Source organism: Cyrtonyx montezumae, unplaced genomic scaffold (genome assembly GCF_038088225.1).
Source record: "Cyrtonyx montezumae isolate F1298 unplaced genomic scaffold, pur_monq_1.0 scaffold_25, whole genome shotgun sequence".
Lineage (NCBI taxonomy): Eukaryota > Metazoa > Chordata > Aves > Galliformes > Odontophoridae > Cyrtonyx > Cyrtonyx montezumae.
This window is the reverse complement of record NW_027071992.1, coordinates 3,307,757-3,451,935: the sequence shown is the minus strand read 5'-3', so window position 1 is coordinate 3,451,935 and position 144,179 is coordinate 3,307,757. Positions and strand designations below refer to the sequence as shown.

Below are 144,179 nucleotides of genomic sequence, written 5' to 3'. Positions count from 1 at the left end.
AGGTCACATTATTATCTTTGCCAGCATCTTCACATTAGAAGATAACTAACAAGGATCCAAGAGACAGATTAACTCTGCAGTTGAAGGCTGCCATTTTTTGCTGGTGTCCAAAGACAAGGGGGTCTCCTAATCCTGAAAATTTGACAGAGGAGCTTGTGGTTTCAGTTTTTTTGCTTTGGTGGTCATTGCACACACAGAGCAGAGTCTGGAACTGACTGTCTCAAAACAAAAAGAGGAAACAAACAAACAAACCAAAAACACTTGAAGACTCTCTTCAGTGCTTATCTGGTCCTGGAGAATGGAAATGCTACTTGTGTGATACAGGTCCATAGTATATCACACTGTATCTGTATCACCAAAGTGATACAGATCACTATGGGCTATGCTTCGTGCTTGGTACGCTGTTTTACAAGCTGCACAGGTATGAATTCTTATGCCTCTGTAGGAGGATTTGACAGAGAAATCCATGATAAATCTAGGGAAATAAAAGTTGTTTAGTTATCAGCTTAGTACCTAAAATATTAACAAGTGGTATTGAAACACCTTTATTACCATTGCTGGAGGCATCCACAGGAAAGAATAAATAAAAAAATGAGGATGCCTATCTACATTATTTCCTCAAAATTAACAAAGGTGTTTAGATTGCTGATACCTGGTATTTAAGTATGTATCACATTAATTTCATTAACATTGAAAGTGGCATTTTTGGGGTCTGTGCAAAACCATTATAATAAAGCAGAAAACGTGGACTGTAGCAGACAGAGTTTTCACAATCAGAATGTTAAATGTAGGGAAATATATCCCTCATTTATTTTCTCTAGTGGTGAGGTCTCACTCAGGATTTTATCTCTTGAGCTTAGCATCTAGCTAGTGTAAAAATACCTGATTTAGGGGCTTTGTGTGTTTTGTATGAGCTATTTTTCCTCTGTCTTAGGTCAGTTACTCCTAAAGGAGATATTATGGTTCAGTTTACTTAGTTTGTTAATATAAACCAAATATTAATTTTATTTGTAAAATATTGGTGGAAGTCAGAGATGCAAATAAAAATCAATAAGCAATCAAAGAAAATAACATTTAATTTTCCTATACAGATTTAATGTAACTGCATCATTTTAATTTAAAAGGAAGTATAACAGTATCATTTTGTTCTGGACTTCAAGCTAAGAACGGAATGGTTCTGGAATGGTTCCTCTGCTGTCTGAAAACTTTCAGTATGTGACTTGCAAACTGATACCTCAGTGTAAGCTACAGCGCATCTTTGAATAATGGATGATTCTTTTGATACATCGTAAATACGTCTAAAATAGCCTTCAGAACAGAGAATAGCTTAAAGTAACATTTCTTTATTCACTTCCAATCAGATTGTCACCTGAATCTTCTTAAAATGCAAATGTAAGCTGAGCAGACAAAGTTTTCCTAGTGCCTGTCTGTGAGTACTGGGAATGCCTTGTACTTTGTTAGCAGCTATGCCTCTGTGAAGCCCCTTCACCTTTGACTACTTCCACCTTGAAATGTATTCTTAAGTTTGTAAGTACTTTGTTCATTTTGCTGGCAGAAAAATAGGGAATAAATAAAAAACTTCACAACTTTTCCTTGAGCACTCTGTGTAACTCATGTATGTGTAACCTGTATTTATTAACAGCATTTTATGGCTGCAGTTTGACATGTTGAAAGGCAGATCAAGATTAGTTATTTAAGTGAAGCTCATTCTTCACTTAAATATGCAAAACAACAGAGTTCAATAACAGAAGTTGTTTAGAGAGCTGAAAAATCAAGGTTTTCTTTTTTTCCCTTTTTTTTTTTTTTTTTTGCTTGTTGTATCTAAAGATTTGTATCCTTCTCATTGACTATTTTATTTTTAAAACATTTTCTAGAATGGGTAATGATATTAATATCCCTTTTCATATATAAAAAAAATAGACCTGGAGAAGGTGAGCATCATCAAAAAAGTCTGTCAGATTTTGAAAAGTAAGCAAGGATGTCTGTCTCCTCCTGGCATACTGAAGATAATGGCATCTCCTTTTTCTTTAGGAAATTTGGAAAAAAGAGGCACAATGTTCAGCCGGAAAAGTGGAAATGTTTCATGTGAGCGCAGGAGATGTGAAAATGAACAGGAAGTGATTGCTAACATAATCAGAGAATACTGAAGATTGGAAAAGACCTGTAAGATATTCTTGTCCAACCACCAGCCCATTCCCTATGCCCTCTGAATCACGTCCCTCAGTGCCACATCTACAAATTTCTTGAACACCCTCCAGGGATGGTGACTCCACCACCTCCTTGGAAACCCCATTCCAATGCTTTAAAACTCTTTCTGATAAGAATTTTTTCCTAATATCCAACCTGAGGATAAATCCTCCTTTCACTGCATCATGGTTTAATGGCTGAAGGAACTATATGTCTGTAACTTTTCCACAAGCCAATTATATGAGTGCATCAGATATTTTTTATTCGAAAGTATAAAACTGTCTGTTTATTAGCTGTTAAGTACAGAAACACTTATAATACCAGAGTGATTTTCATCTGAGGGAAGCAGAATAATTTTGGATTTTTTGTTGACTAACGTGGTTTTGGTGACTGAGAAGGCCCAAAATAAATTTATGTGGAGAAAATTATTTACTTTGCATACCCTCTGCCTAGTTCAGCACACCTCAGGCTGCTCTCCAGTCCACCCCTAATTGGAGCATACTTTGTGCAAATACTCTTCTGATTGAAGAGCCTTGATTTCTGAGCCTTGCAATTCATTGCTTTTGGCACTGAAATTTCTTACAACGAAGCTGATAGGTGAGGAGTGATGGGGCCCTTTCTGCTGAGCAGAACAGAAGTTAATGCCATTAGCATCACGGAGTTTAGGTGCTGATGCAGTTGCCTCTAATAGAATGTCCCTTCTGAAGAAAAAAATATGTCCCTGGCATAGAAAGAAATAATTTCTGGTCCAAACACATCTCATAGGGACGTGATGATTGAATTGCACTAGGAGATGCAGAGCACAAAGTACATTCAGTTTTTAATTGCATATGCACAGTCCATTAAAAACATAAAGGAAATAATGAAATACTATCTAGATAATCTTTTCTACTACACCAGTTTATGTGCCACAACCTTCTGTAGCTTACAGTCTTAAGATCTAGAAAAGTTGCTCAGTCGGTTCCCTCAGAGTTTGTTCCCCCGTGGTTAGGCTTGGGGAGCTCCTTCCCAGCACCTTATTTCTTGTTGGGAAGTGGGTCACTGAGGGCAGGAGGGACCTGCTCCTCTGCTGCAGTCTGAGTCAGTTTCCAGGCGCTATTACAGACTGCCCAGCTCACGTCCTGTGGCTGTGGCCTGGGGGGCCCTGCCTGGGATGAAACGTTTCATTGGCAGCTGAGGCTGCTGTAGGGCCTGTGGGAGATTCAGCATTTCAAGGTATTTAAAAAATGTGAAAGCATACTGTTACTGAATTGTTCTGAATTGTTCAAAATGCTACCGAATAGCATGTTTTTATAGGTATAGAATCTGGATAAATAAGTGTATTTTCTTGAGAATAAGAAAAAGGATATTTCAAAACAAAATGATCTGCCAAATATCAAATCTGTGCCCTAAAACATGGATGCCAAATGTTTTCAATTACTGAAATACAAAACCAGGTCAAAGTATTCTATATATTTTAAACAGACAAAATAATTCAGGTAGAGTTTTCTCCCCAGAAGCAGACCGTGGAATATGTTCAGCATGGAGAGTTTCAGGTCAAGCAGTTACAATTTGGCAAATTTAAAAGCAATTAAAAGCTGGTTATTGTAATAGGAAGTGTTGGGCAGCCTAAATTGCAGGCAGGTCTATAAGCCCAACCTATAATTTACTGCATGTAGAGAGTAATTTCTAAGTGTAAGATTATAATTTATACAAATAGAGGGAGAAAGAGTTTCCTGGTATGATAACTAAGAGCTGGTACTGATTGAAATGTTTTAGCATTTTTAATGTTGACATATTTTTAATTGAAGCTCTGGATTTGAACAGAAAGGGTATTTTTTTTTTTACATCTCCTTCACTGGATGTTTTTGTTGTTGTTTTGTTGATTTTGGCCAGTGGTAGAACCTGTTGAAAAATATCCCTAAGAATTCATAGTAGAAAATGGAGTAAGTGACTTCTTTTTTATCACTGAAGTTCTTATACAAGTATTCCTTTCTGGAAAAAAACAGAGATTTTATAAAACAGAAAGATTATGAGTTAAATTTTAGTGTATAATGCATAAGGTATGTTTTCAGATAACTGTCATATGGAGTGAATCATGGGCTGAGGTTTGCTGATCCAGCTCTGCTGGTGGAGCTGTGTTACACGAGCTGCCCAGTCATCTTGCACTCACAAGACAGACTGAGGGTCATCAAATATTTAAATGTCTTCTAAGGTAACATTGTGGACAACTTTAAAAGGAGAAAACACTGTGTTTCGGATAAGCACCAGATCGATTTTGTCCTTATTATTTAAGACATGTATTCATACTACCTCAGGTTTCTAAATTATACCTGAAATCTCTCACTGTAGAAAGTGCAGCAAAACATGAGCCTGAAAGGCACATAGATGCTCTTTCTCAGCTGTGGAAACTTCTGAGGCAATTACTCCATGAGTTGTATGCTCTCAGACTGGATGTAGTTAGAGCTGTCTCCCAGAAGTAAACCCACACATAACACAACAAAGCCAGAAACAATTGTTGGTGAGAACAACTATTGACAAGGCTGATGCAAAAAAGCACTAGGTATCACAGTGGCTTCTCCTCTGCCTGTAATGCTTGTGGATATGGATACTAGGATGTCAGGCTGACAGATGCAGATATAGATGTCACAGACTAAGAAAAGAGCATTGTATTTAGTGCCAAGGGCAGGAAAGCAGCTTACCAAATGACAACAATGTGTACTTCATTGCAAGACGTGTTGAAACTAAAAGTAGAATGACACTGAGTGCATGGCAATTAGAGGAGTAAACAGGAAGGTGACTGTGCTTCTCAACTGCAGAGTTAGTCCTTTACTGGCAGTAAAATCTGATATGATGTTAAACTTTTAAAAGTGGAAACATGAAATGGTATCACCAGCAGTACGAACTGCAGTTAATGAGATATTTGTATGAGAAGTTAAGGTGATGTGTGTTTAAAAGCAGGATATACATAGGAGATGGAAGTTAAAAATAATGTACTGCTAAGGGAAGGTGGAAGAAGGGACTTTATTGAAAGGCTTGTTTTGTTTCCAGATATATAAGGTCTTTAATCTTATTTATCCTGGTGTAATGGGATACATCAGATACCCTTCTCCAGTTGTTCCAGGGGCACTGAGCCATAACAGATCTGGGCCATCCAGTGTGATTAAGGGAAGGCAGAAGCCGTTCCATTCCTGCTGCCAATACTTTTGCTGAGGTTTTATTGGTGGAACTCATGGTGCTGGGCAGGAATGCCACGCTGAATGGCACACTGTGGAGGCCACACTCACTAAGATGTTTTATAGATTGGTATCCTGAGCTTGTCACAGCAAGCTAATTCTGAAACCTGTGGTCTCTTCTTTCTTGGTCTCTCTCAGTAAGTCTGTAACCCTATTGCATACAGCAGATTTGTCTGATGGACATACATGTTTTGAATATCATTTCTTCAGATTTCAGACTGCTAAGTAAATCAAAACAAGGTCTCTATTTTTCACCCCAGATATACAATCTTGAATTTTCAAGTATACCTATATTACAGACCAAACTCCATCATTAGTAGTCTAGTTTTACATGATACACTGATGCATATTTTAATGGTAAAAACGAAACTTATGTTGGCCTGTCTTTGGGGATTTCATTTTGATACCCCCATTGTAACTGCTCTATAAATTATTTATGCTCATTTCAGACAGATAGCCTATGATTATTAATTGATAAATTTCTGTATTTCTATTGCAGTTGTTATTTTAAAAGTATCACTGAAACTATGATTCTACCAAGCCTCAAAAGCAGGGAGATGTTAACAAGCAGCAATTATGTAAAATTGCTATTAGCTGCTCGCCATGTAAATATTTTGTCATGGTGCTGACATGTGATGAGTGTATGTAAAAGAAGAGTTCTCTCTTCTGCTCTTGAGCATACACATGAAGATTTACCAGGAGTATCTGAACTAAAAACATCCCACTTTTTCAATCTTAGGTATATATTATATACTGCCTTTCAGTGTTAGTGTCAGTTAAGAGCTTTTTGTACTGTCATGCTTCATGCATGCACTTGTGAAGAGAACTTTTAAAGTAACTGGGACGGAAGTTAAGTGTCCTGGACAGAGTGCAGCAAGGGTGCTGCAGTGTCCCAGCAGAGTGTTTGATGGTGGCGTGGGCAGCACTGCAGCACTGTGCCATGGAGACAGCCCTGACACAGGCAAGCATCCCATGGGGAAAAGAAGAAAGGAGGTGGTCATGTAATTGAAGACTATACCATAAAGCACATGCACTAGTGGGTGTAATTATGGTTGAACGTAATTATGCACCTCGTAACCTTATGTATGTTAATTATAGCACCTCCTAATTCTTTGAGTGCTTGACTTGGAACTCAGTCTGATGTGCTCTGCTGGCCTACAAAACACAGCACAGCTGTGTCTCTCTTATTGCTTAAGATGGTTATTTGGTTAATGCAAACATTGGCATGATTTCTAATATGTGTTAAACTTCTTAAAACTAGTGAAGAGATTTGGCAGACGACTTCGAAGTGGAGCTGTTGCTGGGAGCCTTGGCCACCTTATTTCCCTGGGCAATTAGGAGGCTCAGAATGCAGGAGGCTCAGAAATCTGGGGGTTCCTCAGAGCCATTCTGAAAGTTACCCAAACTTTGTGCAGGAAAAGAACACAGTCCCCAGCAGCCACCCCAGGGGTCCTGCTGGCACAGCCATTCACTTCAGCACTCAGTTGAATGGTCTTCCTGTGCTTGCCCCTGCCCACGCCTGTGGGAAAACCCCTTTGGCCTTCCCTGCAGTAAGCCATGACAAAATATGATTGTCTCCAGTATGCTCTTGTCCCAGGGGTTCTATCAGAAGGAAGTTGTCCAGCCAGTTTGGTCTATTTCATCATCGTGACCACCCACTGCCATGTTTTCCTTTTACCAGAAGAACTTGGCCTAAACCTCATGTTGATTTGAAAGCACATAACACCAGTAGACAGGGAGGCAGACGATGACAAATTCATCTGGATAATTTAATCTTCCATCTCAACAGTATTTCTACAACAGATAACAGCAGTAATGAGTACAATAACTCCTTTGGGTTCTGGAGTCTCAAAGAGAAGTTCCTGCGCAGAACAAGAGGAGCAATGTCACCCCAGAACATTACTTGGTCCTGAAAACTCCAGTGCATTCAAAAAAGCAATACAATTATGATGCACGGCTTGGAATCAAGAGTGGTATTTAGGTGATAGTGGAAGATCACCCCATGCTGAAATCCTGCTGCTTAATGAGGTGGGGTGATAGGTGTGGAGAAGCCTTGTGCTGGGATGGGCTGTGTGAGCAAGGAGGTGCCCCAGGGCAAGCATATGAGAGCTGATGGTGTGGGGCAGGACCCCTCACATACACCAAAGACATCCCCAGGGATACAGCTTCAGTTCAGTTGGATGCTTTGATACGTATTCATATTTTTAAAATCCACTGGAAAGCCAATAACTCTATTACAAAATTATGCATACTGTCTTCCCAGCACTTTCCTCAGAGAGTCCACTGGTTTCTTTTGAAGGTGTGTATTTCTGCTCCATAACCATGGCAGAGCCTTCCAGGCTGTATCTGTCTGAAGGTTAATGCTGTTGGAAGCAGTAACAGTGATGCAAACAATACTTCACTGGCCTCTGATGGTGAGCTGTGCACAGCAAAATGACAAGCAGACTGTTGTACTTCTGATACATGTGAAATCATACAGCAGGAATTAAAATCCTCTTCTCTGTAGGTGAGGAGACCTGCGGTGGCTTTGAGGCATCAGTAGGAACTGTTGCAGATCACTATGTACAGGCAGGTGATCCTGGTGAACATAGAGAGCATTCCATTGTCACATCCACTTCATTCAGAGAATGAAAACAGTGGTAACACCCAGTGTAGCTGCTGTGCAGTGGCAGAGCAGTGGCAGTGAAACGTGTATGCTGAGGCTTCTTCCTCTCTGGTATCTTGACACCTGTTGCTCTTCTCTACTCCTTCTCTCTGTGGTTCCCTTTGCAAACTTGGATGGAGTCACCCCTGTGTTCCATGTCTGTGCCCTTTCTTCTGGCTCTGAGTAACTCAGGAGTGAAACTGGAGCAAGAACTCGTGGCAGAGAGAGAGAGAGCTTTTTCTTAGTGACAAGGGAAGAAAGCTGCAGGAATCCAGTGCTCAGCAATTCTTCCTCTCCCTGTGCCATTCCCTCACTATGTCTGAACCAATGCCTCTCTGGATGCTAACTGCTGTATTGATTAATCCAGTTTGGATCGTTTCACCATCTGGGGGCTCTGAGGAAAGCTAATCTCCTAAGAGGTGAACATACTAATTATATTGGTAATTACTTTAAGCTTTTATCCTGCTTTTGTCAGTGCCCGTTGCCATGGTGACAGCAGCAGGTACAGTGGCACGCCACAGAGCGCTGGGTAGAGAGTGGGGAGCTGGTGTTCAAACTGCTACCAGATTTTACAACACTCTAGATGTTTCTTTGCTGGAAGTCTGACTTAAAATATCAAAGAGCTATTAGAGAAATTGAGATCTCTTTGTGAGCTGCACAGTCTTTCCTAAAACATCACTTTTGTGGGTAGATGTGCTGGCAGGTCCTGCAGGCTGGCCTGCAGCCAGAGCCCTCAGGGGTGTCCTGTCTGACTCAGCAACTGCTTTTCTGCAGCCTCTTGGGCCGAGAACAACAGCCCTGCCACTTCCTGGCTCTCAGACCCTGTCGGCTGGGTGAACTTGTAAAAAGAAATTCCCACCAGTGCCTCAAGTGTGTCTGAAATTGCAAACAGACTGTGCTTGGGCTGCTTTGTAGTGACCTGCAGCCCGCCTTCAACTTATTCTGGCTGCTGTCAGCTGCAGCAAGTTCCGAAGTAGTTAACATTCTTGTATATGACGATGTTTTGGGTTTTTTTGTTTTTTTTTTTTTCCCCCATATACTGTGAATAGCAATCATTTACATTTTCCTTATGAAGATGAAATGGTTCCACAGAGCCGAGACTTGTTACCTAGGTGCCAGGCAAAACCAGTGCTCCTCCTGCCATTACCATGCACTGCACTGCAGGTTCTGGAGTCATGGACAAGAGAAAGCCATCAGGCACCTTGATTCTTCTGCCCAAGTGAGTCTCAGGGCTCTCCACAAGCTCCAACAGGAGCACAACAACAGCAAGAGCAGAACGTTCTGTCTCTGCAGACAGGCACCTTTATAGGGAGCATATTAAAAATACACTGTCATAATAAGAAAGGGTCTTAGGGATTCTGTAACTATGATTTCTTCCTCGTATTTCTAGAAATATTAACATCCAGAAATATTATTTATTTTTCTGCAATGATCACCAGTGCATTTCTAAAAGAAAATCCTTAGTTAATCAATGTATTTCCTTTTGTTTAATCTAAATAAGGCTTACTGAACTCTGCAATTGGTATTGTTTCAGTCTTAAGCAAGTCTGTTGTGTACAGTAAGGTTATACCTATCCTGTTTGTCAAAGAAAGTAAGTCAGAATAATAGATAAATCGTAAGTACAACAACAACAAAATTTTTGGTCTAGTTCCTCTTTAAATTCTGTCATCAGTCTTGAAAATGATCTCAGAATGCAGGATCTTAAATATTTGCATTACTTATATTTATTTCCTTCTAGACTTGACATTATTTTTATGTCACTGCACCAGTTTTGCAACTGTACATATCTAAAATAAAAGACAGTTAATACTTGGGTTGTTTTACCTTCCACGATTTCATGCATAAAAAATATTTATTTATTTTCTGTGGGCTTTTCTGTGGTCAGAGATAGCTTAAGACTTTTATGAGTTACACTGTCCCCTGATGAACAAAATGCCTACCGTGACAGCAAGGGAATCAACTCAAGCAATGGGTCTAAAGAAAAATGAAAAGAACTGTGAATAAAAACCTTCATGCAGTCCTCTTCTTGTTGTACAGGCAGGCAAGGTGGCCACTGATCCCACTTGTCCCTGCAGTGGGGCAGGGAGACCCATATGCCTGCTCTTAGGCTGCTGGTGCTGTGCAGCCCACTTTCCTTGACTCCTTCTTCTAAGACCAAACACATTACTAAGTACCAAAGTTTGATAGCGTGCGTGCTATGGAGATAGCAGCATTGGGCTAAGAAATGTTGTACTATCCCCTTGTCCTCATTTTGCTTCCCACTGTTTTGCTGAATTCCTTATGCACACGCTGAGAAGATGTGGCAACACTCTCCTGTCACTGTGTGGCTGTACACTGGTTGCTCTGCCAGGCAGGGGATATCTGTCTGACACATGCTCCAGCTCAGCAGGAGCTCCATAAGAGCAGAGGAGGGTTCTAGACATGGGAATACTGATTCTTCGCAAATGTGCACAACTGCAAAGACAACAAAGCTCCTCTGAGCAGGGCGGCTGCACAGCCTGATCTCCATCTCGCAAAAACTCAGGTCTCCACAGAAAAACAAGGGTAAATGAGGGCACATGATGTTGTTTTACATCCTCACAGAGATGGCTGTCATCCAAACTTCCCTCATGGAGAAATTTAGCAGAGCTTTGTATCCAGTGCCCAGGGTAAACCAGGGATAGCACGCTTAAAAATGCCTGCATAAAGACATAATGGAGTCCAATATAGTTATTCCCTCCTCCCCCCAAAAACAAAACAAAACAAAACAAAAACAACAACAAAAAAACAACCTGACCTTAAACTAAGAAACTGAAAGAAGAGCTCTTCTGTCATTACGACAATGTACTTTGCTTATCTTCAGCTGCCTCCTGCAAAGCAGGAACACAAGTGCTGTCTGAAGGTGCAATATCTGACCAAACAAGTTCACAGTCAGCTGTGTTGGAGAAGGGGATGGCTGTTCTGGTCTGCCTGACACCTGAAATGTGTATGCAGGGCTCAGTGATTGGGCTGACTCAGCTCTGTGTTTCTGTGGCTGAAACCAGAACTCTGTATTTGCAGCAATAGGGGAGGTTGAAGAAAAGCAGTTGCAGGAGGGAGTGGAGAGCAAACTGTGAAAAGCGAACAAGGACCTATTTAGTGACAGCTTGTGTGCTGGGGGATGGGAGAAGGTAGAACCTCTTTGCAGCACGTGATGCAAACTTTAGCGCTTCACAGAACCATTTCCTTATTCTGGAACTGGTTTGTAAGTTTCCTTTGCAGAAACAAGCCAGTGAGTGCTATCAGGACCGACCACAAACCAGTGAGATCTCACTCTGCCCGTGCTGCAGCCTATGACCCAGGTTCCCTTGTTTGTATTTGCCTTCATTTGTAGGCTCAGCAGTGAGGCCCTAGAGCTGCACTGTGTGATGACAGAGCCATTCACCTGAGCTGCTCTTGCCCTTGTGTGTCCCTGCAGGATTTTGTTTATTCCCTTCTCACTTCCCTGAGTGTGTGGCCTTTTGTACCTTTTAGAGGAAGCTGTGCAACCACCTGTTCTTATTGGCAGGCTGAACTGGCTGAATATTTACTTCTCATAGGCCCGAGGCTGGTGTACAGGGAAGAAAACGGCCAAACAGCCATGTTGTGCTCTCAGCCACCTCTGAGCAATGAAATGCACCATTAAAATCTTTGGGAGGTGTGTTGCTGCCAGCACCCACGCATGGGCTGTGCCAGGCAAGTTCTGAGCTACCAAGGAGAGATTGGATGAGGCATCCTGCAGCTCTGCCAGTTAGATATTACCATAATGTTTAGATGTCACGAGCTTGCAAAAGTGGAAACTTATCCAGTTTATCAAGCTGAGCTGCCTTTTTGTCTGGTTATCTCGTCTCATTTTCCGGCTAGGTGTATATGGTTTGTGGTTTGCCTCTGGTCTTCGGAAGGGAGGAGGGGAGCAGTATGGCTGCTTTGATGTCAGCAGCTCTGAAAACTCAAACTCCTCCTGTTTCTGTGCCCTGAGGACAGCGATACACTACTGCAGAACCACAGGACAGCCCAGCCGACCCGGCAACCCAAGCGTTGGCCTTGGCTTGCTGCCACCACCAAGCCCTGTGCTAGTTGAGTGCGCTGCTTCTGTCCGTCACGTTTCCTGCAGTGTCTCATCAGGCATTGGCATGAGACCAAGAGGAGTTCAACAACTCTGACGGCTTCCTCTTACACTCCAGTATCTGTTGTTTGTATTGCAGTGGTGCAGGGAGTGCTGCTGCACTACCAGTACAGAATGAGGGAGGCTCCCATCCCGGATTGCCTACAGCCTAGAGCAAGAGGGATTTACCGGTTTCCTGTCACAAATGGTCTGTGGCAGACTGGGATGCAGAGTTCAGATCAGCTAAATCCTTGATCGTGAATTAACAAGATTATCCTTTCACTCTGAAAATGAGATTGAGAGAGATTTTGATAATAGCAGAGCTGCTCCCCAGCTAAACTACACTGAGTTGCCTGGGACTGTGAAACTTACAGGTCTTATACTGCATGTATGTTTATTTAAAGAAACAGAAAAACAAGCTCCAATGGTGAAGCGTAATGCCACTTTGGTTGTACAGATAAAGTCACAAGTCAAATATGAGGCTGTGTGAAAGTTATGTGCCTGACATGTCTTTTATTTCTAATAGCTTCCGTGACATCATGAATGCTTTCATAATTGGAGTAACTCGTTCCACAATGGAGCAGATGTCCTGCTACTCAGACACACGCTCCTGCCACACTGAGCACTTCCTCGTGGCATCAGCAGAGCTGTGAGCCCTGACAGCGTCGCTGCTGGTGGCCTGGGTGCCATGGAGCAGGGTGGGTGGATCATCCACAGGGAAGGCTTCCAGTGGGTGGGTTTCTAGGCACACAGAGCAGCTCCTGGCATGGGCACTGGTGCTGGCCTCAGGATTACTATACAAATTCTTCCTGATGCTGGCCTCAGGATTACTATACAAATTCTTCCTGATGTTTATGGCCTGCCAGTGTGAAGGATTGCTTTACACACAAGCAGTATTTGATGAAGATGAGCCAAAATAATGAACTATCTTGGGGAAAGGTCACAGACAAATATTGTGTTTAAAATACATCTTTGCCAAAGAAATCCAAGGCCCGGCACAGTCTGGAGCGGATTTTCCACAAAATCCCAGCATAGGCCTTCCTTGGCTCCTTCTGCTTCACTGCCCCTCCCAACAAGCTCATCGCTTTCCTCCTCTCCCATGCTGACTGATAGCCCTGGTATTTGTTGGGGTCTGCTGAGAAAGGATCAGAAGAGTGGGCCCAGTCCTCCTGCCCAAGAGGAGGCCTCTGCAGGCCTGGTTCCAGAGCACTCCATTTCTGCTCCAGGGGATCCCGGGCACACCAGTGGCTGTGTCCGGGAGCTGCTGCACTGCAGAGCACAGCCCTAAGGAGGGAAGGGATGAAAAACGATCTAATTGCAAGGAGTTTGCTTGAAACTCGTGTGCCAAGAGTATGAGCTGTGGAAAAACCATCTTGAACACGTTTGTCCAACTGGGTCTGCAACCTAATCAGTACTTGTCACACTGAAAAAGAACATCCTTGCTATCGGGTGAAATTAAGCAGTGAGAGTAATCTATCCTCCCTCTGCTCTGTAGTGCTGCATTCTGGGTCACTGAGCTTATTAGAATGACTTTCATTTATTTAGAGCAGATAGTGAGGACAAGGGAAAGCAGTGCTGTAATGCTAAAGGATGTCCATCTCCATGTGTTACCCTTTCCAGAGTAAGGAACTCCCACTTTCCCACTGAAATACCTTTTCAGGTGTTTGAAATCATGTTGGTACTGTATTACTCCATTGTTCTTTTCCCAGTGTTTATTATTTGCCTTCAGGATATTCACTGAGGGTCAAAATTAGGAGCAGATGTTGCCCTACTGTTGAGCTGCAGCTGTAGGGACGGGTGAGCCCAGCAACCTGGCATGGGCCCAATGCCCGCTCTGTCCCAGCAGTGCACTGTGCATAAACCCTGTCTGAGCTGGGGATTGGAAATGCTCCCCACATTTTCACAGGGACCATTAGTTTTGAAAGCTGGGAGGCTACAGAAAAGAACCTATGCAGATCGTGCTACCATAGCCAAGTCTTTTTTTCCAGCATTTTGATATAGCATATATACCTTTAAAGTCTTGTCTCATTATGCTCATTCCAGAACTATTTGCGTGGAGAGGCTTTGATTCTGCATGACTGCATAAACTCTTGGCACGACATTCCTTTTCTTCTTTTCCAAATCATTGTTGTACATGGAATTAATGCTGAATCTTAAATTACCCTACATATTTGTCTGACAATTCTGTACTGTGTTTTGATCTAAACATGCCTTAATGTCAAACTTTTTTTGCTGTTTTCAGTCCACTTGTTAAATTCTTTCTGTTTGGAAAATTACACATGAACACTGAAGAGAAGATACATAATTATTTTAAAGATAGAAGTGATTTAAAAAAGAAGAGTACTGAAGCTGAACACATATGTCAGAGCCAATGCTCTGGAAATTTCACAAGCTGTTATTATTAGTTATTCGATTAAAATAAATTAAAATACGCTCCCAAAATTCTCTAGCACATGGATATCTAGAACAGATTTATTTCAATGAATTCCTACAGCAAAAGCATTTAGTAACTGAGGTTAGCAAACAGCAGGTTAAAAATACATATTCACCTGTTTGACTGTAGATAACTCACCTCCTCCTTGAGAGTATTTAAAAGAAGCAAAACCTCAAAGTGCCCAGGAGTTCCATGAGCACAAGAGAAACTTTCAGGCACTTCAGTTCAGCCCACTTTAATTACATGCAGGCTGCTTCAGCTGTCTGATGTCTGTTTCATTACTTAATGCTCACACCTCCCACGAAGTCTTTTTCTCCTCAAAACCAGCAGAATACACCAGAGGCATTAATGATGTTCCAGAGATCAGAGAAAAATCGGGATTGGGATGAAGGGAACTGTAATCATGGTAATAAACCATCTAAGATTTTCACTGGTTTGCACGGTGACTAGCTGCAAAGCTGAGCTGTGCTCATCCTAAGTACGTGATCATGGGTGTTTGACTTTAATGTGGTTTCTAAGACCTTTGCAGAAATCTGCTATTGCCTTCAGGAGGCCAAGTGCACATCACTGCTGTAGGTAGTCATGGAAAACATACAGAGATACTTGGAAGTTAGTGAAGGGAAAACCAGTGTGGGGGAAAAAAAATTCTCAATGCTCAAAGGACAGTAAAAGCTATGGTGACTCATCTACCTTAGTGCTTAGTGTCAGTCCCTCCTGAAATGGAGGTTCATTGAAGCAGTAAAGAATTATTAGATTTTTTAAAGCCAGTAAGTGTTAGCATTTATTTGTATGTGATCTTTTGGTAATTTGGTGGAGCTGAATGATTGAGAAAAATATTCTAGAGTCTCTTGTATCTGCGGTAATGCAAGAACATTACTGTTCTATTCCTCGTCTCATCTGTAAAAAGCAATATATGAAAGGAATACTGTATGAACTTTGTATTTGGAAGAGAACTGTGACTGTTTATTGTAATAAACCTGTTTTCCTGTGTCCTAAATAGTTATTTCTGAGTAACCCATGAAATCCAATTACTTGTAATTACACAAAAATGTAAGTATATGTTCTGCTTTCTTTCTTGTGACGATCAAAAGAGGAATTCCTGTTCCTACCGTATTACCTAAGTCGCATTAACATACTTACCATGAGCATACATTTTAGTACGTGTGAAATACTTAACCACCTTTGTTTTGTTTTGTTTGGATAAAATGCTGTACAAATGGAATATGTATCCAGAAAAATATTTTACTGGGGAAAATAGTACAGGGGCTTGGGTAGCAATACAAACAAATGGAATGGAATCAATGGGTTGCCTGACTCTTTTCAGCATATCATTTAATACCTTCACTTCTGAATGACTACACAGTGTTTTGCAATCAAAATGCATCACACAAAAGAACTTAAAGCAAATATAATTATACATTCACTGTATTATCTTTAACTTTATTGCACTAAAAAGCACATTCCTTCTTCATTCTAGCCTAAAGAAAACTGATTCTTTACAACCCAAACATACTTTTCAGTAACAGATCTAAATGAGTCTTCTTATCCCACCTAGTAATTGGGTTTAGAATTCCACAGTATTTATTGCATACTTTTATTATTCTAGTTCTTAATTTAATTTGAGGTCAGCAGGAAATTCCCAGCACTAATTGGTGCTCTCAGAATCTCAGGAGCATGGTTTAAATGAGAAAATCCAGCTACCCTTTTTTTGAAAAACAATCTTACATGCTGGAAATGTGAGGTAAAACTTACATAGTATCACATTTTTTATAGGAAAAATTAAGGTGATGATTGTTTAAGCCATATTGGTTTTGCATTTTCTAGATGAAGACTATTGTAATATGCATATTAGTGAACTTTTTCATGACTGATAAAACTTTTCACTGCCATTTTGGACGTCAGAGAACCTTCCAATGAGTTTATGTTATTCAGACAGGAGGCTGTTCTATCACCTTGCCTGTGCTAAGCTCTCTGATTTGGAGGGATGGTTTTTCTTAATGAGATCCTGCTAGCATTTTTAGAACTTCTTTTGAGGACACTTTTTTAGAGAAAGAAATTTAGGCATACAATTAAGGTTCATTTCTGACCTTTGCTCTCATGCACTCACCAAAATTGGCTGCTTTCAAACTTCTGCATTTCTCTCCCTTTCCCAACAGCACTGCTTCAGTTTAAGTAAAGCAGTAACCATTTCATGTGCCCTCTTGTCACATGCAAAACTTTCTCTTACTCTTATTGTAAAATAACAATAATTACTGTATGTAGATTAATATCAGATTTCACACACCAATATCCTTAGAAACAGTATTTTCATTCAGGATCATTTTATACACTCTATGTATTCTTGTGTTTCTTTACCATGGGACATTTCATATGAGAAATAACAGTGGCACAATGCAGGAAAAGTGAAGGGGGCAGACTATGTTTATGTACGATTGTATCAAGCTCATTTTTTGTAATTGAAAACTGACATTTATGCAAAAATGTCAGAGTGTGGGAGAGGGAAACAGGAGAGCATTTATGTGTGTAATTATCCACCCAAAAGCACAAGGAGTTCATTTTAACTTATGTTTGTATTATGTAAATTGCCATCAATGGAAATGAGAAGCTTACAAGACAAATACAGACCAATCCATGTTGTTCATAACTCCCTCAGGACTTGTCCACTCTTAATACTTGTATCAGCAAAGTTTAGCCAGCAGCAGTAGTGCATCAAAGCAGAGCATGCACAGAAGATGTGTTTTACAGCTGTGCCAACTTCACAGAATTAGCAGCCTCCTTTAAAAAGATTCTCTTCTTTGGAGGAGATGTAACACTGTCAGCTTCAATATTTATGAAAATGTTCTGAAATGAACAAACCAGATTTGCCAGAATTCTGAAAAAATTGAGTATTTCCACTCCTAAAAAATAATAAAACAGCAAGGAATAATAATGAAAAATAATAAAGGCAGCAAATTTGATTAGTAAAGTGTATTCTGAATATAACTTGCTAACTTTGAGTATAATATCATTAACTTAGGTTGTGATTGCTTCATACAGCACTAGCACAATTAATTTTTCCTGCAGCTGTGATAAGAATTATTAACTGGGATAAATCAGCAGAATTCTGTAACCTCCATTGTAACTGCCTTTTCTGTGAGCAAGGAATCCAGCCAGAATCAGATGTGTTTAGGAATTTTACTTTACATAAAACAAATGGAATGAAATGCAAAAATACTTTTATTGGACCTAGGGCCCATCCTTTTATTCAGAATTCTCTAATACATATTCAACCTTTAATCCTCAAGTGGCTGTAAACAACCACAAGGCTCCAACAGAACTCCAGCAGAGCAGTGTCACGCCAAAAATGGGAAAGTACTCAAGTCCCATTGAAATCTTTTGCCAAAAGTCTCTAAGTCTTGGTTTTGTGTATGCATTTATTTCATTAAGTGGACTGGGATATTTGCATAGGTCAAAGGTTTTCTTTTTGGAATCATGTGCTAGTTATTACTTTATTATTTCTCCATCTTGTTTGTTCTCTCCTCACTCTTCCCTTCTTTCTGCCCCTTCATTTGCTTACCTATCTCTTCTTTATAGTCTTAATAACTTCTCCCTCTCTTGTATTTACCTCTTTTTTCATCAGACCAACACTTCTGCTCTTCAATAAAGTTGTGAGAGGAAAACCTCAATCTATCTTAAAGACATGGACTAGTTGATGAAGAGACTGTATGACTACTGTTGTTACAGCAAGTGGACGTGACAGCTTTCTGTCTTGCATGGTGTTCAACTTAATAGTATTTCCCAGATTTTGCTTCTGAAAGATTTTGTAGAATGCCTGTTTATTTGCAGTCCCTGTGCTACAACATGAGTTCACCTCCTTTAATTTCCTTCTTCAGCTGCTTTCTTGTTCTCCCAAGGCTTTGAGAAGAGCACTGGATATACTTTTGTTCCATATGATAATATTTACTGTTGTCTATCTTCTCCATCTCTTCCCAGCTGTACATACTAGCTATTCACATCCATTTCCTCAGTAGCCACTAACTGGTATGGCTTCCTAAAAATTACTTCTCAAGTTTCTCAGTGTCAGCAGCTCCTCCCTACCTTGTAGCCTTCTTAATTGATTTTCTATTTGCATTTCTTGCCTAAGAAATTACTCCCACAATCTTCATTGTTCTGATCCTTTCATTACAGAAAAAACTAACGTGTTTTTTTCTTCATTTCCAGAAGCCTGTATGTACAGTCATGACTGGAATATACATACAGTCAGCATGACTGGAATTTTCTAGTCTATATTGTGCTAAGGAAAGCAAAACAAATGCTGTGGCAGTTACATGATATTTGGATATGTGGAACTTCTATCCAACTTGCTCCACCATGGCCTGCCTGGACTTAGTTTCCTATTCCCAAGGCAGCATTCTTTACCTGGGACCAATTTTTACATCCTTCATAGGCCAGTCCTTCTCTGAAGGTCCAGAGATAAAACTGTTTCATTCAACTCCTGTGGGAGATGAAGATCTGCAGTATTTGGTGGTGGATGAACACTCCCTTTGCATTGTGGCAGAAGAAGTTGTAAGAAAAATAAGATAATATTCTTCTGAAAATAATATATCCAACATTCTTTCATTATTTATTTATTCCATTTACATGCCTTATTCCTTTTTTATAGCTTCAAGTTGATTATTTTGATCCATCTAAAGTAAAATGCTTTCCATATTGAACAAGGAGAGATGCAGAGAATGTTTTCTATATGGGATGGAACAGAAGCCATCTAATCTCCTCTAAAGAGCAGTTACATATGGCTGAGAAGGCATAATTTTCCATGTTGTCAAGAAGAGTAAGAAGGAGAGCTGTATAGTAGCTCTGGCATATTGATTTTCATTTTTATTGCCTAAAGAAAAGCTTCAACTTTCCAGTAAATCTAGGTTTTTCAGAAAATCAACAGCTAACAGTGGCTAGAGCCTCTTATTTTGCATCGCTATATTCCCATAATTTGACTTCTCAGGAAAACCATCTAATACCACCTCAGAAACTGAAAAACTGATTCCAACTACAACAAATAATATACTTTGAAAAGAGTAATGTTAAGGATATTGGTCAGACCACGGGAAACCTAATTTAGATTATAAACCCTGTTTTTCACCCTACTCACCACACACATTCATATTATTTACCTTCAGAGCTGGTCTACCCCAAAGACCATGGGTAGAGAGCACAAAGTCATTCTCTGAAGCCTGCGAGGTTGAGGAGGAGGCTTTCTGTGGAACTTAACTATCAGTGTAGGACAATCTTTAGATAAGTGATGGCAAGACAGCTTTGACTTGTTTGCTGAAATGCTGAGATATTCAAGAGTTTTCCCTGAGAAACTCACCAAGTTGATGGGAAGTGAGGAATGATAAAAATCCAGGTGTGGGAGGAGGAGAAGCAAGGAATATAAAGGAGTGTTTCCCAGTTAGCATATGAGGGGGAGTAAACTCTCATATTTTCTGGGACATTGGTTTTTAAACTAGCTCTTGAACTTTCTGGCATAGTCACTGTCTGAAAAGTACAAATGGAGGCAACTGAGAAGAACTATCAGGAAGTCACAGTGATCTGCAGGAGTGCTGCTGGATTTTAGGAGCAGAGAATTTTAAAATGCCCAGAGCAACACTGCAAGCCAGACTCCTTCACCTGAGAACAAAAAGAATGCTGTCACTTGTGTAGCTCTTCACATTTAACAGCATTTTAGTCAGGGAGAACAATATTTATTGGCTGATATCCTTTTCTCAGGATTTCTGACACAAGGAGTCTGTGAGATTGGCCACCCGAATGCATATGTGCAGTCAACATATAGGCCCTTGATTAGACACTCAGGTGAAACAGTTCTGGATTTCACCTGAGCCTTCTCCACAAAAGCATGTCAGCCTCAGAAACCTCACTGTCTATAGTGAAGTGACTTCAGTAAGTCCTTCTATGATCAGGCATCTAACATATAAGTGCATATGAAGCAAAGGTATGGGATTGAATTCCTCCATGTGGAAAAAATGGTACCCATTGACATTCATCGACTCTTGTTGAACATTGGTGGAGACACACTGTGGATGTGAACACAATGAGGGGTGAGTGCTGCATTTCAGCAGTGGCAGCAGTGGGTCACCTCTGCTGGCACAGATTGTTATGAGCACGGCATGCAGTCTCTTGTCCATCGCTGATGATAGTGCACAGCTAATGGTGGTGACTGTGTTGAAAAACTATTTTATAGCTGAGAATTTATCAAACAGTGTATTGTGCTCTTTGCATTTGTTGTAGTTTCCATGGAAATAAATAGGAGGTATTACTTTTAGCATTACACATCTCATCTAGCATATTTAATATTTAGGCTATAGTGTATTGACGTATATATAAATGCACATATACACAGAAATCTACTTATTAGTAAGTAGATTGAAACATAAATGTACAGTTGAATTGCAAGCAATATAGCTCATACAGTAAATATGGCATGGAAAAGAGCACAACCATATCCTGGTAATTTATTTTTTTCTCCAGAGTTAGGAAAAGATGTCTATGCAGATCTAAAATAATGAACAGCCTGAGAAGTACAGTGTAATTCAACATGTGAATTTCTTAAAAAGTAGTTTATGAATATCCATATATCAGGATTTATCTCCAAATTGTCTCCTGGTTTTTAAGGGGACCAATTCAAGGTTTCTGCTAACGGTAAAGAAAGAACTGAAGAAGTATACAGTCATTTTCTTTAATAAAATGATGACACCTAAATCAGTGTTTTTTTTCAGATGGAGTGGTTGTTACTCTTACTCACACTGACTTATGCATATCATTAGGATAGGTCAAACAAAATCTAAAGATATTTTAAATGCCTCCTTCATAACAGCATACCCATTTGTTCATCAACTACTAGTGGGAAGGTGTTTGAGAGAACTGTGCCAGCAAACCCGTTTGTATTAAAATACACACATCTTTGTCAGCTGAGCTTCCCCACTGATTTCACTGCAAATTCAGTATTTACTGCGCTTTCTGCACTAGAATGAACATCATCTTTCTAGATAACATGGCTGACAAAAAAGACCCTGTATAGTAAGCCACAAATCAACACATTCTTTACAAAATCAGCCACCATGCAAAACACTCCAGGAAAAAGTCTTTAAAAATGCCGTGCAACTAAAAGGCTGTGCTTTTGAAACTCACAACACAATACCATCCATGAATCTAATGATGCAAGAAGAAAACCCTCACTGACAGTATGCTTTTGTATATTCCATACATTTTGATCCTGGTATATGTATATATAAGCATTAAATTATTACAGCATCTACTAAAGAACAATTGTGAAGAATTCTTCTGTGTACTGTTTTCCACCTCTCTTTTCAAACAATGCTTCCAGTATTGAATTAATTCATAACCCAAAGCAAATTGCCCTTGTACTAACAAATGCTCATCAGAACAAAATCTTGCCAGCACAGCAAATGCAAAATTCATGAATGCCATCACATTTAACATAATTGATGTCAATGCCCCAAAGAATTATTAATTTCTACACATCTTGTTTCTCTGCTTTTTAAAATGTGATATATTACATCAAACACATTAAATGCCCTCATGAGAGTTAGGTGTGTGAAGTTAATTGACCATTATTCATTAAAATGAACTACAGAGATACCTGATTGTGAACAAAATGCATCGAATTATAAGAGAATATTTTAAAAATAAAGAATAAATTCCATCTTTTCAATGGGTCAGATCCTCATGGGAGACCTACAAATGATTTTCATTAAATGATCCTGGGAACTAAACTCGCAACAATGGATAAACGAATTGTAGGCTCAGATGTGACACTGTTTTTAAAGCTGACCATTTTCTTCCTGATTCATCCCTGTACATTCATGTAGCAACTGTTTTCTCTCCCATGGCTTAATTGATTAAAATGTTTTATTATACTAAGAACAATCACATCTAACTTGTATTTAGTTCGGATTTCGCTACTTGTCAGATCTAAGTAATGAATGTCAGTCAAGTCCGAATGCTTGGTTTTTTCTCTTGTTCAGTCAGTTCTTCTAATTAAAGATTATTACCTCTCCCACAAAACTTGTCTCACTAGTATCACAGTATAATAGCTAGAACGTCACAACTACACTCTCAAAATGCACAGGAGTTAGATAAACTTTTAACTGATACACTTATTCTCCCACTTTTGCAGAAAACAGGAGGGGTTTGGGAGGAAGAGGGAAATACAGTACATTTTGACTTTATGCAGGCAACTGTAAGATTGAAAAGCAGTGCACTGAGGGCCTCATTACAACTGTAGTTTATAGTGGATGTTTTTCCTTGAATCTAAAAGCTTCTATGCCACCTGCCTATAGATCTAAGGGGATTTGTCTCATCAACAGAAAAGAACAAGGCTATTTTTATTTCTATGACATTTTTTTTCAGTGCAAATTCAAAGGGTCAACTTCTCCCCAAAGTTGTGTGTTTGCTTAATTTCATTATGAACTAATTACGACATTATAAAATATGTTCATGAAAATACATTGAGTTGCTGCTGTCATGATGCTCAGTTGTAGTCTCTGCTCACTTGTTAGTATCATGGTTAATCGAAGTCTATGCACTTTCTCAACCTAAGCTTAACTAAGTAAAATATTTTAAATATATTATTTATATAAATCATATAAAAAAATAATTACAGCTCTAGAGTGAAGCGTTCTTCTCGAAGCACTTGGCAAATTGACTTCCTCTATTGAGAAAGTAGGTATAGAAATGAGTTGATCCATAACTTTTTCACCTTTGTGGCCTGGAAAGTCAGTACTTCCTTATTGACGTGTAGCATATTAGTCATGTCTGCAAGGTAAGATTTGTGTTAAAATCCTTCCTTCTGATGGAGAAAATTAGGAGATGAAACTTATGGCTTAGAACATTTAAATTATTACATCAGTTTCACTGTTTGCAACTATCATCCCTGAGAACTAAGGACAAAGAAAACAAAAAAATTGTTTATTTTAGATATTAAAAAGCATCTCCAAAACTGTTCCTCCCTGTATGGGAACTGTTGAATCACAGCCTGAACCACTGATTGGTCACCTGAGGTGAGCACCAAGTCAGCCATGGGGGCACAGGTGAAGGCGATGTACCTGTGTGAGTGGAAGGGGTGGAGCCTGGTTCCACCTCTCCCAAACCCCATTTAAGGGCTGACCACCACCAGGGAAGGATCTCTTCTTGGAGATTCCTCCCATGTGGAGTCCCCTCCAAGCCTTGTCAGCCTGAAGGTGAGCCATCTTCTCTTTTGTATTATTTGTATACTGTTTATATAGCACTACTTAAAATATACCATCCCCTATACTATCTCTTTGCAGAGTACCATCCTTGGGAGTTATTTACCCCACACTCCCACAGGAACCTTTAAAAAGCCTACAGTTCTTTTCAGTTATGCTAGTCACACAAAGACAATGTTTTATATTTGCTATAACTTGTTTCAAACATGACAGTCTATAAGAAACCAAGCTTTAAATGTAATTGAGCCAACACTAAATCCAGGTATTTCCATATCTTTCTATTTGTTGATATATGATTGAGTTTGTTGATAGAAAGCAAGGTGAACTGACAGATGAGGAAAATGTAAGGATTGTGCATATATATATAATAGTGTTGCTAAAACTGAACAGATTTGGATTGTCAGTGTTAGCTCTTCATAAGAAAACTTGAAGGTCAAAATAGAGGTGAAGATGTAAAATAAATGCAACTCATCCCACAGTTACAGAAATTGGGAATTATTAATTGGTTAGCATGACAGGTATCATAATCATAATATGCCTAAATAGAACAATTATGGACTGATATTTTTTATACATTTATAATGTCTAGTTACGTATCAACTGTTCATCAGCTTGGTACTCCAGAATTCATTCCCATGGGTTTTCATTAGCTTAAAAACACTAGCATTGTTAATTTTAAGCAAACATGGCACAGAAATTCTTTCCTACCAGTGAAGAGAAAGGAATGATCATTTTCCTGCAGGATACTGCACTACAGGCTTTTGAAGAGCAATTTAACTACCACAGAGATATCATGGAGTTACTACACAGCTAGCTCAGTTGATTTATGATGGAATACCTACTTCTGGTCTGATAGGAACCCCTGCACACAAATACCCTCAGCAACATTAATTGTTACACTTTTTGGATTCAAAAATCTTTCTAAGGGCAGTAGTTAAGAGTTCATATGAAAAATACTGATCAAATGCTCATTTAAGCACATTTTTGATAACTTCATGTTTAACTCTGTCTTTAGCATGGCCAGGAGCAGTTCTGCAAGAGCTTGTGAGTGAGGGATTGATGGCTACAATCCACAGAGATCCCTGTCCTCACATGGCATGGCTGCAGTTTTCATTCCTTTCTGCTTGTTTTGACCAGCACAGGATTTATGTGAGGGCATCAGCTGTCAAAACAGGATCTTAAGCTAAGAGGCTGCAGCATAGCTTAAAGTCAGTGCTAAGGAGACTGTCCAGGAGCAAAGCAGTCCATATCAGGGAAGAGTAAAGGTGCCTTAACTTCACCTTTTTGTCTTTTCTTCTCCTTCTGAAACGCCATGCCAAGTGCTCCTCAGCCAGAATTCAGGAGCTCACCCATGGTAACCAAGGAAGAGAAATACAAACAAAAAGTCACAATTAAATGTTTAAAAATAACTCTGAAACATTCCTAACCATTTCTGGAACACAGTATATACAAAATAGGTTGTGGTGTTACAAAGGTTTCCTATTGCTACTTGCATAATACTGTAGAACTTACTTACATAATACATTTGTGTTCACTCCTGTATTAGATATTTTACTATTTGAAAACTATTTTACTATTTGAAAATAGAGCCCAGTACAGAGAACACTTATTTGTATGGTATAACAGAATATTTAGTTAGTGTCAGTTTTTCATTGTTTCAACTTTAAACTGTACAGAGATGATTTAATTAGCTTCTCTTTTATAATATAGGAGGGAAGGCATTATACATCAAGGAATTCATTACAACATACTTCTGGCCTTAAGTGCCAGTGAATTACACTGTTTTTTGTTTGTTTGTTTCCCAAATGATTTCACTAGCATAATTATGGTATAATCTAGTTTTTAGTCAGATCAATCAAAACCTGCTACTTTGAATGGATCATGGACAAATATACATTACAGCATATCCCTAAAATAAATGGCAAAACTTCAATACACACTTATTATAGAAGAGGCTACTAGTTTTCTCTTTGTCTTTTGGGCAATTATGACTTCCAGTAATTATTATTTTGTTTGTATTGCAAAGATGTCCAGTAGTCCCAGTTCAGATCAAGTTAAGATCCACCATTCCAGTACCTCAGCATTTAATGAGAAGTGTTTACCCTGGAGTCCTTTCAGCCTGAACAGAAAAGACATGAATGTAGAAAACAACATTAGAAAGAGCAGGGAAAACCAACAGTAAATGTTCTGAACAACTACATATGTGTTGCTTAGCCCATTTAAACTCTCAGAAGATAGAGATTTAGAGAGGACTTTAGTTTACTCAGTGTTTATTCATATTGCCCAAAAACAGAAACTTCAATGAGAGGTTTGGACTTTGTGTCTAACGTGAAGTTGCATATAAAGAATTTGTTTAAACTTTCACTGGGATCACTTGCACGGTATCACTTGAAAGACTCATTATGTAACTCTATATTTTGTACTTTGTGCACTTAATCTGTAATTACAGGGTAACTGGGATAACATCTCTGGGAATTAATGTTGCTGGGGACTCTGTTGAAGCTGTAATCTAAATACCGTCTTGGTATTTATAGCACTTCTAAATCCCAGGGATAACTCCTGGTATTTTCTCAGTTTGCATAGATACTTGTATCTTGTCTGTGCAATATGTCTTCGTGAGCTGTGGTCCAGCTATCTATAGCTTCAGTAATCTTTGACTAGACTTTTATTTTTGATGGCTAAACTGTAAGTGAAATGGTGCCTTACACTGAAATTAATGTTACAGCTATGGCAGATCCATCTTGGGAACAATAGTTGCTATAAATTTCCCACACCCATCTGCTACCCAGCTGCATTGGTAAATGCATTGGGCAATTTGCAGCAAACTTTGCCAAAGAACAATTTCACACCAATAAAAGCTACAGCATTCTCATGCATAACACAGGTGCCCTGAAGAGTTCACAAGGGAGGACATCAGTCACAGAGAGGCATTATGAAAGGATACATTATTTGTTACTTGATCAATCAGAATGACCAATTGTTCATGAGATAAAATACTAGTAATTTTATTAAAACCCCAGTATAGTCCATTATGGTGAGAAATTCTAAATCCGTTGTCACTGCTTTTAACTGTAGTAGCAGAAGCTCCAAACCTTGGTCTTAGTCCACAGTGGACTTATTTGAAGTGAAGTATCTAAACAAAAACACCAACAAAGTGTTTTTGTTGTTGTTGTTTGTTTTTTGTTGTTTTTTTTCTTCTTTCTGTTTAACAGAAGGTGATTTAATGTTTTGTGAAATATGTATCCAATCTTATTTTTTACAAACTCTGATGTAATTCAGTTTAATTATTTCAGTTTAATTATTTAAATCCAGGCACAGCTGTAGTACCCAAAGAGGATTGTATGCTCTGTAAAGATGGAGAGAGAATTCATAAAATAGTAGAGAAACAATCAGTGAATATTATTACCCTTGTAGAAACTCATGCTTGTTTTCTATATCTGGATACAAATTAGATTCTTGAATGTGCAACTCCCACACAGAGCCCAGAAGTTTTAAATAAGTAACAGTAATGTTGAACATAGTGGGCTTATATAAATATGACCAGCTGTATGTTTTGCAGCTGAACTGAGGCATTTCTGTTGAAAGCTCCATCAGAAACTGAATGAAGCAATTAACGACCCCGAATGGAAGACCACTAAAGTTACTTTCAGTGAGCAGCAAGAGTTTAAAAGCCTCTTCGCTTCTTATGAAAGCTAACAGTTAGACACGGGTCAGTGCTAAACTGACATCTGTCTTCCACTACTGGTCACTGGCTCACGTAATTTGGATTTTTTTAGTATTTTGTCCATTTCTCAGTGAACAGGTATTATTACAAAATACAGCTGAGCTGGTGGCAGTCCAGCAGAGAAGCCCAGGATTAAACAGGCTCAGAAGCAGAAGCATCTCTGTCCTCAGGCATGGTCCCCGCAGATAACAATTAAGGAGCATAAGGTGAGCAGCAGGAACATCCCTCCCTGCTGCCAGCGGAGCACTCTGCCTGGTGGCAGAGCAGAACCGTAGCTCCAGGACTGCTGCAGCAGCATATTGTGTACACCGTGGGTTATCAAACACCTTACTAACAGTGGGGAAATTAAATAGAAAAACATTCCCATCAGCATACTGGCGAGACTTAGCAAACAGGAGTGAATGATGTACGAGCTACTGCAAAGCTGCTGGCTGCTTTTCCAGCCTAGTTGTACATCACTAGCAGTTGTGGTTGACAGCATTTCAGCTGTGTTGTTGTTCTGGGGGCTGACACACCTAGAAATACACCTGCCCTGCAGGCCCCTGAACACAGGCTGCGTGTGCATGGCACAGCATGGCAGGCCTGCGGCTCTCCCACTACGTTTCTCTCCCTGCGCAGGTCACTGGGCGCTGCGGGCACAGCAAAGGGCCCTCGGCCAGCACCGCCATGCATGCCAAACAGCCAATGCTTGATTCGTGATCAATATTTTCACCATTTCGAGCTAATATCTGCCATTATTAACTTAGGAAGTCGAGCTGCTTACGCCCAAGAAAACACTTGCCAGTCGAGACTGAATTTGTCTTAACGACTTGATGGATTCCTCAGGAGGAGAACGAGGCCCATCTTCTCCAGTGCTTTCGCGGCTCTCCCTTATCTCTATGTCGTTCCCGACAGACGAAGGCCACCCGGCCCGGCTCACTGACAGGACCCACTCACTCCACCCGGCCCCTCCCGAGCCCAAACAGGGCCTCCCCACCCCCACCTTGTCCCATTCCTCTGCAGCGCGCTCCCGCCCCCCGCGGGGCGCCATTGGCCGCTCGCCCCGTCCGTCAGAGCGCCCCCGGCCCGGGATTTGCTGCGCCGCCGCCTCCCGCTTTCAGCCCCGCGCCGGCGCGGGAGAGGGGCGGCGGCGGGCGAATTGCGCACCCCTCCCCCAACGCGGCCCGGTGTGGGCGCTCCCGCCGCGCCCCGCCCCTCTCCGCCACCTCCCGAGGCTCCGGCCCCGCTCCCGCCCCGCCCCCGTCGTGCCACCCCCGGCCTGGGCGGCGGCGCCGGCAGCCGCAGGGGCGCGGCGCGGCGGCTTCGGTCTAGTACGATCCTCCTTCGTGTCCCTACCACCACCCCCCGGGGCGTTCCCGCGGCTTCGTCGCCGCCGAGGCCGGGGAGGGGCGGGAGGCCGGAACGGAGAAGGGGGAAGTGTGCGAGAGGAGGCGGGGAGAGAGGGCGGCGGCGAGCGGGCAGGCAGGTGAGGTGTGCGGTCCTGCGCCCCGGGGAGGGGGAGCGGCGGGGCGGCCCGGGCTGAGGCGGCGGGCGGGGGCTGCAGGACGGAGCGGGGGCGCCGTCGGTGAGGGGCGGTCGCGGGGCCGCGCGCAGCGGGGCTGCTGTGGGTCAGAACGCGGCGCCGAGAGGAGTCCTCCCGCACACACGCACACACACAGACGCGCGCGCGCCCGCGCACACGGCGCGCTGCAGCCGCCGCCCCCGACTCGTCGAAAGCTGTTGGCTTTTTTTTTTTTTTCCCCGTCCCTTCTTCCCTTCTTTCCCTCCCATTTCTCCTCGTTCAGCGGTCGGAACGCCCGATTGGATTTAATACGTTTCCTCGGGGTCGGGAGAAACTCGCGGCCGCCGGAGCCGGTTCAGACGCCCGACGCAAGGTGAGCGGCCCCGAGAGGAGCCGGGGCCGGCGGCGGAGGAGCCGTCCCTCCGCCGAGGTGCGGGTTGGCAGGAAGGCGCTCTCTCCCCGTGCCGATATCCTGTTTTCGGCCTGCGCGGCCCCTCGCCCCGCGGCCCTTTGTGCGGCTCCGTCTCGCCGCGCCGCGTGAGCGACGGAGCGGCCGCGCCGCCGGCGGGCGGGGGGGGGGGGGTGGAGGTCTGGGTAGGCGGAAAGTTCCGAGCTCCGCGGGCACAGAAGTTTCTTTGTTCGCAGGAGGTGCCGGGCTGTAGGCGCTCGGCTCGGCTCTGCGCGTCCTGCCCTCGCCGGCGATCACGGCGTAATTAAGTTCTCGGCAGATTAGAAAGTCCCGGAGGAGGTGTAGTCGCTTTTCGTTAATCGGAAGATCCTGGGGCTCTGCGCGCCCCGTGCCCGCCAGCCGGCTCTGCTCCAGCGTGCTAGCAGGAGCCGAGCAGCCCCAGGAAGGAGCCCCCGCCCAGCCCCGGGACGGCCGCCTGCGCTGCCCTTCGCTCTGTGCTTCTCGAGGGCTTCCATGTGAAAGAGGAAAAGCGTGCTGGTGTCTGACCGCTTACCAGCGTGCCGCCGGGCCCCGGCTTAACGCAGCCCCTCTTAATTTTTGCCTTCTGCGTTATTGTTTTTACAAAGCGTCCCATCCGAAGCTGTTGGGGGCCAAACTGAATGAATGTGAAGTTCTGGTGTAAGGTTTTCACACTGCTGCGCAGCTCCTGTCGGGGGAGCTTACTGGTTGCATGTAATGAAAGCAGCGTTTCTTGCCACAGATTCATTCACATGCCTCTGAGAGCAGTTATTGGTCATTGCCTTCGTGACTGGGGACTCTTGCATGAGCTAGAAGCCATAGCCCTGCTTTCTTATCTGGGTTGTGCTGACAGCCCACATCCAGCATGTTTTCCGCTGCAGTGTTTCTGGTTTGTTGTCCCAGATATCCAAGATGTGTTGTTGTTTGTAAGAACTAGACGGTCACTTCTGTGCTCTACTCTGAAACTGTCATGTGTGCAGCTCTTCAGCAGCACATAGTATAACATAGTATAGCACAGAATGAGTGAATCCAGCTGATTGAGCATGAGGACAAATGTTAGCACTAACTGACCTAAAGAAGCTTCTGGTGCTGATAACATATAGATGATTTGGCTTGTAGTTTATGGACTTACCTTTCTTAGAAGCAGAAAGGTTACTCTTAGGTGGCTGAAAGGGTTGGACAAAATAAATGACAGTGAACTTTGGTTTCCTTATATGGCTGGTGCTTGGCAGAAAAGCAAGGAAGACTAAATACAGTAATACTTTCACAAAGAATGGTCACTTTCCAAGGCAGTGTTTTAGCCCCAGAAATGACTTGAGATTCCATGGGTGGGGGGAGAGATATTGTAGCAATGCATGACAAATTTAGTTGTAAACCACTGTGTTATAATGGAGACAATTTTGTTTCTTTTCAGACCTTTTGTGTTTCTTATGATGCACTTGATATTTTTCAGTGCCATGGGGAAGAATAGATCCTTGTAGTGGAGCAGCAACTTTTTACACTGGTGTTTTGTTACCATGGTAGCTGTGGATAAGGCTCTTTTTAATGATGGAAGTAGAATTCAGTACTGCATACAGCTAATGGTTATATCATAGAACACCATTCATATCATTAACATAGTTTAGAAATTATGAAGGAGTGTATTCTTCCTTGAGATCAACCATTTCAACTAAATTAGACTGACACTGGTATTTGTGTTATGAAAAAAATTATGCAAACATACGTGGTAGCTTGCGTTGTTTAGAACAGCATGTTCATAGTAAGTGTTGGTGGCTTGGGGTAACATTCTTTTTACCTGGCTGTTCCTTGCTTATGAGTTACGCTCATGTAAGCATTAGTAATTTTATGTAGGTATGTTTACAGTGAACAAGACAGAAATTACAGCATACAGCGCACTGTGGAATGTGATTATCACGATGACCACTGTATGTTTTTTCAGTGGTCTTAGCTAACTATGAGTATAGTTTTCTTACTAATAAGCCAGACAGTATATGATGTTCGATGTTCTGTAGGATAGGCATTTGCACATCAAAATCATATGGAATTGATGAGGAGATTCCACAGGTGGAGGATAACTCACTGAAACTTGGCTGTTGTAGTAAACTGGTGGTGTCAGGAAACCAAGTTATGGTTTGTCCTTAGCGGAACTGGTTCAGATACCACAGTCATGAGTGAGGAGGGCTGTGCTTGGAGGTTCCTCACTAGAGAAGGCATGCACATGTGTAACAAACTTACCATGTTAGCAGTAGGTTCTAGAAATAGAAGGGGATGGGAGCAGGATTCTTCAGCTTGACTTTCCTGTTGGGGCATAATGAATCATTACCTGTCTGCTTTGGGCTTTTTGTTCTGTTTTTATTCTTCCTGCTTACAAACAAAAAGGAAAATCTTCAAGGGAAAATGTTATGTAAAGATCAAGTGCTTGTCATCTTTCAGAAGGTTTTCCCTAAGGGATATCCTAAAAGAGTGTCTGACGTTTACAAATCGAACCTCTTCCAAATGAGTAATGGGTTAGGCAGACAGGAAAACTACTCCTGTGGATATGAAAGTTGTTTCATTTTGTGAGCATGTAAGTGTTGATGTTGACTATCAGTACAGGTTTAAGTCTGAAATATGTGGAAAATGATTCAAGTACATCATTATTTTACATTTGTTAGCTTTTGAGAAAGCAAACTGTGTCAGACAGCACATTGGAATGGAAGTATTTAAATAACATGTTTAACAGTTATTTTTTAGCTATTTACTGATGTTTTTTTTTCAGGCATAGAAAGTCCACCAATTATGGTAACCTATTAGTTTGCTAGCCTGGAATCTTTCTAGCACCTACAGGGTTCAAAACACTGTAAAAGCTATTTTTCTACAACTTACAAAAGTTGAACTGTTTTGGGGAGTTTTGTGTTATGAATACATGGGGAATATCTGTTTTCTAGTGAAACATGAACAATTCTGTGCTGGCATACTCTGGACCAGTTCTGGTTAAGAAGTACATTTTTGGTGGTAGTGGGAGTAGGAGGCTGGTCAGAGCTTCACACATGAGTTTCCCTCAGTTCAATGCTTTCTTCGTTATGGGGGGTGGCTGCTGTGTGCCTCTGCAGCTTCAAACTGAGAAGGTGGCATGCAGAACCTGCTGTCAACGCAGCTGGCGCACTGTCTCTTGCTGCGTAAACATCACTAAAAATTAGTGTCTGTTGTACTTCAGTAACTATCAATTGTTTGACAGCTTTATTGAGTCTGAGGAGACAGGTGACAGCGTAACTGGACTAGGTGTACTCTTTATTTTCTTTTCTGAGAGATTTTTAGTTAGTAAAAAGATGACTACCAAAATATAGTCTTATCTTTGATTAAAAATTCATTGTTCATGCATTGTGATTATAACCTTGTAAATAGTAGTTTTGAAAGGGAGGATGCTGATTTGGAAGAGATCTATAAATCACCTGTCTTTATAATAAGAATGGGAGATGTGAATATTGATATTATGAAGTTGCTAGTATTTTTATTATATAGTAATCTAATCTTGAGAAAATTCTGCTTTTTTGCAGCTCTTCTTCATCAATTACCTGCTCTTTTTAAATGTTTTTTTCTTCCCTCTGATACTTATATTTCAGTACATGTACTCAGTTTATTACTCTTTGTCTGTATTTTCCATAAAGGTGATGTAGAAGCTTGGTGTTTTGACACTAAATTGTACTTTCTGCCTTAAGGATGCATAATGTTTTTCATTATTGGGAAACAAAGCTAAACAAAGCTGTTTGGTTTCATTAAGGCCAAAATAGAGGTATATTTATGTGGGAAAACTCACCATTGGGATTAGCTTCTTTGGATTAGTTTAAGTTGATGAATAGATTAGTTCTTTTTGTATCTAGAAGTAATTTGTAGATATCTGATACTAACTAATTGTTATCTGAGGATAATATGAACCATCTCTGCTGCTGAGGCTGTCCTGGATGTTGTTGTACTCTTAGAAGGTAGCAGTGCCTCTGGAGATCCTTGAATTTGAATATTTTTATAGTAGGGTAATATATACTCTTCTCCCCTATATATCCACTTCAGCAGGTACTTAGTGGTTTGCTTTACTCTTCTATTTCTTGGCACAACCATGAAAGCATTGTGTAACAAATCCTGTGCACAACTTGAGGAGGTTTATTGAGAAGGAATGGTGTCTTGCTCAGTTCTTTATCTGTCCAGTGACTAGGCGACTAGGCATGAACTTGACCATGAGTGTCCAACCTTTTGCTTGTCTGGACCACACTAAGTGGAGAGGAATTGTCTTGGGCCACATATAAAATATATAATATAGTTAATGTATGCAAGGAACAAAACTTCTAACAAATAATTTTTTATTAAAACAAAAGAGAGCAACAGACGCATAAAACTAATGGGATGTTTGACCCTGTTTTCTTGAAACTAATGTACCAGGCTGGTTCAGTGGCAGTGGTTGCAGTTCTGAGTGAGTTCTCTAGGCCTTCATCAGAGATTTTTGATGGAGTTTTATTCCTCCTTTATCCTTGAAAACAGTTATTCATAAATGTATGTACAGCCAAAAAGTGATGACATAAATAAGGCAGACTTGCTGTCAGTGTATTTATGTTGACTAAAAATGGAATTGCAAATACATACAAATAAAAAAGAAGAATTTTTCAGCAGTCTTTAAAGCTACTTTCAGATTCCTTTATCACAGTGGAAAGCACAGCTGTATATTTTTTGCTGTTCACAGGGCTGTGTTTAGCTAGTGTATCACTATGCATACAATTTGCTGTAGCTTGAGTTAGCACTGCACTGTATTCTCCCTATGCCCTGATTTCCTCCCAGACAGTGCTAATCACACACTGCTGTTTGGCTGTTGTGAGTGATGAGTGTGCACCTGGGGCTGGGCAGGGCCCCTCAGTGTGGCAGAGCTGCCACCATGATGGTGTGGAGCAGGCGGCAGCTGCCGCCTGCTCGTCCTATGCAATTTGGATGTACCTGGTCTAAACCTAAATGATTATTTAATAACAACAACTTCTGTCCTTGTAAGAGCAAAGCTACCTGGAAGATGATAAATGATTCAAAAATGTACAACTTTTTTAGTTTCTTGAATTTTAAATATGATATGAAACATCTTTGTGTCTTTTTAAAATAAAACTGGGTTCTCAGACTCTGTATTACTGAATTCTGCAGGCATAAATCTGTATTATAGATGCAAATAGAAGCAGCTGCTATAAGCAAACTTACAGTTTCTAATTCTCCTACTTAAATGCACATTGGAGGAATAACAAATGGAAGAAGGTCAGTGACCTCGGAGTGATCAGTTCAGAGTTCATGAGGTGTATGAGCAAAACTGAACATTGATATAAACTTATAATGGTCCTACAATGTTGAATTCTCTCTTTGTGTAGCTCAGTATGTACATTCTTGCACTTCTTGTAGCCCCTGTCATGAAACTTGCTAGGGTGGAATAAACAGAGATAAATAATTTACTACTTGAACCATGTCTGTTTGTCTGTTCTGGATTATCAGATTTCCAGTGGGAGAGATTGCAGCTGTGTGAGGGAATTTCTGGGAACAGATAGGGAGGGACAGTTTAAAGTGTTGAGTGTTACATTGTCTTGAAGGTAAAATTCTCTTTTTGAAGCAGGTACCTTCCTGTGGGCTGATTGTGTTTCAGTTGTGTTGGGTGCAAACTTGAGGAGTAGAGGAAGCTCTGAAGTAGTCTGTAAAAGATTTGAATACCTGCATGAAAAGTTTCTAGTGCAATTCTGATTTGTGAAGATTGTATCTTCTATAAAGTGGACAGTGACTTGCTCTCTTCATTCAGACACACTGGGTTATTAATGCTGAATTTAAAATATCTGAAGTTCTGTTAGTTTATATCCCTGGAAGGATGGGTGGAAAAATGATCTATGTTTAAATAGTATCTGAAATGCTGCACCAGATTCTTGTGAATATCAGTTGCAGGTTCAGCAAAAATCAGAATGCTTTTGCTGTGGAAGTACTTTTTAGTGTTTGGATGATGGAAAGCATTTTCAGGCTCATTTGGAATGTTTCTGCTAGGCTGCTGGGAATAAAACATTTTGAGTGCTGCTGCTTTTTCTTTGCATATTTAGTGTAGTCATCTTGGAATTAAATTTTTTGAGGAAGTTGTGATAGTTTTGAAAATGTTGCCAGTTGTCAGCAAAATTAATGTCACTGATAACCAGCATGGCTTCACCAAGGGCAAGTCATGCCTGATAAACTTGGTGGCCTTTATGATGGAGTTAGAGCATCAGTGGATAAAGGAAGAGCAAATGTTGTCATCTACTTGAACTTGCGCAAAGCACAGATACAGACCGGAGAGAATGGCTTGAGAGCAGCCTTGAGGAGAGGAGGATCTGGGGATGTTGGTTGATGAAAGACTCAACACGTGTGCTTGCAGCCCAGAAGGCCCACTGTATCCTGGATTACGTCAAGAGAAGCATGACCAGCAGGTCAGGGGAGGTGATTCTGCCCTTGTGAAATCCCAGCTGGAGTACTGCATCCAGTTCTGGGGCCCCCAACACAAGAAGGATGTGGAGTTATTGGAGTAGGTCCAGAGGATGATGGGGGCTGGAGCATCTCACCTGTGAGGACAGGCTGAGAGAGATGTTGCTTCTTCAGCCTGGAGAAGGCTCCAAGGAGACCTTGTAGCAGCCTTCTGTGGGAAAAGCTGGGGAGGGACTTTTTAGAAGGGGATGTTGTGACAGGATGTAGAGAAATGTTTTTTAACTGGATGATTTAGGCTAAGTATTAGGAAGAAATTCTTTACTGAGAGGTAAAGTACTGTGAGGGTGGTGAGACACTGGAACAAGTGGCTCAGAGACCTTTTGGATGCCCACCCTGGAGGAGTTCAAGGCCGCACTAGATGGGACTTTGTGCAGCTTGGTCTAGTGGGAGGTGTCCCTGCCTATAGCAAGGGGACTAAAACTAGATGTCCTTAAAGGTCCCTTCCAAACCGAAACATTCTATGATTTCATGATTTGTGCAGTTCTGTTTTCATTTACAAGTAGCTCTGAAGATAGGATGCAGATTGATATATGAAATGGAATATCAGAATTCTTAGATAATTATAGTAACGTCAGCTATCACTTCTTTCTCTGTTAATTAATTTATTTTAATAATCTGTATGTGCTTATGCATACTTGTGGTCAAAGGGAAAACTTGGCTAGATAAGCATTTACAAGATCAAGGCATGTATCTTGAATAAAAGTAAGGTGAAAATTATGGTGCAAAAAAAATGTGAGGCCTTCCTGACCTAAATGTTCTACAGCCACTTGTATTCTGTGTGACAGAGTGTAACTTTCAGGTGTTGAATTTACTTAGTTTCCAGTTTCTCCTAATGGGTGGTTGCAGCAAGGGAAGGAGATGGGTGTGCTTACAGCTGTTATATTGCACTCTTGATATGCTACTTGTACATCTCTTTGCAGTGGCAAATGACTGGTAATCTGGAAGGTCAGCTTGGTAGTGAGCTCTTTCTAGGAGAACATACTCATTTTGGGCTTCTCTCATGATCATTTGTGATGTAAACTCTGAAACCATGGGTCTCTTAAATTCTGAGCTGCACTTTCAAATTTCTTTTCTTTGCAGAGTTTATAAATGAGAGAAAATTCCTAAGTTTGCATCTCTGTGATATTCACAGAGTTGTCTAATGTTTGTACCATTTATTTTGACTCTACTAAACTTAAGTAGAATGTATTCTAAGTAACAGAAAATATTCATGAAATTTTAAGTAGATGGACCTTCTGGGGACGAATTTACAGACACAGGGAGTAGAGTGAAGCATGCTAGATAGTAGTTGGAAAAAATGTAGAATTTGATTTTAAGGTAATTTTTGTTGGTACATGTATGGGTGGTGGTTTTTTTTTTTTTTCTTAAAGGTAAAAATTGACTTAAGTGTTGCAAATGGAAAGGGGAGAAAGGTGCTTAAACCTGTGCATTCCCATCCTGTCGGGGAATTTGGCAGGAGGGGGAAATCAATTGGGTCTCTGAATTTGGCAAGCTGTTTGGCTGTAATTCTGATAGATAAGATCGGAAACACTGACATGGGAGAAACTATTGGAGCTTTACTGTTTTTACTATGCTATTGTTTAACTACAGTGCATCATTGGCATCTTATTTTAGATTATTTTTTTTTCTGAAACAATGTTCTGTGTAGGAGAGAGTTTTCTGTGGGTGTTAGAAAATCCTGTTCTTTCAGTGCATTATTCTTAATCTAGACTTCTATACTTTGGATATCTTACCAGAAATTTCATCTAAAAATGAAAATGTGAACAGTGTAATACTAAAAAAGCAAGGCAGACTTAAAATGACCTTTAATAAGCTTAGATGAGACAAATTTACTTTTCCAGGTGTATTTATTTGGGTGAGCTCCTCATCTTTTCAAGCAGCACTTTTGTCTCGCTTCACTGAAGCAAAGCAGAGCTGCTGAGGACTGAGGCATTCCTGTGCACTTTTTGCAGTGGTGCTGTTCCTAGAGAAAGGTGGAGCAGGCAAACGTTTTTGTGGAGTTTTCCTGTTCCATACTGGTAAAAAGGAAGGAGAGGCATTGTCAGGATTTCCAGTGTCGTGTAGTCTTCCATGACACTAGTGTTACTGAATTGGTCATACAGTAGCAGTCTGTGACAACTCATGGGAAAGATTAAGGGCCTGTCAAGGGAGCAAATTAAAACAGGGTTACATGATGGAAGAGAAATGAATCTCCACTCATGGTTACTTGTAGATCTTATTCTTACTTCTCTCTTACTTCTTCTTTATTAAGCGTGGTTACAAATCAACAGACTGAATCTCAGACTTCTAGAAACAACACACTCTCTTCCATCTGTCCCAGGTGGAGTAGTTACCTTCCTGTTGCTACTGAATTCAATTAGGTATTTACTCATTCATAGATTACAAGATATTCAATTTGTGCTAAGTACTAATTGTTTTGAATTTCAGTTTCTGAATTTGAAATATCTGTTGAGGAATGACCTCAGCATGGGAATATTATTAATTCTCTTGAAACTTCTATAAACTCTTTTTTAATAATTGAAAGAACTGAAGGGAGAAGTACCCCTTGGACAGTTCAGATTACTTGAAATTGCAGTTAAGAATTTTCCTGGAATACCTACGTTGTTTTCCTCAGTTCTTTATTTCTAGTCTGAGGAAAAAAAGGGTAATTATGTCAGCAGCAAGTCAGTACAGCTTTGCTCTACATCTTAAATTATTTCTTTGATACCACTGAAGTAACTATTTTTCTCCTGCTAGAATGCACAGGACTTCAAGAAGTTAAGTAGCAGTTTTGAGGCTGTAATTAGAACTGTGATAGGAAGGAAGAATTAATTGTTTAAAATTTTTCTTGAATTTATCAAAGTTGACAACAGAGCTTATTTGTTGCAGAGAACTTGTCCTTCCATGTAGTTGTCTAAATTCCAAGTAATTATTTTTTAATTGTAAACTGTTATTCTTTGCTATCTAAAGAGGCAAAAAATACTTTGGAAACCATTTAAGAACATGTATATATTAAATTTTGTTTTAATATGTGCTTATGTAATCTTAAAAATGCCTGATGCATGAAAAATAAAACAAATAAAACAAATATTGCAGGTTTTTTTTTTTTATTTAATCAGGCTGTTGGCATGAAAGAACACAGCACTACATAAGGAGAAAAATGACTTCACTTATATGCTTAATTACTGTTTTAGGAGTGAAAGGAGACTATAAATTGGCAAAAATAAAATGTGTGTTGTGAGAGTAAAGCTAAATGTGGGACAAGAAAAATAGTGCTTAACCTCATGGGAGACTTCCCATGGTTCAGGCAAAGAAGAGTAATTCTTGTATATCAGAATTGTAACCACTAATTGGTATGGATGAGGCTTGTATGTATGAATGAATTAATATGAAGAAAAAATTAATTTCTGGCATTCTTTTATTTGTCCAGGACAATAGCACTGCTGGGTAGAGTTGAGCTAGTATGTACCGTAATTATTGTGTAAACTAGAGGGAGAGGGCACTTTGAATATGGAAGATACTGTTTTTTATTTTTAATTCTTTCTACTGAAGCAGACTGGCTGCTCCTTACTGAAGCAGTGAAAAAAGTGCTTTAGTGGAATTTTTTTTAAAGCTTCATTGTAAATAGAAACGTGCTGTTTTGCAGTACAGCATTTCATAAAAACAAATGCAAAAGCAAAAAGTAAACTGGCTTGCTGAGATGGGTAGCAGAATAAAACCAGAAATGTTCTTTAACTCAGTGCATTCTAAGAAAAAATGAACTCCTTTTGTACATTCTGTTTCTTTAAGCACTAGGTTTCATTGCGTAGCACTTTATCTTTTGGAATGCATCTATACTTGTGCTTGTAGTAGAATCTTTTCTTTAAAAAAGAGCAGTCCCTAACGGGGTTTGAATATGTGCATCCACAAGCACTCCTGTTTTTCAAACTGTACTCTGTAAATGTGTTTCCGCTTGTATTACTCTTACCACTGACTGAATTGTGTAACCTGTTTAGATCTGGTGCAGTAGTTTTCTGGGCAGCTTATCTGGTTATTAGCTTCAAGGTATTCAGTGTAGTTCTGCCACTCATGTTCCCAATCTCTGATTTCTGGTTCTCAGTCTTTTTTTTTTTATTTTTTTATTTTTTTTTTATTTTTTTTTTAGAGTCCACTATATTCTTCTGACCTCTGTTTGATTGTCCTGATCTGATTTATATCTAGTTCTGATAATTATGTTTTTTGACGTGGGATGCATGTGAAGCAGGACATCAGGTTTTTGTCTTTAACACACAGACTGCACAGAGTAGGAAAAAAGAATACTAACTGGCAGTCTTCTGATGAGAAATATATATATATTTTTCTTTTTCATTAGTTTGTATTGAACTGCTATATGCTGCATGAATTTATCCACAGGCAGTTAGATGGGAAGTCTAGTTAACAGAAGATAACTTTTATACTGAAATACTGCATATTTACAACAGTGCAGCTCGCTTGTTTAAAAACCTTTGCATCTGCTGCAGATGGCTGAGTAGTGTAAGGAGTGGTTTCCTGGCTACATTGTACATGAAGTGCCAAACATGATGAGAGCAGTTCTATGCTGGAATACCAAAATACATTAAATCTGTTCAGGAAGCAATATATATCAAATTAATAAAAATATCACACTCGTGCAAAACAGAGTGTAGTAGCTATGCTATTCAGATCTGTTTCTGGACCCTCACAAATGAAGGGGTTAAAAGGACTTATGTTTATGTACTGAGAATAGTATTAAATATTAATTGTTGGCTTAGCCTTTTGGTATTTTCTTTACCATTCATTTCCCTATGCCTTTACTTTTTCTTTTGATTAACATGTGCTATATATTGAAATGGAAACTTTAAGGCTATCAGTAGGGGTGTTGGATATGGAGAAAGAGTGTTTTCTTTTTTGGATATTTAGGCATGTGCAACGCAAGTCTGCAATTTCAGCAAGTTCTCCAGACAGGAAGTGAAAATATTCACTAATAATTCTCTATATTGTAGGATTTTATAAGTCAGCAAACTTGTGGTGGAGGAGGTCATTTTGTTGTATGTTACTTCCTTGTTCGCATGGTGGTTGGTAGTCACTTTGTTTCAGTTTCTAACTGAGATTTTGTATGTAGATTTTTCCTCCCTTTTAAGTAATTTGAAAACTTTAATTTTGTAACTCTCGTAAACTAACCCAGAGGAACGAAGTGTGTATGCTTAAAGCAGTTTTGCTAGTACTTTCTGAATGTTTTTTTTTTTTTTAATTCTGTCACTAGTCATACAGTTAAATAGTTCACTGAGGTTAATTTTCTACTCGGTATTCTCAGTGTTGTTCTGCCTTGTGATTGCACCCTGAAGGAGGGGGGAATTGAGAGCAGGTATTTTCATAGCTGTGGCAGGCATAGGTTTATTTAAATCAAACATTTAATAATGGGGTAGTTTCATCTAAGGCTTGTCTGTAGCTGAATCCATAATTTTAAGTATTTCTGTATTCTATTTGTGTATTTCTGTGTTTGTAGGTATGCAATATTAGCAGATCTGACTTAGAGTGCAGTCTTGGTAATCTTCTGGATGGAAAAAGGAGATGCTGATGTTTCTGTTTTGAATTCTCTCTTGCTCCTTGAAGTCTTCAACTTTACCATGGTAATGATGTTACCAAGCAAGTGTTCATGTGCTGAGATAAGATGCACGCCCAAAAAGACTTTCTGCAGTTAAACTTCTCTGTGTTTAGATCCACCTCAGTTAGGCTTTTGTGTGCTTTCAGATTTATTCTATCAATCCAACAGTCTTCCCTGATTGTGATGTATTAGTTTGTCAAGTCTCAGCAGTCCTCTTTAGAATAGCTATGAGAAATTCTGTTGAGAGCGTAACAGGAATGAAAAAACTTATCGTCTTTTTCTGCCTTCATTCCTGTCTGCGTGGTGGCTCTTCTCTTCATTATAATCAATAAATGTTGTGTTTCATAAACAAATATTAGTCCTTTTAGGCAAAGGAGGTCCTTTCTTGTTGAAGCATGATACATTCTATCATTTCTACTCGTCTCCCTATATATATCAGTGGATATAACTCTGTCCTATGGCTTCTGAATTATAGAAAGCATCAGAAATAGTAGCATGAAGAAATGTCCCATCAGGTCCATGGTTTACTTCTGTCCTGTTTTGCTTTAACAACTTCAGTTCTCATCGCTTATAGTTCTAATAGGTAAGTAGAACTATGGAGTATTTTTCTTCTTTGGAGTTCACTCCAAATTGTGTGCTAACATGTTATTGGCAGCATTGTACATACAACTTTTCCTATTTATTGTATCTTTCTCTATAAACAACTGAACAATCTTAATGAGTATTTTACACTTTATAAGGTAGTTTGTGACTTAAATGTGCTCTGTGATCTGGTTTATAAAGGCATCTTGATTGCTCTGCTTTGTTTCATGCTTCCTTGTGGCTTCCTTTTGAAAGTATCCCTTCTCCTTAGGCTGTCAAGGGCATTGATTCTATGGAAGTTTTTTCTGTTTCATGTTATCAGCGTTTATGTTAGATGTGCATTTCTTCTGACTTGAATTAGAACTCATGTGCTCTGCAGAGACACTGATTTCATTCATATGAACTATTAGACTTGGTTTACATCTGAACAGCTAAACATTCTCTGGTAGTTGTTTTATTAGAAGGACTTAATGTGGCATAACTTGTTTCACTTTATAAAAATGGAAATGTGTTGCATCATACTCTTAAGTAGTGGGTACTATCTGCTGTAGAGTGGCAGCTTCTGATGCAATAGGACAGATGGCACGGATGCAGTGGCCCAGCTGTGTTTTTCATGTTTTTTTTCTTTTTACAAATCTATTTGGTATTTAAAAATAAAAAAAAGTAGAGGTTTAAGTTTTTTTTAACTTGGTATTAATTTCAGAATTTTCTATGAGTTTGTTTTAACCTTTGTATTATAATTACTCCAAGCCAACTGAAAAGCTAAAATTCTTAGCCAGAAATGTTTATTAATAAAATACTTCCTGGTATTAGTCACTTTTGAATTTTGGAGTTTGCTTTTTGTTTATCCAACCCCTGCAATTCTGTGATTCCGCAATTCTGTGGTTCAGATGAACTTAAGTTTAAAACAAAAAACAAACCAAAATAAAAAAAAACAACCATAGTTTGATATATTAGTGTTAGGGCTAACAGTCACTTCTGTGAAGTGTAGTTTCTTTTCCTCAAGCCTTTTATAAATGTGAAGCATTATTTTATATGTTAAGAAATTAACGTGTTGTTGCAAAAATATTTACAGCAATTGCTGAGAAAGGTCTTAAGTGAAAAACATCCATGTCCTGTAGGTATTTCTTTCAGTTCTGAGCTTTAAATGTACAGCTGCTGGCATGATATTATCCAGACCACAACTTTGCTCCTTCTGGTGGCCTGGAGTATCTACAGAACTGAGATTTGGAATGATTGACTATTTTTTTGTTGTTGTTTTTCCTTCAAACAATTTCCTCCAGTGTTTTTAAGATCACTGTTAGATTCCAACACTGAATCCAAGGCAGACTCAATTGTAAAATCTAACCAACAGTGATGAATTTCACCACCTGAATGTGCTGTGTGGGCCACTAACATCTCTTGTAGATGTTTTCTGATGCTTTTTTTTTAATGCTCACAGTAAAAACAAAAGTAATAATTATCATCTTTACTTTAAAGGAGACATAATGCTTCCTCTTTTCTTCCTGTTGCAGGTTCTTTGCTTTATGTGCAGAGATCCTGTACTGGAGGTAAACGAATGAGTCTTATTAGAAAGGAGTTCCCTCCATTATCTTACAGAGTCCTTTTTGCATCAGTTACTGATTTAACTCATGGTGTTTTGCATAATCACAGATTATTGGGTCCAACCCCTGCTCAAGCAGAAACGTCTAGAACAGGGTGCCCAGTCTTGTGTTTAGGCAGCTTTTGAAGATTTCCAAAGAGGAGACTCCACAACCTCTCCAGGCAGCCTTTGCCAGCACTCTGTCACTTGCACAGTACAGAAGTGATTCCTGGTACTCAGAGGGAGCCTTCTATGTTCCAGTTTGTGCACCTAGCCTCTTGCCCCAGTACGAGGCACGGTTGCAAAGAGCCTGGCTCCATCTTATTTGCACCCTCCTTTCAGATAGGTGAGACACTTGTAAAGTCCTCTTGAGACTTCAGGCTGAACTCAGCTCTCTCAGCCTCTAACAGGAGAGGTGCTCATTTCCTCCATCATCTTGATGATGCTCTTTTAGATTATTTCCAGTATACCCAGGTCTCTTCTGTACTAGGTGGTACAGAGCTGAACACAGCACTGTAGATGCTTCCTTCCAGTGCTGAGAAGAGGAGAAGGATCACCTCTTGACCTGTTGGCAGTACTTTTGCCTAATGCAGCCAACAATGCAGCGTGCTGATTTCACATCGAGGGCACGTTACTGACTCTTGACAACTTGTCAACTCTTGTTGACCTTAGTATATGCTTTCCAGCCCAATTTGAGTTTACTCCTCCCCAGGTGCGAGACTGCACTTTTCCTTGTTGAATTACATGAGGTTACTGTCAGCCCACCTCTCTAACCTGTGGAGTTCCCTTTGGATGGCTGCATGGCCCTCTGTTGAGTCAGCCTCTGCCCCCACATTTGTGTTGTCCATGAATTTAATGAGGATCTACTCTGCCTCGTCATCTTGTAATAAAGATGTTAAACAGGACTGTACTCGGTATAGATCCCTGTGGCATTCTGCTTATTACTGGCCTCTACTAGACTTTGCAAACTAGACTTTGCACTGCTGAATGCTACTTTGTGGGTCATTTGTGTGACTAGAAGTGATTTCTCTGTCACCTTTCCAGGATTTGAGGTGAGGCTGTAATTCCTTGTGTCTTCCCTGTATTGGTTGTTTGAACTCTGGATTGAATGGAAGGCAGGTGTGGATAGGGAAAATCAGGGCTTAGGTTTTCTGTAGCAGTCTGTAGTTTGGGTTAAACTCAGTGTGACTTGACTTTTGAATTCGTGTTGCTGATTTAAGATATTCTTTCACTTAGTCACGTGTTCCAGTTATGTGCTTGCTCTGCTTCTCTAGGGAGAGTAGAGTGGCAATGATGTAGAGAAGTGAGTTTTTCTCCCCTTTTATTTTAAGGAGGAAAAGTTTTCTTCATATAGTCTCAAGTAAAATTCTTTCCTTTAGATGAAAGTTTGTTTACATTTCTTTTCCTTACAATGAGTTTCTCAGACAAACAAGAAACATATGACTTAGTTGTGTGAACTAATTTTTATTAATTCTAGTATCAGCAAAACTTACTTCTGTAATAGAAGCATTTCTGTTTGTAACTTACTCTATGGAGTAGTAATGTATCAAATGGATAGTTTTGAAAATATCCCTAAGCAGCTAAAAAACTATTTCTTGTGCCAGTAGTTTATTTGTACATCCTACTCTTTAATCTGCAAAATTACAAGTGATAGAAAACCCTGCCAGGGGACATGTGTTGAAGGACCTGTTACTCACTAGTGTGGAAGAACTTACTGGTGATGTCAAGACTGGAGAAAGTCAGGGCTGTAGTGATTTATACACTGGTAGAATTCTCCATCTCAAAATATATAGGGTGGGTTTAAAGTAGAATCAAGACCCCAGTCCTCAGAAGGGCAGCCTTTTGGCAATTTAGGTTATTGGTGCATGTAATTCCCTGGAAACTCAGAGATAAAGAAGAAAATGCGAGCTTGGTTATATTTATAGATACTTTTCCTAGGACCCAAGGACCTGATATGCAGAAATTTGGCCAGAGAATACAGGACATCAGCTTGGCTAAGACAAAACCAACTAAAACACAGTCATGCATGGGCAGCACTCTTGTGTGACCATCCAGCCAATTCCTTACCCAGTGAGTAGTGGGTAGTTCATCCATCAAATCAGTTCTTCTCTAATTTGGCAACTGGGATGTCATGCAAATGACATCATGGGCAGAAATCCATGGGACCTGATGAAATGCTTCTGATGGTCCTCAGAGACCTCGCAGATGATGTTGCTATGCCACCGTCTATTTCGTTTGAGAAGTTGTGATAGTCAAGTAAGTTTCCTAGTGTCTGAAAAAGAGGAACATAACGTTTATTTTTAAAAAAGGGAAATAGGAAGACCCAGAGAAAACAAGGTAGTCATTTTTATCTCTTCCCAGCAAAGTCAGAGAGCAGATTCTCCTGGGAAGTATGCTGTGGCATGTGGAGAGCAGAGAGGTAACTGGGGACATCCAGCTTCACTAAAGGTAAATCAATATCTGACAGATTTGGTGGCCTTCTGTGGTGAGGTTACAGCACTGGTGGATAAGGGAAAAGCAGCTGACTTGCTTGGTCTTGTGCAAGTAGCATTAGATGCTGTTGTGCATGACATTCTTGTCTCTAAACTGGAGAGATGTGGATTTGATAGGTAGACCACTCAGTAGATAAGGAATTGGCTGGATTGTTGCATTCAAAGAGTTGTGGTCAATGACTAAATGTCCAAGTGGAGACCAGTGATGAATGGTGCTCCTCAGAAGTTGGCATTGGAACTAATGCTGTTAACTTTTTTGCTGGTCACAGTGAGATTGAATGCCATGCCACTTCAGCATGTTTGTGCCAAGTTGTGTGGTACAGTCAACACATGGGAGAGAAATGATACAGTCCTGACAGGTTTGAGGAGTGGACCTTGTGAACCTCATGAAGCTGAACATAGTTCTGCTCTTGGATCAAGGCAATCCCTGACATTTATACAGGCTGGGTAATGAGTGAATTGAGAGTAGCTGTGAGGATAAGGACTTGAAAGTTTTGGATAATTTGAACGTAATTAAAAACTGGTCATGAATCAGCATTGTGTGCTCACTGCCCAGAAAGCCCAAGTGTACCCTGGACTGCATTAAAAGAAGCATGACCAGCTGGATAAGAAAGGTGATTTTTTTTTTCCCCTTCTACTCTACTCTTGTGAGATCCCACCTGGAGTACTGTGTTTAGCTCTGGGCTTCCAGCATAAGAAGGATGTGGAACTGTTGTGCTTCCAGAGGAGGCCATGAAGATGATCAGTGCCTCTGTTACGAAGACAGACTGAGGGAGGCTGGTGTTGAACAACCATGAGGAGAGCTCTGGAGAGACCTTATTGTGGCCTTCCAGTACCTAAAGGGGGCCTACAGGAAAAATGGGAAGGAACTTTTTATTAGAGAGTATAGTGATGAGATATGGGCAATAGTTTCAAATTAAGAGAAAAGAGGTTTAGATTAGATGATAAGAGGAAGCTCATTACTTGAGGGTGGTGAGGCACTGGCGCAGGCGGAAGCTGTGAATACTTTGTCACTGAGGGTGTTCAGGGCCAGGTTGGATTGGGCCCTGGGCAACCTGGTATAGTAAAAATTGCCCCCACTCGTAGCGAGGGAGTTTGAACTGGGTGACCTTTAAGATCCCTTCCAATTTTAAACCATTGTATGATTCTGTGAAATAACTCCTTGTTGTTTGTTGATAGTATTCCATGTCGCATATCAGAGGAAAATACTGTTAGTAGAAAATAACTTCTTTTCCCAAGGTGCAAGGATTGAAACAAAACTCCTCAGAATATATCAGATCCTGAATTATTTTGAGTGCTGTGTTCTAGCAGATGCTTTTTTCCTCTCAAGTTGTGTAGTACAAGGATTAACCTAAGCATTAACTGGAGGTGGAGATTTTTTTTTCCTTAAGATAAGTTCCTAATGCTGATCTTTTCCATACTTAACAAGAACTGTTGCGAATCTATCAAGTTCTCTCAGACCAAAAGTTGATCTTGTGAGTTAAGGATCACATGGTGCAATCTTTATTCCAGTCGCGAGCCAGAATTCACAACAATTCATCTTAAATGCATTCACAGTCTGTTTAGGAATTGGAAGTTCAACAGACTCTTTTTTAAACAACCACGAAACAGTTGAGATTATTTTGTAGTATTTTCTTCAGGTATATACTTCATTTTTGGTAGTATGTCTAGTAGTGGTAGTAACAATCTAGAGCATGGTAAATTGGAAATGACTTTCAACCTGAGAGTATGTATATCTTTTATTGTCACACCTTAATGTTCATATTCTACACTTTTGCCCCTCAAAACAATATTTGATATAGATATTATACATTATGTTTACTTGTTCTAATTTGAAAGTTGCTAGTCTTGTAGTTTTTTGAAATTGAAGTTCTTTTTCCCTCTGCTCTCCTGTAGATATTAAACTCTTCCGGAAAGAATCAGAGGCTCGTGAATGACTGAACTCTAGTTTCTGTGTATCTGTTGTTCTTAATGTTAGGCAGAAAAGTTTCACAGGAGTGAACTAAATATATATTTTCACATTTGTCTTTTGTTATATATAAATATAGGGAAGTGTGTGTGTCTATCTGAAAAGACGGAAGAGATGTTTTAAGATCCCTAATCATTTGATACTGTGATTCTATGAATATCCAAAATGGATATGTAAGATGGTAAGTTTTCTTGTATCAGTCTTGGTACTTGGATAGGACTTGAGTTGTGCTTCCTGAAATTACAGCCAGTGGTGAAGCTGAGCGGAGTGCATTAGCATACGCTGCTTAGGAGGGTTTCCTTCCTCTCCTGTCGTGGAGTCATTCATCTAGAGAATATACCCAGTGTCAAATTTCTCTATTTTTAGGTTGTGTAAAAACCAATTTGTTGAGCTACTTGTTGGCAAGTACCTACACTTGCATAGAATCTGCAAGTTGATTCATTCTCCTGTCAGTCACTTACTTTCCAGGAAAGTGAATTGCTATATAACAGAACTATATGTTATCGTTTTGAAGGATGGTAGTCTCTTACTGATTTCTGGAATGAGTGAAGAATGAATGTGTCCCACATCATAACATCATGTAGTGCATGATGAGTTAATGCTCCAGCTCCGTGGATCATTAATAGTTATGGGTATACCTGTCTCAGAAGAGAAGAACTACTTTCCCCAGAGGACTGTGCAATGCTTTGTATTTTTACGAATTTCCACTCAGAGGGAAAGATAAAAACTGTTCATGTGTCATGAGATGCTCTCATTCCTTTGGGATGGACTCAGCAGTGGGTGCTCGCTGCCAACCGCCTTCAGTGTTAGCATAAGGCCTTCAGTTTATCGGACACTCTCTCTTGCTCATTTTATTTGATTTATTAGCTTTAAATCCAATTATATGATATTGTGTTATTTTGCTTTCTGATATCTTTAGTAAATTAGTATTCCTCCTCAGATCGTTGTCAGATCTGTTTTGTTTCTAGGCCCATCTCCCTTTTTCTCTTTCCTGGAGCGTGGGTCCATGGCTCCCCCGCAACAATTGTCACGGAACTGGGCCAAAACAGCCTGTAAACCATTGACATTTTCTTAATTTACAACTTTTATTTTAAATGGAGCGTGATTTTCTGAAGTGTGGTAGGAAAATCCAAGTTGGCTGTTCTTGTGCTTGGCTTTGCACCCACAGAAGTACTTGTTCTTTATCAAATGTTGTCTAAAATGGGTGATTTTGCGCATTGCATGGCAAAATCTGTCTAGCTGTGAGACGTTCTGGTTTATAACTCCTCTGAAATGAATGGAAGTATGTGGTAATGAAAAAGCTAGAGGTAACTGTAGACAGTTAATTTCTAAATCATCATGTTGCAAATAAAAAATTAAGGCAAGAAGTGCCAGAACAAGATAATTTTTTCCAAATATCTTTAAAAATGCTAATTTTCTTACTTCTTCTAGACTTTCAATTTTGGAGAAAAGCTCAGCATTGAGTGCTTGTGGTGTGTATGTCAGAGTAGTTAATTTCTTTACTAAAGTAAGAAAAACTTAAATCTTAGTCTTAATAACAAGGAAGTGGTTAATAGTCTCAGGAAACATATTGCATTTGACAGTGGGGTTAAATTGATTTTTGTCTTTAAGCTGGTGTAGCAGAGCTGTATTTGTCAGTAGGGAGAAAGAAAAGTAGATGGAAGAGTTCCAGTCCTTAGATAACACCTAGATAATAATCCTTTATGTAATGATCAGTGCAATTGCTCATTGCTTATATGGCACTACAATTACTGTGTCATTGCTGCTTGGAATGTAGTAAGTCACAGACTGAAGCACTGTTGCAGCATAATGCAGAGTTCAGTACTTGATGAAGGCAGTCACAGTCCTGGACAAGTCATCTGGAAGAGTCAGCTTGTTTGTCATTCCACTTTAAGGATGCCACTTAAATCTGCAGCTGAACTTGAAAAGTTAACCTTCTGTGCATAGGGTGAGATAAAGGAGAGGGAAGTTATTCTGCTCTAGTTAAGAACCAAGAAAGCTGTTTCAATCCATACATCATAAAACTAGAGTTTCTAGGTAGGGTGTGTGTGGAGGGAGTTGCTGGCCAGATATGAACTTTATTTAATATGATACTTACGTTAATATTTTTGGTCATGTAAAAAATTTGGCTGTAGGTAGAAAGGCAGTAGAAAAATTTCAAAGGAAAGTTCCACTGCCATGAGGGAAAATAACGTTCTCCCTCCCTTCCCTCTCCCCAAGCAAACAGGGGAAGTAACTATACAATCACAGAACACTGGCATCCTTCAGTGTTTCTTGATGTACTGGCTATGAGACGTTCAGAAATCATAACAGCAATGTCTTGGCAAAGCTGAAACACCAATCATCTGTTAAACAGTTATATTAGAATGGAGGCTTTAGAGATTGCTAAATCTCTAAGTCACAGAAGTTGTTTTGATGACCACGACTGCTGCATATAACCTTAGAAATTTTTGGAATTATTAAACTCAGTTTTGTGACTGTTTGAATGCTTTATAAAAATAATGTTGTATGTTAGTAAGAATTTTATATCCCCCTCCCCAAAAAATCTTCCTTTAGAGAAAGCTTTCATTACCTACCTAAATTTATTAGATATTTTTTTGGTGTGAAATATGTTTGCTGCTTTGAAAGCAGATGACACAACCATCCCCCTGTAATTTGTGGTCCTCCTTCTGTATTTTGTCACCTTATTTGAACTGGCCCCAAGAAATGCCATCAAGATGAGGCAATGGGTGTGTTCCATATACATCTTGGACTTACTTCATTATTCCAGCTCACTAGCCAGGGCCACATAGTAAAACTGTGTCCTCAACATACAGAGTATATGGCAGTATTCCACAAATGCTCTCCAGGCAGAAAAAACTTCTCAGAAGAGGTTCAACTACTTGTAAGCAACTGTCTTGCCAATAGCTGTGGCTGCAGACTTTCAGTAAAATCTCATGTTAAGCTAAATGAAAGGTGTCTGGTAGGTTAATTAAATTAATTGCTGCATTTTAAAGGACTTATCTGTTCTAGGAGTTGTATTTCTCCATGAGGTCTGTGGGAGTTCTTTTGACAGTGTGGATGGTACAGGTTCTCTCTCAGAGAACATGCTTCAGCTTTGCCAGAAAAGCAAAACAAAAAGCAGTCTTTAAGGAGGAAGTCACCTACTGTAGGTCTAAACGAATGTAGAACTAAATGTTGGTTTTGGTTGCATTTTGTTAACTTGATAATTACACTAAAATCCATCCACACAAATAAACAGTTGTTTTGAACTCAAGCTTGCTAGCAATTCGTATGTTTTTGTTTTCTCTGGTATAAAATTAGGACATGATAATCAGCACTAGCTTTTAGTGTTTTGGCACATTATTTGTATTACTTGGAGATTTGACAGAGTTTCATGAGTAATTGTGGGATGTTGTATTGATAACTTACACATTGCCCCTTCAGTGTCTTCTGTGTTTAATTCTGATGTTAAAGCAAAAGGAATGTGTGGATTTGAAACATTTTTTTTATAAGGCCATTTATACCTGTCATCTTGAAAACACTATCTAATTATTTTTCACAGTTCCATTTGGTGGATGATTTGATAAACTCTGTGCTGCATCTTGGTGACTCTGTGGTCCGTGTTCAGAAGCTGATTCAGACTCCTGTGCTGTGAATTGGCAGTGGAGTGGTTCGGGTAAGTGACTGTCTAGCGGTACTGGAAGAGATAAAAGGAATGAAATGTTTAGAGTGCATGTAATGTTTTAGTTGCTTTTGTATCTTCTCTTGTCTTCACATGTAAGATGACGAACCTTTCTTTTAATTGCTGAAGTTTTTTTTACAGTAGCTGGTAGGGAAGATGTGTGAGAAATAACTGTTAGCTTTCTGGCAAGAGGAGCTAGGGTTATTCTCTGCAGTGTAACTGTTCTGTTATGCTTGAATCACAGAACATGCGAAAGGAATCATCGTCTTAATTTTAATTGTACCATGGAGCAAAACATGTTTTTTCATCCTGTTCTCTTAATCTTTTGCTCTGTCTCAAGTATGCAGGTGAAAAAACTTAAAAGATATTACTACCCACAGAAAATACTTGACTTCTGGAAGGGGAAATATTTTCATAGGAAAAATACTGCCTTAAATGCTGTGGTTGCCATTGAAGTAATGCCCCTTTTGCTTTTTTTATTTTTTATTTTTTTATATTGGCTCACTATGTCTGAGGTGGATGTTTGTGCTATGACATTAGAGGCTGAACCTTCTCACCAGTATTGTGTTACGGGCTGTCGCCATATGACAGATGGCAGCAGAGGGGCACTATGCCAATGTGGTATCTGACATGGAAGTGTATTTGGAGCAAAGATGTCACTGAATTCCTCCATGTGGAAAAATGGTGGTCCGTTTTGACAGTGGCATTGGGTCACCTCCACTGGTGCAGATTTTTATGAGTGAGGCATGCAGGCTCTTGATCATTATTGATAAAAATACATAGCTAATGGTGCTGACTGTTGAAAAAAAAATGTTTTATAGCTGAGGAGTTTTTCATGGTGTTGTGTTCTTTATCTGTCATAGTTTCCATGGAAATAAGTAGGAGGCAATGCTTCTAGAGAGACCTGTATGGAAATGATGGTTCAATGATGGTTCAATGATGGAACCATTATGAAATGGTAATGTATTCATTGGAAACATTTGTTTTTGAAAATAGGTTTTTGGCTCTTATTTTTATAAGGCTTACTAGGGCCTATTTTAATGGTGATTAGAAGAAGGAAAGGAAAAGCAAGAATACTTATTTTGAACAGATTCCATCTTTTTTGAGAAGAAAACCTTAATTATTTATTTAAAATACCTGATATTCTGTGTGAGCATTTCAGAATTACTGTTTCTATGCATCTTTGGTTACACAGAATTGGGAAGTGCCATATTTCTCTATTACACATCTGAGATTTATTTTGTGGTTCTCTTGCTAGTGGGAGAGACTGTGAAATAATAATCACAGATGAGATGCAGTTTTACCATATGGATAGGCTTCTTCAGTAAGGTTTTACTATCCTGTTTACTACTGAAACATCAGTACAAAGCAGGGACTTCAGGCAACATTGCACAACTTCTACTCAGAGATAGATATTTCTTTTGTCATACTATTCGTACTTTTCAAATTAGCTTGTACTAACATGCATGCACGAATAGACTGATGCAAATGTTTGAGTGTTAAAAACAATTTTATGTTGAATTGTAGCCTTGTTTTTGTAATCCTAATTTCATTGCAGTCCTTTTTTTGGGATTGAAGCACTTGTTAAGTATTACAGTAATTCAAATTGAATGATTATAGTTTATTTTTTGTTGCTTTGCTTTTGTTTGCTCTTGTGTGTCGCCCTCTTTGCCCTTAACTGTTGGTTCTTTGGCATACTTGACTAATGAGCCATCAACATTTCCAGGGTGAAGGAAATCTCTGTTAACTATAAGGAACAGGGCTGGGAGTCAAATGCTGGCTTTGCAATAGACTTGTAGCTACAAGCAGGTTTTGAAAAGATGTATTGTAAAACATACAATGGTGAAGTGTGTACTTCACAAGAAATGTAGTAAGTGTCTCTGGGATAGAGGCTTCTTGCTGCCAACCGAGTGTGTTCAGCTGCTGCTTCCTGAAGTTTTATTTCTGGAAAAGATGCCTATATTTATTGTGCTGCTTAATCCACAGTTAATACACCACTAAAAGCTTAGGTCTGTCATGAAGGTAATGATGAACCTGTAGTTATATATGGTGAAACTTAAATGAGTTCTCACCTGTATATAACTGAAATCAGTGAAATAAAGTTTAAGAACAAACAGTAGATGCTAAAATTTGTCAGCTTTTTTGTTTTGTTTTTTTTTTGCAGTTCATACCTTCTGTATTCTACCTAATGTATACACTTGTCAAGTCACTGAGATTTTCACTTTTGTATAGAGTACTGCAGTTTCCTTTACAGTGTGTAAAACGGTGTAATGTTTTATATTTGGTCTTCTTACTATGCCTTGGTTAAATATGCAGATCTTGAAACTGTATTTTGTCAGCTAAGGAAAATCACATTTCACTGTCTTGAAATCTGGACTTTCTGAAAAAAAGAAACAACACTGGCTAAAGAGAGACTCCAGTATTCTTGTTTTTCTACATGTCCAATAGTTTTTCGACGTTTGCATGGGTACTCTGTGAACCCTGTTGACTTGCTTATTCATTTCTTCTTGTAGCAATAAGCTTTGGCTCAGTTTTCCCCCTTCTTGATTTTATTGACATGTTTCAGCATGAAGCACGTCTTCAAACGTATCTCAGGTGGTTCAGCTGTGAGGGCTAATCCAGTCAGCACCAGGCATGTTTTATCTTGTCAGTGTGTGTTGCAAAGCCCGTCTTTCTGTCAGCCTGGTGTTCCCTTTAACATGAAAGAGGGATGAACAAGCCATCCTGATAGTTGACATGATTTTTGAGCTCATGGACATTGAGTACTAAAGTATTTTAGACTGTCTTGCTGACTCGTAGTTTAGTTTGAGGATTTATGAAGGATAGCAGTTCGCTTGTCACATAAAATGTGCATGCTGCTAGCAATCAGTCTGATTAGGTTATCGGAGTGTTGGCTTATGTGATACTGGTTGTCATGTGGGCAGAATTAGATATTTGAAGGAAAACCACATTCATCCTTAATCTGACAAATTTGTTTTTAGTTTGTGCAAAGGCTGGGTATTGGGAAACGCCTCTCTTACATTGCATAATCACTTCTTGGATCTATTTGTCAGCAACTAGGAAATAGAAAAACTTACTGTACACTGCGCTACCTATATGTGGTAGTTTCAGAGGAAAAGAATGCAGAGAATGCTTCTGTCTAACTTGTTTAAATAGCATATTCTGGCTTCCTTTTCCTCTTTCATCTCCTTTTCCAGCTACATGGTCTCGTTGAGATAGAATTAAGTGCTGACTAATTTATGAAAGCAAACTTCCTTTTGACAGTTGTCCTTGAAGCTCTTGGCCTATTCAGCTTGCTGTTTGAGGAATGTCTGTGCCTATTTCTTCAGCTGAGATGAAGCTTCTCTGTTGCTCACATTCCTTCGATTGTTTCCTCCTTTATTTGATTCCCCCCTGCCTCCCCCTTCGATTTTTTTTTTTAACGCAATTGTATCATTTAGGAAATGAAAGTACATTTTTCTGCTAGTGTGAAGACATGATGACGAGGCAAAAGCATTTAGTAAAGTACTTTACTTCCAATGATACTATAAGCAACTGTGTAGTGTTGTAATGGATGTGGCATTGTTTTTCTGCCAAAGTGTTTTTTATGTAAATACAAATCATGAAAGTTTACAAATTTGATTTTACAGCTTTATATGAAGTATGAGTCTCTTCCAGTACTTTTATGTCCGGAGGGTCATGCAACACTGATGTGGAAAGCTGATGTAGGCTGGTGTGTTTTAAGGAGAAAAATCCATATCAATATGGGAAACTGAACAGGAGTGGGAAATGGAGCAGGATAGCTTGCTAGCTACTCTACATCTAATTCAGGCTGGGGAAGCTTTAGGAAGAGAAAGCAGAAGGGATTTGTCTTTGATTTCTAGAGAATTAGTAGGGAGGAATGCTGTGTGTTTAGAAATACCCTCTCACCAGTGAGTTGTCAGCTTGCATACTTCAGTGTTGTTAGATGAGCAATGTCTTGAAGTCCAGATTGTCATGCCCATCCAAACTGCCTACCTGTCAAACACATCCATGAGGACCTTAACTGTCCAAAGACAGGCTGACTGTCCTCTGGGGTATTATGCACCAAGGTAATTGGAAGGTTGTGATATGTAAATAGGCAAAACGGGTGTATTGTGTTTTCAGAGGCCCGAAGTAGTGGGTTTTCTAGTGAAAATACTAGCTTGGTTTTAGGCCAAAAAGAGATTATGGATTTTTTTTCAGAAGAGAGTAGATTTGGAACAATCACTCGTCATAGAGAAAAGGCAAATAGAGTGGTTAGTGAAGCACATGCTTTGCAAGAAAGCTTGAGTACAAAAACAAGAAACTGTTAATACAGATCATCAAGGGATAAGTAAACCTAAGGGTCTTTAAAGAACTAAGTGTTAGATACTCAGTTTAAAAAAAAAATCTAGTATTGTTGGTCCTTGGCATGAAGAACCAACAATAACCTAATATGTTAGGTTATCTTTCTTAATTTAATGGTAGCTATTTGAATGAAGTGAGAATTGGGTAGTGCTGTTTTGATTTAAATAACTTTACCTGTTTTTGACTTTTGAGAATTGGTGAAAAAAAGTTATACTTGCTTATTATTAGTCTCAGGTTAGCTAGCTAGCAGTTGCTCTCAGAAGGTCATAAAATTGCTGTCGCATATAAGATGACTAACTCCCTAAGTACAGGAAGCTTGATTTTTATGTGCAGGTGATCTCATACTACTGAAAGCAAAATGTTCATTTGAAAAGATGCAACATTCTTAGAAGCCCAAGTAGGATTCAGAGTAGCACCTAAAATTGAAACAAGCCAAATAACCACTTGTGTAATATGCATCATCTTTGTGTTCGATAAGTATAGATGATTATTTATTATGTACAGTCAAAATCATTCATAAAGTTTAATCAGCATGATTTCTTTATTTATTATCAAAAAGACCACTTGGAAGCCATTTAGCTGAATCATTTTTTATGGAAATTTGTTCTTTACTCATTTTAAAGGGAAATAAAATTTATAACATCCATAACCTTAGTTTTCTAAGCATTGAGCAAAACAGAGTCATAATAGTTGTGAGAGTTATCCATCTGTTAATTAAAAGAGGGAAAAAGCAACAGCAATGAGATATGGTTTAGAAGCTGAAGAATGCAGAAAATGAAGGGTGCAGAAAGACTTGGATGGGCATGTTTGGGCCACTGAGGTGCTTCATATTGAGACGGAAGATAGCAGCCCATTGTTTTTAATGTTCTTAATGGGTATGTTACCTGTTTAAAAAACAAAAAAATCCAAAATGTGAAGATCAAGCTTAAATCTGACTGCTTTGTAGGATTTTTCAATAGGCAGAGAACTCCCTTTATAAAGTTTTTCTTTAATCTCTTACTACAATCCTACAGTTAATTTCCTTCACCCTATATTTGTGTTGAAGGATTCGTGATTATACCTAGTATATTGTGTAAAATAATCTTGTTGTCTAGTCCTTGTTTCCTCTCCCTACTTGAACTATCTCTGCATATGGGAATGAGGCACTATTCATCTTTTATATGTAACTGTTTCTTTTTGAGAATGATAGTGTTTCATCTGCCTCTCATCCTTGGCTAGATGAGGAAGGCTCAGTGGTCTTTTTGCTACAACTGTAACTGTGTAGAAATTAGGCCATTCTTGTAATTTAGATGCTTTACAGCTGCTAGACAGCCTTCATTTCCTCCCCACGTTTTGTGCTGAAGTAAAGATTTCAGGTAAGAAGCATTCCAGACTCATTCTACCTCTCTGTTCTCAGTTATGTATGCACTCAAATGTTTGCATTTATTCAAGAGCTGAAATACATCATTTCTAACCCAGAGACAAAAATGCTTTAGAAGCATAAAAGTAATTCTTACATCTGTAATATAGCTAATCGGAGTACAAAGAAAATTCTTGCCTTTGGATGTCAGGGAAATTGCTTGACCATTCTTTTCTGTCATTACTCTCTGCACATAGCAAAGTATAATTGTGGGCTGGTTACCACAGTTTATTTGTTTTCCTGCTGCAGAGGGCAGCAGTAAGGACATGATGCATTTCATCTCTTGAATCCCATGTTCTTATCGCACTCTTAAACTTTTATGTTTGTGTTTTTGTTTGTTGGGTACTATTTCAGGTAATAGAGAAACAAACCAGGTAAATGTCTCTGCATTAAATTTTCACATTAGAAAGACTAAGTAATGGTACCAGTCTAATTCTGCTGGTTTTATTATGCATGTTTGTACAAATATAATGCTTATAATGTGTTTTCATTTGTTTCACTGCAAGGTGGTTAAAAATTCTTTTCCAAACAGTATAATTGCCCTTTATGATGATGATGTAACCCAAAGGACTTTCAGTAAACAAACTATCATGATTCAGTATGAGTGTTGGGTGGATACATCTTCCAGCTTAAGGTGATCTAGATGTTTAGAGGAGCATGTGGTAGAGTGGAGGGAAAATACTGGTTAGCTTGATGAGCGATGTCACTTGTGAAGAGCCTGAAAATTGTAAAAATGACATTTTTTAAGCATTGTTGTGAAAGCAAAAGACAAGAAATTGAAGGAATTAATTGTATTGTAATTTGTGGGAATGAGTTGTATAGATGTTTTTAAAAAACTGATGATGTGAGAAGTCAAATTATTGAGTAAGTTTCTCCCTGTATTGTGAATGAAATAATAATTTAGGGAGGGGAATGTGAAATTAAGCTGCTTCTCTCTCTAATAGAAAGTGTGAAAAAGAAAAGATGCAAAGTCAGTGCAAGTATTAGAAATACTTTTTCTAGTAAATGGAAGAAGATTGTTAGGAAGGGTTTTGCTTTGTATGTACAGGACATGGAATAAGTGTCACTACTAGAATTCAAGGAGCAGTGGGCAGAATAGAGCTGATTTTCCCAGAAGCAATCAAAGGATGCAATAAGAACATTTGATAGATCAGTTGGTGATGGTGGTTGAGATCAAGTCCTGGTTTTATACACAGTGAATTTAAGTAAGCAGTCCCCAGAGGTTCTCATTGTTTGGAGCATTACTGTGAAATGGGAAGCACTGGGAGTGAGATGGCAACTCGGAATAGGTAAGAATGTACTAGAAAAAAGGGGACAAGCAGAAAAGTGGAGAGGAATGGATATACAAATAGTGCAGCAGTGGGATGAATGAGGCGGCAGAAGAGGTGAACATAAGGCATCAGTGTGCCCATGTGGACAAGAAGGCCAGTAACATCCTGGATTGCATCAGAAACGGTGTTGCCAGTAGGAACAGGAAAGTAATTGTCCCCCTGTAGTTAGCACTGGTGAGGATGCACCTCCAGTACTGTTACTCAGTTTTAGACCCCCCCCCCCCCCACAAGAAAGACATTGAGGCCGTGGAGCATGTTCAAAGAAGGGCAACAAAGCTGGTGAGGGATCTGGAGCACAAGTATTATGAGGAGTGGCTGAAGGAGCTGGGATTGTTTAGTCTGGAGGAGGCTCAGGGAAGACCTTATTGCTCCCTATAACTACCTGAAGGAACGTTGTAGTGAGCTGGGGGTCAGACTTCACTCATGTAATTAGTGATAGGATGAGAGGGAATGACTTCAAGCTGCACCAGGGGAGTTCGGGCTGGACGTTAACGCTACTTTGAAAGAGTGGTCAGGTGCTGAAATGTGCTGCCCAGGAAGGTGATGGAGTCACAGATGCTGAAGGTGTTCAGGGAATGTTTGGATGTTGTGTCGAGGGACGTGGTTTGGTGAGAACTATTGGTGATGGGTAGATGGTTGGACTGGGTGATCCTATGGAACTTTCCCAACCTTGGTGATTCTAAGATTCTGTGATGATTTTGGGTTTCTCAACCTTTATTAAGGATTTTATCATTGATTAGAAGGATCACGTGTACAGTAGTAAAATGTCTGAGAAAACATGGACTGCTGATAGAAGTCATATAAGCAAGCCAACCTTTTATTTTTTTTTTAACTTATTCTCCTTTTTATTCCAATACCTCTCAGGGGGAATCTGTATCTATAATAGTTTTATGGGAAAGCTGGACTATGTACTTGGCCTTAAAGCACAAACGTAAATGTGTCGAATTATTTTATCCATGACATTATCAGTCTGTCTATGTTCTGATCCTTTAATGGTATTAAAATGGAAGCTGGTATCTAGGATGGAATTAGTCCATTAATCTCACTACTGAGCTTTAATACTGAGAATTTTTTTCCCTACTAAAAAGAAACGTTTTCCTTTTTCAGCAAACCTTTTGGAGCAGTTAAGTTGCAGTAGTTTCAGTATCTTACTGCTACACAGAATATTGGCTAGGAATATCATCTAATATAGTTCAGTAAATGCCTGATTTTCTTAGGGAAAAAAAGAAAAAGTACAATGATCTGCAGGTAATCAGATGATTTATTTTATTGATACTAAGTTTCAAGGTACAAAATTTATTTCTTTTAGACAGATTTTATATTGACTTATTGGAGAAAATCACAAAGAAATGCTGTAAATTTTGAGGGGAGGAGGGAAGAAAAGAGATTGGCTGTCTGATGTAATAATGCATTTCTTGTATTGCTGGAAGATAATGCAAAGTGGGATCGCACTTAAGAGAGTTTGGGAAGATGCATGAATATCATCTTCAAAATACATTTCAGGATTTGCAAGTTGATAGGACTTCTAACATGTGAAGGTCACGTTCCTCCAAGAGGACTCTGCAAATGATATGAGATTAGGATAGAGGAGAAACCTAGTGGTGATTTGCAGCCTACACAGGAGCAGTAATTTCTGCATGTTAGCCAGACAGCACTGTGTTGGTCTAGATCAAGTTAAATAAGAAGCCTCAAGGAACTGGAGAAAACAACTCTCACTGTAACCTCATTATCAGAGGGCATGCTGCAAGCTTGTATTCTGTTCTTTTTCAGAAAATGTCATCTTCTACCTGTTGTCATAAAAGAATAATCATTCTTGCTTTGTCTGATTCAGAAGTTTTCTAATGGTTTTCAGTTATTTCAATTTGAGTGGTATTTTTTTTAGGACAGGAAAAAAATAGAGTGTTTTGCAATCACTTTAACATTGTTTTCCCTGAATTTATTAAGAGCTGGGAATGAATTACACCACAGTTACATCAGTTGAAATGGTAGAAATTTTTCCTATCTTTATAAATTGTTTGGTTTTTAGTTCAGGCGACTTGCAGCCCTAGGTTTTAATCCTGCTATATAGAAAATAATATAGAGTGATTGTATAGCTCCATGCCATCTATAAAATAAATCAATTGTTGTAGAACAGTTTTCACCTGAATGTGAGTTGTCTTTGAAGGCACCCACATCCACATTACAAAATTATATTGTAACAAGTGATGATCTGCACTATTCATCGCTGATTCTCAGACAGGTAGTGGGGCTAAGGCATAGTGTCCATATATTGGTTCAAACTGTGAGATTAAGCAGAAGCATTAATCTTTTCAAGAGTAATGTGATAATGTCACAGAAAAAACAGATCATAACTCAGTGGCAAATGGCACATGCCTTTGTGAAGTGTAGCAGACTAAAAATATATTTTGGTATGATGTTGTATATGGTTAGTCATAAGCAGTAGCTGTTAAGGTTAGTTAAGAATTTAATAAAACTTCAAGGAGGAAACTTGAGCTTCCAGACAGATACCTGTTCAGTTGTTCAGATCTTACTAAAAAGCTTTAATTACATACTTAAGTGTTTTTTATTTTTTTAATTCATCTTCCTACGATTCTTCTTTGCTGCTGCTCTACTGCCTGGGTTCTTTTTTGTATGTACAAGTGTATTGTTCTGTTTTCTGCCTTTGAGAGCACTGACATTCAGGAGCTGTTCTTTACAATGTGCGCATGAGATAATGATACATTTGGATGTGCCCAGTACTTGACAGTCGAAGCTTCACAAAGTATCTGACAATTCTATTTTCTTTAAATCTACCTAATCAAGCAAAAGGACCCAAATCTTTTTTCAGTCATTTTGTATTTTGGAGTGTGGTGAGGTTAATGTCACTTCTAACTATGAATGTTGGGCAATTCTGCAAGCAAGTTTTCAGATTGCTAATTTTATCAGTAATCAAACTGGTCAATGATGTCTTATAATTGAATTTAGCAAAGTAGTGAGGAACAAAAGAAATGCAGGAGGAAGTAAAAGATTTGTAAAAGCAGTTGTTAATTGGAAAGTTACGCTTTGCCATATGTGTTGGGGGAAGTGACATCTGAAAATAGATTCCAGTGTGGCTCAAATAGCACCACTCACCTCTGCTCTGGAAGGAAAAGGAACTCAGGAATACCCTAACAATGACTTGGCTGGTGGAGTGAGAGCTATTATTAAGTGTACAATTATAGCAACTGCTTGCTGATACTTTCTATTATTTAAACAATTTTAATTTAAAATCCGTGGTACAAAACTATGTGTCTTAAGTATGGGAAATGCCACATAGGGGAGATAACAATTCAGCTGATTACTAACAGCTGTTTACTAATCTATTTTCAGAAAACTGCTGGATGATTTTTATTCTAACAGCTTAGTCTTGTGTATTTTCAGCACAATTTGATAAATGTAAATACAAAGTGTTAGACTGTTAAGGTAATACTAGCTCAAGCTAATTTAAATATAAAGCCTCGAAGTGTTGAGTTAATCACACCTGTAATCTCCAGACTAACCATAAAAGGCCACAGGCACAGAATAAATTCATGCAATTAATGTGCTACTAACATTACCAGTGTCTGTAAAACATACAGTCTGAATTCTTTGTGTAAATTTTTCTTCTACTGTATCTCTCTGCAGTCTTCTGTATTTTGTGAAGCTGAAACCCCACTTGGGTCCAATTTTCTGCATAAGCAGTGGTATAAATGGCAAGGGGTATGCCTGTGTTACTAAAGTGCGTTCAGAGTGTATCTGTTTTAGTAGGTTTAAAATTGAGGGCTGTGTACTTTACAGTTCCAAGTAATGGAGTATAAGTACTAAGTTATACATCTGGATTGCTGGAAACCTACACTCAGTGTTCAAGAGGACCCAGACTTCCAGTGATCTGTATTTTAGGTCAGTAGTGCTCATTCTGTGGCAGTCTTTTGGTCATTTGGGATGACTTGTCCTGGAATTTGACTGTTCCATGAGTTGTTGTTGGGAAATTCAGTATGCAGCTAGATACAGTGCTCAGTATATTTTTCTAGAGGTGCTTATTCACTTATTCTTCATTTTTTCTTGTTTCTGTTCATCTTTACTGTGTTGCTAGAGTACTTCTGTCTTCCTTACCTGAAGTAGTTAATAGATTATCTACGTTAATGAGTCACCATCTGCTTGATGCAATATCCAGCCAATTGCTCCTTGTTCACAGCACTGTGGGTGTTGGGTGCCACTAGCATTTTACACACACCCATGCACCGCGTAAGATACATTGCCATGTCTAAGTACTGTGCAAATAAACTTAGATATGTCCCTCCCAGAAGTACTTCAGTATGTATTAGAAATTATAAACAATATGTGGGTGAGATGGAGTAGGGAAAAGGGTTTGTGTGATAAAGGGCAGTGGGGAAAAAGCACTGATGGTCTTGTTAATAATGTCATATGAGTCAATCACCTATTTAATTTAGATCAAATGGTTTAGATAGTTCTAATGCATTCTGGTGTAGTTTATTGTGGGTGGATGACTGCTTCACGTTTTCAATTACAAATCTTACTTCTGGATAAATAAGTCTCTGAGTATTCCTATTTTCTTAGTCATTTGTTTACCAAATATTTCCTTTCCTGTCATCGGTCTCTCCTGGGCTGCTGTGAAAGGAGGCAAAGGTATGAACATGTTTGCTGTGGCTAACAAGCAGGCCTCAAAAACCGTGACCATCTGTATCTGTTACTGTCTGTCTAGGATACACATGCTGATGAGGAAACTTCTTGAAATAGAGAGAGGGAGAAGGTAAAAAGGAGAGGGTTCACAGTCAAAGGGTGAGGGCAGCAGGTCTAATAGTTCTCTAATAGATTTGCAACCACTCTTGTTATGCTAATGTCTTGCCAAATTGTTTGTGATGCTAATTGGCCTCCTGATGTGAAGTAGGTAGTCCAGTTCTCTAAAGTAGGTAGCAGTTCTGTAGCTGCAGTGGCAATACTTGAAACCGCTGAAGGGTTGTCTTAACCTACAAGGAATTAGTATTTATTTTTTGTTCTAGATTTAGTAAAAAAAAAAAAGAAAAAGAAAAAAAAAAGAAAAAAACAAACCTAAGAAAACCATAACCCGTTTTTCCCTTTTAATTCCTATGTTGAGTCAAGCTGGTTTACCACTAATAGTAAAGCTATCTCAGGCTTAATGAGACTTTGATGTAGCATGCAAAAGTGAGCTAGCAAAAATGTCACTTGGTAAACATGGCTTTGTAGAGAGTTCTGATAGTTAAAGGAATGCAGCTCTATCTGTTGAAAGTCCCTCTGGTTTGGAGGTACCTAATCATCATCTGTGAGGCCAAGGTAAGTGGTTATTTGGCCATCCTGATTGATGGCCTAGGAGGTTTTATTTCTGTTATGTGTGGTGAGTTTCTTGGTGTTTTACTACTATGTTGTATACTGCAGAGACAGAAAACAAATGGATTTCAAAACAGATAGTAAACATGTTTGTTTTGTGTTTAGATGCTTTGGTTTAAAATCTTGCTAAAAATCATAAGAATTAAGTTTTGAATATAAAACTCACAGCATAATGTCTTTATTTTCTACTTTTTCTGGCACTAATTCTTGCTATTTGAACTAATTGCAGTACCAAAATCAGTAAACATTAGTTAAACATTATATAAAATAATCCTCCTCAGATTCTCTGCAAAGAAATTTTGGTTTACAGAGAGTAATAATTCACAAGTCTATGAACACTGCCTCTTCTTTGGTGATTTTACTGATCATTAACTATAAACTAGTAACCAATGACTAGTGATTTGTCTAATTTCGTTTCTGTCAATTGATACATAGTCGTTCTATAAATAAGCATTCATTTTATTTAATTGAAGGAAAAGAAGCTGGAATTGCTGAGAGAGATTAAATGGTGTCGATCATGAATTGAGGAAGGATTGAATTAATGATTATTCAGCTGTTTCAGTAAGAATCAAAAAAGATATCCTGGATAGGAGCCATGTCAACTAGATAATTTTGCTAAAACAGAAGCGAGAAAGCATGGAGCTCCACTGTTTGTAGAAAACACTCTCTTAATTTTTTTCCACTGGAAATTTTCCAGGTAAGCCAGCTGACCTTCCTGTTGTACACATTAACATGGACCTTAGCTCAGAAATGACATTTGACTTTGATGCTTCATCTAGTGTTGGAATTGGCCCTGTTGTGTTTACTGTTAAGTGGGCTGAATCACAGAATTGTAGGGGTTGGAAGGGACCTCCAGAGATCATGGAGTCCAACCCCCTGCCAAAACAGCTCCCTAGCCCAGGTTGCACAGGTAGGCGTCCAGGCGGGTCTGGAACGTCTCCAGAGAAGGAGACTCCACCACCTCTCTGTGCAGCTGTGCCACTGCTCCATCACTGCACTGGGAAGAAGTTCCCACGCACATTTGTGCGGAACTTGTGTGCTTCAGTTCATGAAATGGCCACAAACAACATGATCTGGAGAGAGCCCTTGTAGCTTCTATTATTTGTCAGTTTAAACTACTAGGGGGAGTGGAGAATACCTATCTGCAACAGCTTCTATTGGTATTCTATATACAGTTATTTATGGCTGATGAAGATATATGCATTGAGTTTTTTAGGAACTTTTCAGACCACGTCTGTGAGACTTAAGCTTCGAGAAATGGGCATCTGGGTGCATGAAGGTTCCTTGTAGTTCTAATAGTTGAGAATCTCTTCCTATCTGGTACATTTGCATTATATCAGTTTTTTCATGACTAAGATTAAACTGAACAACACTGGTTGTTCTGGCACTGATTGCATTATAAAGGGGAATTTTGAACTCCTGATAATTTCTTTAAGTCCTAAGTATCTTTGTTCTGCTCCAAAATGCACATATCATTAGATAATGTGAAAATCGAGGGCTTTTACACCTATGTCCACAATATTAATAAGGACAATATGAAAATAGTAGGGTTTTTTGATTGTTTGTTTAAACTGTGATCAAATTTCTAGTTTCCATTTATGTCTTGGAAATCAGTTTGAAGTGTTCTTCTTCGTTGACAAGCTTCCTAAGAGGAAACAGTGAACAAGAAGACAAATCAGATGATCTGTTTGCATAGTTGCAGGTATGAGTGTGTTTCCATAGCTGTCTTAAGTGCTCTTCTGGTATCGTAGGTAATAAAGTTCTGTTATTCTGAGTGTTAGGCATTTTATTCAGTTTTAAGGTAGTTAAAAATATGCTTACAAAAGAGTAGATGTCCTGGCAAAACAAACTTATTTGTATTAATAGTAAATCATATTAAAATGCAACTCATATGGCAGTTTGGCCAGTCATGGGACTTTGACAGTTCCTTCTCATTGCTACTGATTAACACAGCAGTACCCCTTGGCAGAGCACTTACTGGAGGTATGTCCCCTGCAGAACACCAATGGTATTGCCAAATACAGGTTATTTTGAGGCAGTCTGGAAGCAAATACAGATGTTTGTGTACTTGCAGAGAATGTGCCATCAACTGTTGCTTCCCTGTGTTGAAGGATTCTTGCTGTCAGCAGCTGTGACACAGTTATTACTAGGTTAGGAGTCTTCAAAAAAGTCAGCCTTACCACTTAAGGCAGTGTATCATAGTTAACATCATAGAATACTCCACCCAAGAGAAGTAGAAAGATAGTGAAGCGCTTAGAGTTTGTCAAATTTTTGTCAATAAGGGAGCCCACAAAGCAAGGTGGTTTCTTTGTTTTGCTGTAAATGTGTAGCTTTGGTACACTGAAGGAATGAGAAGCAGTGAGAGACTGACAGCAACAATACTTGCTTTCAAGGAAAACAAGAGGCTTTTTCTGAGAATAGTCTCTAACACTTTTGCCTCCCTACTCTGCCCTTCCCTGTTACTCAAGTGTAGAATTCTGAAATTATCAAATATGTATGTGAAATATCTGTTTGATTTCAAAGGGTACGATTCAGAGACATAAATATTTTGCTAGCTGCATTTACCTTATGTTCCACACTTAACCATATGATATTGTTTTCTCAAATCTAGCTCACTATTAAGGCACAAATTTTGAACCAATCTAGAAGGCTATGATTGAGTTAAAATCTTGCTAGTAACCACTGACAGTAAAATTCCTTTATTATTGTCATATGTGAAACAGTTGTGCGTTCCATATATACTCTCCCAGTACTTGCTGAAAATTATTTGCTATTTTTAAACTGATCCAGCACAGTCCATAATCATCAGAGCTTACCCCTCTGTGGTACTTCTGATCGTAATACAGCCAAGTCTTAGAAATGATCTAGAAATGTGTTTGTTTTTTCTCTGAGCTTAATATGATGTGTATATGGAAGTTTAGCATGGAATCTACCAGGTTTTTTTATTATTATTATTACTGGATAATTGATATCTTTGTGCAGACAAAACCTACTTCATTGGGAAAGTGATACTAGCTGTGCATGAAGTTGCCCTTCCTTAGTCTCCTTTGGAATCTCTCATTTCCCTTGTTCAGAGGAAAACAGTGTAACTGATCTCACTGCCCTAAAATTGTTCCTGTTTTACAAGGATTTTAGTTGCAGTGCAGGGTTCATTTATGCTCAGCTTGTCTGTGCTATGGATAATCTTACTAAGTCTAAAGTATTTTTAGCTAAACATACTGTTGTTGTCATTGAACATGAATGGATGTTTAGAGGATGAGCACAGATAATCCAACCACTGCAATGCTCTTTCTAGAATTATTGAAATAAATAATTCTATTTTTACTGTTTTTATTGTTTTAAATGGAAGATGATGGTTACCATAGGCTAAAGGCTGCCTGAAATGTCTCTGAAAAAAAACAATTTTCAAAATACTTCTTTTCAGCCCTACCTTAGATGAAAGGCTTGAATATTGTGGCTCCCCCTTCTCCTATTTTCTTTCCCCTCAACAAGTTGGAGAAAGGAAAAACTGCTTGGGAGTTATTTGTTATCATGCAGCTAACTCTGAACTGTAACCCTTATTTCCTCAACTTTTATTTTCAAATTTGCCACCAGCATTCTGGGTCTATCAATAGCTTTTCAGAGTCTTCCAAGAAGCTATTCAGAGAATTTGAGGTGAAATCTTATTTGCATGAAGACTGAAGTAAGAAAGAAGTGTACTGAGACAACTGCAGACATCACTGGTCTAAGACCAATGACAATCTGGAAGTGAGGTATGGATGTGAACAGTATGCAATGTGGTGGTGAGAATCACAATTCAGTAGGGGTTGGAAGGGACCTCCAGAGATCATGGAGTCCAGCCCCCTGCCAAAGCAGCTCCCTAGCCCAGGTTGCACAGGTAGGCGTCCAGGCGGGTCTGGAACGTCTGCAGAGAAGGAGACTCCACCACCTCTCTGTGCAGCTGTGCCACTGCTCCGTCACTGCACTGGGAAGGAGTTCCCACACACATTTGTGTGGAACTTCCTATGCACTGCAGTACACCAGCAATCAATTTAGCAAGCGTTTTCTAACAGAGGTAGAGTGATAGGGTTAAGCACAAGGAAGGGTAGGAAAACAACACATAGTAATTCTCCCAGTGCTCAGGGAAAGCAGAGTCTCTCTCATTTAGCGCCTTGTAAGTCAGAGAAGTCTGGTGGAATACAGAGGCTCAGTATGCTGTGGATGATACCGTGTGCTCTAGGAGGTTTAAATAAGATTTTCTTAGGTACTTTATATTTTAATTTATCACTAGCTATCTAAAGCACCTGTTACTTCAGATAAGTAGGGAAGTGACTTTATAAGCTAGTTGAAATTATGGTTCATGGTTACTCTGGATTCATAAGAATACCTTGGCCTCTTTTCTTTGGGAATTTGTTGTGCTTTTCAGTGAACTGGACCTGTCAGTGGGACTGCATGAAAGCCTAGAGTAGAGTCTCTCCTACTCTGGAGAGTCACCAGCACTTAGACTGCAGCCACACTACATTCCTGGCTGAGTAGTTAAAGTACTCTCTTCTGTTGTGGACTCATTCATCTGATTTAGCATCAGTTTCAAGTGCTGTTGAAGTAATGTCATATGCGGTGATCTCATTGTTTCTTGTCTAATTCTGTAATGGTTACATTTTGTTCTGTATATAGTTCCTTAATCTTTATGGCATACATACACATACCAATTCCTGTAGTATCTTCTCTGGAGAATTGGAATCTGATCAGTTCCTTTTATTTGGTTTTGAAGTCTGCAAGCATTTCATGGTTTGCTAATGGCTCCCTACCACTGGAATTTATTCTCCTAGGCATTTGAGCATTGGCAGCCTAACAGGTGTCAGGAAATGATGCAAGAGTAATCCCTTTTGTTTGTTTTTGTAATTATTGTGGAGCTAACTATTTCCTTAGTTTTTCTAATTTGAATGTTCTACCTGCCATGCCTTGACTGTCTGCCTTTCTGTTTTCAGTGGAATAGTCATCTTACTGTCAAGTCCAGCCTTGCGCTATGGTTTTCTTTGGGTTAATTCTGTTTATCTTAGCAGAGCTGTTGCAAGCCTGTATTTCTGCCATTTTAAAGCTTTGTGTACAGCACCTTGAAATAGGTTTTGTACAAATTAAATAGCTTTTCAATAGGAGCACAGAGCCACTAGAAGGGAGTGAATCAAGCAGATGTGACAGTTTGACATAGGCATCCCAGAGTTCTGAATCTGTTTTGATCCTTACTGGCTTTCTTAATCTTTTAAAAATTGTTTTGAGTGCTGCTGCTATGTTTTTCTGATGCTGGCTAAACTGATAAATCTTTTTTTTTTTTTTTTGTCATCAGGAAGCTAAATAGTCTTGAGACTTTAATATTTTACCTCTATTTCTTTTATCCCTTGTTTGCATACCCTCATTGTCGCTCTACTGAGAATATATGAATTATATTTATCCAGTATAGTACATTGGAATGCCTTTGGTATGAGTGTACTAAATGGTACCAATGACTGTTGAATGAAGAACCGGGGCAATAACATGTGAAAGCTGATCATAGCACAATCCTGTTGTGCTGATCCTGGCTTCTTAACAAATTAATCATTCTGTAATGGTGCTGCTGCTTACTTCTTACTCAAACCAGCTTTCAGTCCTCCTAGAACAACTTTGATTTTGAATCCCTCTTCAGAATTTATGGGGATGCATTTGTGATAGCTTTTATGGTGGGCTGATTCTGCTTTCTATTGGAATTAAATGAACTATAATTACGTTTATGGGTTCTTCCTTTGAATGAAGATATTAGCTTTGCTTCGCACAATTTTACATTTTTCTAGGTATTATGAGTTTGACAGATTGTTCTGCCATGATTCAACTCCTTAACTGTTGTGCATGATTTTATATTCAGTCAGAAGATACATCCATACATACAGATACTTAATCCCTGTGAAGATGCATACTACTTCTATCTTTTTGTAGGCCAACATTGCACTTTGCATAGGTCCAGCCAGCAATTTTGAATGTACTGAGTGTTTTTGTTTCTGATTGTTTTATGTTGGTGACAGTAGCAATAGTTATCTGCTATATATTACTTGGCAACTTTATTTAAAAAGTAATATTAATTAAAACGAAATAAATTATTAATAATGAAAAAATAATTAAATTTAATTAAATTAGTATTATGGGATGTATTATTTTCTTAACTTTCTTGAGAACTGTGTGCAAGAAATATCTAGTACTAGGGACTTATTAAATGCAGCAATTGAATGTGAATTAGAAATGAAACAGCTTTATAGACACAATGCTATGAAGTGAAAATTAAAGTTTGAAGAAAGACAGTGATATTCTCTGCTATAAACAAAATCATATCCCTCTAAAAGTTTGTATGTATTCTTACCATTTTTGGGAAACCTTTTGAGGTATTGTAGTACTACAGTAGGTTCTGAACTACTGCAGTAATGCTACAGTAATCTCCAAATTAAAATTCACAGAGGTACGACTTTTTTTTTTTTTTTTTTAGAGCAAACAATGCTAAAAGCAAAATAAATACCCAATGCAACGAGGTATCAGTTTGTTGTTATCTAGTATGGGTAGGTGTGACTAAAATTTTCCTACCTTTGTTTTAAACAGAATGTTGGCTTTGAAAGCTCAGGGAAGAAGCAGCAGGGAGAAGGAAGTAACACAGTGGTAAGTACTGTATTTCTGTTTCCTTTGCATTGCAGAATGTTTACATATTGATTCTTTTCTTTTTCATTTGCCCTCAGTAATTACTTCTAAAGCACCTGAATTTTATTGCATGAGCTCTCATGTTGTTCCAAAGCTTTTTTGTTGCATCTGTCAGCTGAAGAGTATATTTACGTGCAATTGTGCATAAGTATAAAAGGGAAAATTTATTAAACTAAGCTACAGAATAGTAATTTTCTGTTTTGAAGACAAACGTCCATTACTAAATGTTTTTGTCTGTGGAATTTTAGCATTTTATACTGCTTTTGAGAAGAAATTTATTTATTTCTTAAGAAACTTGAGTGCATTTAAAAATAAGAGATAAAAGATGCTTGAAAACATGTTTGGAATACTTGTTGGGCCTCTTACTATCCATTTTAATGGTTTTCACAGGAGGATGTTAAGTCATATTTTCTTTTCAAAGCACATCTTCAGAGTGGACTTTTTATTTTCTTTAAATGATGCCAGTTTTGATGATACTAAGTTGATTTTTGTATGGTAAGATGCTAGATGCAAATATTCCTTATTAATTAAAAAGACTATCCAGCAGAGTATTTCATCTCTAGAACTTCTGTATGAATTTGTGTAGTGCTTTCCCACCCTCTCCAGTAAAGCGAACTAACCAAACACCTCACCTTTACCTCTGCCCCACCCTCCCACACACAACAGCTGCTTCCATCTACTTTGATTTTGTTAAGTGTTATTCAGTTTGTGAAAATGCTAATAAGTATTGACACATCACTGACTGTAATTATGAGACTTACTATAAAATAGAAGTTTTAAAACATACAGAATCTTCTGAGCATTTTATTTGACATTGCTACAGCTGAGGGAGATATAATTGTTATGTGCAAGCTTTTTTTTTTTTACATTGCTTTGTGTGTTGTCTACAATGCAGTGGGCTTTCTGTACATTAGCATTTTCTATTGAGCTAAGAAACTGCTGTTGCTGTGATGCTTTGGCTGAGTTTACCTCCCTGTAAGGACTGTTGCTTTATATAGGCAAATGTCCTGCAGTGCCTCTTCTCTTTTTCTTCCCATATGCTGGTTCATGTCTTTTCATTGTTGTGATAACTGGAGGAATTAAGACAGCATATCTTCCTCACTGTTTGAATAGCTGTTGACAGTATGTGATACACAGCATTTACTTGTACTGTAGATCCAGACATAGACATAATCCCTCAAAGGACTAAACCAGAAGCATAAGCGGTTTAATAAGGTTTTATACCTCTTCCAGCAGGCTTAGCATGCCTTAGTCTGGCTGCATTGTGTGTTTAATTTTCATTATTTCCTTTGTATAGAAAGTTAGGAACTCATGCTGTTTATTTCCACGAGCCTTTTCCACTTTTATAACAGAAGAAAATTGAGTTATTTAACGTAATACTTAGTAATGTAATAATTTATCCCTCCTAATGTTCTCTTAATAACACTACAAATTGGTGCCCAAAGAATATACAGTGAAGTCAAATGTCAGAATCGAATCTTGGATCTATTGCTAATCTCAGCAATATTGTTAGTGACATATGATTAGAGACCATTCTTCAGATGATGAGTTTACTTGGCTAGTGTGTCTAGTAAATGGAAATTAGTTTCTAGGACTGGCTTAGGAAAAGAGCAAAATGAAATAAGTGAAGTTACAACTACATAGAGTGCGATTATGTAGTGGCAGCTAGAGGAGCTCAGAATTCGTGTTTTTTAAATGTGAACAATTTGACAGCACAAATGCAGAAAGCATACAATTTACTTGTCTTAGTGCGTAACATTAATATAGAGTCAAAATAACAACTGTTTAAATACCTAACTGCATTTTATTATTTTACTGGTTTTCTTTATGGGGCATTTCTGTGATGCATCTTGCCTTACAATATAGATCTGTGCTCTTGTATACCACAGCCTGGTATACGAGTATTTGCCAAAAGGTTTTTTCTTAATTTAAAGCTATTTTGTTCTATTTTTACAAAGTTGTTCACTTCTTGTCATTGTTAAGCTTTTGGCATAAAAAGACCAAGAGCTGGCTGCTTTGTTATATTACTGATTTCTTCTCTGCTAATTTATTTATCTGCTAATAAAAAAATATATAGTAAGCATTTCCTTTGATATGCTTTCATGGGTTTACTTGTAGTAACTCCTTGGGTTTATTTTAGTGTAGTCAGTAATCTGCCCCCCAAGAAAAAAGTATACTTCATATGTTTGCATTTAATGAATGGTTGCTATTGTTCTGTATTTACTAACATGTTCCTCCCTCTGTTGTTACCATTCACCATTGTTGCTTCATGAATAATGCCTTTTATTTTGTTTGCTCTGAATACTGTGTGTGAGCAAGAGCAGTGTGTTTTTTGGTGTCCCTTGCCTTTGTGGGGACATGCAGCTGAACATTGTTTGCATATCAGGAGCTTTGTGTTAAAATGGTGAAACAGTTCCCAAAAACCTTCTTTATAAATCTCTTATTTGCTATTGTCTGTTCTGACTGTACTGCTTTGGTTCCTTGGTATGTATTGATCTAAGTATTTACCAGTTTCATTTAATTGTGTGATGTAACCAATCTATTTTGAACGTTTTTTAGAAGTGAAAGAAAGAAATAGCTTGGATGGGAGGCAGGAGGAAGCAAAAATACCTTAACTTGGCATTGTCACTAAAAAAGGTTTTGAAACCGCAGTCTCAGAATGGCAGTGGCATTTAGCAAGAGGCAGTTTCCTCCTAGTACACCCTTCCTTCTGATGTTTCTTGTCAGAGTCCATCAGGCTCTAGAGCAGGTCAGGGTTTCCAGGGTGCCATGTGCTCTTAGTTGCACTGGAACCCTGCTGCCCGCCCCCAGGAGGAGGGGGAGGAGTGGGGAAGCCTGAGTCTAGCCTTTGCTTCCCCTACCCCAGCTGTGTTAATGTGTTCTGATGTTGAACGTGAGATACCAGGTCATTTCTGAACTTGAATGAAGAATAGTTCTTGTAAGAGCTGAGGTCACTCTGAGTTTAAGGTGCTAAGATGTATACGATATCTCCAAACTTTTGAGGTCCAGAGCTGCCTTTTGGTGGAATATTGCTTTAAATTGTGCTGGGAGTTGTCACAGTGGTTTCTTTTACATCAAGCCGATTGACCTACATCTATGCATGTGTTGTTGAACATGTTGCTGCCTTAGGAAGACAAAAGCCTGTAACGTTTCTGAAAACAGACCACTGCTAGATTTTGCTAGTATAGAAAGTGTTATTCTTACAATTAATTAATGTAGGAGGAATAGTGTTTTTTGTTTGTTTGGTGGATAAAATGGAATTCTTGGGGGGGAAAAAAGCATGCATTTTTCCATAATTGTTTCGGTATTAATTTGTTGGGGTTTCTGTCCATTGGCCACATAAAAGACTTCGTATGTTGAACTGCTGTGCCTCCTTCTCCTCACTGTCCTTTTCCTGTACTTACACATCCCCAGCTCCATAATTCTGTGCTCATTTGTAGGCACTGGAGTGGACTGGAGGAATTCTGACCAGAAATCTTTCTGTGGAGCTGTGCTTGCCTTTCTGTGTGAGCATCTGATCGCTGGTTTCTTTTTCAGCATTGTTGCTGATGTAACTGGTAAACATCCTTCTGAAACGCTTTGGGGAAAGGGGGAAGTGCTTTCACCAGCTTGCAGCATGAATGTTCACATCCTGTTAGCATCAGGCAGGAAATCTAAACGACCCACGATACAGTGCTATTGCTTTTAAAACAAATTAGCAGGGACGAGGAACAAAAGGACTGTGAGCTTAGATTCTGCATGAAACAACCAAGAGTTCAGAATTCTCAGAGCAATGTGGTACCTTTGTGTGTGTTGTTTTTTTGTTTTTTAATGCTCATGAAATCACAGCAAGACATATGGTTAAACAAAAATGTCCTGTGGGTCTCTGGTAGATGCCTGGGTGCTGTTGGGCTGTAAATGTTCAGATGACGGCAGTGTACAGGAATGAGTGAAGTCTCTTTGGGTGGTGTGCACTCATCTGAATTATCAGTCTGTAGTGGTATTCAACCCTGCTGCTGGTCTTTCTTTCAGTGATCATGACCTTTCAAACTGATGCTTTGCTTTTCTGCTAGCAGTGATTTTTATTCTGTTTAAAGACATCTCAGGCTTACAGATTCAGCCTGCTGTCGTTACAGCCTGCAGATTTGCTAAAACTATAGTGTTTGCTTTGCCCTAAGTTCTCCAGTGACTTTATCTGAATATTGTATTAATTATACTGTAATCTCTAGTTATTACTTCACTGTATTTTATTAGCATCAGTCAGCACTGAAATTCCATCTCTAGTTAGCAAGACTGATGAGATTTAAAGAGTACTTTAAGCAGTCTTCAAAGCCTTCTGTGCAGTAGAAGCCTTTCAGAGGTAGACACTGTTAAAATGTGACCTGATGTTATTTATTTTGTTTGCTTTCATTTTTTATCACAAAGTATTCTTATGATAGTACGTATTTTCATTTTATTGATACAAATATAATGAGTAGGCAAAATAAGGTAAATTATCTTTTTTTTTTTTTTTTTTGAAACTGCAAGCCATCTGAAACTAGTTGGTGGCTTGGTGAGATTTTGCTGCTTTGATTCTCTGTTTTGTAATAGCATGCTTCAGGGGTAATGAGCTGACCTATCTTATAGACGTACATTACTATAAGGGAATTACAGATTCCCTTTGGAGCTGGAATCTCTGATAAGCTTAGCACAATATGGTATACTACAGGAAAAAGATAAACTTAAGTCTTTTTTCTTTTCTTAATGCAATAGTAATAATAGTGCATGCAAAAGTAGCTGGAACACAAATGACTAATATTCAATACTGATGACAGTATTGATGACAGTCCCAACAGGAACATACAGATTTTTGTATTATTTATGTGAGAAAATGTTCTCTGTGTTCATTTTGTGTAGTTTCAAAACAGGAGACATTCAATTCTGGCTTCTTTATTTTCAAGCAAAATTTGTTCAAAGTTGAAGGTGACAGTAAAGTGCTGTCAGTTTTCAGTTATTTTAGTAGCATCCTAGAAATATGAATATTGGAAACTGTAAGTTATGCTTTTTGGGGAAAAACATTGCAGAATTAATCATGAACATGTTCTGTGCCTAAGTGGTTAGCGTGCTGTTCCATTTCTTAAATCTTTGCTGAAGAAATCCTATGTGTCTTTCAAATTGCTGTTGTTACCAGTAACCTGTCTTAATGGTTTATTCCAAATGTTTCTGAAAAGCTTTTAATACAGCAAAAGAAATGAAGAACGTTTAGTATATCAAAATAATTTTTGCCAATAAAATCAGGGTTGTGATGAGTTTACCAATTTAAGCATATTAGATGAACAGGTAGTGTATCTTCTTGTTGCTACAACACAAGATGTAGTCTAGGAAGGTCTTATTTTCAGAGATACTTAGCTGGCCAGGTCTTGCAAGTTAGAACTAGAAAACAGTGAACTGATGTTGAGGAAAAAGGAGATGAATTACAAATGAGTGATGCTGAAACCAACCTGTTTTTCCTTACTCTCCTTTACCTTCTTAAGTGCTGTCTGTCCTGCAAATTTATTTGCAAATCTATAGCCTTTGTAATGGTGTAGTAAAAATAAATGGAGCATGTTTTATGTTTTGAAAGAGCATCTACTTGAAAGACATATATCTGAGACTATATTGATATAGGAAATATGGAAGATAATAATTCCACTCTCATTCCAAGGAAAAAGTAAAACTGTGTTGAAAAATTAAAAAGCAGTAAACATTTGTTGTTCGTTGCCATGTAGGGTTAGTTGTAAATGAATCCAAGGCTGGCAGTGGAAGTACTTCCTGTATCATTTGAGTGGTTGGGGTGGGTGGTTGGGTGTGAAGATTTTGGAGGTTTAATTCCAAATGTAGAGGTTTGGTTTTTTTTAAATGTATTATTTTGCCATTGTTGAATGAGGAGACATCTTTTCTTCAGTTCGGCCTTACTTATTTTGCAAATTTGAAGTAATTCACGTCATTCACACTCTCAAAATGTGTAGGGGATATGACATGATCTAATATTTTTCTAGGTACATAAATACAAAGGAAGAAAAATAAGATGAAGCCTTAACATAGATAATAGTAAATAAATTGTGTACACTTTCACGTCAAAACATCTTCATGTCATGTTTTCTTATCTCCCTCCCTCTGGTTTTGATGAAACTGGTTGGAAAAAAAAGAAACAGTTGTCTGCATAGGCATCATACCATCAGAGTATGAAAGGTGTTGGCAAATGGGAGAGATGCCTGAAGACTGGAGGATAGCCAGTATCACTCTAGTCTTGAAAAAGGGCAAGAAAGAGGATCTGGGAAACTGCAGGCCAGTCTGCCTCACCTCCATTCCTAGAAAGGTAGTGGAAGAACTTGTTCTTGGACATCCTCTCCAAGCAATTAGAAGAGAAGAAAGTTATGAGGAGTAGTCAACATAGGTTCACCAAGGGGAAATGATGCTTGATTAACCTGATAGCCTTCTTTGATGTCATCACTGGCTGGCTAGCTGTGGGGAGAGAGTGGATGTTGTTCATCTTGACTTCAGGAAGTCATTTGACACTGTTTCCTACAATATCCTTGTTGTGAAACACAGCAAATGTGGGATAGATGAGTGGATGGTGACTGACATCTGAGTGAGGTGGACTGACATCTGGCTGACTGGCGGGATCTCAGGCTGTTGTGGTCAGAGGCACAGAGTCTGCTTGGAGGCCTGTAACTAGAGGTGTTCCCCAGGGGGTCAGTGCTGGGTCTGATCTCATTCAACGTTTTTGTCTGTGACCTGGATGAAGGAATAGAGTACACCCTCATGAAGTTTGCTTTTGAAGCAAAGCTGGGAGGAGTGGTTGACACACCAGAAAGCTGTGGTGCCATTCAACAAGGTCTCGACAGATTGAGGAGTTGAGCAGGGAGGAAAGTGATAAAGTTGGCAAGAGCAAGTGTATGTTCCTGCACCTGGGGACGAATAACCACATGCATCAATATGAGTTAGGGGCTGACCTGTTGGAGAGGAACTATGTGGAGAAGGACCTTGGTGTCCTGGTAGACAACAGGTTGGCCATGAGCCAGCAATGTGCTCTCCTGGCCAAGGACAATGGTATCCTGGGGTGCATTAAAAAGACTGGCCAGAAGGTTGAAGGTGATTTTCACCCTGTACTCTGCTCTGGTGATAGTAGTTTTGATTTTACTGTATGAAGCAAAAACAGATGGTAAAAGCATTAATGATACTTCAGAACTACTGCTTCAAATTTCTCCGCTTACATGTGGATATTCTCTGCTTTGGGCTGTTGACAGGTGACAAGTTACAAGCTAAATTTTGGGTTCATTCGTTCACCTCTGTAGGTATTTCAGTGTCATTTAATGCCACTCAAGATCTGTTGTGTTTAAATAAGAATAAAACCTCTCAGCCCAGCACTCTCTTACACGTGTATATATGTACACACAGCACATATGTATGCATTTCTTTCTTCTTTAAGTATTTGGCAGCCAGAAGTTTGAGATGTTGCCTATCTAGGTATTTCTGTGGTTGTCTGGTTGGTTTTGTGAGTCTACTATTATTTCTTGTTACAGTGCCTGAAAATGACAACGAAGCGGAATTTGTTGGTGCGGCTGGTGCCATGCCGCTGCCTGCGTGGAGAGGAGGAAACGGTCACTACGCTTGATTATTCTCACTGCAGCCTGGAACAGGTGCCTAAGGAGATTTTCACTTTTGAAAAGACCCTGGAAGAACTCTACTTAGATGCTAACCAGATTGAAGAGCTTCCAAAGGTAAATTTGCATGATTTTCTTTTGTGTAACTTTTAGTATTTCTCTTACGTCATCAATGACAGAAGTGTTGAGGTTCCCTTTTCAGCTTTAAGGCTGCATTTTACCGAATATTTTCAAGTAAATGTTGGTCCCAGAACAAGATGTCTTGATAGACTGTCTTGTGTATTTCAGCTGGACCAGTTCCCTGTGCTGCCTTGAGGTGAAACTGCTTAAACAACTGATCCAGCCCAACAGGAGAAGCTGGTGCAAAGCAAAAGAGGCAGGCTCATTTATTTCTGTGGAAGTGTCTGCTTGAATTGACTAATACTATTCAAATATTAAATGAATTGCTGCATTGTTCTGAATCTCTGGTAATATATGAAGATTAGAAGCAGCAAGATTGATGTTTTGTTCAGATCTCTGTGGTCATGAAGGACAGCTACAGTCCAAAATAGTCACTTGAAGTTCTTGCTTTTGTTTTTGACTGGAAAATCTTTCTGAAGTATCTTAAAGTATTTAAGCTCAAAATCATGAAAGCTGAAATTCCACTTTGATTACATCTTAATTAGTTAAAGAAATCATTATTAATTGCTCAGTCTGAAATCTGAAGACAAAGTAGATGCTTAATGAACAGTGTACTAGAGAGAAGGATGAGATTTTGTTCCAGTGAGACTCCTCAAAGATACCAAGTGGTCATAACAATAGATTTTTTCATTATTAGGTCCTATCTTGGTGAAGTTGGAGTAAGTATTTGATATTAAAAATTGTTTTTTTCCCAATTGTGTGCAGATCCTCACTGTCACACAGGATGAGTTTGGAATGCTCTGCTAAGCTTGTTGATAGATTGTCGGGACCTCATCAGATTTTATTGTTTCTTTGAAAGAAAAATGAAATTAATAAGGAAGTAAAATAATTTCAGGATAGTAATATGTCAATTCATAAGTCTTATATTCTGGTGGAGCTGACTTTAATCTAATGAATATATTCATTTTTTTCCCTGGAACTAGAAGCCTTACGTAAATTCCATGTAAATGTAAATTCACATACTGTAAAAGAAACAAGAGAGATTAGGGAATTATTAGAGGCATCCTAGTAACTTTATTTAGCTTTATTTTATTTGATAGAAATTATCTTAAAAGTATCCATAGAAGATCTGTAAAGGAATGCCTTCAAGTTTGAAATAATCTTGGCTGTTTTGGACCCAAAGTTTCAAGCTGTATAATCCTTTTCCCTAACCTACATTTATTTAGTGTTTGAACTCTGAAGCAGGCTCCTAATTAATCCATCTTCTCAGAAAAAGGGTGTGGTATTTATTAGGCTGTCTCCTATTCTTCCCCTTTTGTGATTACTGCTGGTTCTATTTTTGTCCCAGTGTTGCAGTTTTTTACCCTTTGTACATTGTGACACAGCTATACTGGGGCTATGTTGTTGGCCTGCAATGACCTGTTTTTTGTTGCTTAGGGTTTTTGTTTGTTTGTTTGCTTGTTTGTTTTTAGGTTTGGGGGCTTTTTGTCCTATTTTTTTTTGTCACCCCCAATCTTTCCAGTAATGTTCACCTTAGCATATTTCAAAAATCAGACATTACTGTGTGGCTTTTTAATTAAGTGGATGTAATTGAACTGAAGGTACAGTGTGAGCAAATTGCAGCCAGGAGAAATGTAGTAGAGAAGAATTTTACTTCTCCTGAAATACTCGTATATAGTAGCAGTTTCCAGATTGACTGTATGTTTGTGTTTGTAAGCTGTGCTTAAGTCATGTCTAAGAATCTCAATTTCTTCTAAGTGCCACAATTGTGGCACATTTCTTCTAATTGCCACATCAAAGTATTTGAGCCAAAAAGCTAAAACTGTAGCAGTTTTAGTTTTCCTGTTCAATTTGCTGTTTGGAAGAAGTTGGAAAAAAAACAGACCTTAATCCTGTGATTTCAAGTTGTTCAAAATGAATGATGATAATCCACGTAATTGCAGAATTTGCAGGCATTAAAATGCAACAACAGAAGGAATGACTACAATGTCAGTAGCCTACAAAACTCTCCACTTATGTCCCTTTTTCCACTTAGGGATTTTGCAGTCATGAGATTTTTAATTATTCCATGGTTCCTGGTCAGTGTTTTCTGGGATGAATATACTCTTGTTGAAAGTAATAAAATAAAGATCACAAAACGTGAGCTCATCTAACTTTTGTTTCCCACCCAGATAATATACTAAGGTAACGTAACTCTTCAAAGTCTTGATGATATCAGGTAGTTCTAACAGGTGCATATGTCTGAACAAATGGAAACACCACTGCGCAAGTTAGTCTCATTACTTGAGTTGTCTGTCTTTCTAATTTGTCTGGTTTTGTTCTGGAGCAGTGTGTGCAAACATCAAGTGAATGAAACTAGTTCAGAGATTTGTGATTGGAATAGTGACCTGTCAATTGACAAAGGACCAAGATACTTTGCTTGAAATGAACCCATTGCTGTGATATTGATTGGGAGGAATTTCTTCATTTATTTAAGTCCCAGAACACTTGCTGGATTTGTCTGATCTGTCTTCAGAATACTAAATGAAAGAACAGAAAACCCAAGTATTTATGAAAAATTATCAGGAAACTAATATTTGATTCTAAATGAATCAACCTTTTTTTTTTTCCCCCACAAATATGTATTATGTTCTACCTGTAAGTATCTTAGAAACACTTTTTTTTTTTATCCCTTTCACTCCATTAATATTCCCATATCTTGTCAAATAGTAAAGCTTCAAGGTAAGAATCTGATGGTACCTTAAACAGAGGAAGTGATCTGGCTCTGAGCTGCGTTTTGATGCTAATTACAAAAAGTTGATACAAAAACCATTATACATTTTTCTGCTATCATTTGTTCTTTCATTAGGTCTCATAATTTTGTTGTCTTTTGGAGTAATTGAGCGAGGAGTGTGGAGGGAAATAAAACTTACTGTAAAAGAAATGAAAATTAAAAGTTATTTTAGAGAAGATAAATACCTACTCAAATGCTTTGTTCTAAAATATTTTTAATGGCTTTATTTATTTAATTATTTGCCCTTCTTTTCTGGAAGAAACTTTTTTTTTTTATGGGGTACCAGATGGCATGCTTATTGTAGTGGAAAACACTTTGTTTTCAGAAGTATGTGCAACTATGGGTCATAATTTTTTATATACTGGAGAGTTTTTATAGAAGTTGTTAAATGTAGCTATCAGTTTTCTCTGTCTGTTTGCATTTTTTTTAGCTTTCCTAAACATCATTAACTTAGGTTAAAAAAAAAAAAAAGAGGTGTCTGTAGTAGAAGACTTTAAATAGTATGACCTTCCAGCTGTGAGGTCAGAAGTTTAAAGGGATTAAAAACAAAAGCTATATAGAGGAAACTAAGAGAAAGTTGCTCTTTTTTTTGTTTTGTTTCAATAGCAACTTTTTAACTGTCAGTCGCTGCACAAGCTGAGTTTGCCAGACAATGATCTAACCACATTGCCAGCATCCATTGCAAATCTCATTAATCTCAGGGAACTGGATGTCAGCAAGAATGGTAAGTCACTTCACTTATTATAATGGAGTAGCTTAAAAGCAGATCATCATTGACTGTACAAAGATACCAGTAAAAGTGTAATTTCCAGAAGCTGTGCATCCAATAAACTTTAAACTACAACCTTAAATGTTACGCTTAGCAGAAACAAAACAAAATCTGTTTCACAGTCTGTGATACTTGCTTTTAATTAATTCTGTCAAATGGATTGCTTTATATATTGAGATTCATTACTGAAAAATGATACTGCAAAATGTTTGCTTTCTCAAAAATGCACGTGCTTGAAGTTATTACTTTTATTGGCTCTTCTCATTTTTTTGCTGTTCTGAGGAAATTTGCTCAATTGCTTTTAAAATTTTTCTTTATTCTCTTTTAATGTTATTATGAAAACTGTTCTCAGTTTGCTTCAGTGATCTGTCTCAGAGTTGTGGTAGAAGTCAGCTGCTTTGCTGTCTGTCTCTGGAGATGGTAATCTCTGTCACATGGGGGAAAAGTGTCCATGGACAATGACTGATTCATTTGACGGACTTGAATTCTGTGTGAGTCAGGAATGCTGTCAGCCAAGTACTGCGTGTATGCTTTTATTTTTTGATGGTACTCATTGGCGAGTTGGAATCTCTGCAAATGTGAGGAAATGGTAATAGCTTATATTGTCATCAGGCTTGTTTGTGTGGTTTATTTAAAGAAAAAAAGTTTATCATGTTAAATGTTCAGGATGTAATAGCCTTTCCTTGTCAATTCATACTAAAGTTAGAGGAGGGCCTTTCCTTAAAATCGTATTTGAAAGTATGGATTACATAAATATGTCAAAGATGATATCGTATCTAATTCATTCTTTTGTGTAGACGATGAGATGCTTAATTTTCTGGAGTCATGATTAAATTCTGCCTTGTTGTGAAAAAGTTCCCATCCTGGAGGTGTTGGCATTCTCCTCTATTGTCTATTGTAGCCATGTCTGTACTTAAATTGTTACTTTATTATTTCTGCCTAATGAATGCAACATTTAGTGTAATAAATTGACCTAATTGTTACTGCTGTGTTCCTGGTACAAATGGATTAATAGCCTTTCTTGAAGAACACGTTCCTTAAACTTTCATAATGACAAATTGCTAGGAAAGAATCATATTTTTGTCCTAGACTGAACTATTAAAACAATTAAATGGTTCCAACACAAGTTCTCAATAATTAAAATTTAAAAGCAATAAAAAGGATTTTGAGTTCTAGTGTTGGCAAATTCCTTAGCTCATGAATGTAAATAGGCAGCTGGTCATCTACTAGTGGAGAGTTAGTTACCCTCCCAAAACAGTGCATCCTTTTGCTAAGGCTTCTAAGAGCTGCTGAAGAAACACTTCTTACTAATAAGCATATAAAGGATTTAGAAGACATGTAAGTGATACAAAGAGACAGTAGCTGAAAGATATGACATTGCAATAAACCACTAAATTATTTTTTGGAAGTGATGAGTACTTCTTCCTTTGAAGCAGGACTCAGCACTTGTTCACTTCCATGTGGTTCTTGTCAGCACACCTCTCCACAGTGTCTAGTGGATCAGTTAGGACTTTTCCAAGACTTTTCTTTTTTTTTTTTTGATGTTAAAAGAATATAATGTGGAAACAGTAATCTTTCTGGGAAGCACAGAGATATTTTCCCAGATTTATGAAAAAAATATATATATTAGAAATCAGTTATGAGAGGCATCGAAACTCTAGAATAATCAAGTGGCTTTTTTGTCGTATTACTGTTGTTGTAGCAAATAAAGGTATTACTCTCCTATATTTTTCTACAAGCATGGAAGGCATGGAGTGCAGATGCTTTTGGATCAAATAGACATTGATTTATAATTTCTGAAGGATAGTTAGACTTCCATTTTCAAATAAAAATGAACATTAAATATGCTGTGGTTTTTGTTTAAGATATTTGAGCTGTTTATGGTGCAACCATAATAGAATGCATTGGCCAAAGAAGTATTTAATTATGTAAAGAACTGTTAGGAAAATTAAGAATGAAGCTCCTATTTTGAAATGTGGTCAGATTACCTTGCAGAGGAATCTGGCTTACAGTTAGCTCATATATGACAGGAGACTAGTGCATCAGAAAGCATCCTGGTTTTTAAGCAAAACTGCATATCTATGTACATGTGTATAAAATATTATATATATATTGGCGTTTAGATGAAAAATTAAAATTGCAGAAACTGTTCAAGATGGAGGCTTTAAATAAAAGGTTTCAGTGTGAGAATGTAGTCTTAATGTTTCAATATGTAAAAAATGTACTGCATTTCATATTTAAGCATTTATAATTTCATATATTCCTTTTGTAACACTGAAGCATGGCCAGTGATTTTACTGTAGTAAAGTACAGAAAGCCGGGAGACTTCCCTCTATGTGCTCCCAGGGGCCAGCATCTTCTGTTACTGACCCTTCCCCAGATTGGGATTTTTATCTCTGTCAGCATATCTGGTCCTCACTGGAAGGCTTGTATTTTTTGAGGTATATACTGGTAGCAGTTGTGTGTTCTTGATCACATGTCATTCTTTTTTTTTTTTTTTGCAACTGTTTGGAATATATTTAAGGCTTCTAAAGTGTCCATATCATAGATGTAACCTAAAATATTAAACTGCTGCTATGTGTGCAGTAACGATTAAGTAGTGTTAATTGAAACTCTGCATTTCATCTTGGAAAAAGATGATGAATTATGTTGATTATTTTTGAGATAGTGAGGATTTAAGTTGACTTTTTATGGCATTTTAATCTGAATCTCAGGGATATTTTAAACCCTAAATATCAAAAGTTCCATTACGTCTTTCCTGGTACATTTCAGATTTAGAGCTTTTACCTGGAAGCTCACTGCAAAATTGCTATGTGCAGAACTTGAGGCGTATGTAGAAAAGAGCATTTTATTTATAGAACCGAAAGAAATGTTCAATTTTTTTAAACTCTTCTTTATGAATCATTAGTTGGGTGGAAAAAAAAAATCAAACTCTAAATTTGTCTCATTCACTGTTTGTTAACCTTTTGAGTATTTGGAGGTCTGTCATTTCTTCTTGGACAATGTTTAGGGTTATCCTGAAAATACGTTTTTCTTTGAAAAAGGGGGAAGCATTCATGTACAGTGTGTAATGGTATATACAAATGGACAGAAGGGTTAGCTGTGTAAGCTACTAGAACCAAGTTGTTTGAAAGGCTGAGGCTTGTGATGAGGTGGCTGCTAGGGAACTTCATCTTCCCTTGAAGACTGAAAATTGGCTTTCATGCCCCTTGTGCCTGTGGAGCTAGCTGAGTGGGAAACCATGAGACAGTTCCTTTTTTGCCTACTCAGAAATATGGAAAAGAAAACACTGAATTTATAGCTGCATATTAGTAGGCCCTTCAGAGGCCCAAAGAAGATTAGAAAGTCACTACTAAGGCCAAAATGAGCATAGTGTTTTGGAAATTCAGGTCTTTTAGTAGTCTTTTATGTATGGGTTTTTTTTTTTTCATTGTAATATTGCAGCAGATTTAAACATTGCCGCTTTTTCAGTCTGTTCCACAAGGCATTTTTATAGAAGAATACACAAATGAAAAAAAAACACCACAAAAATACATCTGTCAATAATATTATTTTAAGTAATACTGAAGGTTTTTGTTAACAGACCCAAATCTAGATCAGTTTCCTTCAGTGTTCTAAAAACATCTGTTGATTTGGCAAATTTTAGCATAGTGTGTGCCAGAAGTTGGAAAACAAAAATTCAGAAGAATGTCTAGCTCTTATGTTGTCCATCTGTGATGGATTTAGGAATACAGTTTGTCAACAAATGGAGAATTATTCGTAATAAAACTTGAATCATTCCCTTTATTAACCTTCCCCAGGAAGAAGCAAGAGAGGAAGATCCTGAATACGAAAATAACTTGAAGTTTCTCTCCATATATGAAGAAAGGGAAAGGATGTATTTAATTTTGTATCATTCATGATAGTTAAATAAAAAGATAACTAATCAGTTGAGAGCTTCTGAGTCTGCAGCTTTACTGCAATGCATCATTACATGGAGGTGATAAATTTATCTTTAAAAGTAGCTAGCTATTCCATTTTAAAGTTTTTTAGTAAAATGTGGATAATGTTTTTCTTAAATATATTGTTTCTCATGAAAAAATACTGACTAGAAGCTGTCTCTGCAGAATAAAATTATCTTCATGTCTAAGAGAGGATGTCAACAAAATGGAAATGCACTGCAGTGGAGGCACAGATTTGGTCTTGAGTGGAACTTGAGTATACTTGTTTGAAATTTTGGAAGCAGTTTAATACTGATCTGTTTCTGGATTCAAAGAAATTTTCATAACATAGACAATACATTGTAGAAGTTATTAGGATTTTTTTAGCTGTGAATTGTATATAAAGGCAGTATGCATCTCCCCCCTTTTTTATTTCATTTTTTGTAAAGTAGTGTGCTATGAGGGACATTCATAGTGTTTCAACCAAAAGTGACTAAACAGGCAGTGCTATTTTTCAACTCTGAGTTATGGAGGGTGAGAGAAAAGCAAGTCAGCTTTAAGTTTAGGTCACCTTTTAGTTTCCAGGTTACTCTGGGGGGTTCCTGCTGTGAATCAGGCATAATTCAGAACCACCTGAATCTTTCATCTTTCAAGACAGCATTATAAGCAAAACTGTTGACTAAACCATTCTTAGTATTTCATTTTTTCAAAATTTTACTCTGCCTCAGCATGCGTAGGTGGGTTTATGTGTCAAGCACTCATTAAGACTGTGAGTATCTGTATCAGATAATAATTTAGCAGGATTAGTTACCGTTGGTGAAAGTGATGAGGTGTTTTTCATTTAAATAGATTAAGAGGCGTACAGCAAAATAGGGTTCATTACTGTCTGAACTGCTAAGAATTTGGTTTTAAGCCTGCAGATGAAAAAAAAAACATATTTTGAATTTTCCAACTGTTCTCAAAAGTGAATTTTGGAAATACTAAACCTGACTCAACCTTCTAGGAGGAAAATAAGTAGTATGCAGATGGCAAGGAGACAAAGCCAACTTAAAGGTTGGCACACACATGAGCATAAAATGTTATTTTCTTAAAATAATCGGAAGTGCTGTAAAAAAAGCAGATAACATTGTGAGTAAACATTGCCACATAATATGTTAAATCCTCATGTCATTAACAAAATGAGCACCAAATACATTACTGGTGCTGTATTTTATTATAAATCAAATTATACTCTAGTAATTATCGCAACTAATAATAACATATCTTTCTTCACCAAAAAATCTCCCTACTGAAGTATTTTTCTGTTTTCTTCCTTTTTTAAAATGAGAGCACTGTTTAACTTGTCAGATTTATAAATCAACTGACATTCTTGCACTAATCATTACATGAACAATATAAATATTCTGTTTCTCTTCCAAAAAACTCCAATAAACTCTCAAAATAAAGATTGAGTTTCTATTTTTCATTTTATAAACCTGCAAATAACCATAGTTGAAGGGAGGACCAACGTGAAAGGAAAGTTTTAGGAATTTCAGAGTGTAGAATTGGAGAAAAACGCGAAGGCAGAGAGGTGGATTGGATTGCTGAGTTGTATGTAGACACTTGTCAAACAGTTCATAGAATCACAAAATCATTAAGGCTGGAAAAGACCTCTTAAGTCATCTAGTCCAGCTGTCTGCCTACCACTGATATTGTGCAATAAACAATGTTCTTTAATACCACTTCTGCACATTTCTTGAACACCTCCTGGAATAGTGACTCAACCACATTCCTGGGCTGCCCAATCCATCACCTGACTACTCTTTTGGAGAAGGTTTTCCTAATACCCAGCCTAAATCTTCCCTGCTACAACTTGAGGCCCTTTCATCCTGTCCTATTGCTAGTTACATGGGAGAATAGGCTGACCCACACCAGGCCACAGCCTTCTTTCAGGCCATTATAAAGAGTATTCATGTCTCTCGAGCCTCCTCTACTCTAGATTAAATAATCACAGCTCCCTCGTTTACTCCCCGTAAGACTTGTGCTCCAGTGCGATCACTAGCTTCACTGCCCTTCTCTGAGCATGATCAATGACCTTGATGCCTTTCTAGTAGGGAATGGCCCAAATGGCCCAAAGGAACACAGTACGCAAGATGCTGCCTCACCAGTGCTGAGTACAGAGTGATGATCTCTTCCTGCTAACTACGCTACTTCTGACACAAGCCAGGACCTCCTCCGCCACCTGAGCACACTGCTGGCTCTTGTTCATCTGAGTGTTCACCAATACCCCTGGTCCTTTTCTTGTGCAGATTCTGTCCGCTCTACCCCAGGCCTGTAGCATTGCCCGGGTTTGTTGTGGCCCAAGTGCAGGACTCGGCACTTGGTCTTGTTGAACTTCATCCCTCTGGCCTCAGCCCTGTTACCCAGTCAGCTTCAAGTAAAAAAGGAAATCCAGTGGAGCATGTTTTCAGAATATTGGTTTTTTTTTAGATAAGAGATTTAAAAGGAAATGTTTTTCTACTAAAGATTTTTTTTGTTTATAAAAAACTGAGAGAGTAAAGACTGCAAATAGGAAAAGCTATAATTGCAAGGTATTTTACTAGATTAGTGTGGTTGTCACAGTCTTCTTTGTGACGGTACAAGAAAAAACAGAGGTGCCTGAGCTGCTTTGACTACTGTGTACTGAGTGCCAACTTGCGCAGGGAAGCCACCCTTGTGCAGGGCTGGGCTGCAGCTCCGAGCAGGAAGGTATTGCTCTTCTACTGGCTGATCAAGCACCTCCTGGAAACCAGAGCTCCTGGCTGGCTGGAAACCAACTGTGGCAGGGGGCTTAGTAGGAGTTTTAGAAAGAGGGATGAACTTTTAAGAAGGAAAAATAGCTGCATAAGCATTGCATAGCAAATAAGTTGGTCTATAAGGCACTGCTTTGTGAGTAAAGTGTTGCTTTTAATACCACAGGTATGCAGAAATCCTGAATTAAGGTGGATTCTGTAAATATATATGAATACAGAATGAATGTGACTGATACCTCATTTTTTCAGTTTAAACTCCACGTTTACAAAATTTTTTCAAAATTTTTGGAACAGCTATGTATTCTTGAAATCTGGAAGGTTTTTGACTACCATATTTGATCCATATTAGCTGTCAGTATAGCTGTAGCGGAGGGCTGAGTGGGAAAGCACATGGAAGCTGTGCTTTTTATGGTGGAGCTGCAGGTCCTTGTAGCTACTTGTCCAGAATTTAAGACCAGGATGAACAGATTAGCTCCAGGAGGAATGTGTGTAATTAACGTTGCTTTCAAGCTCGTGCAGACTGGACCTGTATGTTTGCCTGTGTCTTTTACACTTGGAAGGATGCAGAATGGAAAAGGTGCATGGAGGGCTGTGGTTTCATTTGTTTTGCAGCAAGAGGTCTGTTGTTGTACTGTCTACTATTCCAGGAGAAAAACTTCTTATTTGCATGTTTCCTACAAATCGAAAGATCCATTTATTTCTATATATAGATCTGTTATTCTCTGGAGGCATTACCCATGACTTGCTCAGGACTTTAGGAAGTGAACCAGTACTTTTTTTTGGAAAGACTGTGCATAAAATCTTTTGATGTGAAAACAAAAAAAGAGGTGGCACTTGATTTGGAAGTAATGCCACTTCTGTCTCTAGCAGTAATAGTTTGAGTAACCGAAATCTGGAAATACTAGTCCAGGCATTAATGGAGAAAAATATGGCTACGGGAACTGAATATAAGAAGCAAAGCAAATTAACCCCTAGCTGCAGTAGGGCTGAAACAACAGTGTACTGGGATCTCGGCTTTAGGTGAGCTGCACAGCTGCAAAGGCTTCTACCAGCAATGGATTTGGACTAGCACTGTTTTCTGTAAACGTAGGAATGCCAATATTTCTGAATTAAAAAGGCTTTCTGATGGATAGTAAAGCTGGTTCCAGTTTTCTCTGCCGTTCTGCAAGTAATGCTGTCCTTGGCGATAAGAAAGGATTAGCGTAAATCCAGATGGTGAGTGAGACCCCAGTTATACTCACAATTGCCTTAATCCAGTCTGAACAAAGAGAGAGACATTAGCGCACATTTGCTCAATGGAGCTGTGCCAAAACAATCATTCCTCTCTGGGGAGTTAAAGGTCAGGCGAAATTCCTTATTTCAGTCCTGCTATGTGATCCAGAACAGAGGTCGATTACCCACAGGTTTCTGCCTGTTGACCTGAAATCCCCCTGTGAGTTTTTTGGTATGCCCTTCGGCCATGTTAACCACCGCTCTGTACATCCCGCTAGCTGGTGAGCTGTAGCCAGATAAGTGTTCTGAATTATGAATGCTTTCTGGTTTTGGCTCAGTCCAGACAATAATTTAGATTCCATTCCTTACCTAGATGCCAAGTTTTCTTTGACAATCTTCTAGGCTCTCATCCCCACTTCTTTTTGTTTGTTTGTTTTGTAGTAACAAAATGTAGTAACATTATAGTAGAAACTGGCCAGTGTATTTGAAAATGACTGAAATTTGGGAAAACGGGTTGGAAGGGACAGACAAATAAATGTAAGTGCTATTACGTAAATGTTATTTCTGTGGGAGATGGCACTGCAAAAAGAACTTTGCTCTCAGTTCAGTTCATATAACCAGAGGTTAGCATTAAAGATGACCAGCAAATCTTATTTTCTCCTCTTATTCTCTGGAAACGGTCATAGTCCACAAATGTAACGGTTTGTGATTTTTGAAAAAGCAGCAAACGTTATCTGTAAATCAACTACAGCAGAGAAATGGGATGGAGGTGATTGTTGTCATGTAAAATAGGAAACAGCAGTCTAAGAAACCCAGCTACAAGATGTTTCTCATAGAGGATAGGAGAAAGCTGCAGTAGTCTAGATAACCCCTCAAATCAGTAATCTGTTTCATCTTCCTCTTCTCTAATGCTTATGTACTTAAGAAGTATATACTTAAGGAATCCATAAAAGATCCTAAAGGAAAATGAAATTTAGAACAGAATGTGGGTTTCATGTTGTGGTTCCACTGCACTGTGGAGGGTGGGAGATAGTAAATTCATTAGTATGGTGTTACAAATGGAGTGTGAAAACACATATTCATGTAGACCCTTGAGATTTGCTGAGCTGTCTTAACAGGAGAAGACAATTCAGGACATTAAGGATAGATGGTACGTGGAGAAAGAACAAATCCTCTTGAAAGTGCTATAAGAAGCATTTTTTATCTTCTCTCATCTTCTCCCATTGTCCTTCTGCCCAGTGTATTTTCTTTCTTAATAACTTTTTTGAATTTGTTCTCTTCGTGGGAGAATATTAATCTAACATTAACTGTATGTTTTGAGTGTCCAGGAAGGATATGTGAAGAGACGGTCTGAAGGTTGTTGTGTAGGCAGTTAGCAAATGCTAACTGCTTATTTCCTGTCACCTGACAAAGAGGAACAGCCTCTGAAATTTATCTTCTGAACCAGTATTGAAAACACTGTTTTTTTTTCAATACACCAGTATTGAAAACACATTCAATGCTACTTTCCCCATTTTACTGATCTTCTAACAATGGCTGCCACCATTTATCTGACTGAATTGTTGAATGAATTTGTAAAAGCAGTGCGTACTATACCAGTCTTGGGCCTAAGAACAGGAAAAATTGAACTCAGGAGCTGCTTCACTGTTAGTTTTTCTTATATAGGTTGAATTTCTGTTGTTAATTTGTTGTTAAAACTCTTGCCCAAGGCATAATCAAACAAGAGACTACTGTGAAGTCCTCTAATTTTGTACAAAAACATTGGTATAACATGTTTGTATTTGGATAGCTAATAATGTAGTTGGTTGTTTTTTTGAGTGCGTGTTTACTGACTTCTTTCAGAAGATGTGTTATGTGTTTTGTTTGCTAGGTAGTTATTGCAAATTCGAGTCTTCTGTGCTTCAAAGACTTCTTGATATAGGCAGTGGCAACATTAGTAATAAAAGAATTGTAGCATGTTGGAAGAGAGCAGTCTTTGATCTAAGGATCAAAATTACAAGCAAGCCAGAGCTTATCTTTCAGAATAACTAGGATTACAGAATCTCTAATGGCATTAAGACAGGAACATTACTTTGACTCCAAGGAAGAACTTAGCAGCGGTTTATTGAGATTATTGTAGACATGATTTTAAATAGACAAAGTTGTGACATTAGAAAAAAAAAAAAAAGAAAAAAGTGTCAGGGAGAGGGCACTTTAAAATAAATAAAAAATATCAATGACTTCCTCTAGGCAGGTTTCACACATGCTAGATTTTTGTGCATCTGGTATGGCAGAGGATTGTGTGTCTGTTTAGATGCTTTCCATTTGTATGTCTGGATATACTTATTTGGTGAAAGAGGCTTCTTGCTACAACAGGAATTAAAATCACACTTTCTTAAATTCCTTGGGAATGTTTTCCTTAATATAAAGAGGATGTGGCAGCAGTATCCATCTTTCCATGGTACTTTTCTAATCTTTCTATAAAGCTGCTTTCATCCTGAAGGTATTGCTGTATTTCAGAAATGAAGCTTCTTTACGTTCTAAGCATATAGTTTCGATTTTAAGCTAAGAGGGATAAAGTGAATCAGTAGTCCCTATCTTCTCTGTTGACCCTGTTCACAGGTCCACTCAAGTTCATATGAGTCAGAAGTAGTTTTTTAGACATCTGGTCTGACTAGCAGGTGTTCCTGTCAAGAAAGACCTAAAAATCTACTTTGACAATGTTAAGAGTTTCGGCTTAATTTGAACTGAAGTAGACAGTGACTTCTCTCCCCGAACGCCATTGGTGAACTGATTTACTATGAAAATATGGTTGGTTTTTTTTTGCTACTTGTGTTATTGGATGGCAGTGATTTCTCTTAGGTTATAATATATTGTGTTAATCTTGTTAACTGCACAGATGTGGACAGACCCTAACTCTGAACACCTGTATTTAAGTATAAGAACAATGTAGTGATACATTGCAAAAGTAAATGCTGTTGTGAGACCATAGTTTGACTTATTCTATGGTATAATGATAGTTGAGGTGAAAGTCCTGGGAAACAGAATGGCTCAGAGCTGACTTCTTACTGATGTCGTGTATACCCATCTTCTGTTTTCAAGGCCTGTATTGTCAGCTTCTGACAAATACAAATTTGTTGGCAAATTAATTCTCTAGCATTTATGCAGGTTATCTTAGAAAAAAGAGGAGATTCCTTATTGACTTACACTTCATACAAGTGTATCTGCAACATTCTTTTTTCCTTCTGTACAAATAATTTGAAGCTAACAGCAGGGTGTATGGTAGATCTGTGGAGATCTCTTCAGAACCATTAAATCTTTAATTGTTCTTTCAGATCGGTGAGAATTGTTACACTGACTCTGAAATGTTGTTTTGTGAACTCACTGCTATGCAATGAAATACACGAGAAATAGAATAGCAATGAAATTGATTTTGCTAAGAGTGTTTATTTCATGAAAACCATATCTTAAGTGAAACATAAGAGAACTAGTCCATCAGCTTCTAAATGGGTAAAGTTTTTATCACTAGCAGTTCTTTGTGCACCATTTTTATGCCTGTTTTAAAGCATAGTGGTTGAAGATTGTTTCCCTTCCTTTCCATGTATTTTGCAGGCATACAGGAGTTTCCAGAAAATATAAAAAACTGCAAAGTCTTGACAGTTGTTGAGGCCAGCGTAAATCCAATTTCAAAGTAAGTTTGTGATTTTTATGGTACTTATTGTTTTACACAAGCACTGATGAATCTCACGTGTGTTCCAGTCAACTTTTTGTGAGCCAATTCTTGTAACTGGAGGCAAGGAACAGAGGTACCTGAGAATTATTTTTATTAACCTCACTCTACTAAGATGCACTTTAGCTATGCTACTGAAGTAATTTGCCTAATAAGTTATGTGAGGCATCCTACATTATACCACTCAGCTTTGTCAGGTTTTTTTCAGTCCACTGCTTCTTTATGAAGGTAGAGAAGTATGTTTAAAAATTCTGTTTCTTAAGAGCAAAAATTTGTACCACAGTCTTTCTGACAACCTACATTCATGGAGTTATCTGTCATGTTCTATAGCAATACAGTTAGTTTGCCAAAGTGGTGCTACTAGAGATATGAACTTTATGGAAGGTAATTATTCTGGGGAAAGAGAAGTGTTGTATAAGTTTTTATTCATCATATTGCTTCCAAAGGTACCTTTTCTGCACTAAGTGTCTGGAGATCATGACTACATAGCAAAGACTGTGTTTGTTATTTGTTGTTTTCGCTGCCTGTAGATACTGCCCTCAGTATTTAAAAATAATTTTCAAACCAGTTTCAGGTACCTCCATACCTTTTAATGTTATTTATATGTAGGACTTGAGTACTGTATTGTTCTTTAATACATCATTAAGTCAAATGCCTTGAATGTAATTGAATTGAAGGTACGATGCTACTTTTTTATTTACAGGCTTCCAGATGGATTTTCTCAACTGCTAAACCTAACACAGCTGTACCTGAATGATGCATTTCTTGAGTTTTTGCCAGCCAACTTTGGCAGGTAAGTTGAATTTGGAACATGGTATCTGTGTTTGATTTTAACTTTGTGTAGAGCATTCTCTGCTGCTTCTCAAGCAGAGTGCAGACAGGAGGAGGTGAGGAAGAGTACATAACCAAATTTATGCTCTGTTACTTGAAAAAACCTCATTTGTTATCATTTTTCTTCATTGTTGTCCTCTTCTGTAAAGCTTGCTGTATACTATAACTTATTCAACGGTGAGGCAAATTGTGAGGTCACAATTACTACTAACTAGTTTAGAATTAATCATTTACTGTAGTTAACCTGAAAACCATTTCTCCAAAACTGTGCTTACAGCTTCTTAATAGCTATTAAGAGTACATCCTGGCTTTAAAATATAAATAGTGACTTAAAACATCCTGACTTGTAGCCAAGTGAATGAAACTGAAATGAATGTTTCTCTCATCAGTTGTTTTGAAGCAGATTCAGAATACTTCACATGCTTACTAATGGTATTGCACAGAAAATATACAGTTCTTTAAGAAAGAAATTACAGAAGAAATAAATAAGAAAATAATCTGATAAAATGTTTGTGATGATATTTGAAAGAACCAGAACTCAAGAAAAAGCAGGAGCTAGTAACAAACAAAGCTGTCAAATTTTCTTCAGAATAACCCTTCACTCCTAATTGTTCAATTGTGTAGAAGAGATGTTGAAAAGTTTATTTTTATTGAAGTTCTTGAAATATAACTAAACTATTGCCAACAGATCTTAACACTGGGACAAATTAAGTATGTATTTGACTTCCTCCTAGCTCAGAAGTTCTGAGCAGAAGTGGATTTCTAAATTGCTGAATTAGTAAATCAGAAATGTTCTTCCAGTCAGGATTTCTGTTCTATATCCTGATAGCTTTTCTTTCTTTTCAAAAGCTTTGTGTTTGTGGATTGTTTTTTTTTTTGTTTGTTTGTTTGTTCATTTTTTTGTCATGTAACATCAGTTTAGTTCTTTTCTTCCTCTAACATATCCTATTTATTAAGGTACTCTGAAGCTGAGCTTGTTCTATAAATACTGCGATTCAAACTAAGACGAGTCATTCTGATTTCTGCTCCATCCTATGCCATGTAGACAAATCATATCCTTTATCATTTGTAGATACAGATGGTCTAAATTCTTTTTCTCTCTGGTATGACAGGCTTGTCTTAGTGTCTTATTATCTTAGTAGATCTTGGAACTAGTTTCAGTTTTAATTTTTTTTATTTGTTAGTGTAATGATGGAGGATTGCAACATACATAACTATATTTAGGATTCAAATTGAGATCTCTTAATGGCTTATACAATGTCATGATTATCTTCTTGTTTCTCTTGGAAATGTCAGTGATTACACTCTAGTGCTCCTCTAGTGCTTTCTGCAGCTGCTGAGTGTTGCTTCCCACATGATAAACTTATCAATTGAACAGCTCAGTTAAAAATGAGTGATTATCCTATGAGGATATAATAACATAATCCTTAAGGTTTTGCAGTATTTTTTTCCCTATGTCCTAATATTCTATTGTACTATGACTGCCTTTTTAGACTAATCATTTTTGCCTGTCCTTTTCTATTGAAAAGTACTGAACAAGATAGACGCGAAATGGGTCTTTGAATAACAATTGGTATTCTTTGGCCTGATGCTTTAGGAAAGAAAACCGTGTAATGGAAATTACTTGTTGTATATTTACACAGCTTTTATAGCATTTACCTCCATTTTATTTTCTCCTTCAAGACTAGTGCTCAAGCTTTGCATGTTATTGAGGTCAAGGATATCCATTTTCTTTCCCCCTTCTTTATGAGCATTACTTACTTGCTGTTCTTTAGTGATACTTGTCAAGCCTGTTAGGCTTATTAGAAATCACTAGATGCGATTAGATGGGGTGTTTCATTTCGAATTCTGAGATGAAAACGGTTTTTTTCCACTTCTAAATCCTATTCTGAATGTATTCTTTAGCAGCTTGGGTCCCAGAGTTAGCCTTCATGCCAATGCACAGAATTCTGAAAACTGTGTATGTGTATAAAAGAAAACTACATCTGTCATATACCTAACCATATATATGCAAATCTATAAGCAGAATATTTTAAACCTGAAGCACACTGCACATGAATATTTAAACAGCTTCAAAAGGGAAACTTCACAGTTAAATGTTTAAAACAAAGAGGTGCATGTTCAGCATCATTTTAAAAATGCTAAGAAAGTTGTCTGTATTGTTGAGTTTTGCTTCCAGAGAACTAATTTTGTGATTTTTATTGATTTTACTTTTAATGTTGTTTCTCAATAATTTGCAGAAGTAGTTATTTTAAGCAGTATCTAAAATAGGATATATTTTAAATTAAACATACAGTGGAGATTGAACTGAAAACTTGATTTAGTTACACCTAAGTAAGTTTGCAAACTTATGCAAAACACAGCCCACTATAGGATGCATGTATTTGAGTCCTGTGTCATTTTTAGTTGTGATTTTAGGAGAGTATTCCTCCATTGATAAAGCTGCTAAAGAAGTGATTAAATCAGAATCCTTTATCTATGAAATATTAGTAGCTGTCCAACGAGCAACTACTGTTGTATACTGAATTACTAAGTATGCAATTTGACATTACATGAATAAAAATATGAAGAATATATTAAGATGAGCAAGGTAGAGGTTTTATTTCATGTAGAGGTTTAATTTTAAATAAAAGTTATTAATGTAGCTTAAGTCGGTTACATAAAAATTGTGCAATAATAATTTTAATTCAATTACATTAGGTGCACTTGAATAATACTCCCCTATAGCTCTGTGTTTAGGTGTTATGTGAGTATTGATGGCTATGTATTTTTACAGCTGAGAGATTGTTTTCTGCCAAATATGAGAAATTTTTGTGATAGGATGGAACAGAAAATGTGTATTCTGCCATTATGACTTATTTTCCAAGCTAAAGATTCATTTTTTCAGTTTCATAGCAGGAATTGAGATGCTCAGCATGGGTCTGTACACCAGAAAAATAAAGAGCAGCTAGGCTAAGTATTTGATGTTTGTTATTACATTGAACTTGAGTTAACCTCCAGTAATAATGGAAGAAATGGCAACTACTTGAGGTCAATATTTCTTGTTAATTACTGCAAGAAAATTGCTATTTTAGACATGGCCTCTATCTGCCAACCTGGAGAAACTGAAAATATTTAGCTAGTAGCCTCTACTCATAACAAATTAGATATTTTTATCTCCAGACTTGGAAGATTAGCTGAAGAGAGAGTAGGACATGAAATAAGGTCACAAAGCTGTGAACAGATCACCAAAGGCAGTCTTTTAAGCTCACAGAATGAGCTTATTAAAAATGTTGTACAGTGAGTTCTGGCAAAAGTCAGTGAAGTGTGTGTGTACCTATATATAGCTTAGCATGTGAATGCTTCTCCTGCTTTAAACTGAGAAATTTGACTGCATAAGTGTGTTGTGAATTAAAAATAAAACCTATTTCCCCTGTCATCAAAGCAAAGCACCAGTGGGGGACTAATGTAGTGTTTAATTATGGATGGTAGTCATCCCAAAATTTTCTCAGGTGACAAGTGGTAGGGCAGAAGGGAAATAGGCTTAAGTTTTACTAGGGAAGTTTAGATTTTATATCGGGAAAAATTTATTCTTGAAGACAACAGTCAAGCATTGAAACAGGCTGCCTGGGAAAGTGGTGGAGTCAAGTCCCCATCCCTGGAGGTATTTACAAGATGTGGCAGCAAGGGACATAATTTAGTGATGGGATTTAGTAGCTCAGGTTGACAGTTAAACTTAATGATCTTGAACTTCTTTTGTAACTTAACTTGAGAGCTAGGAAGTTGACCTTTCCACCTATGTTCTAATCAAAGCAAAGAGCTTAGTAGCTTCAGTAAGCTTTTGAACAAGTGTAAGAAATATCTTCCATTTGCTTTGCCTTTCAGCTCTTTTGTTTTACCTCTTGTTAGAGGAAAGAACTCCTTTGAAAAAAATGTATTTTAGAACGTGGAAAATGCTCTCCTTAGTGCAGAGTGGTGCAAAATCAGGACTCCAGCACTTTCTAAGTCTGGATGCTTGTGCAGCTCCCTGTTGGCCAAGTCTGAACAGGATTCAAATGCCATTTTGATTATGGATTGCTTGTGCAGCCACAATAGTATTACAACAGGTGGAGATATATATATACATATATATATATATATATACCTATACCTAGCGATTCAAGGAGAGAAGAGGTTTAACTTTTCTGTTTCAGATACCCACTGTAGGGTATTGTTTCAATCTTGTTATAGGTTTGATTTTTCTTTGAAAAGCTTTCAGGGAAGCGGTTCCTCTCCAGCAATTGCTACCAGCAGGTAGCACTTGCTTGCCATGGTGGACTAGGCTGAGTTTTGCTCTGTTTCAAGGTAATGGTTGTTTTATTAGGTTATCTGTAGGACTTCTCTTTTCAAAGGCATACAAAAATGAGAGAATGTTTTGAGGAAAAGAAAATACTGTTTTCAGGCTATTTTTGCTTAAAATATAGTTCTCACACCGTATAGGTTTTCATCTGTGTCCTTAAAACATACTCACTTCTGCCCCTTCAGGAAGACTGGCCTGTTCACTAAATTCTTTTTTTTTGGTCCTGAAGCTTTCTATCCTGTTCTGTCAATGCAGTATGTGTACAGTTCTTGTCTTTTTTTAAACCAAATTCAGGTTTTTTTGTTTTACTTAACAGAGAATCTTGTCACTTCTGTCCTAATGCAAAAAAAAAAAAAAAAAAGTGATGGGATCAGTATGTTGCTTTACTATCAAGACTGCCTTGAACTTACCTGTGCCAAGCAATTCAGTTTGCGGTTTAGAGGTTATTTATATTGCACCCAGAGTTTACTCAGAGAAAACTCAAACTACCTTCTAACAGAAATATCAAAAGAAGCTGACTAAAAGCAGAATATGGGAGAAAATCTGATAGGAATTTAAATTTTTGTTTTTAGCTTTTGTGAAAACACAAGTATTCTACTGTTAGAGGCCTTTCAGGTTAAATGCTTTGTATTAGAAATTAGTCATCGTAAATTGTTCTAAATGATGCTGCCTTTCTTCTTTTATTTCATGTCCACTTTATGTGAGGACACCTTATACTGATGAATGGAATTAAATGCTTAAAAAACTGTAGGCTGAAGGAAAAGACCTGTGTATGAGGTGCCGAAAAGTGGGCAATATCCAGTTTGCTTGCCACAGTGCAAAAAGTAAACCTTAATGAATAAATGAATTTAAAATAACATGCAGATTTCTGTACAAAATATGTTCGTATTCTTTCAGGAAAATATTCAAAACTTGTTGAGCTCTTTTAAGTATAGCAGTATAAGAAAGTAGTGAGATTGCTTTTGTGGTAGTGTGTGATAATTTGTTTTTGTTGTTGTTGTTTGTTTGTTTGTTTTTTGTTACAGATTAACTAAACTCCAGATATTGGAACTTAGAGAAAACCAGTTAAAAATATTGCCAAAGTAAGTATGTCTGAAATTTATATGATACACTTTGGAATGTTTCTTCTTAAGATTTGCTAATAAAGTAATACATATATATATATATAAAAAGTAGATTACAACTTAAAATTTGTACCTAAATAACTAGAGTAACTTCTCACATGAAACTTCCTCTTCATAACTGCTGAAGCTACTTATCCCAACTGAGTAGTTTTCATATGCAGAAGTTCACCTGAATTCTTTTTTTTTCCCCAATATTCTGCATTGTAAAGTTCTGTCCATGTCTGGCTCTGTAGATTTCTGATCCCACTGTAGATCTGTTAAATCAGAATTAGGTCTTTTCAGGATGAGTCTGAAGTATCTGGAGATCTTCTTTTTTTTGCACTCAGCATTTTAACTGTGTCCTCTGAGGAGCAGCTGGGGAAACTGTAATTGTTCAGTCTGGAGAGGAGGAGGCTCAAGGGAGACCTTATCACTCTCTGCAATGACCTGAAAGGAGGTTGTAGTGAGGTGAGGTGCTGGCCTCTTTTCCCACGGAGAGATAATGGCTTTAAGTTGAGCCAAGGGACGATCAGGTTGGATATGAGGGAAAATTTCTTCTTGGAAAGAGTGGTGGTGTATTGGAATAGGCTGCCATGGGAAGTGCTGGAGCCATCAACCCTGAAGAAGGTATTCGAGAAAAGGAGAGTTGTTACATTGAGAAACATGATTTAGAGATGCAGTGATGATTGGACTAGATGATCTTAGTGGTATTTCCAATTTTAATGATTCAGTTATTCTTTCTGTATCTGGGTACATACCTTATGGCTGAGTTCCTGAAACTTAGCATTGGCAATTAAGATCACTGTCTATATCAAATGTGGAGTTTGAGATGCTTACTCAGAATGACTGAGAAAATGTAATTCACATAATATGAACAATTTTTTGCACTTAATGTACTTTACTGGTGAGGAAAATGTATTGTACAAAATCTTTAATGCAGAGTATTCAGTGTTTTGAATTGCTTTAGTGTAATGGAAGCACATTCCTCAGCCATATTTTCTGTGGTTGAAAAATAATTTTAGAAATTGCTACAGTGTTTGTTTTAACATTAAAATAAACTATACATACCCCTTAAAATCTGTCGTCTTGCTCCTTGCAAATCTTATTTCATCAAACCCACTCATCACGGCAAGAGGTGTAGTCCTCTTTTGGCAACAGAAGAACTGGTGAAGAAAGGTACTAGTTTCAAGCAGTGCAACTATTTCAGATGCTTTATCATAGAAGAGAAGGTGCTAACTGTTGTAGAGTCTCCATCTGGTGCATGTTAGCAGAGACTTATACGAGTAGGACAAAATTTCCAGCCCTTCAAGTACAACGGACCTGTTTCCTAGTGACTAAACTGTTTCATTCAAATTCCATTTTTGTCTGTTTAGATACAATACTGCGCCTGCTGATAAAAAATGCCAAAACTTCAATTTGGAATGAAATATATAGTATCAGAATGTGTGAATGTAATTTTTTCAAGCATTCTACCTCTATTAATGTGACAGAAATCATCTCTTTCCTTCGTTCTGATAATACTAGTTTTTGAAGAAAGAAATAACGATGCATAATTTGGGCTGGTAACTATATAAATGAAGTTACTCCCAATGGAGAATGTGTGCCTATAATTAAAACATATAACACAAGTTTTGTTCACAATGTTACTGACTTTAATTGCTGCAGTTAACACTAATAGCATGAATTTCGTCTGATATTTTTCAAAGAGTAGTTTACAAAAATCTCTCTGATTTATGGAACTTCTCTTAAAGCTGCTAGGAATTCTTCTTCTTGATTTCAGTGTACTTAGGTTTTCATCCTTGCTGGAATACTGAACATCGTTTGTCCTCTGCAGCACCTCCTGAATGATCTACAATACCTGCTGAGCTCCTTCCTTTATTATTCTCTTCTTCTACACTTGTGGTTCAATTAAGGCAGATTAAAGCTTTGGAGACTACTATACACATATAATTACGTATTTTGCTACAGTGAGGGTCTTGAATAATCTATTATTTGTGTGATGTACACTTTGGAACTCAGTTGTTTTAACCAGCAAAGTCATCTGTGGCCTATTATGTCAGAATAGAAACTGATAGAAAATTATAACTAGCAAGGTTTGAAAAACTGTATTCTGAAAGGAAAATGTTTCAAATCGTGTATAAAATCAGTTGGTTTTTTTTTTTTTAACTGATAAGATACAGATATGCAGCAGTATATGCCAATATTTTTGCTATGGAAAACAAATTTTTTCTCATTTTCCTGTCACTCTCCTTTTTTAATGTTTTTTTGTACTGACTGCTTCTTTTGAATATATAAGGAGGGATGTGTTTAAATACCTACCAAATCAACTAGCCCTCTTGCTGAATTAAAAATGTTCATTATTTAACACTAAATCATAAAGCACTTAAAAGTCTGTTAATCAACGTCGGTAATTATTGCCTATGTACTAAATTAACCTTTCTTTGTGTGAAATACATCATTTTTTGGAGCTTCTCAACACCCAGAAGCTGCTAAACTGGCAGTGTTATAATGCAAACCAGCTCAATAAAAAGATTTTTACAAAATGTGCACAGAGAATATTTTAGAGTCATTTATCTTTTACCCACTTTCCCAGCTTTAGCTTAATGCAAACATAAAAAGATAAATATGAACTTTTTTTCTTTTTGAAAAATTTTATACTGTTCTCTGTTGTACAGTTGCTGATAAAAATGAGTAACTTTTCAAAGCAAGCTTTTCAATAGGACAAACAGAATGATTCAGGGCCAGTCTTGCATCATGAATTGTATGTTACTTGAAGTACGCAGGATTGCTAACCTCAGTGAAACTGCTAATTTACAGCATTAGAATCAGACTACCTATACCATTAGCACAGGACCAATTTTACAGCAAGATCACTAATTTGAAGTATGAAACAGATTTTTCAGTTTGTCATGGCATTATGCAATCCCTTTCATCCATAATTTGATGATCAGGTATTTTTTGTCTCCATTCCTGTATTCCTCTGTTTCTTTATAACTAAGTCTCCCTGATATTTTAACATTTTCAGAGTATTAGAAGCTTTGTGTGCATTTTACCTACAAATGTAGTTATGTAATCAATATAGGAAAACGAGGATATGCTATTTTAAGGAAAGATTGCTGTAACATAGCTGAAAATACTATGAATTATGCAGTAGTGAGGAGGGTGTCTTACAAACACATTTATATATTTTACAGTTGAGTAGATATGTTTGTTCGATTAGAGTTTTTGGCAAAAATACAGGAAAACAAAGTTTTTTTATTACACTGCCAACTTTATGCAAGATATCATTGACTGTTCTGGTTCAGTAGTAAACAATCTAATGCATTAAAGGGGAATGAAAGAGAAGCAACTGATTTCTGTTAAGGAAATAAAAATAATTTGTATAGTGATTTTGAGTGGATATTCTCTATAAGGTAAACATAAATGGAGAGAAAATTTTGCCAAAACACAGCAAAAGCAGTCTTGCCCTGTCTCAGTCATTGATTTAGTCTTTGCTATAAATTGGTTTAAGAAGTACTGATATATCATAATATCCAGTTTAGTAATCTAGTCCTCAGTTTTAGGACAAGAAGAATAATTAGGATTCCCCTGTATTCTGGGCTGCTGACAAAATTGATCCAGTGTAAAAGGGGAGAGTGTTGGCTGTTACTGTGATTCAACAGTGGCCTTGTCTGTTTTTGGTATTTGTTAGGAAGTGGTCTTTCTTTAGGAGGAAAGCTTTGATGATTTTAACAATAGGTGAAAAGCTCAGGCAACTGAAGACTGACTTCACTAAGCTAACCTTTATCATAAAGATAACTCTAGTGATATTCAGTTTTTGTAAACTTATTCATAGATGCATTTCTCTGTGTGGCAATCACAGTGTGATCATTAGTGTTTAGTTAGTCGAACAGTATGGAAATTTTACCTCATGTAGATAATGATCTATTTACAGAACAGCATCGCTACTTAATACTGATTCTTATAATATATTTAGATGAATACAAGAAGATTGTATTTCCTTAGTTCTGATTCTTATTAATCCCCTTCCTCTGCAGAACTATGTCCAGACTAACCCAGCTGGAAAGACTTGACCTAGGAAGTAATGAATTCACAGAAGTGGTGAGTTATATCTAAACGGAGCTTTGATTTTTTTTAATATGTATCTTTATTAAATGATAAATTTGCAGTCATTAGGAAAATGTGAAAATTGTCTCAAGAATTTTGCTACGAAGCAAATATTACTGATACCTTATTCTCCTCTATGGAGCCTGCTTTTAAGATCCTGCAGTTTCTTTGGCATGTCAGTATGTGTTTGAAAATATAAGACTGGCATAGTGGGACTAACGTGACACTTTAATGTCAGTGGTAATACATGTATGAATTATAAATGTAATGGCTTGACTTATAATAAATTGTAAACACTTGTTTATCTTGTTTAACCTTGCATTTCTATGTAAGGTCTGCATAACTTGCCTTTTTTAGTGGCTACAAGCTGTTAAGATTCAAGATAAATTGTTTTAACTTTGAGTATTGTTGAAAGAAAACAAAACAGAGAAACAACCCACAATGTATGTGGTCAGAATTTTGCATTTGGTATCTATCTGCTTCTGTGAGTACTTTCCCATATAAGGGAACTGAAATAGAATAGTGGAATATGTTGACCTACATATGAAGCCGGACCTCTGTGTGCTACCAGTGGGCACTTCGTTAACCACAGATCATAAACACTTGCCTAGCTATGTGGCTTGTTAGATACAGAAGTGTATTTGAGGAAATGTTTGCTAGTATTATAATAATGAATGTTACTGCTGTATGCTCATTATAGTGTATATATGCCCATGGGAGCCTTAAAATTAACATACTCAACCTGATGTTATGCCGTAACAGCCAGGAAGCAGTTATAGCCTATGAAAGTACCTATTTGTTTATACTTCTGTCTGACTAGTTCATGTCTCCTAACCTTTTATTTGCAACAGGTCAACTACATATAACTTATTTTATTTAGGATCCTTCAGTGAAAATATAAGAGGGATAGAACAATAGTATTTTTCTTTTTCCTTTCCTTTTTTGTTTTTGCATCAAGATCTAAAATTCATTCACAATAAAAATATATATATATTTTGGAAAATTAGTTACTGGGTGCCAAGACTGAAGAAATATATATTGTGATACCGTGCATCTACAACATAAATAAATGGATTTCAATGTTTAACTGAACTTGGCTGTAATTGTTAGGGCACAGTACCACATGCTTTGTAATACTTTCTGAGGAGGGAGATTTAAATGATAAACATCCGTTCTGTATATGCTTTCCTATGATATGGTTTGTCTCAGAGACAGTTGTAATGGACCATATCTGATACTTAATTTAATGGATTGAATAGTTTAGTTGTAAACTGCAGATGTGCCACTTTTTTCACAGTTTTCTAGGTCATTTTGTCTGTTTTGTCATTTCTGAAAAACAGCTCTTCTGGGCTGATAGAACATAAGGATTTTTAAACTTACTTCAAGGGAAAGAGAATTGTATACAAGATGGGCTCCTTCTCTGCTCTAGTTGAAAAATAGCAATGGCTGTAAAGAATACTTTCTTATAAAAATTTGAGTTCAACAAAGACAAATTCTACAGTGATCAAATTCTCATTTCTGGTATATTCAAAAAGTAAATTACCTTTTTTTTTATTTTTTAAATTAACCAATAAAACAAATGTATATAACAGCTGCAGTAAGACATTACTTTTAGTTGTGATATGTGAATCACTGAAGTCTTTTTGACTTTTAGTAATTTTTCAATGACAATTTTTAAAAATGGTTTCCCTTTACAGCCTGAAGTACTTGAGCAACTGAGTGGGTTAAAGGAATTTTGGATGGATGGTAATAGACTAACACTTATTCCAGGAGTAAGTCCCTTTACTCTTTTAAATATTTAGTGTTTTAATTTTCAGTTTTATTTACTATGACAGCATATATATTAAAGTTGCTGTATAATTTTAATGTTACTTAAAGCCAATAGGGTAAATGCTCCTTAAGGTTTAACTAGCCTACTTAGAAGTTGTCACTGGTAATGATAGCTTTTGTACACAGCTTCGTTTGCAATGAAAGTCTGTCATCTAAAAATCATGTTCCAAATAAGGACAGGGGTTAAAATCCTAGTACAAATTGTGATACAAATTTAGGACTGCCTAGTCCTTCCAAAGAGGAATTGTTTGTGTTAAAGAGCAAAATTGAGTATACATCGTTAATGTGACGTGACTTTTTGACTTCTTACCGGTAAGAAGCAAGCAGTGATGACTAAGGATTCTATGCTGCATGTAAAAATTCCTGAAAAAACATGATTAAGGTTTCTGACATCTCTCAGGTGGATAGCGTCTTGGATGACATGTTACTGAAGTACTTCTGAACCTGCTGTCTTCTAGTAAACTAGTGTCAGAAATTTAGGAAGCAGCTGGTCTGTTTTCAGACTTAAAACCATTAGCAGTCTTTGGACATGAGGCTTTCTTGTCTGATCAGTAGTCCTCTGTACTTTCTTTCTGCACTTAAGCTAATTATTCCTTGAGAAGAGTTGAGTATATGCTAAATTTTTCTACTTCTTAATAAAGTAAAACTGTGTATGTGGAGGTGATATACACGCACACTCTCCCTCTTAAAGATTTTAAACACCTGTGTGTATAAATTTTCACATGTAAATGTAACACAAGCTTTACTTTAGGTTTCTTTATCAGTACAATTTACTGTTTCACTGTTATTGCTTTTGAGGTTATGTAGTATGTAGTGTTACACAAAATGCAAACATACCTATTAAAAGACTTCACATGAGCATCGTCTCCTTTTGTTAACACTGTTCACTTCTGTTTAGTCTGTTCTAAAGCTTCTATGTCTACTCATGGTAACTGATCAGACAGTTGAATTTAAAGCAAACTGACTTCAGAGAAACCTGCAGAATAACTGTGGTGTGTTTGTGTATGTAGCAACATGTTAAGTATATGTATCAGCAGAAAATGTTTCATTATAAAGTTAGGATATTCTGTATAAAATCATTTTCTCCAAGTAAATTATTTTCTTTTCCTGTACTATTACATTTCAGAGACAGCTAGTAAGTCAAAACTTCTGGCTCTTCTGTTTTGAACTTGCACTTTCTAGCATGCATTATTTTCTATTGCTTTTAGTTCATAGGCACTTTGAAACAACTGACCTACCTGGATGTTTCTAAAAACAACATTGAAATAGTTGAAGAAGGTATTTCAGGTTGTGAAAGCCTACAAGACCTGTTGTTATCCAGTAATTCACTTCAGCAACTGCCAGAGACTATTGGTTTGTATTTTAAATTAATTCATGAATTAAAAAAGTTTATGGTTTACACACAGAACACTTAAAAATGTATAAATAATATTTTAGGCCTACATTTCAAGTGTTTGGAAGTTCCAGTTTTGGATTAAGCTGAATAAAACATAATTGATAAGTAGTTGTCAACACCAGTGGAGCTTAAAAAAATAAGTATTTCCTGTGACTGGTTTGTAGTAAGCTGGTAGATTATTTCTGTAAGCTCACTTTACCTTTTTAGTAAATACAGAGAACTATAGGAATTACAGGAAATACAGAAGATGTATTTCCCCCCTCAACTTAAGATTAAAACTAAGTTTAATGAACTTCAGTAATACTTTTAACTATTTTTTATATTGTTGTTTGATTTTTCCCGCAGGTTCCTTGAAGAAGGTAACAACTCTTAAAATTGATGAAAACCAGTTAATTTATTTGCCAGACTCCATAGGAGGGTATGTGTTTCACCTGAATAAAATACTGCACTGCTTTTCTGCAATAGTTTATGTAGCAGTAGTTCTTCTGTTGAATGGTTTATGTTTCTCTAATAGATTTTAATTCCTTCTATATATTAATGTATTAATAAAACTGGTAGCAGATGTTTTATATCTTTCTTCTGGTTCTCAGCATATGTATTCTTTATGGATTTAAATAGTATGTGTAAAGACCTGTATTTCTCACTCATTAACGTAGCCACCAAATTATAAAAGAAATAGAATGTGAAAGGAAACAATATGTTTACAAATGCATGCAGCTGCCTGGAAGTGTTTTTGTTAGTATCATAGCAGTGGCCCTGTTAGACGTTGCAGATGTTAGAATCAATATTATCAGTTGATAATCAATATTATCAGCACAATTATCTTTTTTTTTTTTTTAATGGAGGGGGGATTTTCACTTGTTAATTAACAGGATTTTTTTGATGTGTAACTTGATGTTTGGCAATTTAATTTAAATGATTGCAAAAATAAGTGGTTCAGGATTAAGTGCTAAACAGAACAAGTTTATTTGTTCCAGTGTATTTTCTCCTATTGTAATTGATATAAGTTAGGTATTGTTAGAATTTACAGCATACTTCTTCTGTGCTAATGTGCCTTAACGTTCACTTCTCTCAACTCTCATTTAGCTGTGATTTGTCCTGTTCTGATTGTTGCAGTTCCTTGACCCCGTCTGATATCTCGTGTGATGATGATAACAAAGTTAAGAAAAAATAAGAATTTAGGCAATTAGTAAATGAGTTTTCTTGGATTTGAATTTCAGTTGGGTTTCAGAGTTTCATTTTGGATTTCATTTGCAATTGGTACTGGTATTAATGTAATTTAAACTTAGAGCATTCCAGTTAATGTTGCATCAATCTGTAGAGTGGAGTAATGTTTTTTTTCAGGTTAATATCAGTAGAAGAACTGGACTGTAGTTTCAATGAGATTGAAACACTGCCTTCATCTGTTGGACAACTATCTAACATAAGGACATTTGCTGCAGACCATAACTTCTTAACGCAGCTGCCACCAGAGGTATATATTTAGTTTAGTGAAACAAAGTTTTTTCATGGGTATTAAATGCACAGTTGATACATATTGTATTTGGACAACAAATTAATCATTCTTGAGTAGGTTTTTGTGTATGCTTAAGAAGAAGTCTACAAATATACAAATAAATCAAATCTGAAAATTTTTTGAAGCACGTAGTAGAAATCAGTACTAATTGTATTAGTGCTAAAGGGAGACTATGTAAGAATAAATGTTATTATACTTAACAAGGAAGATAGCTGTAGACTTATGGTCTTAAATTAATAAAAAATAGTGTATTTAGAGCTCTGAAGATGAATAAGTTCTTTGGATTTTTTTTCTTCAGATTGGAAATTGGAAGTATGTAACGGTATTGTTTCTGCATTCAAATAAACTTGAATTTCTCCCTGAAGAAATGGGTGACATGCAGAAATTAAAGGTCATCAACCTGAGTGACAATAGGTTTGTGAGCATATAATTCACGTAAAAATTGCATGAAATGCAATATCATTGAGTGTATTTTACTGTAACTGATACCTACCTTCTATATGTAAGTAGACATATTTTTTAATATGCTATGCTACCTTCTGTTATGTTCCACAGTTTATAATCTGACTGAAATGCTTGTATTTCATTTGTTGTTTCTCTGTTTTATGAAGCTGCATTTCTTAGAATTAGCTATTCATTTGATTTACATGCATTGACATATAGCTTAGATATGCCCATGATTTTTAGTATGTATTTTTCTAGGGAATTATTTGTCTGTCCTCTTACAATTTGTATTTGACTTGTAGCTAAAAAATAAATAGCTTTCCGTATTGCATCTTGGGGACACGAAACAGAGGTGTCACAGTATATGATAAAACATACAGTCCTGGGGAGGAAGGGAGAAAGGAGTTGTTTTTAATTAAAGCTGGTTGGTAAAGACTGGAAAAATAGATCTTTTTGGATCTGTCAGTTTGCAGAACTGAAATGTTTGGTAGAGAAAAGTTTGAACTCCCCTTTTGTTCACCAAATCCAGTTTCTCTGCCTTAAGCCTGATTTTATTTCCAATTCACAAAAAAAGTGAAACACAATTTCAGGTGTGGCTATTTTTTCTTAATTTTAGTGCATGTGTATATAGAAGGATAAAATTGCTGAGGATTCTTCTAATTAAGGTATAAAAATAAATAGTCTTGCTCTGAAGTTCATTAGTTATCTTAACAATGGTTGTCTTAAAATGCCTTTCAGTTGTCAAGTCTTAGTTTTGATAAGTGTGTTTACATCGACTTTTACTGTAATTTACAGACTGAAGAATTTGCCATTTACCTTTACCAAACTGCAACAGCTGACTGCTATGTGGCTATCGGACAATCAGGTGACATTTTTCAGGAGAAAAATTATGAATAGATGGTTGACTTTATTCCTAATTGAATTGATAAGTACAGAGTGATCTTTTGAATATTAAGTACTTTGTATGTGTGTTTGTATTTCCACAACATTTTGTCCATTCTCTCAAAATAAACAACACTGTGTCTACCTTACTTTAGAGCTGTTCTGGCAAAGCTTTCATAAGAAACACATTTTAAAAGATGTTGGCATTTCTTGTTTGTTACCACCTTTCTTATTTAAGAGGTATTTGATAAGCAGCTAGTACGTACATGCATACAGTGCTGTCCTATGGTTGTACCATTGGAGAAAAATTGCATACCCTTTTTTTGTGCTAGGTTGTTTGTCCCATGTTTGAACTCCATAGCTGTCTTAAGTTTCAAGCTATTGAGAAGCAATTAGTGCACTCGTGCCTTCTTTTATTCCTCTATTCTCTTCCATTTTCCTGAATGGCACTAAGGTGTACAGGGCTTCTAGAAATCCTTTGATCTCAGGTGTGGTTTAGTGAAAGATCTCTGTTTATAAGGAGTGGGAACTATCAGTCTGATATCAATATTAAAACAAAACAATAAAAAAAACAAAAACAACTGAGTACAAAATGTTTCTTAAATTGGCGGTCCACAGGTGTAAATGACTAAGTGTATCAGTGTATCCCACATCAGCTTGCTTTGGGATGGTAATAAGTCCTAGCAAAAATAGGGTTATATTTGAATCCAGTGTTTTTTCTTAAAGTTTTTTCTGCTTATTCCCAAGAACGTCATATATTGATATAAATGATTAAATTAATTCTCTGAAAATTATTCAGAGTATAAATGATTGAGAACTGCTCTGCCTTGTGTTATATAAGTTATGTAGATAATCTTTACTTTTTACATGTGTATATTTTCTTAATGTATCCTTCTTTGGTTTGCTCTTTAGTCTAAACCACTTATCCCCCTTCAAAAAGAAGCTGACCCTGACACACAGAAAACTGTGCTTACAAATTACATGTTCCCTCAGCAACCAAGGACTGAGGATGGTAAGAATTTCTTTTTCAACTTACAAAATCATTAATTTGTTACCTTTTCAAATACAAACAAAAAAAAGCACCAGTACCATCGAAGAAAGAGAAGGAAAAAGAGAATTTTTATTTTGTGTAATATATCCTACTCTTATAAGCATTTGTTTTTTTCATTTAGTTATGTTCATATCTGACAATGAAAGCTTCAATCCGTCGTTGTGGGAGGAACAGAGGAAACAGCGTGCTCAGGTGGCATTTGAGTGTGATGAAGACAAAGATGAGAGAGAGGCACCACCTCGGGTTAGTACTGAATTAATTTTTTACTACTGGTGTTTCAATCTCCCATTCACACTCCTGACTCCCAGCTTTTTTATTGCTTTGACTGTGGATTTAGCTCTGGTGAAGAAATCAAGACTGCATTTATTAATTTAAGATCATTAAACTGGACTGTTTTTTTTTCCTCATTGTCAAAGTGGAACACATAATTATGAAATTTCTGGACTGGTGCTGCTTGTAGGAGAGGGAGAGTGGGCAAATAATGGTTAATTCTAATTTTTATTTAAATGTATTTGTTGTCATTACTCTTCCTGCTTGCTATCAACAAACAAATTTAAAACAAAAATAAATGATTGTAATTTGGCTGGGCTTTCTAAAATTATGTTGATCTAGGTAGACTCAAACAGCAAAGTGGAGATTTGAGATGTTTAGATCTGAGTGTTTAGTCCAAATTCATTGCCTATTTTAAAGCTTATTACTTAAACTTTTCATTAAAATTAGAGCATCACTTTTTTTATTACACAGGAAGGCAATCTGAAGAGATATCCAACTCCATATCCTGATGAGCTGAAGAATATGGTCAAAACGGTCCAGACAATTGTACATAGGCTGAAGGATGAAGAGTCTACTGAAGATGTTGCCAAGGAATCAAAACGAGAAAACCAGCCAGTTTCTGTAAAAGATGTGGGGGTAAAGGTTAGATACAGTATTATCTTCTGACTTCAATGAAACTTCCAAATATCTAGGTTGCCATTAATTAGTTCCTCTCTCTCCTCATTAATACTCCACATTGAAGATCAGGGCTTACCTCTTCATCGTCTTAAGAATCAAATGTCAGGGTTTGAACGGATCTTGAAGGATCATCTAGTCCAATCTAGGAACACCTAGATTAGGTCACACAGGAACATGTCCTAGCAGGTTTTGAATGTCTACAGAGAAGTAGACTCCACAACCTCTCTGGGCAGCCTGCTCCAGTGTTCTGTTACCCTCGCAATAAGTGTCTGTTTCGTAGTAGCAATTTTCCTCTTACACTGAGAAAAAAGAAAATGGCTTGATTCTTGGGGAAATACAAAATGTAATGGAGCTGACTTCTTCATTTTTCTGGAGGAATTCTTATTTGACCACCAGATTTGAAAAAGAAAAATCAGGATTGTTTCTAAGGATCGTAACTGTTGCCACCATGACTGGTCGTTTTGAACAGTTGGGAAGACAATAGTAGCAAGTTTGCGTGCAGGTTACTAATAGCTTGATGTAGTGTAATAGATAGGTGGTAGGACTCTTTGGCATGTCTTTGATGCTAACACATGTTATTGTAGGTACACTTTGTAGTACCTACACTTGTAGTACCTACACTCATTGTAGGTACAATTGCTCTTTTTTTTTTCCTTTTAATTTAACTGCAAGTTTAATGGTATGAATTGACCTCAGTAAGGATGAGAGTGAAACCAGTTGGAGCACTATCACTGAATAGTCTAGAGAGATTTCTCTCTACATAGTGTATTTCACAGTTGATCATTTCAAACAACTTCCATTTCATAGTTTCCCATTTTATTCATAATATGCAGTGTTGATTCTTAATATCATTTGTTACTAAAAAGGGTTTTAAAATGCTTTTTCTACAAATGTGCTTAATCCTGCAGACTTCCGAAATTGTTCCAATAAAGAATAAGGCTGATGAGAGAAAGCAATATTCAGCAGGAAGCTGTGTGCAGAAGCCTGCTGAACCAGAAGCTGAGCACTGCACTGCAAATCCACAGATGGCTGCACTTGTTAAAACCTTGCAGAACACAAAAACAGTTGTTAACCATGAAGACACGCTTGAGGTGAGGCATTGTGATGAACATTATAGCACTCAATGAGTTGTGCTGGTGTTGCATCAGACTAGCTTCTAGTTGACAAAAGCAGAAAAATTCTACCCATAAGCACTGTTAGTACAGAGAGGTTGGTAATGCAATATTGTTCTCACTTTATCTATATTATAAGTGCAATTTGGAAAAATTGAACTAAGTTTATAATGAAACTGTATGTATTTAAAGAAAAGTAAGTGAAGCTCAAAAAATGATCTGAGTACTAAGCTGTGGAAAGATTCTTACTTAAGTGGAATTTTCCAGTTTCCACTTGATTTTCAGCACCTCAGTAAATAATTGATTGTGATTATCACTGAAATATCAAAATATCTTGTCAGTAGGAGCAGTCAAAGACTTGGAATATACAAGTGACTGTGCCTATCCATTTCAAATAACAAGCAGGCTTAAAAATACAAATTAATCTGAATTTAGTAGCGAGATGATATGAATATGACTTGTATTACAGAAATGAGACACTTTTACTTTCTGAACTCGTACATCTGTGACAAACATCATATGTGTTTTTTAATTTAGAAGATGTTTCAGCATTAATAACATTTTTTAACTTGTTGGTCAATCACTTGCCAGTCACAACATGTAAAATGTTTTCTTTTTTTTTCAGTAGTTTCATGAGTTGATTATTTTTGTCTGTGATGCACAAGCAATGGAGTTTGCATTTATCATGTGATGAAGAGGTTTTATGGAAAGCCATTTTGCCTGCTGCTGAGTCTTTTCCTCCCTTGCATGTTCCTGTTACATGCTTTCTGAAAATACTGGTTCTGACAGTTTTCTTTAGTTCAAAAATATGATTTCAAACAAATCATACTAGTTGTCCAGCAGCAGTCATTCTCTAAATCTGGCTGTATGCCAGTAAGGAAATCAGGCAGTAGTATATAGTCAGCTGCTGATACTGAATTCCTTATAGTAACTTGCTCGTATCTTTGTCTCAATCCATGTAACTTCATATGCTTAAAAGCTTTTCCTTTCAATGTTAATTACACATTATATGTCATAACCTAAGGGGAAGGGCAATCTTGCAGAGGTAGCAAAGAGGTTATCTGTTCTTATTACAGAGGAACAGGATTGTTATAAAGTTGGTCACATCATGTTTGCTACTTTTCACTCAGTTTTACTGTCTTTGACTGTAGTCCAAAGAAGTGGCCTCGTAGTTAGTATCATGGAATTGGTTGTACTCCAGAAGGTTCTACATATTAGATGTCCTGAAACTTTTAAGAAAAAGTGAACATTGACAGATTTCGTCTTGCAGTTTGCATTCTATTTTGTAGTATGCTTACTGAAACAAAATTTTTACTTAAGGTAATTTTTCTTTACGGAATGTTACTGAAAAAAAATTACTTTCTTGAAGATGACAGGAGTATGTAGGCCAGACAGTAGAATTCTGAATCTATTGCATGGCTCCTCTTGCAGGCGGTTTTGTCAGTTTATTTTTTTCAGAATAGTACTGAGATCTGTCAGATGGTTAGGATACTAGTGATTTCTAGCCTAGATGTATTCAGAATCTTTTATTCTTGAAGTTAAATAATTTATCTTCCATTTGAAATTTTACCTCACCGTAAATTTCAAAATAAAAACCCAAGTTAAGGTTACCATCAGTTTGACTATCATTCCCGTGGAGTTCATCACACAAAAAGCAAATGTGTATGGGCTGCTTCTTAAAGATAATTCAGTGGAAAATGTTACTAAATTCATTTGATTTGCACTGCACAGTTGCTAGGCTAGGCCTATGTTATTTGTTTACCTTCACTGTTTATCAGATAGGGTAACAGTTTTACCTTTTTAAACACTTTTATATCAGTTTTACTTAACCTTTAGCCACTTATTTAAAATGCTGTCTATATAAAACTGTTCTTCCTTTAACAGGAGTCAGAAGAACTCTCTTCTGATGAAGAGATGAAAATGGCAGAGATGCGACCACCACTGATAGAAACTTCTATCAACCAACCAAAAGTGGTAGCTCTTAGCAACAATAAAAAAGGTTAGATACCATAAAAAGAAGCATTCTGCAATTCTAATAATTCCTTGACTCAACATGGCTAGTTTTTTCCATTTAAATGATGTAAAAGGTGATTAAATATGTGTGTTAACAGAAAGATGACCATTTCTCTAGTTAAGCAATTAATTTGCTGTAAACATAGAGAGTCTCGTGGGAGAAGTGTTGATTGGAAGCCATCTTGCCCATAGTGACCATGAAGTATTTGAGTGAAAGGTGGAAAACTACCACCAAGACTTCAGCCTTGGATGTGGGGAGAGCAGGCTTGAGACCTAGCTCAGAGAACTAGTTGGCAAAGTCCTTCGGGGGATTACTTTTGACAACATTGGGGTCCATCAGTGCTGGTCACTTTTTAAGCACCATTACTCTTAAGAGCCCAGGAGCAGGCCATTCCAAATGTTGGAAGTCAAGCAAAGGAGAAAACTGGCTTAGCTTAGCAGAGATGGAGCTTCTTGAAATTAAGCAGTAAAAGAAAGTGCTGAGCAATTCTTTCTGGTCACAGCAACAGGATCTGAGGGAAAGGCATGGAGCTGTGTCAGGGGAAAGTCAGGTTGGGGATTAGGAAGAAGTTCATCCAGGGAATGGCTGGGCATTGAAACATGATCCCACTGATACAGCATTCACGGCCCAGGCTGCTAGAGGTTAAGAAGCATTTGGGCAATGGTTTCATGCATAGGATTTGAATTTTAAATGTTCCCAGGTGGAGCCAGGAGTTGTACTCTGTGATCCTTGTGGCTCGCTTCCAAATTGGTATAATTTTTTTATTCTGTGAATACAGGAAAGAATCCTGTTGTATTTTGAGTATGATAGACTGTGCTGACATTCCCATTTTGATAATTTTTTAAATCAGTTTAAAGTCAGAGGGGAAAAAGAATTTTTTGTGTTTTTGAGAAATGTTAGCTTGAATACACTCAATATGTTTCAGGAGAATTGAAAATGGTATTTATCTTGAAAATGTTCCATACTTCCTCCTTCTCCCAGATTTTATTATTGCTGCTGTTGTTGGCAGCAATATCACTTGTTTAAATGTCACAGAGAAGCTGTGCTCTCTTCCTAAGTTTAAAGAATAAACTTCTCTTGTTGGAGCTCTTTCCCCAGCGTAACTTCACTCTTTTATTATTTTTCTTTCCTCTCATAAGAAACATCTGATCATTGTTTTTATTAAATAATAAACTTAGGTTTATATTACTTCTCTGGAAGATAATTTCAGTCTGGATAACCATTTCCTTCAGAGGAAACTTAAATTTTTAAGTCTGAGAGCAAATGTATTTTGCTCCATATGGTCTTCCCAGTCCAGTACTTTCCAGGGAAAAAAAACAAAAAACACAACAAACTTTTCTGGCTGTTGTATGTAAGAAGATAAGATTTTTTTTGAGGGTGTAGGAAAAGCCACTGTGGTAGCCAGAAGAGTCTACATTCAATATTATCAGTAAATTCTTTTATCAAAAATGATGGGATTGTTTGCCGAGAGAAACTGAGGATGCTCTGTCTCTGGAGGCATTCAAGGCCAGGTTTGATAGGGCTCTTGGCAACGTGAGCTTGTGAATGGCAATCCAAAAGTCTATGCCAGGGGATTGGAAAGAGGTGATCTTTGAGGTTTTTTCCAACTCCATCCACTTCACAATTCTCTGGAAAAAAAAAAAAAAAAGATGTTCATTAATGTTGTATTTGAGCTTTTATACCTGGCTGAAGTTACTAAGTCAAAAATCTTCTCTCATCTCTGTAGATAAAAATAAGTTTCTAAAAAAGTATGCTTTTAGCACCCATAACTGTCTTGAAGCAAAATTAAAAAAAAAAAGTGATTTGCATGTGTTTGCTTATGTCAGAATCAAATATTTTTACACAGATACAGTATTTAAGTGTGCATACATTAATCAGTATAGACAAGTATAAATAATTCTGAATATGTCTTGTGTGATCTGTAAAGTATGGGAATGCATTACATTCCAACCATGCAGAAGAACACTCATCTTTCTTTTTTGTTTTTTCTTTTAACTTATAAGACTACATACAGTTTGAGTGATCTAGTTCTTTCCAAACTGTTTGGTGCATTAAATAGCTGTTTAAAGACGATTTAATGCTAAAAAGGAAGAATTGTGTAATCTCTAAAAATCCTGTATTTGAAGCAGTGTACTTTGTTTTCACTGGGGTTAACAGACTAATGCAACTGAAAAGTTTGGAGTTATTGTAAAAGCAGTAAAAACTGTAAAAACATCATTTGATGGATATGTTAGGGAAATAAATGATGCAACACTAGTTTATGCCAAGGAAACTTGGCAAGTTTAATTTTAAAAGGTGAGTACTGTTTACGTTGAACCAGGTATTTCAAAAGTAATAGGAACTATTGCCAGCAGTCTTCTCTGATTTTATAAAAAGTTTGCAAAGGTGTCACTGGAAACTAACACTTAAGCTAATAAGTATCATTGAGGAACAGTGTATTATTTTTTTTAACCCTGTGACTTACACATGTTAAATGGCAGTTAAACGGATGTCTATATCTAGTAACTAAAGTAGCATTGTTTTTTGTTACAGATGATTCAAAAGATGCTGATTCCTTATCAGATGAAGCTACCCACAACAGTAATCAAAATAACAGCAACTGTTCCTCTCCATCTCGAATGTCAGATTCTGTTTCCTTAAATACTGATAGTAGCCAAGATATTTCTCCCTGTTCGCCAGACAAAGAGACACATGCTGGTGTTTTATCCAAGATCAGGTTTGTAAAATACTGTATAAAACTAAGCAAGAATAATCATAAAATGTTATTCAATCTTTCATATTACATGTCTATTCCTTTAATTAATTATTCATTAGATAATCTTAAGTTTTAATATTTTAAAATGAGGTTAAGTAGTGAAGTAGTGTTTTTACAAGAAAAAAGCAACAAAAAAACAGGACAAGTTCAGAGACCAATTTTAATACGAAAGATATGATTCCATCTCTTGTTATAGTAGGGTATAATGATTTCATCCTTAATTTATGCTATCCCTGCAAAATAATTCCATATGCCATTTTAAAAGCTCTGTTATTATTTGCAAAACGTTGAAAGTATTGAAGATCCATTTGATTGCTAACATAACTGTCAAAAAGCTTTTAGAATCTTCTGCAGAATAGACTTAAAAGTTTCTGACTTTTTTTGTGTGTGTGTGTCAGTGAAAGCAAGAATTTGATCTATAGTTGTCACGGAGCTTGGAAGTACTTTATAAGAAATTTAAGTTATCATTGCTTTATAGTTTTTAAGATTTTTGAACTATCTTTAATTATTCCAGTGAAAGTTAAGTAAGGATAGGCAGTAGGTGATATATCTGCTTTAAACCAGTTTTGGATCACTCAAGAAAGGCAGAGATGGCAATCTGATAATAAAGAAGGAATTACTTGTTTCTAAGGATCAGGGCGTGCTAAGAACTCTAAAGGAGGAAATACCCAAGTAAAGACACTTCCCTTGTGTCTGCCAGTCTGTAAATGTAGCTAGGTAGGGGTGGAGCCCGGGTCTGCCCTTCTGTTCGCACTGGAGAATTGCTTCCACCTGTGCTCCCAGGGCTGAATGTGTCCCTTTAGCAGGTGCTCAATCATTGGTTGAGGCCGTGACCTCACAGTTCCCATACGCTGTCTGAAATCAAACCATGATGCTAATGACAGCCTGCAAGGGAAACCCTCTGTATAACATATTTTTGTAATGGTAAGATAGCAAATCATAAATTTGTTCGTAAATTGGTCTTCATCTTGTGTGTACAGTGTAGCTGTGTTGCATATCATTTTTTCTAAAGTTTCTTGAAGGAATATCTTGAGTCCCTTTAGAATATCATTTGAGTTTTCTTTCAGGCAAGAAGATGAAAATTTGAATAATCTTCTGCAAAACGGAGGTGATTTGAACATTACTGCAGAAGAGAAAATAAATGTGCAAGAGAAAGTTACAAATCTGGCTGAATATGAACTGAGCATTGAAGAAAGAATAGGTCTGATAGGAAAAGGAGTTGAACTAAGTAGTCCTACAGAGGAGACTCATAAATTAGACCAAATAAATATGAATATCAATAAACTGGTTAGTGAAGAAGCAGTGCCAGTTCCCATAGAAAAACCACAGGAAGTAGCATCAGTAAAGGGCTTTATGAACAATACTATGAAAGATGAAGGTGAGCACTTGGAAAATGGAAATAAATTTCCTATAAATAAATTAAATGGACATCCTGAGGAATCAGTACAGTCTCCCAGTAAAGATGAGCTACTGAGAAGCACTGCAGTTGATGGCAACTCTTCCACTGAGCTGTCTATTTCACGGAGCACTGAAGATTTGTCACCACAGAGAAGTGGTCCTGTGATGAAATCTCACAGCATCACCAGTATGGACCCTGGTGGTCTGAAAGTCTACGATATTGTCAGTGACAGTGGATCTCCACAGCCAAACTCAGTAGTAAAATCTTCATCTGGTAGTGCAGATGGGAAAAACATAGTCAGGAGTAAATCTGCTACTCTTCTGTACGATCAGCCTTTACAGGTTTTTCCTGGATCATCGTCGTCATCTGATTTAATATCATCTACAAAAACTGCCTTCAAGTTGGACTCAAATCACAATCCTGAAGGTGCTACTGTAGTGAGAGGAGCAGTGACAGGTGGCGCACAGATGTTTTGCGCTCCTCAGTATAATATTCAGTACAGCAGCAGTGCAACAGCAAAAGACACCTTGTGGCCCCAGAAACAAAACACCCAAGTAGAACAAAGCAACTTACCTCCTTCACGTCTGCTGAGATCTGACAGCACAGAAGCACCTAGCTATGTAAAGCATTCTGCCAATATGAATTTCTCCAATCACAACAATGTCCGCGCCACTGCTGCATATAGCACTCACCAGAGAATGGCTGGGAGACATGTAGACATGTGGGCTGTTCCACCAAATGATAGACTGCTCCCAGGAGCAACAAGACACACTCTTCAGAGGCAGAGCAGTGTATCCTCTACTGCTTCTGTAAATGTTGGTGATGCTGGACCTTCGAGGCGGGCCCATGTTCCTGACGGGGATTATTTAACATACAGAGATCTGCATTCAATGGGAAGAGCTCCACCACTAATGTCAGGGCAGCAGAGACCTCTTTCTGCCAGGACATACAGCATTGACGGTCCAAATGTACCTCGACCACAGAGTGCTCGTCCGTCAGTGAATGAAATACCAGAAAGAACTATGTCAGTTAGTGACTTTAATTATTCTCGGACTAGCCCTTCAAAGAGGTCAAATCCAAGAGTTAACTCTGAGCACTCTTTGTTAGACCCTACAGGAAAAAGTAAAGTCCCTCATGACTGGAGGGAACAGGTGCTGCGACATATTGAGGCTAAAAAGCTAGAAAAGGTAAAAACAATTTTAATTTTTCTACTTTCCTGTAATTGAAGCATGTTAAATATCTATGTTTTAAACTGCTTTAAATGACCAGTAAAATTATATTTTTGTACTACTACTTTTTTTTAAAAGGTAAACATGTTTATGTTTATGCTGAATATCTGAAAAACAGTCTGTAAGTGAAGTTTCTCCCCGAAGAAAAAGGTCCCTGTTGCTTTTACATCATACTTGCCAGCTTAGCCCAATTACCTTTGAATACATTGTATGTCTAGTTGGCCTTCTGGACTGCAAGTCCAGCTCTTTTAGGTCAGGTAATTTTTGTTCTTAATATAACATTGTCTTTATATTATACTATTCTGTTACCCTTCCTGAGCTTGCTCTTCTGCATTTTTCCCATACTTCTTCATTTTGAGAACAAGGAAATCAGTAAAATATATTCGGTATTACATTCCAATGCTGAGGAACTGAAAAATCTACAATTAACATTTATTTGCCTCCAAGCTAGTTGTCTTTTGAAGTTGGATGTTTGACAGATTGTTGAATGAATATTTATAACTCTGAGATGAGAGCACATAAAAATCTTGTTCATTTCAGAAAATTACAGGAGATTTTGATATAACTAGAGATGATGAACAGGATTCTTTATGTACCTTAATGCTATCAAAAATTTGAGTTGATGTGAACAGTTGTGCATCTTGAAAGAAATGTAGCAGAGACTGGAAGAATGTAATATGCTATGCTGTCCAGCTGAACCACTGTTAAGTCACATCACTAAATATTTGCACGGATGTCATCAGCCTGATTCTGTTTCCTTGGAAGGGAAGTGAATTTGGTTTTGTTTAATCTGCATAATTCCTAATTGTAAGAAGAGATGCTTGTTTTCCAAGTCTACACAAGAGTTGCAGCTGTTCTTGTGATCCATTTTGCGTCACGTAAAGCAAGATATTTTAAGGCAACATACTATGTTGAGGTGTGCTGGACTCTTTGTCTACAAGGCTGTCACAGGCCTCTCAATGTTCCAATCCTAACCGGAGGTGCATATTCTAGCGTTATATTCCCATTGATGCATATATCTTATCTTAAACCTTTAGTGCACTGCCAAAGCTTTTTGGTTTTAGTTAATTCTTACATTGTCTGCATTTCACATGTTAGGGACGATGTTTATTACATAGTTGAAAACTGTCCAGGTATCATAGCAGTTTAGTCACCTGGACTGAAAAGAAATAGATGGACTGACTTTATTCCATATTTATCTGTTCATATTTTTTCTTCCATGCTTTTTATGTAAACATTAATTACTGTTTCCTACTAGAACAATATGGAATAGTTGCTCCTGGATTCCTCACTGTGCATCTATCTAACATATATTAGTAGTGTGCCTTCTGTGTGTCTGCTTCTTTTTTCCCTGTCCTTAAAGCATTTTAAAGAATATTTTACTTAGCAGTCTAAGACTTACGAGTTTAAAGTGAATATGCATATAATTGTCAACTTTATATTTTCTGGTGTATTATTACTTAAAAAAAAAGAAAATTAAACAATGAGAAATGCAGATACGATCCTGAATGGTAGCTGGCAAATATGATAATGTAGAAATTCTAGAAATTCACTGGGTATTTCTTTGTTCTTTTAGAATAACAATTTCAGGTATGAAAATGTATTTCTAGTATGGGAGCCTAATGTACAAAACAGACTTCTGAAGTGTTATGAAGTCTGGAGGAAAAAAAAAAAGTATTTATTTGAAGAAGTGAAAGCTTCATTTAGAGAACAAACATTTGTTGGAAATTTCTTTGACAAAACTCATTGATTTATAAAAGTGTTTCCCTTTCTTTTAAAGCATAAGACATAATACTGATAAAAACAAGTATACAAGATTTAAACATTACGATGAGTATATAATTCATATCTACTTGCCTATTGTACTCAACAGTATGGGTTAATAGTCTAAACTTAGTTTGACTCTTGAGTCTGCTATTGAATTAATAACTTTTTAAATTATTTTCCAGTACTTACTACAAAAAGTATTTATGGTGTTTTTAGTTTTGTTCTTTTGTTTTGGGTTATTGATTAGGGGTACCTTTTTTTTTTTTTTTTTTTTGGTGGTTGGAGAGCAGTGGTGGTGTGTGAGGCTCCTGGAGTGCCTGTTAGCTTAGTTTCTGTAAAATGTAGGTAGGGGAAGGCTTGTGGGACAGAATTGGAGAATTTTGAAAATTCTTGTATTGATTAGATTTTTTATCATCTGATTAAGGTAAAACTAAAAAAAATTGAAGAGGTTAGTTTGCATGAGGAAATATATTTTAAGTCCTGTAAAAATGATTTATAGCAGATTCCAGCCAAGTAAGCAGAATCTGTAATTCCTTTGACAAAATTAAAGGGACCATCTTTTCATGAGCTAAAATAATCCACCTGCCTGAAGGAAAGTGAATATCTTTTATAGGACCATTTGTAAATAGTTCTTTAGCATGTATTCTGCAGAAATAATTTGCTTATCTAATGCAAAGCTTCTTTTATTGCGGGATAGAGAAGATCTCTTCAGATCTCAAGCTGCTCCCTAGTGGTTATATGTAGTAAACTGTAGGAAAATGTACAGTGAATTCTGCTTCCTCACCCTCATCACCAAAGCTTTTAAATTCCGTGTACAGGTGAGCTTGTAAGAACAGTAATGTATTTCATCATACTCCCTTCTTCAAGTGAGACTTGTTGGTTTTCCTGACAAGTAATAGTAACTTTCTAGTTTTGTTGAAAGCTTTCATTTAGGAATTTGAACTAAGATACTGTCTTTTTACAGTATTCAAATAACATACATTTTATTGTGTAGAGACATTTCTCACCCTTAAACTACAGATAGTAAATATCTGTAAGAGTTACCTGCAAATATCTTTTATTTATACTTGAGTTGGTAGAAACAGTGTGTCTGTCAGTTATGTATTTTCCTTTTTCGTTGTGGATTTCTTGGGAGTTTATCAGATGCATATTTGCTTGCTTTTATAATTTCATCTGGAATTAAGTGCTCTATTTTATTAATCTTGATCATTTACTATCTCTTTAGAACAGCAAGAATTTCAAAAAACAAGTCATAAAAGTAGATACTTACTTTCCTATTCAGAAACTAAAATATAGGTGGATTGGTTATGAAAGTTCCCAGTGTACAGTGGCTTCTTCAAGGAAATAAAGAGGTACAGGGTTGCAATTTTAATCACATTAGATGTTTTTCACTATTATTTGTTTCTCTATGTCCATAATGTGAAAAAATATTTTAATTAGTATAGCCTCACAGTCTTTCCAAGTTGAGGTTGTGTAATATCAAAGAAAAGAACTTCAGTAGCTCTGTGCACAAATAAAACAAGGTGCCTAAATGCTTGTGAGATCACAGCCTAAGGAACGTTTTGAAACTGATGGATTAGTGGAATGGTGCATACGCAGTAGCATCCAGTACCCGTTAGTTTTAAATTTTGATTTCAGATTTGTTTGTGTTTTGAACAGACTACTAAACCATCAATGGATTGAAACAACATTTAAAAAAAAGAAAACAACAACAAAAACAACAACAACAAAAAGTGCATTTGAAAATAAACAGCAAAGTTTTGACTGCTAACATTTTGACAGTATTGTTTAAATTGTCGTATAAGTAATACTCCTTTAGTAATTCTTTAATAGCATATTATCACTTCCTAAAGGTGCATTTATGGCATGATTAGTGATACCTTTTTTTTTTATTCCTTTATGACTGACAGAGAATAGTTTCATAATGTTTAGGTTGCTCTTCATTAGGATAAAGAGTCCAATATTAGAATTCCACAAGATTTCAAACAAAGGGATTTTTTTTCTTGCATGCTTTTATTTATCAAGACATTAAAGCATTACTTCCAAGTATTTCAGATATTCCCAAATCACTTTGAGAATACTTTTTCCAGTCAAATAAGAAATCAGATAGCCAAGGTGAGAATGAAAAGTGAAGAGATTTCTACTTAGAAATGGCATCTAAGTACTTTATAACAAAAATGAAAGTTAAAAAAGAGGCCTGATAATTAGGCTTACAAGTTAAGTTACCAATTAAGGCTATTCTAAGATAAGCATATGTCTTGTTCAGTGTAGATATTTGAATTTTATTAGTTCCTATTCTGTACCGAAATAGCAAAGGCTACATCAGATTGATGTGAATTGACTATTGGAACAAAGTGGAAGTTGAGGATATGCTTTTTGTACTGTATGTATGGTAGAGCATGGAGTGGTAGCAGTGGCATGTATTGTACAAGCAAGCCGTAAGAAATTTACATAGAAAATGTCAAGTGCAAAACTGTGGAGCGTGTAGGTAAGTGGGAGGACAAGAAGCAATTGCTTTGCCTTAAATGTCTCAAAGCAGCAATACAGTGACTTTATTTAGAAGTCCTTTAAGGGCCAGGATATACACATTTTATCTTAGAAAAAATTTTTTAAGGTGGATATTGCAAAATGCAGACTCCAGGCAGACTTAAAATTACTACATTATCCAGTAGAAATTTTCCTAAGTAAATTCAACTGTTTATCATCTTGCACCTAAAGTAAGTTCCTTAAGGAACTTCAGTTCTAGAAAGATGTTTATTTAATTCTTTTATAAGCAGCGAAATAGAGAATGTTCTGACTGCTGGCATTCACAAAGAGTGTTAGAAAGCACCAAATCTGCACTTCTAGCTGCCTGAATCTAAGCTGATTACATTAGTCTGCTTATTCACTATAAATACTGATTTATGTACAGAATTCTTAAATAATATATAGACATTTTTTCTTGATATGATGTAGCATTTAATTAGTGTTCCTCAGCGACTTCTGAGTTACAGGCTTCTATTAAACTTTCAGGAAAAAAAAAATACAGGGGGCCATGGTATGTATATTGGTTAGTATCTATTTAGTCTAAAGTACCTGAAATGGGATTTATCAAAAGTTAGAGAGGTTTTTTGGTGTCATCTGCATACTCATCTTTCTGGAGAATCTTCTCTGGTGCAGCAGTCTCCAGAGACTATCTAAAGAAATGTGCAACCTTCATAGTGCCTGTGATGAAAAGTAGATTTATAGGGATACTGCTCTTTATCCAAATGCCCCTGTTTCTTTCTTTGTAGCTAAAAATAGGTACAGGAAGAATGCTTCCTACACTAGTCACTGGAAATCTCTTGTGTTAAGCTACAACTTTTTTACAGTTTTGGGTTTGATGTTTCGTGGCATATCTCTTACTATTACCATTTTTTTCTGTGATTTTTTCATGAGTTTTATAATTATTTTATTGGTCAGGTGGGATATGAGGGGGTTTCCATCTGCACAATCTTTTTGTTTTGTCCTTGCAACTACAAAAGTCTGTGGTGTCAAAATGGTAACATCCACTGCTTTGTTTCGGTCACCCTGGCCAGTATTAGCAGAGGTCAGGTTGTCTGCAAAGCAGTGTAGCTCAAAACCAAACAGCAATCCTGTTTGTGAGCTTTGTTACTTTCTTGTCCACCTGCAGTGGCATGGGAATATATATACATATATTTGTTTGTTTATTTTTTTATGAGGCTCCTTAATTGTCAAATCTCTGTATCTGTGTAAGTTATTATTTGTACTGTACCAGTAATGAGGGGAAAATAAGACAAAATAGTAACAACTGGTAATTAAATGATTTTTCACAGGTCTGTCTTGACTGCCAGCTGTTCTTCCCACAATATACTTGATACGTTGCAAATTTATTGAAAATGTAGAAATTTTGACAAGCTGTGAACCTGTGTTGTTTCCAAACACATGAACATTGGAATGACTTTATTTACATGTAACTCTGCATGTAAGCTGCTGATTGCATGCTGATTTACAGTAAATAAAGGTAAAAATAGGAGACACTGAGTTGTGTTTTATACCTCACAGTGACACTGTTCTTGCATGGTTTTTATCTTGCATGACAATGGAATATGTCTATATTAGTCTATGTATAACATGTCTCGTGGTTTATGCATGCTGCACTAATCTCTGTGTTAAATCTGTCCCCTCTTTATTCAGAGCATGCTGTCTAGGTCCTTTAATTCCAATTATGCTGCAGTTAGCAGCTTTCACTATGGCAGCTCTAGGGATCTGCATGGCAGCCAGGGTAGTGTTGCCTTGAGTGTTGCAGACGGAAGAGGTTCTGGTGTGCACATTGTTCGAGTGAGTACCTACAGGAGGCTGTTGCTATTTATGGAGGGGTAAAGAGTAAACTATGAGAAATGACCTTTAAACTGATAGCTATCTTTCTACAGATGAATGCTTTCAATAAAAAGAATAAAATTTGTGCTGGATTTTTTTTAATAGGCATTTAATACTTAGCTATTACTTCATATGCCTTAACTTTATTGTCAGATGTTTCAGATTAATGTTGTAAAGTAGAATTTTCTAATTGGCTTTTATATATGATTGAACAAAAAATAAAAATGTCTGGTTTTGTTGTATATATTGTGAACAAGAGTTTGAAATTCTGAATTCAACCAAAATTGAAAATGATAGAACAAAATTTTATTATGCTGCTTTTTCTTCCAAACAAATTCTGCTGCTGTGAACTTTATTGCTGGGTACATCAGAATTTCAAGACAGTGAGCTAACAGTTTTTAACAATTTCTTAAGAAAATGAGAGGAAAGAACTCGTTAGTCTGAGTACCCTGAGTAGATTTTCCAGAAAACTGTTTATCATGTGAATCCTTGCATGAGTAGTATTCAGCATTTGTTGACTTTTCTTAGCAGCGTATTGGTGATCAAAGACACCTATGGAATTGCTAGTTCTTGTAAATATTCAGCAATATCTGAATGTGGTGTCTTCCCCAGTAGGATTTATGTATTCTGTATAAACAAAAACAAAATTAAAGAATGATAAAACACTTTAAAAGACACTTTAAAACCTTATAAGTACTTTTTAGTTGTTTGAATAATACAATGACATTCTTCTTCACTGCTGCATTCTGTTTAAAGCATCCCCAGGCTTCAACTTCAGGAGACCAATGTCAAGATGAGGTGTTCATTTCAGGAAAGCAGAATTACTCGTCTGCTACACTTAGTCTCAAAGATGTTCCTCCAGACAGCATGAAGAAAATAGCTGTGCAGGTAATAAGCTACATGATATCATGGATAGGATGTACTTATTGTTTGTAGAAATACATGCTGAGGTAGTAGATGGAACTGTTTTTAACTGTGTGAAGTGGATAGTTTTCATTTTCCTTCATCGGGTATTAGGAAGGAAGAAATTTGCAGAAAAAAATTTGTTGTATGTTGAAATTGGAATACTGCATATGATTTCAGGTAGGCAGATTTAAGCTGATTTTGCAATTAGAGAACTTAATTAACTTGAAACCTGTTGTGATTAAATTGCAGTGGTTAACTAGAATTTGTAGCATAGTCCGTATTTATAAGCAAAGATCATCTATGCAGGCAAGATTTACTACAGTGAAACTATATTTATGTATCTTACAGTGCAGCAATAGATTTCTAACTTCAGTGATTTCCACTGAGTTTCTACAGACATTGAATATTAATAATTTTCACAGTCTTTTATGTACGTTGCCTGTGTAAACTCTCTACCTCTGACAATACACAAAATGTAGTTTTCCTGTCATGTTTTAGTTTTTCAGAAAAGGCAGTGGGAAGTCTTTTAAAGTGAATATTGTCTCATCTGTAATCGCACACCCATCTTTGATATAGAAACTCAACAACATAAACTCTTTGTGTGCATTACATTACATGGTTAAAGACTGAAATTTGCATACTTCAGCTATTTATAACCTCGAGAAACAGAGTCTTTTAATTTCCTTGTGTCCTCTGACTAGTAGAATGATAGTAGTAGGCAGAAAAATCTGCAACTCGAGACTGTGGCAATTTCAGGATGTGGGAATCATACAGAAGGGTGACTGACTATGTAGGCTTTGTGGGAAGAAGGAAAGTACTTCATATCTCAGCCCAGAGCTAGATAAATCTCAGAAGCTGTGGAGTTTCATTAGGAAATATTGTTTCCTGCAGCATCGTCCTTAGTGAAATAGTTTGAATGTATTGAATGTCTTTACAGTCCATCCATATCCATCTTAACAAAAGAAATATCATTAATATTGTTTTGATTTTTAAAGCTTGAGCTTATAAGTGAATTTGTTCAGTTTTTTGGTTACAGTGGTCATATAACTTGTCTGCTACATGTGTAGGAATTCTAATTTGTGTATAGTTTACTGAGAATTGCTGCAAATATTTTGTGCAAGAAAAGTGCGAACTACAACAAAAATCAACCAAGTTTCCATATGGTCAGTTACACTACCAGAAAAAAATAGCTGAGATAACTCAGTGAAAAAAGTGTTTGTCTAGTTTGTTCCAGTAGAAGGTTGTTTTTTTTCCCATAGGGTCAGTACTAATTACTCTCATGCAAATTGAGTGTGATTGTACATGATCCAGAAGATAAATTTTAGTAATGTTTTTAAAATTAAAAACAATCAAGCATGAGAAATACTGAAATAAGTAAGAATTGCGGATTAGTCTGTATGAAGTCTATGGCATTAACAGCATTCGTATTTCATTCAGATACCTTTGACAAACGGACAGATGTGCCAGCCTCAAAGACCTCAGGCAAACTATAGCCAAGTCCATCATCTCCCTCCTCAGTCATCAGTAGGAAGACATCCATCTAGAGAACAGTTAATTGATTATTTGATGTTGAAAGTTGCCCACCAACCTACCTATACCCAGTCCCAGTGTTCTCCCAGACAAAGCCATGAACTGGTAAAGCAAGAGGTAAGGGTAAAATGTAATTTGAATGACTGACATCTGTTTGTTATAAAGAAAAATGTGGTAGATTTTTTTAACAGTTTGTTCCAGCAGCTAATGTTTGCATTTTTTTTTTTTTACTGAGGTAGAAATTTAATTTTTGACTGCATTTATTTGTCAGCAGCTCATTATTTATGGTAACTGAAAATTACAAAATCACAATACAACTTAGAGTACTTTGCTGTTATTCATTGCTCCAGAACGATTCAAAAAGTTGCAAATGAGGAAGTGTGCAGCCCTAAACAATAGCAGGATAAAAAAGTGAGAATATCTGACGGTTGCCTGATAATTATTAGTTTTATATATGTCATACAAATGTGAGTAAAGAATTTTCACAGCATCTAATGGCTTCTTCACTGTGGGCAGCATTCTTTCCATTCTTGGACATTGAATTTTTCCTTTGAATTGTTTTGTTATTTGTGGAAAATACTGATAGCTTTCAGTCTGTGGTAGAATGAATGTATACACTTTTTGTGTAAAACTGTCTTCTAATTAACTTTTCTGTCAAGAGAAAGGAGTTAGAGTGATGGCTATATAGTATTTAGAGTGAATGTAGGGGCTAGGTTTGATTTTAAATTTAGTGAGAAGTAGCAAAGAAATAGGAATAACAAGTTCTTGCATGTGGGCACATATTTGCTGGGAACATTACATTAATAACATAGTATCTAATATCTCCAAATGTAGGGCAATGTGGACTACTGTTATTTTAATAGCAGTGATGTTAGAGTAAAACTTAAGCACAAAGAAACCTTGATTTGAATTAATGTTAAGAGATACAGTATTCGTTTAATTATTGGTTGTAACTACTCAGATTCGAGTGAGAATTGACAAGGATCCAGAACTGGGATTTAGTATATCAGGAGGAGTTGGTGGTAGAGGAAATCCATTCAGACCTGAAGATGATGTGAGTATCTTATAGTAATGTATCTTAAAATCATTCTGATTAACAAATGTTTCCTGATGTATGAAAAATACATAACCCCCAAATGCAGACCACTGAAATCCAGGACTTAGTTGGAGAGGAGTGAGGAAAAATTATGGAAAATGGAGGTAGTAGCCACTTTACAACACAGAGGATTATTTTCACTGCAGGTTTCTTAGACCGTACCAGATATAAGGCCACAGACTTGTGCTAGTGAATTACAGAGTTTACAGTTAGGAAGCCTCTTAAAAGAGAACATGATTTAGCCTATAGCATTATTTCTGTGGCTGATAATTCATTTTGACATATACATCTGCCAAATTAAACAGAGGCTTGAGTTACACATCGGGCAAATCAGCATCTGCCCTTCAGTAATCCTGTAAAGGCAATTGCCCTGGATTTAGCATCAGGAAAAGAAGGCAGCCATAAAATCATACTGCATTCTTTTCTGTTTAGGATGGAAAATTGAAATGTTTTTAATTACGTCTATACAGCCTAATTTTATGAAATAAATTGTCAAAAGTGTTTTCCACCTCTGTTTTTCAAGGGTATATTTGTAACCAGAGTACAACCTGAAGGACCAGCATCTAAGTTGTTGCAACCTGGGGATAAAATAATTCAGGTACTGTAGTCATATAGCCTGTGTTATATAATAGTTCATTTTTAATTTGTTTCTTTTCAAAAAGCAGAATGTTTAATTCTTGTATAGATCACTAGTATCTCTCTGAAGTCATTCTAGCATTTTGGGGTAGTGCTTTTTAATTTTTTTCTACCTATTTTACTAGGATAAGTAAGATGGGCTGAAGCATTTATGATTTGAGTCATTTTTCAAATTCTGAATATTTTTGTAATTATAATTTTTGTAATTTTAAAGGCAAAAAACAGTCCAGTGCTGTCATTCACGATGGAATGTAAGCAAGTTAATTAGACTTTATTCGTTTATTTAACTTATGGTCGTTTATATACAGTATTGTGAACAATAAATAGTATGACCTCCATGAGTTACTCCTCATACCCATTTTCTGTTGCTCTCCCCACACTGCATTGCTGCAGACTGTGTCAGCCTTCAGTGCCTCTCTCCCATCTGACAGCTTGGATATGCACAACCACTGACAGAAGCCACTTCTTTGCTGACTGATACCTGAGCGCTTGCTGTGTGTGCCTCCTGGCTACCCCATCTGCCACAAGCAAGCCAAATAGTTTATTTCAGGAGCTCTGGCTTCTTGTTGCAGCTCTGCAGTGGGTTTTTTTTCATCAAGAAGTTCATACTTTTCAGACCACTTTTCTATTAGATTTGCTTGAAATTATCTAATGAGCTCACAGGTTATTCTTGGAGGGGTCAAGGAAATGGATGAATGGATTATATGACCTTACTGTTGCACAGAAACAGGCTAACAGGATATCTGAACTACCCTTTAAGTTGCAGAGCTCATCTCTTGGTAAAAATTATTCTCCATGTCGCTAGAGCCATGGTACTTACTTCCTTACCAGGAGTCAGTTCTGCTACATTTCAGTTCTCTCAAAGACAAACAAAAACTTCATGTCTCAATTAAACCACCATCTTCCATGAGCAGTTTTCTTAAACAAAAATAAATTGCATGATCCCTCCAATGAAAAACAGCTAGCAAACACATGCACACACAAAAAGAACTAAGATCAGATTATTCCATTTTTATGATAACTTGGTTTTGATTGTGGTAAATAAGTATATGTTTGTCCTGACTAGGGCAAGAAAAAATTAGCATTGGGCCCTAGCACTCTTACTGATGTAAACTACTTCAAATGAAGGGGCAACAGTACATACAGGAAGAATAACATACTAAACCCTGGAATAGAGTGGAATGTGTGTGAAGGATATTTTTTTGTTTTAATGGATTTTTCTTGATTTTATGGAATTTCATTTATCTCCATGACATTTGTAATGAATTTCTTTCTGTCATGCTGGCACTCTGCTAGGGTTTTGCTTTTTTGTTTTATGAAGAATTTTTAGTTTTAAGAGCTCAGAGAGACATTGCATTTGCATCTACAGACAATTACAAGCTGTTTCATTTCTCATAACTAACATTTTTTGGGGGGTGTAACTGCATGTTCTTTATAACCATGATAACTCAGTGACAATATAACAACAGTCCTATTCTGTCTCGTTTATGTTTAGTCATAAAAAAACTGCTGCATTTGTCTATGATCTCTCCCCAGATGACTCTCCTATGCTTGTTATTGCAACATTTTCCATAAAACATGCATTAGAAGTGTATTATAATGTATGTCTAATGCATATATCAAACAGAATATTCTACGTGACCAATGTCTAGATAATTGCGTGCAAGTCTTGAGATACTGATGCATATTAGGTTAGGACATACCATACAGATGATGGCATGGAATGATTATTGCTACTTTTGCTCTCTGAGCATTCTGTATTTCAGACTTTCTTTGTGGTCCCAGGCAGATTTACAGATTACTCCCTTTATAGCAAAGGGTCTATCTGGTAGCAACAGTAAGTGTTAGGTAATAGGATGAGTGCGCGCAGCTCTCCAAAATGGAGCAGCTAAGGAGTACAGCTGGCCTTAGCTGTCACCTCTGGTGACAATTTGACAGGGCTTCTGTCCCTGTAAGAGGGATCAGCCCCTCAGGGAGAAAGGTGGAAGACAGAGCTGGAAGCAATGGACAGACCAGTCTGTCACTCTACAAGATTTTACTACCCAGACTGAGTATGAACTTGTAGCAATGCGCCTTGAGAAGCTTAACACTTTTCTGTAGGCTGCTTAGGGCTGACCATGTTTGCCAAGCCCATTTTAGGAGTGACAGAGGTGTTTGATCATAGGAAAATTGAAGCTGGGGTAACCCCAGAAGATTTCAAGCCCAGCATCCTGTTGAAAAGAGAGTTGGCTTAGGCATCTGAACATAGATTTATCCAGTAAGGTCCTGGAAGATGTCCACAGACTATAAAACTCATAGAACTCATGGCCCACTGCTATACTGTGCTCATGGGAGAAAGTTCATTGTATCTACTCTGATGGGAGAAAGGGAGTAAAGTCCTGAAAGGACTCCAATGCTATGAATGCTTTTTGTTAGGGGATTAAATATGTTTTAATTTATCAAACACAAATGCCATTTCTAGTATTTAAATGGAGATGTATCATTTCTACTGCCTTTCCTTTTCTTTAGCATGGCTGTATTTAGGCTGGAGAATTAAATGGCTGATGCTTTCAAGCTCAGATTTTTCTTTCGGTTGTTTGCAAACATTTTCAGTTCTTTTGGGACAAAATTCTTTCAAGGATAACAGAATCCCTGAATTCCTTATAGCATATACCTCTGTGTTCTTCTGACATTAATCATGTAATGAGTGAATCAGCAGCATGTTACTACCTGCATTCATATAGGATTTTGTTACTTTAAACCTAGTTTAAGCTTAAGTGAACTAACATGAAATATCAGGCTGCCATTTTCAATTCTAAAAATTTCTTTTTAGGCTAATGGATACAGCTTCATAAATATTGATCACGGACAAGCAGTATCTTTGCTAAAGACTTTTCAGAACGCAGTGGAACTCATCATTGTGAGAGAAATTTCTTCATAAATTCTGTGGATAATGGGGATAAAGCCAACAGGATTCATTGAAGGACTTATGGGAAACTGAATATTTTGCCTATTTTTATACATGAAAGGAACTTGAAAAGAATTATGATCAATATTTGTACAGGAAATGAAAAACTGAACTTGTGGTTAAAGGGGAAAAAACCACTGTATAGAACATACAGGAAATCATTTTGGAAATGCATATGGTGAATAAATTTGTTTTTAAGCATTATAGCAATCTAAGGATCACTCCTCCAAGAACAAACCTGTGTTATTGTTTTGTACAGATGGTAGGTTTATTTTTGGATAATTCATACACATTACTAAACTTTGTGCAGGGCTTTAAGAAGCCTAGGTTGTAGCCAATGGACAGATGGCAGGGCTGTCTGTCCTGTAGCTGTTTATTGCCTTTATTTTTATTCACCAGATATTAATGTGTTATGCTGAAACCACTTCTATAGATGTGGAAAGGGGATATTAAATGTTGGCTTTGTTATGTGCACATTGTATAGATGAATGGGTAGATGGAAGGTGGTGCTGGTTGGACAGTACAAAGGTCAGGTGAATCAACTATCTGCTATTCAAATCTGGAATCAATAAAGAAGAAAAAGCATTTAGTTCTGGAGCGTACATCTACCAGTAGAAAATGCAATAAAAGATTATGGTGTTTTTTAGGAAGACTGTAATTACAAATCTGTGATATTCTACAGGATTCGTTCCTAACGTAGTCACTGATTATTCATTTGCCACGTGATTCATGTTCAGTTGGGTTTTCTTCAATACATACTTTCTTTCAGCTGTACTGTGGAAATGTGCCCAGAGATTTTTCTTTGCTGTAGAAATCTCCAATTTTGGTGATACTTCTGTCTTTATAAAAAGTACTCCATTTTAACCTTTCAGATTTTTAAAACAAAACCGAAATGGCCAGTTTTAAGATTGTTGCCTGTAATATATACTTAAACACACACACAAAGTAGATGATGCAGGAAGGCTTATGAAAGTCACCTTGATTTTGTTTGGCCTTTGCATTGCCTCGTTAATCAAAAAGGAGACCATACGCATGGAGCTAGGTAACCAAAGCAAGTCTGTGAAACTTTGAACAGTGATGGAGAATTGATGAGATGGAGAGCAAAGGGAGGGTATACTTACAACCAACCAGTTTGTAACGATGTTTCTTAAAGGGCTGTTCCTACAGGTAACGTTAAATGTGAACTAGACACTTCAGAGTCATTAAAGGGTTTCTAACTGTATTAATGTAATAGTGATTTACCACAGGCTGCCTTTGTTCCTTATTACTGTGTAAAATATTCAATTATGCTTGTATTAATTTTGTTTACCAGAAACATTAACTTTATTTTTCTCTTTCTCCTTTGTAATTCAATAGAGACTGCACAATCTGCAGTGCTAATTAATACAAGGTTGTTACGGACCAGGGAAAAGTGCCATAGAAGACCAGTAACTGTTTTTAATCAGGGCTAATGATTAGCCTGTCATTGGAGCAATATTCAGTTATTGCGGTTCATTTTTACTTACATACAAGTTGATTGTTTGAAACAAGTGAAAGTTGCTTTCTTTTCGACCCATGTGTACAAAAGTAAATGCTTTGAATAAAGCGAGCAAAAACACCAGCCTCCTTTAGTTTTGGGGAAATGAACTGCAAGAGAGGAATTACACATAGCTAGCGGTAATAAACAGGCAGTACTTTTAAAGTAAGTGAACTTCCATGTTATTGCACTTCTTTCAAAGATGTTAACTGTTGCTTAATGTACTGTGTATAGTTACAATAATTTTAATTGAAACCCTTTAACAACTCTTTGTATATTTTAATTCTTTTTAGTTGATTTTCAGTGATATTTACATAGGACTTTTTTTTTTTTTATATATTAGCAGAAATGTGCTGTATTTTGATAAAAATTCACTTATTTTCTGTGTGCTGTTAATCTTTAAAGAAAAGAATGAGAAACATAGCTATATAATGGCAGGCTTCAGTGTTCCCCCTTCTGAGAGGTGTTTTGTTGTTTAGTTTCTATTTTTTTATTGAAAAGGCGAAATGTTCACATCACATGTTCATTAATTTCAGTCATTTTATTCTTATCACACACTGCCTTTTAAAGGGAAAAGAAAATAGACAGACACGTCCTAAATTGGTCTTCTACATAACCTGTATCTTTGGGAAGGGAAAAGTCCAAAAAAGCAGAACTGATTCTTTACTGATCTTGGGCTGACTTTATATACATTTTACAGTACATTTAATTATATCACTGATGTATTATACTGTGTTGTATTTTGCTTTAATGTTAAGAAAAGTTTTTAACTGTATTATGTTACTTAATTTTCAGATTGATTTGTCAAGGGACAATTCTATCAAAAACTGCTTGGCTATGGTAGAACCGTAGAAACAGAATTTTATAGAAGTTTAGTACCTCTCATGGAAACATTTGGCCAAAGTTTGTCTTCAGTAAATTAGTAAATTAACCATCAAATAAAACATGGATTATACTGACTTTACTCAGTAAACCTCAGAGTTTTCAATGGGTTGAAATGTGTTTGTTCCTTCTTTGTCTGTGTGTAAACTTAAATACATGTCAATCTAGATGATTTTGCGGAGAGTGGGAGAAAGGTGTCCTCTGAATTTAATCTAACTGGTATTCAGCAGGTGGAGACAACACTGGCATTTTTCTTAAACTACCTTTTGAACAGAAAAGAAATCCCATCTTTCAGCACTTACTCAAAACGGCAGTGAGTTGATGCAAACTCTGTTAATTCTTTCTATTCTTAATAGTTCATTAAAGAATCAGTTCAACTGATGTAATGAAAAGATGAGGTTCCCCACGTATTTATTGTGTAAATATTTTTAGATTCTTTTTTGGACTGGAGTTTTTAAGAAGTGTGTATATACTTGAAAGCATTCTATGAACACAAACTTAGCAATAACCTTTATGATTTGGGACTTTTTTTTTTGTTTTGTTTAGAAAGATTCCCGTGTCAAAGGCAATGAAATGTTTTTATTGATCGGCATTTATTCAACATTCCAAATTTTTGTATATAATTAGACTGTTCCCGAGGTAACACATGGAGAATAGATAATAAACTAATGCTCTTTAAAGCTCTGTGTAATTGACTTATTTAACTTTTAGAAAATTCTCCATGGCACAATTTGATATTTCTGTAGCTTTTGTAGGCATTTCCTATCAGTATCCACTAATGAAGACTTATTTGTGTTTTTGGCTCCATCCATCACAGCGCAACAAAGGTCTGCTCAAATTGGTTTCATTGAAGGACTGAGTTATTAAGAATTTTTAAAAAAGGGAAAACACCTTGCACTTTTACAGTTCTTCCCAAATCAACAAAAATGTTAGTTCTATGTGGATTCACCCTATACTGTGGGGAATCAATTACACAGCTTGTGTAATTAGAGCCGTATTTTGCCACAAACAGCATTATTTCTAGAGATTTTCCACGTTCCGCATACTAGAAAACAAACAGATCGGATAAGAAACCTTTCTCAAAATCTTTTTACATTCATCCTTTGCCATTCATTTGTGGAAGAGCTGACTTTAGGAAGCATTTTTCAAGTTATGGCTTCAAGTCCTTTCTGCTTTTCTGCCTTCAAGAACTATCTTTCCCCTAGACCCACCTGAATAAGTCAGTTTAAAAGCTTTTGAGTGCCTCAGTGCATATTAATTGTTCTGAGAAATTAAAGACTGAGAGGAGAGCATAGTACAGTTTTCCATTTGAAAGGATAAATCTAAATCTGCCCTCCAAAAAAAATATTTTTACATTTACAACAAAATACCTTCTGAAAAGTAATCATGGAGAAAACCGCAGTTTTAAGGCGTTTTATCTTCAGGAGAATGAAGGCCTAAGAATTTAACCACTAAGATGAGAAAAGATATTACAGTAGTCGTGATTTGTCTAATTTAGGTAGCTTATAAACAATTCTAAACTTCTTTTTATTGCTTTCTTAAATTTGGCTTGGCCCTATAGAGCCTCTTATACCTTCTCTGTAAGAATTGATCAACGTGCAACTGTATCAAATAATGCTAGCCACAAGTGCCTCTGCTTCATGGGAGAATCTCAGATTACGCAACTACTAAATTGTTCTTTTTTAGTTTTTTCTTCTCCTGCTCTCCCCAAGAGGATGTATCTGTACATTTCTGAGTTACTTTTAACACCAGACAAAAACAAAACCCAAAAAATTCTTACTTAACTGTCTAAAGCCAAATGAAGATCGAGTTCTGTTTTATAGCAGTAAATATGCAAAAGAAAACCTTATTTGTTGTCACGGGAGGTAATCTTGGAAAAGCTAGATTTGTCTTTACACACTATGCTGTCCTAACTAAACAGTAGCTATCTTACAGATGTCTATAAATACTTCAGAGGAGAATACAAAGAAGATGAAGCTAGACTCTTCAGCTGTGGCCAGTTCTGCAGCAAGACAAGGGGCACAAACTGGTTTTGTCTGAAAATCAGGAAGCAGATGGTTACTGTAAGGGTGACAGCACTGAAGTTTCCTTCCAAGGCATCTTGGGAAGCCACCTAGGAACACGACCCTGGGTGTCCCTGCTTGAGCAGGGCCTGGAGCGGGCAGCCTCTGGAGGTCTCCACCAACCTCGACTTGTTTTGTGATGTATCATATATTCTCACTCCAGCTAAAAAAACATGGAAGTGTTTAGATTTGTCAGGAATGACTAAACCAAATGAGCTGGTTCCAGTGCCCACCGCCCTGTGGTGCAGCACTGTCCCCAGCCCCCAGCTGCCCTCCCCTGGCACAGCTCCATGCCGTTCCCTCGGGCCCTGTCGCTGTCACACAGAGCAGAGCTCAGCGCTGCCCTCCGCTCCCTGGGAGAGCTGCAGCCGCCATCAGGCCTCCCCTCAGCTGCTCTGCTCTGTGCTCAGCACACCAAGGGGCCTCAGCTGCTTCCCATGCATCTTGCACTCTAGAACATCCACCATCTTTTGCAGCCATCCTTTGGACATTCTCATAATAGTTTTATGTCCTCCATTTAGTAGAAAACTTTGAGGTCAGCCAGTTGTTCACCCATTGCACTTTTTGCCTAGATGCAGGATGGACATTTTATCCAGAAAGATACTGTGAGAAACAATACTGAAAACTTAACTGAAATCCAAAAAGATGACATCAGCTGGCTTCCCCTAGTCAACTAGATGAGCAACCTGGTCATAAAGGGAGATTAAATTTATTAAACAGGACTTCTGCATCATAAACCTATGTTGGCTGTGACCAACAGCTGTGCCGACCTTCAGGTGCTATTCAGTAAGTCCCAGAATAACCTTCATAATTTTGCCATGCACTGTAGTGAAGCTGACAGGTCAGTAAATACCAGGGTCTTCTTTCTTACCCTTCTTGAAAACTTGGGCAACATTTGCCAGTCTCTAGTCAACTGGGATATCTCCAGATTCTCAAAACCATGGAAAAATAATTGAGAGAGGGTTCATGATAATGTCAGCCATCTCTTTGGATACTCTGGGATGAAGCCCATCAGGGCCCGTAGACTTAAACGTATCCAGCTAGAGTAGCAAATCTCCCACAAGTTCATGGTTGGCAGAGAGTTTATCATTCCTGTACTCACCGTCTTCCAGCTCAGGGCTCCAAGTACAACTGAGGTGAAGAAGGCGTTAAACATCCTTCCTTTGTCTGCATCCCTATTTGTGAGGTGACCAACATTATCCGGTGACAACCGTGGTTACCTCTGGTCCTCCTTTTGCTTTTAACATACTTTAAAATGTCTTTATGTTAGTTATTCCCACAGTACGGGCCAGCTTCATCCCTAACTAGTTTTGGCTGGACAGATTTTCTCCCTACAGTGGTAAATATCATCCCTGTTATCCTCCCATGCTGCCTGACCTTGTTTTTAGTGTCCGCATTTTTTTTCCCCCACCGAAGCTCTAGATGAAGATCCCTGCTTAGCCTTTCAGCCCCACCTGCATGAATTCTGACATTTGACATTCTGAAACATGAAAGTTCCTTGTATTTTAAGACTGTTTGCTGAGTGATGGATGCTACTGCTTCACTGAGCAGAATGGTCTCCAGTGTATTGGATCAAGTGAATAAAATCATTGCATTTCTACAGGGGAGTTGCTTCTGTGCTTGGGAGCCCTCTGTTTTTAATTTACATTCTTATTCATCCTCAACAAGTAAGCAATAAAATACATGAATTATTTTTTTGTGACATGATTCCATCTGACTTTTCTTACAGTTATGAAGATTTGCAACTATAGAAAACTAATGACTGTTGTCAGGGAGAGGAAGTTGATACAACAATGAGCTAAGAAAAAAAAGCTACCAGAAACTGATAAAAATGAATTTTGTATCACGTCCCACATCATGTCACTAGCTCATCTTTGCCACCCATATTCCCCGTTCAGTAACTAGGACTTTCAGGTTACACTGGAGAGGTACTTACCCAGTTTCTGCTCAGACATGGGTTTAAATAGTGAAAAGATTTTTGATTTATAGACTTGACATAGTTTTAAATGTGATAGGTAGAGATTATCTGGGTACTTAACTATGAATCTTGAGAGTTACAACATCTTTCACCATCACCACTTTCCCCATCACTCCAAACAACCAATGATCCTACAGAAATGGAAACAAAAACCCTGTTGCTCAGAAACAGCTCGGCAACGAACTGCTGAAGCTCAGTACCAGTTCCCCCATCCTCCTCACCCCCTGTGCTCTCAGTGGGAGTCTTGAGGAGGACAGCTCACTGAGCAGCTCATGCTGCTCTCTATCCCCCAGCACCTGCTGGGGAGTGTGCACTTTGGAGCATCACCACCACTGAGATGAAGGGCCCTTCTTCACGCCCACATGAACTGCTGGATCTACTGGCTGTGTTCTTGGCTATGCTTTCACAGAGCAACAGCTTCAAGGTGGGTGCTTCACCCTCCAAAAGCAGGGCAGCTGCAACATAGGCCCCAGGCAACCTAGGTCAAGTGAAGTTGATCATGCTCAATAAATCTTCCACAGACCCAAAACTGTACCAGCAGATACGTCAAGTTAGTCTGAGTGTTCACAGGAGTTCACATGCTTTTTAATATCTTCATCAATAATATCAGCAGTAAGATTGAGTACACTCTCAGAAAGTTTGTGAATGACACCAAGCCCTGTGGGTACAACTGACACACTCGAGGGATGGAATACCGAACAGAGAGACCTAGAAAGGCCACAGCAGTGAGCCCAGGTGAACCTCACAAGGGTCAACAAAGACAAGTGCAAAGTCTTACACCTGGGTTGTGGCAACCTCCACAATCAGTGTAAGCAGGGGGATGGAAGGATAGAGCACAGCCCTACTAAAAAGGGCTTGGGGGTACTGGTGGATGGCAAGCTGTACATGAGCCAGCACTGTGCTCTCACAGTCCAGAAAGCCAAAGAGATCCTGGGGTGCATGAGGAGAAGTGCAGCCAGCAGGGCAATGGAGGTGAACCTGCCCCTCTGCTCTGCTCTGGTGAGACCTCACCCGGAGTACTGTGTCCACATGTGGAGTCCTCAGTACAGGAGAGACATGGACCTGCTGGAGTGCATACAGAGGAGGGCCACAAAAATGATCTAAAGGATGGAACACCCCTCCTATGAGGACAGGCTGAGAGAGCTGGGGCTGTTCAGCCTGGAGAAGGCTCTGGGGAGAACTCAGAGTGGCCTTTCAGTATCTAAAGGGGCTGTAAGAAAGGACAGGGTCTTTAGCAGGGACCTGTCTTCAGCAGGGTCTGTAGTGATAGAACAAGAGGAAATGGTTTCAAACTAAAAGTGGAGAGATTTAGACTGGATATATGGAAAAAGTCTTTTACAATGAGGGTGGTGAGGCACTGGAGCAGACTGCCCAGAGATGTGGTGGATGTACCATCTCTGAAGACATCCAAGGTTAGGTTGGTGGGGCTCTAAGCAACCTGATCTGTAGGTGTCCCTGTTCATTATATAGGGGTTGGACTAGATGACTTTTAAAGGTCCCTTCCAACTCAAATGATTCTTCTATTCTATGAGTCGCCCTCTTTTGCCACTAACAGCCTCATTTCAAATATAGTATAATCTGACTTCTGTCGCTCTGTGTTCTTGTGTCTTATTTTTCTGATACTGTCTACAAGATCATTGCATATATTTATGTACTGTAATTTGAGATAATGTTATATGTTATGGATAAGAATTAAAAGTAGAGAAAGCTATTTTGGCTAAAATAGGAGAAAATGAGAGAGAAGTGTTGCAACCTACGTATTTTGAAATGCCCCAGAAATACTCTGTGAAGGACTTTGTGTATCTGTAAAGTAGGCTGGAGTTATTTAAGAGAAAATCTGTTACGTAGCTATGGATAGACTTACTGAGCTGAGTAAGGATATTTACAGCAAAATATTTATTCAAATTCCTGGTGAAAAGTCTTAAAGTTGTAATAAGAAACAGAAAAGTATGATGTGGCTTGGATGGCAACAGTCCTAAGGTGGTCTAGAACACATTTAAGTTTTTGTTACTGAAATGACATAGTTATTGTGCATGGTCTAAACTTCTGAGCATTAAGAAATTAACTTTTCAATAATAGCAATTTGTAGTATCTTTTCATGCAGTTGCATAACACAAAGGGGAACAGGCTCTGCATTTAAACATTTCATGAGGCAGTTGTGCACTGTGAATTGATAAACTGTTTCTGTTTCAGTATCATCCAAATTACTGAAAAAACTGTGGTAGAAGATTCAATCTTGTTTGCCAGACATGTCATGTTTAAATGAATATCCTAAGGAATATATCTGAACAGAGAAACTGATAGGAGATGAATCAGATTCTCTATATAGAAAACAAAACAAAACAAAACAAACAAACAAAAAAAACAACAACCACACACAATCTCTTTCAATTCCTAATAACGATAATTTAGACAAGAGAAAAAAGGAGAGGGGAGGTGAGGTCTGCTCTGTGTTCAGCTCACTCAAGGCTTTTAGATCCTTCTCAAACTTAGTGGCCTTCCACAGACGCTCTCTAGTACCTTTCTGTCCTCCTTATATTGTGGTGTTAAAACCAAACCCAGTACTGGAGGTGAGGCCACACAAGGCAGAGCAGAGCGGGACACGCCCTCCCTCTCCCACTGGCAGCACTGAGTCTGGTGCCATCATGGTACAGCTGGTACTGCATGGGCACACTGCTGCCTCATGTTTAACTTGCCATCAACCGGAGCCCCAAATCCCTCTCTGTGTGGCTGTCATCCTACCTCTCACCTCCCAGTCTGAGCACACTGCCAGAGCTGTCCTTTCCCCGGTGCAGAAAACAGTGGTTCCTCTTGCTAAACTTAACAGTTGGTGTTTGTCCAAAGATAATACAAAAATGATCCAAATTACCAAGCCTATGTTATGATGACAGCAAGTAATTTAAAAAATACATTAATCGAAATCTCAGTTCAGTAGAAACTTACAAAATTGATACGTGGAATTCTATATGCTATAGAGGATTTTCTGAAAAAACCTTATCGAGGAAAATGTGTTTCTGTACTCCAGTGTTGCGTGGAAAACAAATACTAGACTAGTAAGTGACTGAAGAATCGCTAGTCTGAAACTGGACGCAGTTGGTTCTCCTATCTTTCACCTGTTTGTACTCATTTTTAGTCTGTAAAGGGTGGAGGTGTGTTTTCCATAGCAGAGATACAAAGCAGGTGCAGAAATGTCACAGCTGTTTCAGTTTTCTAATGTTTTATATAGATGACTGCCAAGCAGAGGGAGAATGTTTGAAAAGGCTTCAGCTGCTAACATTGATTATGCTGAGGCTGTCCATTAATCCCACTATGTGTGCAATTTTAAGAATTCTAGCTCAAGTTTCATCTGAGGATGGGGAGAAATATGCCAGAAAAAATCTTTCTATGATGTTGCTGGGCAGGGATATAAAATTGTTCTCATCTGTTGTAGAACATCTTATTAAAAGCATTTTTATTTTATTTTTGAGATTGCAGATCGAGTTTGTTTTCTGTAAAAACTGTTTTGTAAATGGTAGGTTTGTTTCCTGTGTTCTGTACCACTGATACTGCCGAGTGATCTCACCTTGAGCAGTGTGGTCTGTTTTGGGCCCCTTACTTCAAAGATACTAAGTGTGTCCAAAGAGCAATGAAGCTAGTGAAAGGAATAGAGAACAAGATGTAGGAGTGTCTGGGGGAACTGGCGTTCTTTAGTCTGGAAATGGCTGAGGGGAG

At 37.5% G+C, this 144,179-nt stretch overlaps 1 protein-coding gene across 3 annotated transcripts; it reads left to right on the top strand.

Moving 5' to 3' along the window:
- The first annotated feature begins 29,329 nt into the window (after positions 1 to 29,329).
- On the top strand, positions 29,330 to 136,509 carry ERBIN (erbb2 interacting protein). Of its 3 annotated transcripts, XM_065739767.1 has the most exons (28): positions 29,334 to 29,419; positions 51,719 to 51,832; positions 70,877 to 70,933; positions 78,496 to 78,693; positions 82,076 to 82,193; positions 93,733 to 93,811; positions 94,554 to 94,643; positions 100,025 to 100,081; positions 104,140 to 104,203; positions 105,907 to 105,981; positions 107,248 to 107,392; positions 107,781 to 107,853; positions 108,780 to 108,909; positions 109,250 to 109,365; positions 110,191 to 110,260; positions 111,190 to 111,289; positions 111,450 to 111,571; positions 112,073 to 112,243; positions 113,188 to 113,370; positions 115,276 to 115,390; positions 117,938 to 118,121; positions 119,228 to 120,746; positions 126,732 to 126,875; positions 127,671 to 127,802; positions 129,258 to 129,467; positions 130,312 to 130,404; positions 130,970 to 131,044; positions 133,895 to 136,509. In XM_065739767.1, the coding sequence occupies exons 4-28, from the start codon at positions 78,505 to 78,507 to the stop codon at positions 134,000 to 134,002; spliced, it is 4,362 nt and encodes a 1,453-aa protein (XP_065595839.1). In that variant the 5' UTR covers positions 29,334 to 29,419; positions 51,719 to 51,832; positions 70,877 to 70,933; positions 78,496 to 78,504; the 3' UTR covers positions 134,003 to 136,509. The 3 variants fall into 3 exon arrangements, with proteins under 3 accessions (XP_065595841.1, XP_065595839.1, XP_065595840.1); XM_065739769.1 differs by lacking the exon at positions 51,719 to 51,832 and having other exon boundaries at positions 29,330 to 29,419; XM_065739768.1 differs by lacking the exon at positions 126,732 to 126,875.
- Positions 136,510 to 144,179: the final 7,670 nt, after the last annotated feature.

Coding starts and splice junctions, on each gene's coding strand:
- ERBIN (XM_065739769.1), top strand. CDS start 78,505: ATGACAACGAAGCGGAATTTGTTGGTGCGGCTGGTGCCATGCCGCTGC. Junction 127,803..129,257: donor TGAAGAAAATAGCTGTGCAG/GTAATAAGCTAC, acceptor TATTTCATTCAG/ATACCTTTGACAAACGGACA. Junction 130,405..130,969: donor CATTCAGACCTGAAGATGAT/GTGAGTATCTTA, acceptor CTGTTTTTCAAG/GGTATATTTGTAACCAGAGT.